This window comes from Hipposideros armiger, unplaced genomic scaffold (assembly GCF_001890085.2).
Source record: "Hipposideros armiger isolate ML-2016 unplaced genomic scaffold, ASM189008v1 scaffold_535, whole genome shotgun sequence".
In the NCBI taxonomy this organism is placed as follows: Eukaryota; Metazoa; Chordata; class Mammalia; order Chiroptera; family Hipposideridae; genus Hipposideros; species Hipposideros armiger.
Genome location: NW_017731885.1, coordinates 184,306 through 299,134, shown reverse-complemented (window position 1 = coordinate 299,134; position 114,829 = coordinate 184,306). Strand labels below are relative to the sequence as shown.

The 114,829-nt window shown below is 40.0% G+C and overlaps 2 protein-coding genes across 2 annotated transcripts in view; both read right to left on the bottom strand.

Annotated features, from left to right (window-relative positions):
• Positions 1–18,894: 18,894 nt before the first annotated feature.
• On the bottom strand, positions 18,895–81,241 carry SLC9A4 (solute carrier family 9 member A4). Its single transcript, XM_019668731.1, has 12 exons — positions 80,717–81,241; positions 75,034–75,497; positions 49,882–50,141; positions 48,448–48,665; positions 45,780–45,982; positions 45,107–45,193; positions 41,945–42,015; positions 40,095–40,256; positions 33,517–33,613; positions 28,285–28,416; positions 27,448–27,532; positions 18,895–21,397 (listed from the first exon to the last, which is right to left on the bottom strand). Exons 1-12 carry the CDS (start codon positions 80,970–80,972, stop codon positions 21,042–21,044), a joined length of 2,391 nt encoding a protein of 796 aa, XP_019524276.1. The 5' UTR covers positions 80,973–81,241; the 3' UTR covers positions 18,895–21,041.
• Positions 81,242–105,595: 24,354 nt separating this feature from the next.
• The window catches only part of IL18RAP (interleukin 18 receptor accessory protein), a 19,337-nt gene continuing 10,103 nt past the window's right edge, over positions 105,596–114,829 (bottom strand). The window contains exons 5-10 of the mRNA XM_019668725.1: positions 113,674–113,739; positions 111,905–112,028; positions 109,873–110,024; positions 108,664–108,801; positions 107,071–107,244; positions 105,596–106,320 (exon numbers count right to left, since the gene is read on the bottom strand). Of these exons, the coding sequence (XP_019524270.1) occupies positions 105,998–106,320; positions 107,071–107,244; positions 108,664–108,801; positions 109,873–110,024; positions 111,905–112,028; positions 113,674–113,739 (977 nt within the window). The 3' untranslated portion in view covers positions 105,596–105,997. The remainder of the gene's footprint in view (positions 106,321–107,070; positions 107,245–108,663; positions 108,802–109,872; positions 110,025–111,904; positions 112,029–113,673; positions 113,740–114,829) is intronic.

Sequence of the window (114,829 nt, the reverse complement as noted above, 5' to 3'; positions counted from 1 at the left end):
ATTTTGAATAGAAATTACAACCTTATCCTAAAAGTTATATGGAAATGCCAAAAGCCAAGTATAGCCATAACTGTCTTGAAAAAACTTTTTGAGGGATTACATTTTCAGATTTCAAGATTTACTATAATTAAAATTTACCATACAGAAATCAAGACAGTGATGTTGGCAATAGAGATGGACAATAAGAATAGAGGGTCCGGATATAGTAGACCCACACATGTATTGTTAGTGACTTTTGATTTGCCTATTCAGGATCAAGTAGTTCAATGTGAAATCTGTAAGGCTGTACTTACAAATTCAAAGCTGTAGAGTCATGGAAGCCCCAACCAAACTGCGGGTACTGGACACTTGAAGGTGTGAAAATATGTTTTACTGACAAGCAACAATGTCTTTACATGGGATGGGTGGAACATAAGGAGCTAAGAAAAAACTGGGTTTTCAGAGTTTGCTCAACAGAAGCCGCCTTTCCTACCTCAGCATACCACATCTTTTAGTGAAAATGGCTGCATAATTCTCCTGGACAAAGGAGCCAATTGCATTCCAGTTTAGATTGAAGAATACTTTTACAAATGACAATGTACTAGTTATTAGTATTATTCAAAGTCCAAAGAAAGTTTAAAAGGGGTTCATATTTTGTTTGAAAAAAATCATAGTATTTACCATGTGTTGAGCAGTTACTATCACCAAGCAATATCTTAAATGCTTTCCAAGAATTGTATCTTTTATTTTCCCAACAACTCACAGACCCATTATCGTCATCTTTGAGATGAAAAATGAAGATCACTTGCCCAATATCATAAATGTAAAAGCTGATGTAAAAACCCAGGTAGTCGGGCTCCAGAGCCTATATTCTTAGCCACTGGTCTATATCTGCCTCCCCCAAAACAAACACTTTGACACCTCCTTTCTTAGCATTTTCCCCCCACGTTTGCTCTTAGCAATTCTTGTTACATTTCCTACTTGGCATGCCATTTTAAAATAAGCCCCAACAGCCAGAAGGTACATGTATCTGAGGAATTTTCATAACATTCTGTCCAAATCCACAGTTCATATCCTCCACAAAGGGTGCATGTAATCCTATTATTCGCAAAACACTGAGGCACATGTTCTGTAAACATCTCATTAACAGCAAAAATATCTCTTTTGTTTTTCTTTTTTTCCCCAGCCTCCTTTAACAAACACTTCCCCACCCTGTACTCAACCTATATGCTTTCTTTGTTACCAGTCTGTGCAGGGACGGGCGGCTACATTTTCTGAGTATGTTTCTTTACCACTCTTTCTGAGTCATATTTATCATTGTTGTTTCTTGCTTTCTTTATTCTCCTTTGTATGAGATATCTAAGTTTCAGAGAAACTCATGCTCGTTTCCTTATCTTATACCGAACCAAACACTCAGAAAACTCGCAAAGTTCTTATATTTAACCAACACTGATGGGGGAAGAATGATATGTGTGACTCCTTTATCTGAGCATGGCTAAGGTAAAGCTGAAAATCATTTTGCTAAATGTGTTAGGCACTTGGTGTTAGGTACTGGACCTAACACAGGCTTTAGAGGAACAAAGATGTATGAGACTTAGTAATTACCCTCCAGCAGCTAATGATTCAGGGGAAGACTTATTAATGGACCTTTGTGTGGTCCGTGTGTTTAGAGAAATTCCAGAGAAGAAAACCCAGCTGGAGAAAGAAGGACCCTACAACTTCAGGAACCACATCGCCATATACGATGATTGGATGAATTGGCCATTTGTGAAAATAATAAATAGCAGCTTAATGCCTACCATATGACAGACATGGTTTGAGGGTCTTTAAGTTTAATTTTTAAAAATCACCACCATCTTATGAAATAGATGTTATTATTATTACTGTTATTACCCCCTATTTCATAGATAAGGAAACTGAGGCACTGAGAAGTGGAGTAACTTGTTCAACACCACCCAGCTTATAGGAAATAAAACCATACTGGCCATACAAAAACCCTGACTGCAGAATTTGCATTTTTAACACCAAAATCATGTGTCTCCATTAACTGGGTAGTCTCAGGCAAATTATTTTCTTAAACGTAAAACAATGGTATTTGTTCTACTTCAGAGTAATAATTACAATTAATTGAGTAGCTACTATATTTCAGGAACTCCCTATATTAAAATCTAAAAAAAAAGAAAAATAGTAAACCTTGCAGTCATTAGTGTGTAACATGGCAGGTCATATATCAAGATGCCTACCTAGATGGTATTTATTTATTATTTTTTAATCCATTCAAGGACTATTTTCTGAATATTTATTATGCTTTAGACTGTCCTAGCTGGACCAGGCAGATATATCCATGAACATGGTATTCCTAGGCTTCATGAAGCTTACAGGATAGAGAGAAGAAACAAACAATAAGCACACAAATAAGCAAATAAATTAAGCCTATTTATTGTGGTATACTCTGATTTTTTAGAACTATCCTCATATCATAAATGTTTTTCATGTTGTAAGATGCAGTGGATTTTTTATTTTATGTTTTAATATTTGAGGATATGTGTCATCCTTTGGAAAGCCTTTCTATGTAGGAGTACATTCCCATGTTATGATGTCTACATTTCATGCCATAAACATAATTCAACCTGTACCCCTTGTAGCTATAACACAGGTGGACTTGGGTTTCTATGGTCAGGGGCACTGGTGTGGGGTTTGAGTTGGAAGGCAGCAAAGGGAGGAAGTTGGTTCTGCAGACATGCCTATTTACTGATAAGAATGGTGGTAAGGCTTCTGTGTTTTAGGGATTGTGAAGTCCAGTCCATGATACAAAAACACCATCTCTGTAGTTGAGCTCCTGGTATCCAGGGCCTGTTCTCTGTGATGGCGGCACCAGCAGCAGGAGAGGGAAAAGCAGCAGTTTTTCAACAGGCCCGCTCTGTGGGGACTTTATGCATTCTATGTGGACACTTAGCCCCGAGCCCATTTCTCCTTCTCTCCCAAATGAGCTATTGGACATCAATTAATATATTCCCTATAAACTAGATAGTGAATTGTGTTGCTTGCAACTGAGATCCTTAGCCTATAATTCCCAGGAGTGGGTGCAGAGAACAGACCTTTACTGACAGGAGAAGCTGACATTACTTCTTTGGCCTGGTTGAAGCAGAAAAAACTGCTTTAGAAACAGAATTAGCAGATGGGACTCTGGTGGTCTACTTCATGCAAAGATGAAAGAATGTGTTTGCCATTAGTGCTCACCTTGACTAACAAGCGTGTTGCAGACAAGAGGACAGAGTGATGCTGACTTAGGGCCATGCGGAAGGCATAGGGGCACAGGGCTGCTGCTTCTGACTGTGCTGGGGAGTGTAAAAAAGAAAGACAAGGTTAGGTTCAACATATTAAATTCTCTTAATACAGCATCATCAGAGGACCAGAGAAGTTTCTGTAATTGTTCTTAGAGAATGCTTTGGACCTACACACCTACAGAAATAACATACGTGAAAATCATATGAATTTCTTGGTTGTATAGCAAACAAAATTCAACTCAGTAATTTTAAAGGTCTTACTGGCCTTCAGCGATTCACGAATCAAGCAGCATCCAATCTGACAGATAGAAAGGAGCTCCAAGGAACTGTACAAAATGATGTTTATAGGAAGAAGGGAGAAGGAGCAAGGAAGTTATACTAGGCAAAAAAGAGGATGGGTTATTGCAAGTTCTCTTTCCTTTAGAAGATGGCAGAGGTCTAGCAGACAGATTACCTCACTAGTGCTCATCAGGTGATTCCTAATTGACTGGCTTAAAATTCCATTTCTGGGAGAGGTGAAACTAAGGTATAATTAAGCTAAGTCTCAGTTTGGTGACATGGGGCTTAGCATAAGTGACTTCATTTGTGGCTTGTTGTCTTATTTTAAACAACCATATGCATTGCCTTTTAAAAACACCAGTTGAATTTAAACTCACAATTTCTCTTGTGTGAAAGAATAGGCACTGCTCGAAAAAGAGTGAGAGGCAGAAAACTTGAGTGGGTACATTAAGGAATATTTGAATCATTCAAAATGGCCAAAGCTAAAAGTCCCCATTGAATATCTAGACAGAAGAAGCAATTCCTTGGATTCTCCATGATGAAAGCTTACCTTGTTTGAAGACTATAAAGTGACCTCACTGGGGCAGCTACTTTATAAGGTAAAACCATCTCTGTCACCACAAGTCTTTATCATGTCCCAACATGGCGCAGGGGGCCAATCTTAGGAAGTTTTACTCTCCAAAACAATTGCAAGGTATTTTCTAGCTTATATTAATTAAACATAGAAAATATTTATGGCAATGAATTCACAGGGTCCCAAACCAGGGAGTGAGAAACACAATTTTAGATCAAAATGACTTTAATATGGATATTGGAGATTCTAGATTCCATGCACTTGCCTGAGTAACTAGAAACACTATTTGCTCATTCTGTTGACTGACATCTGAATTCAATGGTAGTCTATACTGAACGAAGTTCAAGGGCCAGGAATACATTGGTAAAGTACAGGAAGAATTCCAAAGACATAAAGAATGTAGTGGATGTGTCTGTGTTATTTTTTTCCCCAATCCATAGCTCTGTTCCTGAAAGAAAACTCTGAAGTTCTTCTCTTCACTATGATGAGGGTAACACCAGCATCTCTGAAAAGCACTGTAAAGATAGGAGTGGCGAGCTGTGGGTCTGACCCTACAGAGAGCTACAGAAAAGGTCTTTAGAAGGGATCGATCTTGCTTTGGGCATGATAGGTTGGCAGTTAACAAAGGTACTATTCAATATTTACAATTAAATATCAAGGATGAATGATTCAGGTGTCTGATGGAACCTGCCTGTATTTGTTTCCTATTGCTGCTGTAACAAATTGCCATAAATCTAGTAGATTCAACGAACAGAAATTTATTCTCCTGTAATTCTAGAAGTCTGACACAGGTTTCACTGAGTCAAAATCAAGGTGTCAGCAGTGCTACTTGTGGCATGCTACTGAGATCTCACTGCATCTGACAAAGGGACATCAAATGACTATGCTGTCAACATGTGTATCGTGAAGCTGAGTTCTCTTAGACCCCCACTGAACCACAAGTGTAGGTGGGTCAAGCAACAATCAAAATTACCAAATTGGTATATCTGAGGTCAGGCATGACGGGGCCAAAGGGACAAGTAAACTACACAAGGAGGTGGCATGGACCTCTAGGTACCTCTAGGTTTCTTCAGCCTAGTGATGAAAAAGACTTCCCATCTTTTCTAGCCCAAGGGTATTTCACCATCCCTCGTTGATATTCCTAACTTTGTCCTCACCTTTCTAAATAAATCCCTCATTAGACAATCTTTGACTACCAATATTTGAGGGTTTCATGGTTTCTTGACAAAACCCTGATAAATATGAGAAAGAATAACCTGTCTCGGATTACTGACCTCCAGAAACCTCACTGACTTGGGCATTCTCTTACACATGTGCATCTTAACAAGACATCAATACTCCTTGCTATTTCTGGGTCATCTAGCCTTATCAGCATGTCATCAGTGTAATGGACCAACATATCCTGTGGGATGATAAAATAACCAAAGTCTTTGTAGTCTAATTTATGGAATAAAACTGAAGTTGTTATAATTTAAAACAAAATGGTGCAAGTATAGTACTATCCCTTCCAACTAGAAGAAAACTGCTGTTGGTGTTCCCTTCTTATTGGAATAGAGGAGAAAAGTGTTTTCTAATTAAATAACTGCATATGAAATACACAGGATTATGTCAGTTTGTTTCAGTAAATTTACCAAATCTAGAACAGCAGCTGTAATTTAATACACAATATGATATGGCCTCTGATAATCTACTGTTACTTTCCCAAATCCATTTTTTTTTAAAGGTTAGGTTCCCTAGAAAACAATCTCTAAGAAAGAGACTTATGTGCAGAAAATTTATTGGAGAGTGCTGTCAGGGGCAACACTTGTGAAGCAATTTGGAACAGAGAGAGAAGTTGAATTGCAATGTAGTTGCAACAAAGCCTCAGCCAATTTCACCAGGTGTTCAGAAGCAGAATAATTCAGAAATACTCTGAGTTAAACAGGAGGGATGGGCCTTTTTGTCTCCATATGGATGAGTCACTGTACCCAGTCAGCCTCCATGAAGGGGTGAAGTTTGGCAAGGCAGATCTCTTCACCTGAGGGCAATTTCTGGGGAAGAACTCAACCTTCAACAGGCAACACTCTTGAAAGCTGGGAAAATGAGTACGGAAATGCTGAAGGGGAATGTGGAGGTTTTACTACAGGATCTGATGTACTTCACACTTTGCACCACTTGAACCACTTGTCTTGTATAATAACGTGACTCTATCTGGGAACAGCTACTCTAGGATTCTGGGGAAATCTTAATAAAGGAAGATTAGTGGGATAAGCTGTGGCCACCAATCCTGTATCAGGTCTAGGGGTTGTAACTAATACTCCTCATCTCCCTCCTGTATTATTAAATCTAGATTCCCTTCATTGTCGTCTACCACTTCTGCTCATCTAGGTGGCTTTTTTCGGGGTGGGGATAACTCAGACACGCAACCCTGATGGCTTTGAGCCATTGCTCATTGTGCTCTTCTAAGGCTGTGGCTGCTGCATTTGTCCTTTTACCACAAACATTAGTAAGATAAGTACCAAGAGGAGCCCCAGTGGATCATTTGGGGACTAACATATTCTTCTCTGTCCCCATTTTGTTAGAACAGCCCTACAGGATCTTGATAATCAGTCAGTTACCCCTACCAGAATGGTGACTCTTTCCTTTCCTGCTGCTTTTCAACTTCTAAATATACTGTCTCCCCTTCTCTACCTTTCTCATTGCTTTGAATAGATGATGGTTATGAATTGCATCAAAGGAATCCCTTGCCTTCTGGCTTCTGACTGTGTTCAGCTAGTCAGAGGCACTAATACTAGACAGGAGGTATAGGAGGGTGAGATTAGGGTATTTATTCCCAGCTACCTGGTTGCTGGGCTGGGCTTGGCAGTATAGAAGAATGCACATGCGGAAGGCCACATCCTCTTTTGAACACACTCCCCTATAGCACCGACAGTCCTAGCTGAATATGTTCTTAGCAATAATTTGTCCTGATCTAGCTGCATTCTGTCCTTCTTGATAAAATACCCTTAGAACTCACTCCTAACCATTGTCTCCAGGTTGCTAGACAAACAAATCAGCAAAGCCCTGGCACTCTTTCAGTGTCAATTATTTTCTCTTGAACCAGGGCTAGTGCTTTTCTCCCTGCGCTGTACTGGTACCTATCTCTGATTATGATACTAGAGGTACTGAGGGGAGAAGGAGTAGGTCTAGCTGAAAATTATTGTCCCCTTGAGAAGCAGCTCTCACAGGTAAAGTTATTAAGTATTTTTATACAGAGGAAAGCTGGTTTCTTCTAACAAGAAGTCAGGGTGGGTCTGCTTCTGCTGCTAAGGATGCAGAGGATGCTTTGCAGCTCAAATTTATCAGATTCATATTTTTTTCCCTATCCAGATATTGCTGTCTCAGGTCTCAGTTTTCTACACTTGTTCTGTTCTTAGCATAAGTGACCTGATAGGGTTAAGCATTTAATCAGAGATACAACTCTGCAACCATTACAATCAGGGCTTGATCACAACAATTTTCCTGGATGTGGGGGGCCATATATTCTACATTTGTAAGTGCTTCTCTGATATATTTATCTGATGATTCACAAAACTGCCAATGTTGAGTGAGGTACAGAGAAACAGAAGACTCTCCAGATAATTAAGCCTGTAAAACAAGCATCTCTTCTTCTTGACCATTATACTATCAGAGGTTCAATGATTCTTAAAATAATAGAAGTGGTTCGTATAGTGCACTGGTTTCATTTGCTGAGTGACAAGTTACCACAAATGTAGTGGCTTAAAACAACACACATTTATTATCTCACAGTTTCTGAGGTCAGAAGTAATGATGATTAATTTTATGTGTCATCTTGACTGGACCACAGGAAGCTCCAATATCTAGTCATTTCTGGGTGTATCTGTGACAGTGTTTCTTGAAGACATTAGCACTTAAATTAGTGGACTGAGTAAAGCAGATTGCCCTCTCCAGTGTGGGTGGGCATCATCCAATCCATTGATGGCTTGATTAGAACTAAAAGGTTTAATTTTTCTCTCTCTCTCTCTGTCTGACAGCTTGAGCTCAGTAATCAGATCTTCTCTGCCTTGTACCAGGACTTACACCATCAGCGCCCCTGGTTCTCAGGCTTTTGGAATCAGACTGAAACTACCACTGGCTTTCCTGGGTCTCCAGTTTGCAGACAGCAAATTGTGGGACTTTTCAGCCTCCATAATCTTGACCCAATACTTATTATATATATATATATATATATATATATATATATATATATATATATATGAGAGAGATACCATAGAACTTTTCCTATGGCCAGTAATTCAGCTTTATGAGTACAAGTAGCTCTACCCCATATGCTTCCATGAGTAGGGAGTAGACTACTTTAGCATTACAACTGCAAGTGGAGATGGCCCTGTTTTTACAGTAGAGGTCGGAAATTGTCCCAGTGGCCAGAACTTTGACCTATATATCTTGTACCTTTATCTGCATACACAGACAATGTCCCATATGCTGCTCACATGACAAGTGGGCTCTGGTTCTTGTTTAGACTGCCCTTTGGATTTGCCGCTTGTGGGGCTAACTGGGCGATGCTCTGCTATGGTCTGAAGCCAACTTCCAACTGTGTTGGTTCTGGGCCTCTTGGGAGAGACTCCGGTGAAAGACCAGGTTACCCACTGCCTGTGACTGGCTGGGGACTATCTGATAGGAGCTGTAACGTGATCCACAGTTGTACACTTCCTGCGCTAACCTTGGAGGTGTGTGGGAGAGGCTGTGCTGCAAACTGAGGACATCTGCTACCAGTACCAGGCCTGGGGTAGCTTCGCAAAAAAACAGGATACCCTGAGGCCTTCTGCCAGCTGCTGGCAACCTTAAGGTTTAACCACTGATAAAGCCTTGAGTGGTACACAAGTGGGTGAGGCAGGGTCTCAGGGAGTCATTAGAATGGGAAGTGCTGTAGTCACTAGGTTTATATAGATTCTGGTTTGGTGTCAGTGTTGAGCCTGGAGCTACTCAGCAAAAATCTCAGAGCAGGGGCTGGCAGAGTGGCTCAGTTGGTTAAGAGCTCGCTCAAAAGTTTGAGCTTTGAGCAACAGCGGTTCGAGTCCGGCCCGAGCTGAGCTGCCAATAGGTGGCAGGATGGCTCAGCTTAAAAAAAAAAAAATCTCAGAGCACATCCATGGCCAGTCAATGCTCACCTGGAGACCGTGTTCTCAGATAGTTTTCCAAGAGAGTGCAATGCAGGCAGGGCTGGCTGTTTGCAGAGAAGGTGCCTCCAGCATTGGGGAGTCAGCAGTGTGGAGCAGCGGAGCTCACCAGACCAATCACATTCATATTTGGCCTGTGGGGGTAGGCTCAACACAAGAAAGATGGCTCCTGTCTCCCAGCTGCATGGAAGGAGGACCTCTCACAGGGAAAATGCTGACTCTTCTCCAGCCCTCACCTGGAAGCCACACACCTCAGTCTGAGCCCCACATCCCTCTGACACACCCTGAGTCACCATCCCTTCACTGGAGCCCAGGGTGAGTGCCTGCCAGCGAGTGAATCTCTGCACTGGGCCTTTAAGAGGATGTCTTTGTTTCCTGCCACCTTCCATCCCACCAGGTCGGTCAGAATCCCCACTGTTTTTCACAGCCAGATGTTGTGGGGACTCCTCTTCCCAGCACCAGTACTCCAGGCTGGAGAGTTTGGTGTGGTGCTGGAGTCCCTCACTCCTCCATGGGGAAAACTCCGCAGCAGAGATATCCCTCCTGATTCTCAACCACAACATGGAGGTTTGGGGCTAGCCTGTTTCACACCTCTGCAGCTCCTACCAGCCTCGATGTGGCTTCTTCTTTATATCCTTAGTTATAACATTTCTGTTCAGCTAGACTTCAGATGGTTTCCAGGTTGATTGTTCCATAATTCAGTTGTAATTTTAATGTGTTCATGGAAGGAATCAGGCACAGTGTTTCTCTACTCCACCATCTTGGATCTCCCAGGAATTCTTCTGTGTCACAGCTTTTTAAAGACCTTATGGATATCTCATTTTCAAGATCTTTCTTTTAAATTTTTGGCTAGTTCTTATTTGCCGAAGCTGGTATCACATAGCCTTAGGCAGGTATGATATTAAATAATTGCTGCTGATGGTTTTAGACAAATAAGCTGAGGATAGAGCTTTCCTCACTAAGCAAGTTCCCTCTCCTTCTCCTACCCCTTCTCTTTCTTGAGCCTTTACACTTTTACAAATTTTAAACTAGTCTTTATTTATTTTTTTTTTAAGATTTTTATTGGGAAATTGGAGGGATGGGAATAGTGCTGGGGAATTGGGGGAAGGGGAACAGACAAGTTGCTGTTGTTTTGTTCTTCAGTCTAGTTGTGGAGGTCGTTGCTTCACTGGCCCAAGTTGGCACCATCATTGCACTCTTTCCAGGTGAGGCAGATCAGTCGCTGGCTTCTGGATGGCCGCTCACTGCGGCTGCTGGCCACTCATGCTGGCTGCTGGCTACACACGGTAGCCCATGACAACCCACTGCCACAGGGGCTGCAGCCTACGCCGTCGCCGGCGACTCAAGGCAGCCCAGCTCCAGGTTGAGCTGTTGTTCAGCATCTTAGCTGTGGAGGGCAGTGTCACTGGCTCTCATATGTGGGATCTGAACCGGGGTCCTCTGGCGTCCCAAGCCAGTTCTTAACCATCATGCCACTCGGCCGGCCCTTAAACTAGTCTTTAAATTTAAGAGTTTTAAATTTTGACAAATTCCATATTAACCATGTTCAGATTTCTATTTAAATTTTATTAAATGTATAGACACCTTCAGAGACAATTACATATTTATTATGTTGAATCTTCTTATCTGTCTACTCGGTTTGAGTCCTCATTAACATCATCACAAACAATTGTATAATTTTCTCCAAAATGGTCTGGTACACTACTTTTTAGAGGGGGAAAAAGTCCAATAACACCAAGTAATGGTATAAATATGACATAACAAGAACACTAACACACCTCTAGTGGTGATATAAATTGGTACCATATTTGGCAATATATTTAAATTTTTACTGTTCACATACTCCATGATTTAACAATCATATTTTTAGCAACTTTCCCTAGAGAATATTAGGTAGTTTTTATACGTAGTAAACAAACTCTAGTCTATTTTCACAATGGAACATTATGCAGAAGTAAAAATGAATGAACTATATAGCTAAATGCAGTAGTATAAAGGAATCTTAGAAACATAATATATACTGAAAGAATATCAGCTTCAAAAGACTGTATATAGCATAACATCTTTTTTTATAAAGTTTGAAAATTAACAAAAATGGAACAATATATCATATAGGAATGCACACATTTGGGATAAAACCATAAACATAGGAAAATAAATGTAAAATCCAGAACATTGGTCACCACAGGGCAGAGTGGAGAAGCAGGAATTGGGATAAATGAAGAGTACATGCAATGATGTCAAAATTGTTCTAGTTCTTCAAGTGGGTTGTAAGTTCATCTACGTTTATTTTACTGTCTTGCTTAATAATTTGCATTTGGTTACACATATTATTTTTATGTCTAAATATAATATAGCAAAAATATTATGTAGAAAAAATAAGAATTATTTATTATTTTAATCTTTAAAATTTTCTTAACTCTGATCAAATACTACTCAACTTTTATGTGAAGGGCTTATAGATTTTTGTTTTAACTTGGCTTTCAAAGTATCACTGTTACTATGTATTGGTGATGAATATTGAAATATTTACAGATAAATCAATGTGATCTCTGAAAATTTTCATAAAATAACCTGGTGGATGTCATGCCAAGGTGTGGGTGCAGCTGAAATAAAGTTGGCCATGAATTAATATATATTGAAGCTGGTGTTGAGTACATGAGGGTTCATTATACTCTTCTTATTACTTTTGTATACATTACCATTTCTGATATTAGAATTTTTTTCTCTTAATCCCAGCACCCACAAAAGAAATTTTAACCAACCATAGAAAAATTATAGGTCAACTGAAGCAAATGATTCAGAGCTCAGAGCTTGTGTGACCCTGAGAGAAAAAGTATACACAGACAGACAGCTCACCAGGCCAGTGGCAATGGTTCCAGTTAAGTGTCATCAAGTGTTGCCTTACGAGCTTATTTTTATTATTTTATTTTATTTTATCTTGAAAGTTATCAAAACAAACTGAAAATTACTAATTTAGTTTTATCAGTGCTGTAAAAAATTAAATAGCTTTCTATCTTTAGGAAATATAAGAAAATTTGTCCATATGTGTTACCTCTCTTAGCCCACGCCCAGTCCTTCCTTACAAGGCCAAAGGGCAGGCACAGAAAATTCATTCAAGGAAGAGCTCAGAATTCTCTGAACCAGTCACACAAAGAAAATATTGTTAGCACCTTAGTTTCTCTGCTTCTTTCTCTTTCTCTTTGTCTCTCAAGCACACACAGACACATAGACACACATACACACACAGACACACACTTACACACTTCCTAGATAAATAAAGGATAAAGGTAGCTACTTTTTTCCATTTGGGCCTGATAGATGTTTTGCCTGGAGTCTTACGTGCATTATTTTATTTATTTCTCACATCAGTGGTAATACCGGCGGTCCCCAAAAAATGTATACACATGACTTGTATTCATCTTTTGTTATCAGTATATACTGAGTATTACAATTTTAATACAGTTTTTTCCTTTCTTAAAATGTGTATAATTCTTTTAGCACCTTCTGTATTATTGTTCCCATTTTATATATCAATTAACAAAGTGCAAAGAATTATGGTAATTTGTCTAAATTCCCATAGTTTGAATGTTATGCAGCTGTAATTTGATACCACGTGAATCACACCTCTAAACCAGCCTAAACCAATACTATATCCAATACATCAAATGAAATGAACAGTCTGAATAATGGAATTAGAAGAAAACTTTGTAATTTTAGAACAGTTTTACAAAAGTTGGGAGCAGCTGGAAGGCAAACATAAAGACACGTCAGGGGGTAAGAAAGGGTTTTAAGTAGATGGCTAAAATGAGCTGTCTCCTAAGACATTTGCTGACAAAGTCAGTGATCATCAAATGAAGACCACTGCTGATCTCAGACTCCTGAGAATCAGCTGGATCAGTAATCTAAACTGAATCAGAAGCATGGATTCTTTAAGTGTCAAGTCTATTGAAAACAGGTAAAGGAGTCAGATCTGAACAAGATGCAAATTTGAACTGTGGCAATAATCTAGATGAGGCTAATCAATCCTGTTTGCCAGAGAGACAGGAACTTTCTGGGTTGTATTTCGCATCCGATTTTAGCAAATGAAAATTTAAATTCATAACATTAGGGTGCAAAACAATGTCACTTTCTCTCATTTCTAGATTTCTTTCAATCTGCTCCAAGCACTTTGTTTTAGGCTTTCATTGTCTTTGAATTATTGTGTTGTCTTTCAGCTAATTACACCTCTGTGAATTGCAAAAAACTGATGGAATTGCAAATAATTCTTGTCCACAGACGTACAAGTGGATTCTGACAGATGAAGAGACCACTGATTTCTCTTCCCAGTGTTTTGCATCTATCGGTAATTTCATGTTAACATTCCTGGATGCCTATCAATGTGCGGTATTTTGAATTCTCCTTTGAAACATTGTATTAATTAATGAGTTAACAATATAATCTTTAACGAGAGCTCATTCTATTTTTGAGTCATGATTTTACCTTTTTCTTAAAAAAAAAATCTATCCTTCAGGGTCTAGGCAGGCTGACTCCAGAGCCCACATCCTTAACCACAAAACTATACTCTTTTACAGTGGTAGTAAGTAAAGTTTATTTTGCACTAATTATATCACAAACACTCTGCTAACAGCTTGTAGAGGTTAAACAAGTTGCCTAAGTAAAGTTTTAGAAAGCCCCAGAAAAAAAGATTCAAATTCAGATCAGCTTTCCTCCTGTCCTCTGGCTCTTAACCCTTGTGTTTCATTTCCACCTTACATTCTTTGATAGCCACACAATGTTTTATTTGCTCAAGGCTGATGCAGGGCTCTCTAATTCAGAGTTTGCTCAGCTCTTGACCCCATGCCAGAATCACAACCACTTCCTGAGGTAGGTAGAGTAGATGTCATTATCCTCAATTGTGTGATATGGAACTCACTTGGGAGGTCAAAGGGCTTGGTCCACATCACACAAGCACTAAGTGATGGAGCTAGTACTCCAACCCAAGCCTTCTGATTCTGAATTCTTCTCTGTTGCTGTGTTGGAGGAGGAGACTGTTGGGTCATCCCCAGACAGGTGGTGATGCCCAGTGAAGGATCCTACTGCCCGGTGACATTTACTGTATCCTAGAGAGAGTTCACAATCCCTGGAAGGGCTGACCCTGGTGTGCTAGACAAAGATTTGACCACTGCTCTAAGATATTTAGATCTTAGGACTTATTAGGACATGTAAATGCAGTAACATTTCCCCAGGGGTTTCTTTGTGTCTGGCATTCAAAGAGTTTATGGTCTAGCAGAGAATACTGTGTGGTACCCCAAGCCTTGCAAATGATTTATCAAATATAAGATTATCTTTCTGTGTATGGAGTTTTCCTGAGTCTAACCAAATGCCAGGAAAGGTCTAACATTGTGACGTAATCACAGTCATACCATTTCTTCTCCAACAGATTGATCCTACCTCCTCAAGTCATTAGAAAATCACTAACCTGCTTGTGAGGTACTCTCCAAACAGATGATTTTTCTCTTACTCGGCCTGGAAGAATTCACCATAGATGCATTTTGCTTTTCAAATATTCTTTTTCGTTCTTGCAATATTTGCCCAGATATTTTTAGCAGAGAACTGCCTGGGGCTCCATGTGTTGTGGAGTAAAATTGCAGAAATTTCAGCTCTATTGTCTGAATTCAGAACTTGAAATTCAGCTCCTGGGGTGTGGGTGGAGTGCAGCGACCATTGTTTGCTGAACCCCACGCTCTTAAGATGCTGGTTTGTCCTGCCCTGCTCTGTGTGACTTTCCCGTGGGCGTTTCCCTGGGTGAGGACCTGTCCTTTCGTCCTCTTGTTTTAAGAATATCCCCTTTTAGGAGAATAGAACATTTGTCTTCTTTTTCTCTTTCTGATTGGTGGTGGTTTTCTGTTTTTTTAACTTCTGTATTTATAACTTTGGGGACATCCCCTTCTCCATACACACAACCCCTTTTAAAAATGGCATAGTTAGATAATAGGGCTGCCTCCTGAACCAGGTCCAGGACAAGCACAAACTCAAAACAAGGCCAGCCTTCACGGGTGAAACAGTACACCAGCGAAACCAAGAGTCTGAGTTTCACTCGCTCTCAGTTACCCAGAAAAATTCCTGTAAGAAAACAAAATAAATGAAACACTGTGGGGCCTTCCTTCCTTTTAAACTGCTCCAGGACCATGGTGCTAGGTGATCCCTTATTTTTAAAGTTTCTAACTGGCTCTATTTATAGCATTTCCATTAGTTCAAAGGTAAAATTCAATAGCAATAAAACACTGAAATTTAAAAAATCAGTTATAGTGAATGTTCTCACCCAAGACGCAGACTACAGAATCAATGATTTGGACACAGTCACTGTTAACTTCTGTGAGCACTTCAACATCAAGTAAAACAGAAAGGAAATGTGTACAGTGACAACAGTGCATAAACAAGACCAAAACTAGTACTTGATTTAGTGAAGTGATCTTAAGAATTCACATGACGGTGGCATAAAGCATATTCATTTTGTTAGGTTACTCAGTGTATTCTTTACAGCAGCTTTGGGGGTGTTACACTTGCTTAGTGGATAGAGTAAGTGGCTTAGGAGTCAGAAAGCTCTAAATGTAAATATACACCATTTGTGTGCCCTTATAACTACTCCATAAGATTTTTATGAGAATTATATTTTTTAATATATGTATATAAAGTTCTTAGTAACAAGCTGGGCACATAGTGTTTTCAAAAAGAGTGGCAGAGTGCTTACCAAAAATTTAGGTTTCTCTTTAAATATCATACAAATGCTTCAATAGTCACAGTCATTCTCCCTACCCCATTCCACCCTTCAGTGGGTTGTTGGTTGATATTTCTGTTGTAAGCAAATTGCATAGTGCAGTATTTCAGAGCTGTCTGGGGCTGTGGAGATTGTCTGCTTGGGGCCTTCATTTGAGAACTAAGAACAGAGGTTTTTTGGAAACCTCATGTAATTGATATTCAAAAGAAACTCAGTTTAAAATAAGACACAAAGCGTTTTCTTTGTCTTCAAAAAATAATGACACAAATGATTCATTCTGCTCATCATCTAATTTTTAGACCATCCATTAAGGTTGTAAAAACAGATCTTCAAAATCATATCATCTTGCACTGTATTTATTTGTCCATTCTAACATTCTTTTTTTGGTAGGATGGAGCTTCTCAGTCTCTCTCCATTGGCTCTTTCCCAAGTGAGAAAGATAACTGTGTGTGGTTTGAGTCACTTACTAAATTTCCAGTTCTTCTCAGGGAGGAAGTGTAGGTCAGTGGCTATGAACCAGACAGACCCAGTTTCCAAGGTCTTCTGTAGAAGCAGGGAGACCCTGGACCTACTACTTAATCTCTCTAAACTTGTCTCTTTTTGTTTAGGAGGGGGTGATACTGCATTAGGAATGTAAAGCATTTTGAACAGTGCTTGGCATACAGTAAGCACTCTATAAATGTTGGTTATTATTACTGTTTTAATCAAGATTGATTTCCTGGAATACAGAGTATATACCTTGATTTGAGAACCAGCCATTTTGATTTAACATCTGTATTACTGTGCCTGGAAACAGGGTAATGATCATCTTGGTTCCGTTTACAACATGGTTCCAGCTACTTTGTTGAGCAAACCCTAATTTGAAGAAGTCTGGGCAATGGAAATTTTTATTTCTAACCTGTCATACTTATCTGAGCACCCCTGGCTTGGAAGCTCATTACAGTCTCAGAAAGAAAAACAGTTTATTAATCAAATATTGTGCACAGATGAAACAACATATCACTTGTTAATTACAGGAGTGAGTAGCACTGAGGCAGGCATCTCTTTTATTCCCCTTGGCTTATGGTTCAATTAACAATTAACAGTGACTGATGTCCTACAAGGAAGCTTTCTGTCTGCACTTCTGGGTTTTCTCAGGAAGAGTTAGAAATAAGATACTTGACAGAGTTTAGTCAGGAAAAAAATTTAAAAACTACAGTAAACCAGCTGTGTTATTTGTGGATAAAATATACTTGCAAAAACCATAGACAACACCAACACACATGCATTGACTTTGTTTATAAAAAATTACTCTTCTTAATTTTAGAAAGTTATGAAACATACAAGAAACTATTTTTTTCCATGCTGGAAATTCTGAATCACTTATCCCTTTAGTCAATTTTCATAAGAGAAGCACTTTTTTTGAGGGAAGGTCTCTTATAATAAAGATTCCAAGATGAGAAATTCAACCCCACTGAATGTTTCTTCAACAAAGAGAAGTGTTCTCTTCCTTCATTGGGTACCTATCATGATATGTAGAGGTGGGGCTTCTAAATCCACTGTTTCTTTGAGAATAAACTGTGATTAGAATTGGGCATCAGGGTAACTGCCCCCAAAGTAGGACAATGCAATAATTTTGAGGTAATGACACAAACATAAACATGCTATGATTGAAAAGCATGGATCCATATCCAGATCTTGTCTTTGGCTTTGCCATTGATTGATGGATGGTGGTCAGAGACATGGGCAGGTAGAGTGGTGATCACATTTTTCAATGCTCTCTGTTTCTGCCACACCCTCTCCCCAGTGTCCCCAAGTATCCTCTATTGTGTTAATCAAATGGCCTCCTAGAAAAGTCTCAGATTTCTGTTGTTTGTATAATATCTCTTCATGTTATCCAATCAATGTGTATCTTCTCTCAGGGGTACACATTTTTTAGCCTAAATAATTATAGCTGTTGGTGATCAAGCTCTTACTATCAAACAAGCACTAAGCTAAAAATTCTACATATATGATCTCATTTAACCTTCATGATCATTTTATGAGGTAGATACAATTATTACCTTATAATATCCATCAGTAAATTTCAGTTGAGGGGAGATAAGTAAGTCACCTAAGGTCCCACAGCTACAAGTGGTCTGACTACAGAGCCTGAGCTCTGAACTAATTATATTGATTTTAAAATCTAAATGACTAGGGTGGCAGGCATCCGCACAGGTGAGAAAGAGGGCTTCTGTGCAGGCTGAAAGCAACACCCTAAGCTAAAGACTTGAGTTCTGCTGCATGCCTGCCATGTATTCACCTTTTATATAGCAACGTGAATTCTACCACTGAATTCAGGTGATAATTCCAGCCCCACTTTCCATGACCCTATAACTTGTCCCAAGTAGAGAAACACAGAAGTGTATGGCCTTCATGAGCAAGAGAAAAGTATGAAGAAAGCAAAATAAAGTGTCCAGAATCTCATCTTCTCTTTGTCATAGCAGATCACTTTCTGCAGCTAAAGGCCAAGGTTTCTCTTAGCAGGCTGACTAAAGACAGGAGACATGCCCATTGCATCATATCAAGGTTTGGGAAGTGGAATAAGAACATTTATAACATCCCAAACACCAGTAAACATGTGGAAAACCTTAAGGTGGATAGGTGCTGTATGGAATAAATACAAGGAAATGCTGCTTTACCCAATTTCAGAACTCGCTGAAATCCCAAAACATCCAGCCTAACAATATAAATTGGTTTTGAAAAGAAAAAGAAACAAAAACTTAACAAAGAAAAATTAGGATTTTTGTGATTGTTCGACTTTTTGAGGTTGAAGATAAAAGGGCAAATTGAGCCACTGGCAGAGAAGGTGGACTGATCAGTGGACCAGAAGTCAGTCTCAAGAGAACCCCTTATGGGATTCCATCCCCTCCCTGAGCTGAGGAGAGAAGAAGAACCAGATCTTCCTCAAGACCCAAGAGGAAACTTTCTCTGCTGATCTGCGTGGTGCCTGTTGGAAAAAAATCATGCAAAACCGATACCCAACAGCATTTCTGGGGCACCTATTACACCCTCAACCCATCCTCTGTGGGGCTGTCACTAATGGAATAAAGATCAGATCACACTGATCTGATCATTTTGAAACAATCCTGGATGATAAACAAACAGGCCATTTCCATATGAGCTCTCCAAGTCTACCGGAGCTACCAGGACCACTTGTGCCCTCAACCTGCCTCACCTTTCAGGCAGGAGCTCCAGGGCCACTTCCCAGACTCAGGCAGTCCTGTTGAGACAACGTCTAAATGAACAAAGTCTTTAGGGTAAATAATTCCATTAGTGCTTCTACCAGTTAAAGGGGCGAGTTCCAATCTACTCATTAAATCCTACCACTCCTCTCCCGAATGGCACCAGCATCTCAGAGAAAAGAAATAAGACAAGTGGGCTCCTTTGATTGCCATTGCTACCACTGCATCAGGAAACTGGGTGAATGCCATTCACAAATTATAAATCTGTGAAAAGTCATTTATCCTTTGTCAGTCACTGGCACCCATGGATCATACTAGAGGATAAGCTCACATCCTTCAAGGGAAGGCAGACCCTGAACTGGTACCAGGTAGCTTCTCAAGACCTCATTTTTGTCACCTGGAAAATAAGAAATGTCTGATAACACCTTCTCTAATGTATTTTCCAGCTCTAAGATATCATCATCAGTTCAACATTTATAGATCGCCTACCACATACAAAGCACTGTAATAACCTTGAAAAAAGCTAAAATAAATAGAAAAAAAGATAAAGGCAAGAGACAAATTATCCTCCCCTTCCATTAGGCCATGGACCACCGGAGTGAACATATGTACACATGTATAAGTGTGACTTCCAGATCCGTACTGCGGCCTGTCCAAAGTGGTGTGGTAGCACCAAGGAGGAAGGGGATCACTTGAGCACTTCTGATTAAGGGGATCAAGGCAGATCTAGGGAGCCAGGTGCTTTGGATTGTGACCTTTACAGACACACCAGGTTAAATCAATTGGGGATAGTTAGAGATTTCAAGAACTGCAATGATAAAGGACATTGTGGTTAATTGATTACTATATATTAGCCATTTAGCAAAATAAATAGCAATTAATAATTATTTGTTAATCTATAGATGGCTAAAAGAGAGAGAAGAGGAAGGGGGGAGGAAAGATAAAGTCATTTACCGAAGTTGGGGAGCTGCAGTGTAAGGGTCAAGTTCAAGTTTGGGGACAAAATTGATGGCAAATTAAGATGGAAAATAGTTTCAATCCCTAGGGCAAAACATCACACCATGCAGATGCACATCTAATAAATACTTGTTGTTTGTGTCATTGCTATTAAAGCCTATGTATGCCTATTTTATTTCTAATATTTGTTTTTAAAATAAATATTCCAATTATAAAATAGACAAGCCCATTGTTCTTTCATAGATTAATTCTTTAGTCTGTATCACGTCTGTCTATTATTGCTACTTATTAAATACAGCAATGTTATGACAAATTTTACCTCTCTCTCTAAGTGTAATTATTGTATAGTGCATATCAAAGTCAAAAATTAAATGCATTCTCTTGGGAGGGAGGTCAATCAGCTTGTAAAGCCAGCGACTCACCATGTGGCCATGGGCAAGGTATCCTCATTTAGTCCAAGATATTGCTAAGGCTCCTCCCAGTTCTACCTTGATTATAAGTTGCACATGCATATTATCAAGATGAATTACTGAGCAATCACAATGTATCTCAATAAATCCCATGGGCCGCATACTCTTAGAAATTCTTAGTGAATAATTTCTGAGGCGATGAATATTGGTCACTCACAGAGAATTATCTACAAAGTACATCAGCTAAGAATGTGACAAAGCCTGCAAGTTTGTTCCCAGTCCTCCAAAAACTTTTCTTGCCTCTTACAGATGCATGTCTAATAACTTCAAAAAAAGGAAACAATAGCTTTCTTCAGAATTCTGAAAATCCTTCTTTCACAAAATAGGAAGATGGACTCTTGTGAAGCACAGAAAAACCTTGTGCACAATGACACTATTTTCTTTGGAGCAAAGGACTGTGGGACCTGTGGTGTTCCCTTCTGCGTCTGTGCTCAGCTGACTGTCTGGACCCAATTGCTGAGGCCTCATCCTCGCTCTCCGCTCCAGATTCATACTCCTCATCTACTGCATGAAATAGCGGTTTGGGCCTTAGAGCCGACCATCTGCCTCTGCCAACACGCTCTTCTTGGCTTGTACTTCTCGTATAACCAAAGTTGGATGGCTTCCCTCCTCTGTTGAAACTCTTCATTGGGATTATCTCTTGTGTCAGTTGTCTTTCTTGAAGCGACCTTTTTTGAGAGTGTGCATTGAACATGATGAATGTGAGTTCTGAATCACTGCTGTTGTTATCTAGGAAAACATGACAAGAAGAGGGAAGAACAAGACCTAAGATCAGAGAGAAGACTTCATATCCAAATATCAAGAGCTCAGAATAAAACAGAGTCCCTCTTGAGGCTCCAGCGCTAACACTCAGCTCCCCTATCAGCATGATGTTCTCTTTTCAAGTCTGCTGCCCCACTGGGAACGTGGACTACGGTTGACCTTTGAACAACACAGGGCTTAGGGATGCTGACTCCCTGCTCCTTTGAAAATCCATGTATAACTCATGACTCCCCCTAAACTTCACTACTCATAGCCTTCTGTTGACCAGAAACGTTACAGATAACATAAACAGTTGATTAACACGTATTTTGTATGTTAGATGTATTACATAGTACTGTAGTCTTATAATATAGTCAGCTAGAAAAAATAAAATGTCATTAAGAAAATCTTAAGGCAGAAAAATTTTACAGCACTGTACGTATTTATTGAAAAAAAATCCACGTATAAGTGGATCTGTGCAGTTCAAACCTGAGTTGTCCAGGGACAGCCACAGAAGCTATATGGGCACTGTTAAACATAAATAGAAATGCACAGAAACCTGTGTATCCAGCTCATCTTCTCTAGGTAAGGAGGGAAGTGTGTTTTCCAGCATCACAACAGTTGGCCATAAGGCACACAGATGTTTTGTGTTGTTGTCAAAGACCGACGCTAAACTGAACGTTACGTAGTCCTGTGATATGAAAATGGTCGGTTTATCTCGGTTGTTTTTTAATCAGTGGTTACCAGAATGCACTACATCTGAGTTCCATCCTTTTAACCTTGAACTAGCCAGTCTTGGAGAAACAGGGATGGGGGTGGGCACAGCAGAGAGCCATGTGTGGCCAAACAATGGTGACTAGATGCTCTCATTTCAAAAGAAATGAGATGAATAGATTGCAGCTGGCAAACAATGGCAATGATAAGATTGCAGTGTCTATTTATTGGGAATTTACTATTGGGTTGTCAGAAAAGTCATGACGCATTTTTGCAATGAAAAACTGAAAAAATACATCATGACTTTTCCGACAACCCAATATATGCCTGTCACTGTGCTAATCATTTTACATTTATTATGCCATTGAATCCTCATAATAACTCTTTGGGATGAGTGAAATTATGACGCTTATTTCATAGGGAAAGAGGCTGAGGTTTCAAGAGGTTAAGTGACTTTCAGTATCACACAGTAAGGATGGAAGTGGAGTTTGAGCAGAGCTTGTCCAGCTATGCATCCACTCCTCGTCAGCCTGCCATGGTCCCTTTTACATAAGTCATGTGCGGGGCTGGAGGGCTGCATCATGACAGGAGGAAAGCCACTGGGTATCTGTGCAATGTCTCCTCTTGAGTGACCTTCCTAACACCTAAGCTATGCCCAGAACATTGCATTGCCTTACTTCATTGTGCACACATCCTCGAAGGAATATTTTTTCACAAATCTCTTTAATTCTCATTTCCTCAAATTTTTAACCTTATATTTTTATTTTCCCTGTAAATATTCTCCTGAAAATTTAGGTATTTTAAGACCTTTAAATCTGAAAGCAGGGCTCTTTCTCCTATTCTTTTCTCCCTTCTAAAAAACAAAACAAAACAAAACAAAAACCCAAAACAAAATAAAATTTCCAAGCTAGAACTAATAAGCACACAGGTTTATACTTGACAAAATGTGTTTAGGATGTGGGACATCAGAAAATCTTAAAATACCCTATTCAATAATGTTTTTCCAAAATGGGACTACATTATCCTGAGAAGGTAGCCTGGAAGTTGAGGGGAGCAGGATGCTGGAATCAATGCTCTGAATAAAGAAAACAGTATATTTGTCCATTTTTTCATGACTTCCCTTTCATTGGCGCTCCACAATCTGGTCTGGAACCAGAGTTCCTCTTGATCTTTTGGTGCTTATAGCACTAAGAAAACAACGGCTTGGGTTTGTCTGCCCCCAAAGCAAATCCTTCCTCTCACTCCCCTCTTCCCCCTGTTGGTTTCCAACCACTCCTTCTCAACATGTGTTCCCATCATCACACAGATTCTAGTCGCCATTTCCTGACCACCTTCTGATTATTGAAAAATGGGTTCCAAGCCTAGAAAGAGGTTAGGCAGGTGTCTTACAAGGTACCACTCAACTTAAATCATTTAATCTGTCCAAAATGGGAGGAAGCAGTGGGCTGGAAAGTGGAAAGACGAAGGAAAAAGGAGGAAGGGTGGGAACTGCTTTGTCCCATTTGCACAGTCCTCTCCAGATCAGTACCCAGGCATCACAGATCTGGGGAGACATGAGTGGAGACCTCTGCAACAAAATCTGAATATCTGTTCTTCTATCTGACACCTGACTGAGAGTCTTAACTTCTGGACATGGGCACCTGGGGGGCAAAATGAAGGAGAAATGGAAAGTGCTTCTGCTCAGGGCAGAGCAGACCCTGACACTCAGGGATGACAGTGGGCTGCCTGATACAGACTTAGACCTCCAGTGCAAGTCTCCCCCTCCCCCCTCCTCATGGTTTTGTTTTGTTTTAGTTGTGGTAAAATACACATAACATAAAATTTAGCATTTTAATCATTTTTTTCCATTTTAACCATTTTTAAGCATACAGCTCTATGGCACTAAGTACATTCACATTGTTGTGCAACCATCACCACCCTCCATCTATAGATCTTTTTCATCTCCCCAATCCACGTGGGTTTTAAGCAGTCTCAGGGTAGAGGAGGGGTGACCAGGAAGGACCTCTCTACTTATAACACCGAGTGAATCTGAAGGGCAAAGGAGTCTTGGAAGAGTGTGTAGAACCTCCCAAACAAGCAGAGAGCTCTCAGACATCTAGAGTAAGAGATGGCCTAACACTGGGGGTCAAGGGGAAAGTGAGGAGAGAAAGTGCTCTCCAAGTCATAGCCTGGTTAGCCAGGGACTACCTGTTGCATGGACATCTCCCTCTGTGTTCGGTTCTAGACCCCCTCTGGCCATTCCTTGACCTTGTTCTTACGCAAAACAACACCAAGTTTGCAGGGAAGGTGGACACAAATTATTGTGTCTAGATACACATTGAGGACTATCTCAGTCTCACCTTATTATTAATATTTTAATTCTTTAAAATTTATTAAGGATAAGTCCTGCTTCATTATGTTTTCTTCTCAGGTTTCTAGTTTTACCACTCTATTTGCTCACCTAGCTGAGCACATTTGAGAGGAAAAAAATTCATTGGGATGAAGATTTCACTTCATGGCTAGATGAATTCATGTAGAACTGACCTTTCTGATGTGTTGTCTTCCTTTCCAAGAACATCTCTAGCTACCCATGTCAGGTCTTCTTCAATACTCCTCAATAGTAATAATAATAATCAGCGTATACTTATGGCACATTTACTTGGTCCCAAGTACTGTTCTAAGAGCTTTCTGTTCACTGATTGATTTCACGTCAGGGCAACACTTTTGCATATGGGAGGTACCAATATTCTCTCCTTTACAGAGAAGAAATGACAGGATAGAGAAGTAGAGTTTTGTGTTTTCCTCGTGTAAGTCTGATATGTATTTTCCTAGGATTTTATGATTTTTACTGGAAGTATGAGTGAGATGCCTTCTAGGGCATCTAATGAAAGGATAGGATCCCTTGACCTGTTAATCTGGTAAAAAATTTAAACACATTTCCAAATGTTAGACAACCCCACCTCTGGAATAAACCCTACTTTGTAAAGTGTAGTATTGCTTTATTGTTCTGCTGTATGTTGGTTATAATGCTTTATTTAAGATGTGTGCATTAGTGCTGAGATGAGGCTGCTCGGTGGCTATCTCCCGGCACCACAGCATGTGCTATTGATGTTCGTCTCAGGAGAGTGACCAAGAGAGTTTCATGTTCTCTATTTATTCCAGCAACATAAATAGCACCAGGTTATTTGTATCAGGAAGATTTAAAAGAATTAATCCATTATACATCCTATAATTGGTGCTTTTTGGTTTTGTTTGCCTTTGTTTGTGGAATAGCTCTTTTATAACATAATACTAGTTACAAGACTATGACTTGGGAATAGATGAATAGATCAATGAAGACAGAATTGAGAGTCCAAAACTCTCTCAGGATAAATGACTTTAGTACAACAAAGGTGGCATTTCATCTTAAAGGAGAAAAAATGGTGTTGGGACAGGAGCGTAACCACCAGAAAAACAATCTCTCACTTAATTTACACAAAGATAAATCTCAGATGGTTTGCAATTTACATGACAAAATTAAAATATTAAAATTCTAAGTGAAAAATATTGGGTAAATCATTTTCTAGTGTTTCTGTGGAAGATCAAGCAGATTTGATTAATCAGAATCTGAGTGGCAAGTAAGTCTAAAAACTAAAAGATAAACGTGATGCTTGAGGAGAAATTATTGGCAGCAAAAATGGATGATATCCTTGTTATATAGTGTTCCTCAAATTCATTTTAAAAAAGACAAACAACGAAGTAGAAAAAATGGGCAAAGCAAAAGGAGAAACTTCTCCAAAAGAAATAAGTTGCCTCTAAAACTATTTTAAAAAGTTCAGTGGCACTAAAAATAAAAAAAAGACTTGTATAAAAATTAAATATGGTATACAAACTTTATCCTATCATATCATAGATAACTCAAAAGTTTGACAATAATGGTAAAAGTGTTCAGAAATGTCCTTTTTCATACACTGTTGCTGTGAGGGTAAATTTAAATATATGTAATTTTTTACCTAAAAATTTCACTTCCAAGAAAATATATACTAAGGAAATAATTGGCTATTTGTGCAAAAATAAATTCAAGTGATCCAAGGCACTATATATATATATATATATATATATATATATATATATATATATATATATATATATATATATATAGTTGCTTATATTCATTAAAAATTAAATATTTCTTAAGGACTTAGCTAAATAAGCTATGGTGCTTTTATATAATTGATTATTACTAAGTCATTAAAAATGATCACTAGGTTCATATCTGTTGACATGAAAATATGTCCACAACACACTGTTGAGTGAACTAAACAATTTATAAGTTACAAAACAATGACTATACTATGATTTTTTTTAAATTTTTAGTTTTTGTATAATATGATGCTGGTGTGCTTTGTTTTTTGTCTGTTTGTTTTTTGTATCAATATAGGTAGGGTAGAGATCAGGATGGTTTAGAGAGAATTATAGAGAATTACAGAAGGAAGAATTATAGAAGAATTATAGATAGTGATTATATCTGGGTGTTGGGTTTCAAGTGTTTTTAACTTTTTTTATGCTTTTCTATACTAATTGATTTTCATTTTATATCAAGCATATTTTAAAATAAAAAAATAATAAAATTTCACTTTAAAGTATAATTATGTTCATTGTTCAAAGATTTAATTCTAAACTCCAATGCATTTAATTTATTTGTGTTCCCAATATGATTTTAAGTCTTAAAAGTCTAAAAAACTTAAAATAGAAAACATGGGCTATTACATATATTATGTTACCTTTTGATAATAGAAATCATTCTGTATACATGTTTTAAGAATAACATCTTGGCTTTTATTAGAAAAATAGGCAGTTTTATAATTCTAAGAATTCTACATAAAAATTAGTTATTAAATGGGAAATATTTCATCAGTAAATTTGATGAAATTATTTTAGCAAAATTTAACCAACTTTGGAGACTTCTGCTAATACTAAACTGTGGGTGAATCACACAACTTCATAAAAGAAAAAAAAAAGGTGCCCATTTTCTGTTTCTCTAAGACAAGGCTCAGCAAATTATGATTATATCCAGCCCACTGCCTGCTTTTGTATGGCCCACAAGCTAAGAAAGGTTGTTACATTTTTAAATGGCTTACAAAGGAAAAAAAGAATATTTCCTGATGGGCAAAAATAATATGAAATTCAAATTTCAGTGTCCATCAATACATTTCTGAATTAGATTCATAGAAGTGTTTTTTCTTTTTCTTGCCATATAAGTACCTACATAATATTCTTGATTTTGCATTTTGGTCCACAAGCCCCCAAAATATTTACCATTCAACCTTTTACAGAAAAGAAAAACAGCCAGGCCCACGGGTTACCTGTGCGTTCAGCAGCCCTCTGGTGTCTCACTGACTGAGGATTGCTATAGGGAAAGGAGAGGTAGCGGATGTTTTTGGTACCAGCCTGTGGAAAACAAGCAGAAATAAAAGCAGAGTTAGTTACTGCAATTTGGAGTTTCATGCGGCAAACAAAGTGCAGGGCATAGACAAACATATGCTGCGCCTCTTGTTTGGATGAATGACTTCCGGTTACTTTTGTGTAAAGAAAACAGAGTGCTTCAGCCTTCAATATTATTTCCTTTCCCTCTCATGATAAAATAGACCATTCTAAACCTCTCAAAGTTCTCCCACAGCCCCACTGAGACGAAGGCAGGGAGGAGGGTCCAGATCTAGCCTCCATCCAGAGGACCCAGGAAGAGCGGTTTGATATGGCCTCAAATAGAATAGTTCAGATGCACAGTGGGTGATATGAACATAAAGCCCAGGTATCTTAGCACAAACAAACTCCTCCCTATATCTTCGTGGGAGAGAAGGAAGCTTCCTAGAACCAGGTGTCCCTGTGCACAGAGGTCCTCTTAAAAGTTCAGTGTTGGGCCATCATGGCATCTGATCTAGACTCACAGCTCAGTGGCTGTGTTCCAGTCACTGACCCATCCTGGAGGGAAGTTTGCTGCCACCCACCCCATAGACAGACCCCCTCAGGTACCTAAGGCCAGGGGCTCAGAGCGAGACACCCACGTATGGTGTCCTGGCCCTCTTACTTTTGTATTTCTCTGACAACAAGGCAGTGGCTGTGTTTGCTTGTTTAAATACTGATGGTATCACCTGAGAAGGCCCTGGCCCAGCTCCCAGGTGAGTCCACCATCCCCACCTTACCGGCTTTCCCCACGGTAGGCTGTGGCCCTTCCTCACGCTGTCCCTTAAGGTGTTATAGCGGCGGGTCAGGATCTCCTTAGCCTGCTTCTCGCTTGTTTGGGGTTGGAGGTTGTATTTGTTGTAGGACAGCGTCTACAGAAAGACAGAATGTCAAATACATAAGAACATCTCCAGTATAACTCAGCCTTAGGAAGTCATGGAAATATCACAAATTAAGACTACTAGAGCAAAATCACACAGTGAAGGTCATCTGAGCATTTGCTTTAATTACAGAGGAGCAAGCTGTGCCCAGCCCCTCAACTGCCAAGAAGAAAGGTCTGTGAGTGAGGTAACCCCTGTAAGGACAGATTTGTGGTTGCAGCCTGCACCTGCTGGCTCACAGAGCAGTACTCTCCATCTGTACTATCCCTCTATTATTTTTGCAGTGGTCCCCCTCCCTGAAATACACACCGACTTTGGCTGCCCCCTACACACATTTTCTTTCCCAGGTTTTTTGTGCTAGGCCAGTAGTTACTGAGCATTGGAATTGAATAGATCAGGAAAATGTCAAAATGACTTTGGGAGTTTCTAGGAGGTTGCTATTTTTTTTAATTTTGCCAATTAAAGATACATTTTAAAAAATTAACGAATCACTATCACCAGCATCAGTTAAAAAAGGAAGAGGTCTCTCAACCAAAATAAGAGGAAGGACATCATCTTTGGTAAAGAACAGTCCTTCACATTGAATCAGTTTAGCTTTATGAAAAACCGTCCTCACTCAGGCCAGTGGAAACCTGTCTTAAACCACAGACAAACGTCAGTCCTTAAATGTTTGCAAAGTGCTTAGCTGAACTTCTCTCTCTTCTTCTCACCCAAGGTTCACCAGTGAATATCCTGTTTCCCCTTGATCAGTAGATCCCTTTGGATAATCGAGCAGGACTGCAGGTGCTATCGCTCTTGGTTGATGGAGCTTTAATAAGGATATTCAACAGCAAAAGAGCGAATGCTTTAGGTGCCAGGTGCCATGATAAATAAGGGACTTGAAAAAAAACGAATAAGTTAGCATTATGGTCTTCAAAAGGCTTGTAGTCTACTAAGGGAGTTAAACAGATAAGCATGTTATGAGCTCAGGTAAGTGATAAGATGCTGGGGTCTGCAGGGAGTTATGGAGGACAGGCAAAGGACACTTCACCCAGATGTGGGCGTTGCACTGAGCTGAGTCTTAGAAGCTAAGGGGAAGTGGGAACACAAGAGACAAGACATAGCTGTGAAACAACTTGGGAGGAGAGAGGATGGGACGCTGGAGCAGAGCTGGGAATTTGTTTGCCATCACAGAATGAAGTACTTTATTCAAAGTGTGGTAAGAAATGAGACTAGAGGTACAGGAAGGGGCTCGGGATAACCTGCCAAGATAGGAGACTACATCCTCCAGGCCAAGGGTCTCTTAGGTGGGGTTCACACAGATCATCCCCAGTCTGAGAAAATAAAATACTAATACAGTAAAACCTTGGATTGTGAGTGACGTGGTTTGCGAGTGTTCCACAAGACGAGCAAACATTTCTCATACGTTTTAACATGGTAAACGAGCAATGTCTTGCAATATGAATAGTTTGTTTCTGGAATGAATTATGATCACAAACCAAGGTATTACTGTACTTATATTTCCATTAAAAGTACAAAAGAGATTAAGCTTTATTAGTACTTAATATATGGATTTATAACAGAGTCTCACTTGATCTGTATACGAGATGGTCACGTTTCCTGTCAGAACAGAAGAGGGTGTTTGTAACAAGGAGGGTTTGATAACAGTGTCCTCATTGGTGTTTAGTTTATTGTTTGGGTTTTAGTGTATATGCATCCAGTTAAGTCGATCTGTGGCCTTTATTATCTATTAACTGAGTAATAGTTAACTAATCCTCACAAAATAGACAATTGTCTAAAAGTAGTTTCATAAAGGAGGCAAAGGTTGGGAGTCAAGGGAACACAAGGAATTAGCCAAGCCAACTTTCTCCTTCTGCTGATAGAGCTTTACCAGCCACTCTTGAAAAATTACTCAGTCTGACAAGAACTTGACCCAAAAAATTGAATTGTGAAACTAGGTTGAAATATGGATTTTTATCCAGCATTGCCAATGATAGACCTCAACCTAGATGCATTTATACATTGAGATATTAAAGAGTGACATGTGACAGTCATGAAAAATATTTTAAAATTGAGCATCTAGAATATGGAGACAAACTTTTAAAATTTTTCATCAACATGAAATTCATGCAAAATAAACTCAGTGTGCGTGTGTTTACACACATACATATATGTGTGTGTGTGTGTATACATATATATGTGTGTATATACATATATTGCTAATAGGAATTTTCTACACCTTGACTTGAACAAAGGCTGTACTTTAAGGAACATTTGGACACTTTTTCTTCTCTTTCACCTCATATCACATCACCCATGTCCTTGTCTAGTTTGCCTGTCTGTAAGAAGCATACTAGGTCCTGTGCATATAATATATATTCAAATTTCTTCCCTCTCCTTCCTCCCTTTCTGCCTTTAATATTTTTTCAGTTACAGTATACATACAATGTTATATTAGTTTCAGGTGTGCATCCCTTTCTGCCTTTTGATGGAGGAGTTGCTAACTGTTTAAAAGCCTGTATTTCCCACTAAAACTTGAGCTCTATGGGAGACATTCTAGGTGTGCATTCAGTCTTCGCTGAAGGGAACTTGAGTTGAATAAATTGTTTTCCTCCTTTGAAAATACATAGAAATTCTGAGTATGACCTGATCACGCCATCCCAGGGACTGCCCTATCAGTCTCTGACTTAGCCTTAGGGTCTGGGCTGGGGCCATTTTTTTTTTCCCTTGTAAGTTTAGAAAGAATGTTTCCCAATCTCCATCCCCACTGAGTTCCAGAGAGCTTCTGCTGAGGTTGTCCCACTGAGAATTTCTAGAGGTTAGTTTCTTCAACTTCCTTGCCAGTGAAGATCTTATACTGGATTTTGCTGAGGGTTGTGTCTTCAAACAGGAGTGTCTGGAGGACCCCCACCCTCCCCCATATTCCCACAGTAAAATAGACTCAGCAAGATCAGTTCAGTTTCAGATCAACTATGTATTAGGATCTCCCAGAGTTAAACCCAGAACTCATTCCAGCCTTGCCCTAAAATAACTCCAGACTCTCAAGATGGCCTCTTCCAAGCTGCAGACTGTGAGGAATGACCCAACTACCATGTGAGGCCTAGCAACCTATAATCCAAGCTACAGGACTACAGATGTCTCCTTTTGTGACAATCCTCAAAATGGTAGATTGCCCACTAGAAACAAAGCAGACAGACTGCTGTCCTGGGTTGTGTGTTTAGAATAGTTTTTCTTCAAGAAGGCAAAAGAACCATGGCGGATGAGAGGAGTCACATGACCCATGTAAAAGATAAGGTGAGAAAGGGAAGACAGGAGGGGGAAGGACAGGTAAGTTTCACTCTAAGTAACAAAAGTGGAAACAAAACCATCTCAGAGGCTTGGAAACCCCTCTGACCATTATTTATGTTCTCATTTGACTTACATGACCCATCTGCTTATTTGAGGGGAACAAGGCAGGGGGCTACTGCATAGCTTAGAAGGGAAAAACCTAGAGGACAGACTGACTAGGCATACTGATCAATGAAGAGGAGGGTGGTTACCTGAGAATCTGCATAAAAGGAAAGGACAAGACATATCATTTGACTAAATCAAAGTTTCAGAAGGACTCATCCACTGCCCCCAGAAATGTTCCTGCCATGCACTTTGGAACTGCTATGCAAGTGCTAGTATAGACTTCATACCTTTTTCCAGAATTGAGAAATACTATGCCTAATACATCTCCTTCTATTTAGGCTGTCAGCATTTTAGTTTCAGTGTTCTAATCTAAACCATTTCAATTTTCTGAGCACTGTTACAGTCAATCAGGTTAAAACAAGTATCATTGGCATCCAAGTGTCATCTTTTTTTCTGGGCAGTTAACCTCATTTTAGACTAGGTTGGAGTTCCCTATCTCCATTTCTGGACCTTTCCCTAAATTCAATCTTTATCAACCTGGGGAGATGCTGTGGCCCACACCAAGCTAATCCACATTCTTCAAACCAGGAAGTTCTCAGCTATTTATCTAAGGCCCAATGTGATAGTCTCACTGAAACAGTTTCACTTGGAATTGTTTGGAAGCTGTTGAATTCACTCTCGTCATGCTATGATTGATGCCGACCTATATTCTTTCAGCAAGTACAGAGCCTTTCGATGACACAGGCCCCTTAATCACTGACCTTTCCAAAGCAGGAAGCCAGAAAACATTCACTTTCATTGGATCATGTAAGTCCGGAGTCATGGAAAGAGCCCTGGGCAGGCACTTGGAAGACCTAGTTTCTTAGATTTGTTTTGTGACCTTAAACAAGTCAGATAAACAATGTCCCTAACCTCAGCATCTTCTACTTGAAAACAAGGAGCTTCAACTAGATGGTTATTTTCTGGTCCCCTCAAGACTGTGATCTATGACATAGTCACAAAACCCAAAGCTCTCAAATAAATTCACTTATAATCATACCTAAGAATTGAGATGTTCAATTGAATCCTCAAACTTAAAACAAACAAACAATTTTTCTAATTAGAGGACACAAGTTTACGTATCATTTAATTAGATCAAAGTTTAGGAATGACTCACCCACCCGCCGCCCCCAGAAGTGTTCTTATGATGCACTTTGGACCTGTTCCCAGATGCTAGAATAAACTCAATATCTTTTACCAAAATCAAGAAATAGTATGCCTATATGTCTCCTTTTATTTAGGCTTTCAGCATTGTAGTTTCAATATTCTAATCTAAAACATCTCAACTTTCTGAGCTCTGTTACAGTCAATCAGGTTGAGAAAGTGACTATCACCAGAGTCCGGGTGCCATCTTTTTTCTGTGATACAGTGGATGAGCTCCACCACTTGTCCATCTCTGGAAAGAGAGGGAGACCTGCTGGTTCTAGAAAACCTCAGGTTGCAGGGCTAGGGGCAGCCTGACCCCTAGGGCCAGGAACTGGATTTGCATTCCTTTTTATACCACAGGTATCAATTTTGCAGCAGAAACATAACAATTAACTTTCTGTTCTGCAAACTAAGCAGGGAGAAATTGTTTAGTAAGGAGGCTTCTTTAGAGAGGATAATGTGACCAAGAACTGATTCCTGAAGGACTGGTTTCAAGCACAGGCAACAGGGACAGGTCAGATGGTTTATACGCACCCTTTGTCGAACTTGGTACATGTTGAGTGTCAGAATGTCCCTCATGGACTCCACATCTTCAGGGGAAAGCCTTTTGATTCCTTGTATCCTCTGGGCCCTGGAAACATCATTGAAGGGAGGTAAGCATTATTCTTCCATCCTGGCAAGAGTGCCACGAAAGTATCATGTACTTGTGGGAGTTCTAAGTTTCAGAACCCCTGTTTTTACACAATCTTTCCTACTGTTTTAGTAAGTTCATGTGAAATGTCAGTATGTTGCGTCTTGACTTGCATTTTGAAAATACAATTTCTTTGCCTTTAGCTTTTATGTGAGAAACATTATAACTCATTTTTTAAAAGGGGTTTAAGGAGGTCACAAACCACTTATTTTTTCCTCTGTATCTGTTACAAATGGACATGTTTGCAAAATACAATAAACACCAAATTAGAAAATAATTTATTTAAATACCATAAAATGCAAACCACATGTTTTACTGTTAGATTCAACAGAAATAGAATTAGTCAAGGTTGACTCCTGGTTATATCTGTACTTATCTTATCGAGAACAGGTGACAAACAACTCATGGACAATACCATCCACACACCACATTTTGAGTAGCATTGAGCTATGAGAGCATTAAATTTTATGAGTACAGTTATGAGTAGATTTATCTTGAAATTGTCCTTTAGGGATTCTATCTTAGTTTAAAGAATAATTGTAAGAAAACCTAGTATCGTATTTTACAAGGAGGATTAGACTATTTTCATCACTGAAAAGTCAGCCCAGTTCTGAGACACTGGGAACTCTGTGCGATTCCAGAAACAGTTGACTGCTCACTGCCTCCACACTGACTTCCTTGACCTTGAGCCCCACCCCCACCCAACCCAAAAAAGGGTTCAAAAACCAAGTCATGCCCAGGTTAGCAGTCAATGCACAATTGTCCTCTGAGGATTTCAAAGTCATAACATTGCTATGTGCACAATTCACATGTGACAAATATATTTGATTTCAATCATTTCAATTTACTAGAGGTAATTTCTAAAAACTTTTATTGCGTGAGTAGTATATGTTCACTGTAGAACATAAGAACTAAAGAGAGAACTAAAGAAAATTAAACTTATCTTTTACTACTTCACCTCCCTTAACATCTTGGTATAAACCCTTACAGAGTTTTGCTTTTTTTCTTCCCTAGCTGCAGCTCTTCTGAGTGAATAATGGCACTGCTGTGAAAAGTCTTCGGGTACCGTATTTCCCCATGTATAAGAAGCACCTTAAGGGCCGGCCGAGTGGCGCGATGGTTAAGAACTCGCTTGGGATGCCAGAGGGCCCCGGTTCGGATCCCACATATGAGGGCCAGTGACACTGCCCTCCACAGCTAAGATGCTGAACAACAGCTCGACCTGGAGCTGGGCTGCCCTGAGTCGCCGGCGACGGCGTGGGCTGCAGTCCCTGCGGCAGTGGATTGCCATGGGCTACCATGTGTGGCCAGCAGCCAGCGTGAGCGGCCAGCAGCCAGCGTGAGCGGCCAGCAGCCGCAGTGAGCGGCCGTCCAGAAGCCGGCGACTGATCTGCCTCGCCAGAGAAGAGCGCAATGATGGTGCCAACTTGGGCCAGTGAAGCAACATCCTCCACAACTAGATTGAAGAACAAAAAAAACGACAGCAACTTGTCTGTTCCCCTTCCCCCAATTCCCCAGCACTGTTCCCATCCCCCCAATTCCCCAATAAAAATCTAAAAAAAAAAAAAAGAAGCACCTTAATATTGGGGCCCAAAATTTGAAAAAAAAAGTATTACATAAAGATATTAAACTCAAGTTTTATTCATCATAAAATTCATACAACTCCTCATCACTGTCAAAACTCCCAACCATTAGCTTGTCCTCATCGGTGTCTAATGATGAATCACTGTCTTCATATATTGCCTCTCATGGCCTTCTTCTGCTGTGGCGTTTTCAGTAGGGTTTCTTCTTCCCATAGCCAGTCTCGGATTGTTTTCTCAGTTGGAGGAGGGCCAAACTTATGTTCAGCAGCACGATTTCCATTCACTTTTGCACACTGGATCACTTTTAACTTGAATTCAGCATTGTACAAAAATGTTTTCTGAGCCATTTCTGGGCAGAATGTGGCAAAACGTAACCTACTGTAATATACCAGTAACAAGTGCGAAACAATGAGCGCAAAGACAACAAGCGCAAAAAAGCGGGAAATGCAAGTAAAAAAACCTACAACCACTGTATAAGACGCACCCAGTTTTTAGACCCCAAATTTTTCAAAAAAGGGTGCGTCTTATACATGGGGAAATACGGTAATTGATCACAGAGATGAGTAGGTATTAGTTTCGATACAAGACACTTTTAAAGTATTTTTTTCCCAAACATTAGTAGCAATATAGCTATAAGGAACAAAGATGTTTTGTAAGTAGTGTACAATTGGTAAAAAATTTTTAAAGACTTGGATACTAGAGATCGCAGTATGCCAAGATTTATTTAGCAATGCTATCTGTAAACTGACTAACGCCCTTTTTACACTTTTGTTGAAACCAGAGTTTCCATATCTCAGATCCGCAAATGCCAACACTATTGATATTCAGCCACCACCCTTGCTGATTTAAACATTATTAGAAGGGCATGTCAACCTGTTTAAATGTCCTTCAAATAAAAATAAAGTCCTTCAAATAAAATTTATTCTTATTCAGATACACCCACACATTCCCACAATCTGAACACATTCCTTTACTATGGTGAAAGTAATCTATTGCTAAGCAAAAACAACAACCAATCAAACAGTTCCATTTCCTGGGTGCAAAATAAACCAACCAAATATGAAAAAACACTGGTAGAGGAGATGGTAAAGTTAAACTTGAGACAGCAGTAGATCTAACTTGGCGGTCTCCCTGGTTTATAATTGACCATGATGGGAAGGACCAGCCTTAATTAAGATTCCTTCAGGCTGCTGGCTAGATATGTAACACAGGTATCATCTCTGATCCACACTGAGAAGCTGCAGTTATAAACTTACACAGACGAATTATTAACTTGGGCCAGGTATACCTGGAGCTTTCCACATGTCACTTCATTAGCAAAACCATCCCTCAAATAATCATATCATGAGTACAGGAAAGATACAATCCTTAGAAGAACTGACTGTTCATAATCTCTAGGTCAAAAGAGTAAAATTAGAAACTGAAAGACTCTCGCCATTGGAACAGTCATTCATGACCCATAAAAGAGATCTCTGTCACCTTACATAAAAGTCCTGTGGTCATTTCATGGCTATTAAAATCCAACTGGGAAAATCTGAATCTAAATGTATTTGAATCAAAGGTTCACATTACTCATAACTTTTTTAAAAATCAGATGTTACAACAATGTAAAAAGAGGCTTCAATTCTAAACAAATAGCAATGTAGACAGGAACTTTTGTAGATGTTATGTTCATACCATAATATGAATTCCCCCAAACTCAAATACTATACCCTGATTCATTTAGAAGAATCCATCCTCTTTTAATAGTTTTATACATGAAATCCATGGGAAATGTATGCTAAGATGACTGAGACATGCCCACTGAGTAAACACTGGTGCCCAGCAGCTCTTCTGTGAGTGTGGATGCCTTGTGTCTTTTTAGAAAGGTCCCCAAGATGACCAACATTTAGAATGAGTGAGGGGGCAGATGAGAAGGCCTGGTTCTCCACAACACAATGTCCCATTATGGAGTGAAAATGGCACCCGAATCTTCGTTCCAGGGTCTTTGCCATAAGAATGCGCTAATGTAAACTTATATCTGGCAATACATGATCAACTTAAAAATCCTTAAACTATAATAAATTACATTATGCTTTTTTATAAGTGGCATGTAAAATTATTTGGAAGTTCTTAAATGTGATATTTTGAAGTTGTAGAGTTAAAGTTTGCTACACCTATGAATTTATAAACATTTCCATATCTCTTTAATATGATCAAAATATTTTTAAAGCTTCCACACTTTTAATAAGTTTGAGCCTCTATCTTCTGTTGTTCCTAAGAACTTACTTCTAACTGGTGAAATGAGGTATCTCTTACTTAGAGGAATAATTCAAGTACGTAGCCTACCTATTCTGTAGGGTTGTTTTAAGAATCAACTACGATAATGTACGCCAAAGTAATGAGGTTCCATAGAGCCAACACCATCTGCTCTATACTATAGGCGACTTTTGGTAGGCATGTTCTCTTGAAGGTCACAGAATTTGGAAATCTAAACTTCTGTAGAACAATTGCTTAAACTTCTGAAGAAAAAAAAATGTATGCGCATTTTGCTGTTATCATTTCATACAGAATAATAAAAAGCGAGCTGAGTACACACCTCTTTTTCCTATTATTGTATGAAGGTTTATTTACTAAGAAATTAATGGCTTTGATCTTAGGAGAGGAATTCCGTTTTGCTTGATGTCCTACAGATTTCTGATGAGGTCAAATAAATGCAATTTAAATATGAAACCTGTGTTAAATATTAGTTTAAAAATGCTCCTCTCCCACACAAGTTAACTGGGTTAGGCTATAGATAGGGGGAAAAAATGTCTCTAACCTATAAAGTTCTCTTACTAATCTTGAATCTGTGTCTGAAAAACTGTCTGAAAAAATAATTGACTCAACAGATGGACCCCCTCCAACTGAAGCTGGCTTACAAATTGCCTTGAGGTCAGAAACTGGGGCAACTGTTTATGACCCAGGCCACATAATACAGAGATTCAAATTATGTTTTAACACAGAATAACTGATTCTCATTTGAGATAACACCCCTACATTCCTAGACCAAGTGCTCACATAACTAGAAAGCAAACCAATTGAGGAAGTTCCTAATGGTCTAAGCTGCCTGAACCTGTCTGGCCCTTCTGCAGTTAACTCCATTCATCCTTCAGTGAGCAGGTCAGACGCCTGGGAACAAGACGAGTTTCACCTCCTGTACTCTCATAGCTTAGGAGTATATGTTTGTGACCTTTTTTATTAATATGGCCGTTTGTATTAATGTCATGACCTTGCTAGGGTATGAGCCCCATGAGAGCATGGACTGTGTCTGCTTTCACACAATAAGTGTCCCAGGAACATAGTTGGGCCTAAGGTGAGGTGAGTGAGGCACTCATGTCTGGTGAGAGGATGCCAAAAAAGTCCAGTAATCAAGTTACATAGGACTTGAATGCAGTATTTTAGACAACAAAGGTCAATGCAAAAAAATCCACGATGAATAAAATATCAAGAATATTTTAAATAAAGACAGGATCAATATTACTGATTTTTCCTTTTACATAAGGCCCTAATATGGTGTGGCATGGAGCTGCCAACAAATATTTGTTAGTATATTCTCAATTTAGTGTCAGAAGTTTCTTAAAGCCATGTAATGGGCAGCACCAAAACCAACCAACCAATCAACCAACCAACCAAACAGCCAACCAAGCAGCCACAGAAACAGCCTCACTGAAACATAAGGCAGAAAGTTTTCTGTTTATACTGAGAGAGCCTCAGCGACATGCTACTTTACATTGTTTCCAGGCTATGTAAGAAAGGCTATGGTGTTTCTGATTAATTAGCAAGTAAGGGATGAGAAATAACACTCAGGCACCAGTGACAATTTTATTGCTATCTATTCTTAGCTCTTTTCCCAACTTGCTTTTCAAACATGAGGATATAATTGAAGCTCATGATCAAGTGTCTTTACTGGCTAAAGATGACAGGATGAAGGGGCTTGTGTTGCTCGTCCTAAATATAGGTGCTCATTAATTTTTCCAGTGGCGGGGAGGTAACTAATTCTTGTGATAGTGAAGGGGCTCTTGCTAAATGTCAGAGAGTTAAAGCAGCTTTAAAAATGTCTAGACAGCTCTAGGGACAATTGGTTTCCAGATGCTCCAATAGAAATATTGTTTCAAAACAAACCGTCTTGTAATGATGGACATATATATGGGTCTTACCCCTCCCTATACCGTTTCTACACCAACTCCCTAGGGCCCCTGTTCTGCAGGAAGCCAGTTCCCTCCCTGCTCCTATTCCATGATGCTCTTACACAGACTCAAGGCAAATTTCACAATCTCACACAGATTTTTGCTTTAGACACAATTACAAACACAGCTTTCTCTTTACATAGCTCACCGACCACCACACATCTTGCTACCACCACTCACCCCCAAATCTAAGTTAGCATCCCAGAATGCTGACCGGGTCTCTGCTCATGCAAAACAGAAAGAGAAATGACTCATGGGAGGAATACAACAGTAAGATAAGCAGAATCAAACAAACAGGGGTAAAAGCATAGAGATTTCTAATCAGGGAGAGGAAGAGAAAGCCTTGCTGTAATTCTATAAATTCAGATTCCCCTCCTCCCCAAAGAAAGATGTCATGCAACTACAGTAGGCAACTCTTGCTCAAAAATAATTTTCAGAAGTTAGGTGACACAGATTGAGCATGGCCAAGCTATAAAATGCCAAGACTAGCTCATCTTTTTTTTTTCCCATTATTTCTTCCTCATATTTGTGCCTCTTCACTCTCAGTATTATGTTTAAGTAGAACAATGAGTTCTTGTCCCTTGGAGCTCTGACATTGAAAGTCTTGCTCAAAGAGCAGATGTGACTTACTGATGGGGTATGGAAAAGGCTGTAGAACTTAGGATCCCAGTCTCTACCATCTCGATGGCTTGTTTCATTTCCAGCTTCTTGTACAAAGAAACAATGCTTGACTTTGGCAGGTTCCTTCGGATTAGGATTTTCCGTAAATATCTGTGATCAAACTTCTTAAACCTAAAAATGAAAACCAACATTGTGAAAATGTTAAATGTTGTATGTGTTATGTATATATTTTTCTTAAAACAAATGACTACTTAACTCTAGCCTGAAAAGCACCAGAACAGTGCCTGGAATGTAGAGCTTTTGAACACATTTATTTATTTATTTTTAAATCACAGAATTTATACTTTTTTTTTAATAAAGAAAGAATGGCTTACTGGCCTGAATATATTGAAAATCAACTAAACAAAAGGAAGGGACAAGCTGCAATCAGGGCAAAAAGTGTGCATAAGTAGGGAGAGGGGGAGGCCCAGCTCAGCTCAGCTCCAATTGTTAAGAGAGGAAATGAGGGGGTTGAAGCTTTTGAACAAGTGTTCCATTCTAAATAGCTCCAAACAGTGGCAGCTGCACTTACAGTAACACTGGCCTATCCAGCCAGAACCCAGTAAGTGTAAATGGCCCCATGGTTACAGTAGTTTTGTTCATTATGCCGCAGATCATTTTAAATCCTGCCAATTAGGAGGAGGGGATAAGAACCCACATATATGTTGACAGTATGAATGACGCAGAAGCTGAATAGGCTAGACGCTGATGGCGGCTGATTATTGTCATGAACCTCTCGCCAACCATTAGTCTGAGTGAGCTGCACGTCTGTATTGGTGCCTTCCCAGTTGGCCATTTGTTTGGAGTAGGAATTTTCAATACTCCCAATCATTTTACATTCAGAGAGTAATTTGTCTACCTGCTCTACTTTCTGGAGGGAACGTAACTGCCTAGGTTGCTGGCTTATTATCTGGTGATTGGTTTCCTGGTCTGTGAGGCGAATGGATTCTATGAGTCAGGTCTCCTCCAGGTTTAGCAGGCTGTGAATCCTTGAGTTTTGTGACCTATGTGTGGCACCTACCAAGGCCACTCTTGCTCCAACTAAGTCACCCCCTCAGACTTCTAATTTCCTGATTTTCTTCATGAGAGTTTATTGTTCCTATTTATTCCTCTACCCAGTGTCATTGGCTCTCCAACCATTAGGACTTCTCTGACACTTCACACTGAGCTCACCTTGACCTTGTGCTATTCAAGGCCGGTGCTTGCCCTTGCCCTAGCCCTACTTGTCACATGACCTCTCTTGAGGTGCTACTGGGGCATTGTCTGTGCCCTCCACATCCTGATTGACACCTGTTTCCCTTCCAGCCTCCCTGTAGACTTCCGGGTCTCCTCACCCTTCCTCTTCTTTACATAGGAATGGAGGCTTCTCAGAGTCCTGTCCTCAGCCAGCTTCCTTCTTCACACTCTTGTAGTGACTGCACCCATGCCCATGGCTTTGGTTACCAAACACTCACTGACAACTCACAACCATTATCTCCAGCCATGGTCTTCCTCTTAAACTTGAGACTAAATACCAAAACGGGGCTGAATACATATCTGAGACATCTTAAACAGAATCTGTTATTTAACTCTGAATGGTCTTCTATAGTGTATAAATTTAGCCATGGCCTTGTTACCCCCTTAGACTCCCTACCTGGAAATCCCAGAGTCATTCTATTTTCCACCTGCTTCTTGTATGGCATGGCTCCCAGGCCCTTTATCTTCCTGGCCCCCTTCCTCTATATTTTTTCTAGCTTTATGCTCAGCTTCCAATGTAGCCTTTTGTGGTTCCCCATGCCACAAAGATCCTTCCTAGATAGTGAAACCCTCAGTCTCCTTACTTGTCTCTCACTTGGTAGTGGCTCCATTGCCCACACACATCTTCAATTCCAGCCTTCAAGTGATCCATCAACTGCCAAACCAAACACAAGAAAATGATTTCTGGTGAAGCGTTAACTCTAAAATACACACAAGGAAAACTGATACACTTTGGAAAACAAAGGAGGCTTTAATATCCTGAAGCATATCCTCTTTTCTATCACTCTGTTCATGTAACTGAAGCTTATAATGCCTTGCATAGTAATTCAAATTAGACTCATGATTCAAAGACTGTAGATAAGTTCCTTAGTATCGCATGTAACTTGCAGTGAAAACAGGGTACCTGCCATTTCCTTTAAGTAATATGTTTCTAGAATGATCTAGGGAATTTCTCATTATGAAATCATATGGATATAAAGCCTAATAATTAACTTTTACTTTGCATCTCATTGCAAAAGAAAAAGAAAAAAGAAAGAAAGAAAATGCCAGTATCCAATTTATACAGTTTCTAGAAATGTAATTCTATTATAATAATAACACATAACAACAAAATTTATCTATATGCCTCATTTTCTTTCTGTTGATTTTGTCTCAGTATTTACATTCCACCATCCAAGCCAATTACATAGTATTTGCTTTATTCAAATTGTTTATAAGAATTTAGGGAAAAAGCACAGTGTTTTTAAAATTTATGAATTGGACTTTAAATAATTTAAATTTGTAGTCATTAAAGTTCATTCTGGCTTCTATTTTTTTCTTCTGATAAATAAGTTAAAATACTAAATTAATTCTGAACACTTAATTGATGCACTTTCTACCAATAAGTAAAACATTTTTGAGAAAAATAAGTAGGAAGTGAAATACACAAGTTCTGTTGTCTTAAGAATAATATCTAATTTCTCTCTCTGATGATCAGAGGGCATAAAGGTAGAGAGAAAAATCTTCAATCAGGTTAAAGCATTATTTATGTTAAAACACTCCCTCCCTCTCTCCATCTGTTGAATATTTTCAAATGGCCTTGAAACATTTTAATTCCAGTTTCCTGGAATTTAATTACTTTATTTCCTTAAGTGGCTTTGGCCATGAAATTCAGGGCTGATTTTGAAAGATTTCAGCAGTTTCTCCAGCATTAGAGTCATGAACTCTCAGGGATGAAAGAAACCTAAAATTATCTGGGCTGATCATCCCCTCAAGGCTTCAACTGCCGCACAACTCTGCTAAATATTCCCAATCACTGTTTGTACACATCTGTTTCACCTACGGGTGTGCCATGCAATAAACAACTGTCAAATTTTTTTCATCAACTGAGTCTCTCTCCCTACATCTTCCATACCTGAAGTCTCATTTCTATTCCCTGGAGCCATACAGAATGACATCCCTTCACTATTGTGTTGAACTTAAAACAAACAGGTCAAAACCATGCTCAATTTCACCCTCATCTTTGTCAGAGTTGGATATTTTCACTGAAAACTCCCAAGAGGCTTTGTCTGCAGAAGTAGTTGAAGTCTTACTCCTTCCTAATTAAAAGTTTACAAAGAGCAGAGGAGCCCATGTTCCATTAGAACAATGATTCTAGAACCAAACAGGATAACCCTAAACACTAGTCACTGTCATAGTTTTCTGAGGTGTCAACTTGGCCAGGCTCATCCCTAGTTATCATTAACACCAGTCTAGAAGTTGCTGAAAAGGCATTTTGTAGATATGATTGAAGTCCATAATCAGTTACTTTAAGTAAGGGAGACTATTCGGAATAATTTAGGTGGGCCTGATTCAATCAGTTGAAAGGCCTGAAGGGTAGAGCTGAGGCTTCCACTTGCACACAGCATCAGCAGCTCATGCCTGAGAGCCGGGCTACCCTTCTCAATGGCCCATCCTACAGATTTTGGACTTTCCTAGACAGCCCCCCACAGTAGGTAAGCTAATTCCTTGCAACAAAGCTCTTAATATAAATCCCTTACTGGTTCTGTTGCCCTTCCCAGAAATACTGCCAGCTTGGACTAAAAGGGAGAGAGAGAAGACCAAATGAAAGGAGGCTATTGGACCCCCAAAATTCTACAGGTAAGAAACAGGCTGATCAAAATAATGAGCTACAAACATGCTGCCTTTCATGAAAAAAGAAGTATGACTCAGATGGTACAGTTGAGAGAAGAAGATGGTGGAGCTAAGAATCACAGAAGGTAGTTCCCAGGCCTTGAAACTAAATAGTTCTCCCAGGTGGACTGGGAAATTTGTTTGGGGCAGATGACTCTTTCCCTTCCACCACCCCCTCCTTTGGAAAGTGAATATCTACAGCTACTATCTTCTGACGGTCCTACCAGTGTATTTTGGGCACAAGTAACTTGTTTCTTGAGTTTCAGAACTGGAGAGGAGCTGTGCCTCAGGATGCATTGATCCCAGGGCCTCATCCATTCCTGATTTAGATGACTGAAATGACAAGATTTGGGACTTTTGAACTGATAAGATTTAGATGAGATTTTGGGTCTTTGAACTGATACTATAATGAATTGAAACTTTTGGGGATATTGATGTATTTCGCACGTGGAACACACATGAATCTGTGAGGGGCACAAAGCAGATAGTGGTAGGAAGAATAATGGTCCCCAAAGATGCCCAAGTCCTAATCCTAACAACCTGTGAACATGTTAGTTTAAATGCAAAGAAGAATTAAGATAGCAGAAGGACTTTGCTCAAGATAGAGAGAATATCCTGAATTATCCACATGGGCCCAATATTATCATAAAGGTCTTTAATATGGGAGAGGAAGGCAGAAAAGCCAGTATTAGAGTGATGCAGCATGAGAAAGACCTGACTGGCCACTGCTAGCTATGAAGGTGGAAGGGAAGGCCAGCAGCCTCTAGAAGATGGAAGAGGTAAGAAAACAAACCGCCCTCCCAGAACCTCCAGAAAGAAACACAGCCCTACAACATCTTGATTTTAGCCCAGTGAGACCCATTTTGAATTTGTGACTTCCAGAACTATAAGATAATACCTTTGTGCTTTTCTTTTTAAAGCCGCTAAGTTTGTAATCATTTCCTACAGCAACAATAGGGAACAAGTATAGTCACTTTTAGTGGAGCTAGAAAAGAAAAAGGCTATGTCTAGTGATGTGTACATGATGACTCCCATAGGTGGCAAGCTGGGGTACATCTTATTAGCTCATTAATTATGATAAAGAGATAACTTACACGGATATGAAGCTCTTCGTTGATGGATTCTTTTTTGTTGGTCTTTTTAACACCCAGGTACCTGACCAGAGGGCCAATTGTGATTCCCTGGATCATAAAGAATAAAATAGAAGGTTTTGTTGTAGTGAAGACTGTCATTACAGAAAGCAAACCTATTAGCAAAACTATTAGAGCTTTCAATTTTTATGTCTTCGTTTTATACTAGCTTCTACTGGATACATGTTCCAGTGTTTACTTTAGCTCTTATTTAATTCTTTTAAATTCTACAATAAAAAAGTAGGCATTATGTCTGTATTTTAAAGCAGGAATTTAGTTTCATCTTTTAAAATAACCATTCATTAGTTTGCTGAGAGATAACACCAGCTAAAAGAAAGCCTTGTGCTATCTAGTACCAATTGCAATCTTATTTTCCACAATACACAGTAGAGTAGCTATCATTCACCTGTTACCCAGGAATATTTTAATTAACATGTTTTATTGATTAATTAAAAGGCAATATATTTTAGAGGTTAAAGGATGACCACAAACATGATCTAGAAATAGTTGGGGATTTAATTTGGGTATAGAGCACATGTCTAAAGATGAAATAGTGTCCCTTTTTTGGTATTATACTAATTTAATACATAATCCTAAAATGATCTACTTATTTCAAGTATGAAAGAAATCTACCAACCTGAATAAATACAGTAAAATATATAACTACTAGAGTAGCAGTGACAAACATTTTCTTCCTAGGAAAAAGAGACAGAGGGAGCAAAAATGCAAGTGAAAAACTTCCAGCTCCTCGAAGACCACTGTAGAAAATTATGCACTGGTCCTTGATGGAGAAGGGGAAAGTCCGAAACTGGTTACTGACATAGAAGAGAGCAAATACGCCTAGAAAGGGGGAAATACATATTAGAGCAGAGAGTCATGAACCAGTAGATATACAATGCTAGTGCACCCAAGGCATGTGCATGTGCCCTCAAAATGAGGCACCCAAATTCCATCGCACCCATCATTGCCCATCCCAAACAGAATACCTCACAAAACTTTTCACTTTTTGACTAATTGTGAAACAGTGATGCTTCAGATCGATAGTTTCCTAGCGTGTGTGTGTGTGTTTAAAGTAACAAAATCTTAATACATTTCGATATAAGAAATGGCATATATTTTCTAATCCATTCTCATAATTTTTGCTCTGCCTCTCAAAACTAGGGTACTGCCTGGGTGATAAAAACATTTTTATCATTTCATCTTCTCACCAAGTAACCAAAGGAGGTGTGTAATTTTCAACATGAGAAGAGCCCTCTCGGGGACTGTGGTCTCTGCACGGTGAGCAAATCTTTTGCGGTTGGTTTGGTTCTTCTTGAGGTTCAGTGCAGACAAGAAAGGATGTTGGCAAGAATTCAATGGGAGGGATTCCTGTTGTCAGTAAGTGGAGGGTGGAGGGCGGGAGAGCTTCTTTCAACACAGAGGTGTTTTTTACCACATTGGTTTTCCATTCCCAAGTGGCCCACATGGCCTAGCTACCCGCAGTGCAGTGGTTCATGGTGGGAAAGGTTCCTTCACTTAAGCCCTGACTAATTAAAGAAGTTTCACTGCAGAGTAATACAACTTTCAGCATCCTCCTATGACTTCCATTCACATAGACTCCACAGCAAGCAGCCCTGATTACAGGCACACCGGCAGCGCAAGAGACAGTTACATCTAAAATTTTTCACTTTGTGTTGTTTGTCCTGGCCCCTCTCTGCACTAGTCATGTGACCTCGGTCAAGGTTCTTAATTCTGTCATGTGCTCAGTCTCCTCACCTGCTTAACGGAGGTGATGAGCAGTGTTTACCTCAGAAGGTGGATGTAAAGTTTAAATAAATTTAACATCTGTAAACAACATAAAGCAGGGTCTCATATGTTATAAGCCTTCATGAGTGTGAACTATTATTAGCTACGATGAGTCAGGCTGAAAAGAGGGCAGGCTACGAGTGGGAGAACTGGATTCTGACACCTGGCACTGTCCCTCACTGTGACGTGGCCAAGTCAGCCATTCTCTCAGTGACTGTTCAATCAGTTCCCTCAGTGAGAAGATGAAGGAGTTGGGCTGGATGGGCGCCAAAGGTCAATCATGTTGAGAGAGACACAATATTACTCCTTTCCTAAATGGTTTCTATTCTTGCTGACTGGGCAGAAGCTCTGTAGTGTTACTTCTCTTCACATTAGCTTTAGTCCCCTGTGGATCGCTACAATATTACAACTGAAAGAGATCTTAGAAATTTGTCTACACCCACCATTTTGTGGTTGAGGAAGACGATTTGGGTACTGAAATGTCTATCTAAGGTCAAATCAAGTAGCTAGTTGGTAATAGTGTCAGGATTGGAAGTGAGATTATAAATTTCTAAATTTCCTCAATTCTTTTTTTGTCCTGGGGACTCAATAGGAACATATATTCAGAGTTAGCTTTATGAATATTTTAATATTTCTGCATTCTTCTTATCCTTTCCCAGATCCTAAAATGCATCCTAAATTCACTTAGAATTGATATGCTCATGGTAAGTTCTCAGCCATTTCTCCAAATTCCTCTTTGAGTACTTGGCTTGACGATATTGACCAGAGTCACTTAAAAAAATGCTTCAAATATTAGTCCAAATCATTTAAGCCTATAATTGCTTCTAGTCAAAAGGCAATTTCTATATTGTAGTTTAGTACTTAATGTTTTTTTCTAGCTCCAGAAATATAAATATACAAGATAAATCACCAGCCATTAGTCAAGACATCTCATTTTTTTTAATTAGGCATATTTTATAGGGGTGATGCCAGTTACATTGTACAGTTGCCTTTACTAATTAATACTAAGCACTTCTTAAAAATAAAGATTCACTTCCTAGTCTTTGGTTTTCTATATATCACACTGAACCCTCAACTGAAACCACCTCTTTATTTAGGGAAATGTTTTTTAACAGTACTTGCCTTACATAGAATACAATCTGTGACTTCTCACTTTTCCTGTAATAAAAGTGTAAACGCCTGCAGTTTATAATCTATATCTGATTTAAGGTACAGGAGGGGACAAACTGGCAACAAAGTGAAGAGCAAAAGATAAATTTACTGTTATACTTGTATGTGTAGATTGATTAAAAAAAATACTCCTTGCTTCAGAGCAGAACCTTATCAGCCACTAATGACTTTGAACTGATTGAAAGAGTAAACAGAACTTTCTTGGTCACCACAAAGTACCTATTACTCCCCTAACCAGTAAAACAAGTTAGCGTCATCTCACTACTTATGCTTTTACACTGCAGAAAGGAATAAGAACAATTTTAAAAAGCAGCCGGCAGGAGACCCTTGGGGGCCCTGCTCTCTCTTACTGATGGCTCTCCAGATCTGGCAGAAGGCCAGGGTGAAGCAGACAAAGGCCCAGTTCCACTCGTGGTTCTTCCCAACAGTGGACACACCCATGAAGATGAAGATCAGGGTCTCGCTGACACTGCTCAGCATTTTCATGAAGTACTTGATGGTCGTGTAGGATGTCTGGGACACGTTTTCTTCCACATATTTTTTCATTGTCACTGCGCAGGCCGTGATTCTGCAAAAGGAACAGTCTCAGAGAGAAGCACAAGATTTGGCCCCTTCCAGAAAAACCTTCCCTATTGGTGATGCCACAGATACACAAATCCTGTTTTTATACACAAAGAACAGCTTCTCTGTCCTCCCTTTGCAGATTTTTCTTCTTCTCCCTCCCCAAGGGGTTTGCACAAGTTGAGTACGGTGGGGAAGGAGGGTAGCATGGCTTTCCCACAACAAAATGGCAGGCAATTCATGCAGAAGCCAGAAGCTGAACCGATTCTATCTTGCCCTCCCTGACCAAGAGCTTTGTCAACACCCCTTCTACTCTCTACTCCACTCTGCATTAAACCCCAATAAATTCACTGTAATTACCTGGAAAGAATAATTCAGCAAGACCCCTCATTTCCTCCAGCTGAGTAATATTTCTGACAACAATTTAATGAGAATTTTTTTATTTAAAATACGTCTCTTCTAGATCCTTAGCAAGTCTTGGGTGGGAGGTGGGAAGACCTTTGCTTCATCTCAGTAGTCTTGATCACTTTTAAGGTGGTAAAATAACGAGTGTCTAGATTTTACACTACTGTATTTAATAAAAATAGGTATCTTTATACAATAAAATTAACTATTCCTGCCTGAGTAGCTGGGTATGAGGATAATGTCATAGAGAAAACATGACCAGATACAATAAGCCAAGTTGAGAAGCCTCATTTCAAGATCTACATGAGGTAAATATTTTAAAAAATATTTTCATTAAGAAAAAGAAACCTGAACTTCTAGCCTTATCCCACCTACCTAGTTTCATTCTACACTGACGAGTCGTGCAGCTCTGATGGCATTTAAAGGAAATAACAGAAAGCAATGATAATTTCTCATGGCATGCTTCCCTTTAAGATAATGAATTTGTCAAAGAAAAAAATTACTGAGATGAGAATTTAACCTTGAACTTCTCCCTGCTTTTCTTTGCAGCAGCTTTTCTGAGCATTCTAACATGACCTTATAATTGCTATGCTAATCCTAAGGCAAATCACGAGAAGAGAGCAAATGCAAATGCTGGAGAAAACATTTGTTTGGCAAAGGACCCAAATCAGATTTTATAAACGTTTAAAAAATCTGAATCCTGCAACACCTTTGAGAATTAGAGCCAGCAGTCAAGCCTTTTCCAGATGCTGATCCACAAAATGTGGTCCTAAATTCTCTCTTATTGCTACCAGAGTTGGTCCTTGGTTTGTACTCACGCCAGGATGCCAGAGAGATAGAGGGTCTCAGCAGCTAAGTAAGACAAATAGCTGAACATGAAGACGATCAGTGGTTCAATTGCAGAGATATTCTGAGTGAAACGTGTGATAAACGCAGAAATGAATCCAAAAACAATGCCAAAAAATGTTCCTCCAAGCCCCACAATTACGAATCGGGCACATCCAGCCAAAATGTCAACAGGTTCTATGGCTTCAAATTTATGCATCTTTGTGAAGGCAATTAATATATTGTATAAGACCTGGACAAAAAAGGGAAAAATAAAAAGAAACATGAATTAGAAATGAAAGATTTTACATACAGATTCTTAACTTTATGTCTGGCTAAATAATACACAATGATAAATGAAATGACAGTAAATGTTAACACGGCTGTCTGATTTTTAAATTTAAATATATTCCAACTAATTTAAACTTATTCAGTTTTGCTGAATAAGTGTCATACTCACAGCTTTTAATCACTGAGTACCTACTGTGTGCCAGTCTCTTTGCTAAGTTCTCTGTGTCATTACCAATTTCTTTTCTCTCAACTCCCAATGTACCCTTCAGCATGGGCTCTATAATAAACAATGGAATTCCTGTAAGTATTTCTCCTTTAACATGAGCACCATGTTAAGCTCTCTCAGTAGAGGCAGCTGACGGGACATTGTAGGAGGGAGGGACTTCCTGCAGCTTCCTGAGCTGCCTAGGAGAAGTCAGCCATGCGCATGTGAGGGCTTCCCATGGATCCCGTCAGGGCTACAGTCCCTGAAAATGGTCCCTCTGCAACTTTATGTCATTGGCCTGGTGAGAAACTGTCCACAGATCTCTAGACATAAAACAACAAAACATGGCCCATGTGCAGCGTGCCTGTGGCGGGGGCATCCACCTGAGTAGTCCGCCCTCTGTAAGCCCATGCAGCCTGTTCCTCTGAAGGCCCTCTGCCCTCTCCTGAGCCCAGGCTCTCACTGCATGTCCCACGACACTGATACTGTTTCCTGCTCCATTTCTGCCCTCCAGAAAGCAGTCTATGGTTTGTCCAGCAACTCGAGACCAACTCCAGTCTAGCGCTTCTCTGCTGTCCAGTGGCCCATCTATACCTTCTCTAGTGAGATCTGAACCCTTCCAAGTTTGTCCTTCTTTGTGGGGCTGTCCCTGAACCCTCTGTTACCATAGAGAGTCCTCTCATATCATGTAGCTATTCCTTTATTATAATTCATAATTTTGATATTAGGATTTCTGTTTAACCTACTGTGTGGTTTTTCTTTCCTCCCTGGACCCTGCCAGCCACATTTTCCATATACATCATCTCACTGGCTCCTCCAAACAACTGTAGCCCATGTGATACACTCCCAATGTTCCTACTACTTCTCTAATTATTTCAACATGTCTATGAAGTTGCAACAATCTTATATCACTATTTCGTGTCACTTGGCAAGTCCAGAACTTAGACCAAACTGCAAAATGACAGCTGCCACACAGTTAATGAGACACATAAAACAGGTAAAGTAAGATTTCAGTAGACAATGAAGACCTTTGAGAATATCAAGCCCTGAAAGGTCCTGCAAAACCACAGCACACACCTGTTAGCCTGTGTTTCCTATTCCAAGACAAATTAAAAAATAAAAAAAGGGGCAGAAACTAACACTCAAGGAAACAGAGTCAATGATCTGTGTGCGTATGAACCATATTTTACAAAACTGGTATAATATTGGTCTATTTTATTTAAGCAAAATCAAGCCATGTTTCAAGAAAAATCTTGGCTGTGTGAAAGAAAATTGTAACTTATGGCTTCAAAATGAATCCAAAAGAAACTTAGTGGTCATATCCCAATTCAGTGAGTTTGTTTAGTCCAACTTCACCCTTTGCCTGACCTCGGAGCAAGCCACATATGGGTCTCAGAAGTCCTTGGTGTCGCACCTTTGGAGTTGCGCTCACATTGCAGGGAGTTAAGCCAAGATAAGGAGGCAGGTGTTTCCACAAGACTCCAAAAGAACAGGTCTGAGTGCATTCAGGTGGGACCTGGGAGTTTATTTGACTCTCAAAACCAAAGAAAACTTAGGGAATATGATTGAGACTCAAAGATTTGCATGTTGTTGCCACAAACAAAAACACTTTTGCATAGCTCTCTAGATTATAAGTAGCTACGCCTTCTGTTCCAAAGGCCTGGGAAAGCCAATTGGGCCAGCCCTGTCCCTAGATGCCAGTGTGCCCTGCCCGGAAGATGCCATGGCAGAAGCTAAAGTAGTACATATAATTAAGAAGACTACACTTACAGACACAATTACTACATGAAAAACAATTCTTATCTTTCAAATTACCAGGCTCTGGATGTCATTATAGTTGTAAAAGATTTTCTTTAGACTCATTTTAAATCACAGTAATGAGTGTGTATTTTTTATGATTTTTATTAAAAATATAGCTAGCATATAACTTTATATCAGTTTCAGGTGTACGGCATAGTTGTTCAACATTTATATAACTTACCATAGTTTAGTAACCATCTGACACCATGTTATATTATTACAATATCATTGACTGTATTTCCAACGTTGTACATTACATCCCCATGGTTTATTTGTTTTATACCTGGAAATCTGAACCTCTTATTCCCCTTCAACCTTTTCCCCACTTTTTGAATTTTTCAATTGCAGTTAGCATTCAATATTATTTTGTGTTAATTTCAGGTATACAGCATAGTGCTTAGACATTTGTGTAATTTAAGAAGTGCTCTCCCTGACTACTCACCTATACATAACTATTATCACATTATTGACTATATTCTCTATGCTTTACTTTACATCCCCATGACTGATTTGTAACTACCAATTTGTACTTCTTAACCCCTTTCCCTTTTTCACCCACCCCCAAACCCCCTCCCATCTAGCACTCTGAACAATCTAGTACCCATCTGACACCATACATAGTTATTACAATATTATTGACTATATTCCTTATGCTATACCCTACAGTCCATGATTGCTGTGCAACAACCATTTCTACTTAATCCTTTCCCATTTTTTACCCACTCTCCTCAACCCCCCTTCAATCTGTCAACCATCAAAGTGTTCTTTGTACCTATGAGTGTGTATCTGAGTTTGTTTGTTTATTTTGTTCTTTAGATTCCACGTATAAGTGAAATCACATAGCACCTGTCTTTTTCCTTCTGGCATATTCCACTCAGCACAATACCCTCCAGGTCCATCCATGCTGCCACAGATGGCAAGAACCCATTCCCTTCCCTGACAGAGCAATATTCCACTGTATACATGTACCACTTCCTCTTTATCCATTCATCTATTGATAGACAGGCTGCCTCCTCATCTCAGCCATTGTAAACAGTGCTGCAATAAACGTATGGATGCACACGTCCCCCTGAAGTAGCTAGTGTTTTGGGTTTCTTCAGACAAATACCTAGAAGCGGGATTACAGGGTCCTTCTTTGTCTCTTGTTATAGCCTTTGTTTTAAAGTCTATTTTGTCTGGTATAAGTATTGTTACACCAGTTGTTGTTGTTTTTTCCATTTTAATGAAATAACATTTTTCATCCCTTCACTTTCAGTTTGTGTGTATCTTTCAATCTGAGGTGTGTCTCTTGTAGGCGCCTATGTAAAGGTTTTGTTTTCTTATCCATACAGCCACTCTGTGTTTTTTATCAGAGCATTTAATCCATTTACATTGAAAATAATTGTTGATAGGTGTGTAGTTATTACCATTTTATTATTCATACTTTTTATTTATTTTTTATTTTTTTGTCTGAAGAAGTACCTCTAAAATTCTTTGTAATGTAATAGTGGTTTGGTGGTGATGAATTCCTTTAGCTTTTTCTTGCCTAGGAAGCTCTTTAACTGTCCTTTCATTTTAAGTGCTGGGTAGAGTAATCTTGGGTGTAAGTCCTTACTTTTTGTCACTTTGAATATTTCCTCCCAATCCCTCTGGCCTGCAAAGTTTCCACTAAGAAATCAGCTGACAATCTTGTGGGAGCTCCCTTATAAATTACTAGTTGCCTTTGTCTTGCTGCTTTTTAGAATTCTCTCTTTGTCTTTAACCTTTGCCATTTTAATGATAAAGTATCCTGGTGAGGACCTGTTTGGGTTCATCTTGTTTGGGACTCTCTGCACTTCCTTGTCTTGTATGTCTACTTCCTTCACCAGATTAGAAAAGTTCTCAGTCATTATTTCTTCAAATAGGTTCTCAATTCCTTGCTCTCTCTCTTCTCCTTCAGGTACCCCTATGATGTGAATGTTGTTATACTTGATGTTGTCCCAGGTCACTTAAACTATCCTCATTTTCTGAATTCTTTTTCTTTTTGCTGTTCCAATTTTGTTTCCTGCTACCTTGTCTTCCAAATCATTGATTCACTTCTCTGCTTCATCTAGTCTGCTGCTGACTTCTAGTACATTCTCCATTTCAGTTATTGCATTTTTTACTTCTGTTTGTTTGTTTATTTATTTATTTAGTTTCTATGTCTTTTTTTATGTTTGCTATTTCTCTGTTGAAATTTTGACTAGGTTCCTTGACCATCCTTATAATCAGTGTTTTGAACTCTATATCTGGTAGGTTACTTACTTCCATTTCCTTTAGTTCTTTTTCTGGAGTTTTCTCTTTTTCTTTCATTTGGGATGTATTTCTTTCTTTCTCTTCTTTTCTTTTTTTTTTTCGTTTTAGCTGCCTCTTTGTGTTTGTTTCTATGTATTAGGTAGATCTGCTATATCTCCAAGTCTTGGCCAGGTGCCCTTATGTAGTAGGTGTCCTATGGGGCCCACTCACACAGTCTTTCTTGTCACCTGTGCTGAGTATTCCAGGAGTGTTCCTTGTGGGAGTTGTGTGTGCCCTCCTGTTATATTTGAGTCTTGATTGCTATTGACATGACAGTGGGTGGGATTGACCCTCAGGCTAACTGGCTGTGGGGTTCGGCCACATCCACAACTTATGGGCTGTTGTAGAGGGGGTTTACCACATGGAGCAGGATTCCCCCAGTAGGGTCTGGTGCCTGTTGAGACAGCCCTTTGGGTGTGCTACTTGTGAGGCTAATTGGGTAGTGCTCTGCAGTGGTGTGAAGCCATCCTCCAAGTATGTTGGTTCTGGGCCCTTTTGGGAGGGGCTCTGGTGCAGGCCCAGGTAAACCATTGCCTGTGATCAGCCTGGGACTACCTGGTTAGAGCTACAAAGTGTTCCACAGTTGGTCGCTACCTGTGCTGGACATGGAGGTGTGGGGGAGAGGCCTTACAGAACTGAGGATGGCTGTTACTAGTACTGGGTCTGGGGTAGCTCTGCAGAAAGCCAGGACACACCAAGGCCTGCTGCTTGTTGCTGGCTCCTGTAAGGTTCAGCCACCAAAAAAGCGGTACTGAGTTGGGTGTGTCAGGGTCTCAGTAAGTCACCAGGGTGGAGCAAACAGAGCTCACCAGATCAATCAGATCCAGATTTGGACATGGGCATAGAGGAGGGCTCAACACAGAAAAGATGGTACCCAACTGCAGGCCACATGAGAGGAGGGCCCAGCAAAGGGAAAACAGTGATTGTCTTTGAGCCCTAGTCTGAGTCTGCCCCCATATGTCTCCAATGCCCCCTGAGTCACTGTCTCTCCACTGAAGGCAAGGTGAATGCCAGCGAATGAGTCTGTGTGTGGGCCCTTTAAAAGGATGGCTGCATTTCCCGCAACCTTCTGAGCCACCCAGGCAGTCAGAATCCCCACTGTTTTTCACAACTAGATGTTGTGGGGGCTCCGCTTTCTGACACCATTACTCCGGCTGGGAAGCCTCATGTGGGGATGAGGTCTCTCACTCCTCCAGGGGTACCTCTGTGGCCAAGATATCCCTCCCAATCTTCATCCCCCACACAGAGGTTTGGGGCCAGCCCGTTTCACACCACCCCTCCTACCAGTCTCACTTCTTCTTTATATCCTTAGTTATAAAACTTCTGTTCATCTAGACTTCAGATGGTTCTCCAGGTTGATTGTTCTATAATGTAGTTGTAATTTTGATGTGTTCACTGGAGAAGGCAAGCACAGTATTTATCTGCTCCACCATCTTGGATTGTTCTCTCCGTGTGTGTATTTTTCACATATTGGGGAGAAAATAGCCAAAACTAAATCTCAAACAGGAAACAGGTCTATATCACTAATGGAAAACCAGGTTAGATTTACCCTCTTCACTCAGTGCAGAGGTGTAATATTATGATGTAAAAAATATATATATATATATATTTAAATATATAAAAATATATATATATATATATATTTATATAAATATATAATATAAATATAATATATATATATATATATATTTATATGTTGTCTTTGTCTCCTGACACAGAGTTCCTTAAAAAACTTATCATTTCCTGAGTGATAGGGTGAGAAAAGCATCTTTTGTTATTTATAATGAGCCCTTTTCAACCATGCCTGAGTTTATGCTAATGAGATGACTGGCTAGGCTCCAGATAGTGTAAGGGTCAGGGCTGGTTACCAGAAGAACAAATTATGTGACTAGAGAGTTGTAACTTTCAATCCCACAGCCCTCACCCCTGCCCCTGGCCCTGACCTCAGGGAGAGGAGATGAGCTGGAAACTGAGTTCAATAGCCAAGAGCCAGTGATTTAATCAGTCACACCTATGTAATGGAACTTCTGTAAAAATCCTAAAAGAGGAGTTTCAGAAAGCTTCCAGGTTGGTCTGAGAGGGTTGTATAACTGGAGAAGGCATGGAAGTTGTGTGCCCCTTCCCCTATACCTTGCCCTATGCACCTCAGACTGTTCATGAGTTGCATCCTTTATTTAAAAAACAAAACAAACAAACAAACAAAAAAACAGTAACAGAAAACAAACTATTTTCCTGAGTACTGTTAGCTGTTCTAGCAAATTATTGAACTTGAGGAAGGGGTTGTGGAAACCCCCAATTTCACAGGCAGTCAGTCAGAAGTATGGGTGGCTGAGACATGCAATTGGTGTCTGAAGTGAAGGCAGTCTTGTGGGACTGAGTCCTTAAACCATGGGGTTGGTGCTAATTACTGTTACAATTGAATCAAATTGGAGGACACCAAGTCGGTGTCTGGAGAGTTGGAGAATTGGTTGATATGAGGAGAAACACTTACACTTTGGTGTCAGAAGTGGTGTTGTGAAAAAACAGTTTAGAGGAGGTGTCTCAGGAAATGGTCCTTTAGTGTTACCTTTAACAAGCTCACCAAGTCTCGCAAGGTCATAATAATGGCAACCCTGTAACAGATACCACTGTAGAAGCTTGCAAAGCCTTTTCAACATGAAGAGTAGTGACTACAGACACCAGCCCACCAATCAAGGCTTAGCAGAGGTGAAGAGTTGAATCAAATGTGATATTTTTTTCTTTATCAATTTTATTGAGGAATAATTTACATATGATAAGCTGCATCTAAAATGAATGAATTCTGGCCATTGTATACAGCTATAAAACCACCACCACAGTCAAGATCTAGAACAAGTCCACAAACCCAGAAAGGGTCTTCATTTCTCTTTTAAAGTCCATCCCTTTCTCTAACCCTGACCCCAGGAAACCACTGATTTATTATTGTCACTCTAGATTAATTTGTATTTTATAGAATAGGATAATGAAGTACTCACTCTTTCCTATTTGGCTTCTTTAACTGAGCATGTTTTGGGAACTTACCCACTTTATTACAGGTATCAGTGTCCCTTCCTTTTTATTACTGAGCAGCATCTGGCTATAGTATGTTTTGTTCATCCGTTCACCTGTTGAAGGACATTTGGTCCCTGCTTCCCCCCACTACCCAATTTTCCTGTTGGAGTATTACTGCTATGAGATTCATAAACCTTTTGTCTAGACTTAGGTTTTCATTTCTCTTGGATATATACCCAGGAGTGAATGGCTAGGTAATATATAGATACAAGTTAAATTTTAAGAAATAGCTTTCTTAGTCCATTCAGGCTTGTTTAACAGGATGTCGTAAGCTAGGTGACTTATAAACAACAGAAATTTATTATTCACAGCTCTGGAAGCTGGTGAGTCTAAGATGAAGGCACCAGCAGATTCAGCGTCTGGTAAAAGCCTATTTCCTGGTTCTAAGACAGCTGTCTTCTCACTGAGTCCTCACATGGCAGAAGGGGTAAAGGAGCTTTCTGGGATCTCTTCTATAAGAGCACTAATTGAATTAATGAGGGCTCCACTTTTATGACCTACTCACCTCCAAAGGCCCCACCTCCAAATACTGTCATACTGAGGATTAGGTTTCAACATATGAATTTGGGGGGACAAAAACATTCAGTCTGTAGCAATGCCAAATTGTGTTCCAAAGTCACTGAGTCATTTTCTGTTCCCACCAGGAATACAAGAGACGTTCAGTGTTCCATATCCTTGTAAAAAATTGATATTGTCAGTCTTTTCAATTCTAACCATTCTAATGGGTGTATAGTGGCACTTTGTTGGAATTTTATTTTGCATTTCCCTGATTACTAAAGACATTGAGCATAATTTTATGTGCTTATTGACCACTTGTGTATATCATCTTTAACGATGTATCTAATGAAATCTTTTACCCATTTTTTTGAGTTGTTTGCATTCTTATTATTGGGTTATAAAATTTTTTATATATCCTGGATGTAAGTCTTTTGTAAGATACATGCATAGTGAATACTTTCTCTCACTCTGTGGCTTGCTTTTTTATTTACTTAATAGTTTATTTTGAAGAGCAAGTTTTTTCTTTTGATAAAACCCAGTGTTTTACCTTTTTCTTTTTGTTGTTTGTGCTTTTTTCCCCCCATTCTTTGTCTACGACAAAGTCATAAATGTTTATTTCTGTTTTCTTCCAGGAGAGTTATAATTTTAGCTTTTACACATAGTCTATGATACAGTTTGTGGTAATTTTAAAATTTGGTTTGTGGTAATTTTCATCTTTTTCTACATGGATATCCACTTACTTCAGCACCATTGAATTCCTTGGTTTCTTTGCAAAATCAACTGTGTAAGTCTATTTCTGGAATATCTATTCTCCTCCTTGATGTCATATATATTGTATAACCAATATTATGATGGTATTGCTTTATTATAATTATTGTGGTATTATGGCAAGTCTTCAAATAAGTTTTTCTTGTTCTTCTTTTTAAAAATTGCTTTGTCTCTTCTTAGCCATTTGTACTTCCAAATACATTTTAGTATCAGCTTGTCAATTTCTACAAAAAAAATTCTCCTGTAATTTTTACTGTAATTTTATTGAATCTGTAGATAAATCAGGAGACAGCTGGCCTATTAATAATACTGCATCTTCCATTAAAAAACATAGTATTACTTAGATCTTCTAATTCCTGTCAGCAATATTCTATAATATTCAGTAAAAAGGTCTTGCACATCTTTGTTGAACTTACTTCTAAGTGTTTTGTGTTTACTGTACTTATAAACAGAATTTTAAAATTTCCTCTTGCCTCTAGTATTTAAAGTTGTTTGTCACTAGTATTTTAAAGTGCTATTAATTATTGTATACTAATTTTATGTTCTGTGACCTTGTTAAATTTACTTATTACTTCTATTAGTTGTTTTATTTATGAAGATTTTTTACATAAACCATCATGTCATCCACAAATAGACATGTACACTATTTCTTTAGTCATCTAGTTTTTATGCTTTTTTTCCTTGCCTAACAAATAGAAGTGTTGAGAGTGGGTACCCTTATGTAATATGTTAGGATTTTTATAAATATCCTTTATCAGGCTGAAGAACTTACTTACTCTTCCTACCTTATCAGGAGGTTTCATCATAAATGGGTATTAGATTTTGTCAACTGGTTTTCTGCATCTATGGATACAATCATTTATTCTATTTTATTGTAATTTTTCATATTGTGAATTACACTGATATATTTTTTCCCAATGTTAAAGAATCAAATTTCTCTGATGTACCTTATGAAGTCATTATTTATTATCATTGTTATATATTGCTGAATTTGATTTGTTAATATTTATTGCAGTATTTTTGGTCTTGAGTCATGATGAATATTGGCCCATAGTTTTCGTTCTTTGAATTATTTTTGCCTGGTTTTGATATACCTGGCCTCATAATGTGAGTTGGAAAGTGATCATTCCTTGTGATATTGTGATTCACAAGAAATATATATTAGGTCATTCAGATGATCAAAATATATTTCTCATATAAATTTGGTTTTTGTCCAGGGTTCCTGGTTCACAGCTTCCAAGACTCCTAGAATTTCCTGAGAGATCAGAGCAATGGGTGCATCTCTTGTTATAACAATTGGTCTCTTATTCTCAGTTACTGAAATCATTTCAAAGCCCTAAAGGTGAAATGTTATTCATAACAAGCCCCTTTCCACCACAACTGGGCTTATGTTAATCATGTAACTTTTGGAATGTTCCTAAGAATGGGAACTGGTTTTCAGTGGGACCAACTGGGATAGAGGATTGAAACTTTCAGTTCCATCCCCTAAGTTACCATGAGGGGAGAAGGCCTAGAGATTGAATCAATCACAAATGGCCATGGTTTGATCAATCAAGCCTATGTAATGAAGTTTCCATAAACTCCCAAAAGACTGGGATCAAAGAGCTTTTAGGTTGGTGAACACGTGAAGAGGGCATGGACACTCAGCACCCTTTCCCTACTCTTTGCCCTATGCATCTCTTCCATCTGGCTCTCCCTGATTTATATCCTTTTATAATAAACTAGTAATCTGAGCTATGTGAGCCACTTTAGCAAATCAATCATACCCAAGGAAGAAGCTATTGGATCTATAGCTGGTGGATCAAAAGCACAAGTGACAACTTGAACTTGCAACTGGTGTCTAAAGTGGGTGAGTAAGGGGCAGTCTTGTGGGACTGTGCCCTTAACCTGTGGCATCTGATGCTATTTCCTGGTAGATAGTATCAGAATTGAGTTGAATTGTAGGACACCCAGCTGGTTTCTGAGCATTGCATCTCCCACCACCTTCGACTGAATTTCTGCCCAGAGCCCTTACTCCAAGTTTTGAAAGGTCTTATGGAGAATAACTATTTCTTCCTTAAGATATAGATATTGTATCTTATCTTTTATAATTTATCATTTATTGTAATGTTATCATTTATTAATATGTTTACAATTGTCTTCCTATTAATTAGGAATTACTTTGCTGTATTTTTTTCTAGTTTCTTCAGGTAGGACCTTATGGTCATTGATTTTAAATCTTTCAACTCTTTAATATAAACATTTAAAGCTATAAATTTTCCTTTAATTATATCTTTAACTGCATCCCACTAATTTTGATATGTTGTATTTTCATTACCATTTGTTCAAAATATTTTCTAACTTTCTTTGTAATTTCTTGTTTGGATCATGGATTATTTAGCAGTGTGTTGTTTAGTTTCCAAATATTGAGATTTTCCTAGATGTCTTAATGTAATTTATTTTAATTTGATTTTGGTGTGAACAAAGAACATACTCTGGCCACTAGCCTTTTAAATTTTTTGAAGTTTCTTTTATAGTCAAATACATGGTCATTTTTGATAAACATACCATATGCACTTGAAAGGAATGTATGACTTGCATTTGTTGGGCACAGCTTTCTATAAATATCAATTAGAATAGAGTGATATTTGATATTGTTCAGATCCTCAATGTCTTCCTGTTATTTTACCTAGTTGCTCTATCATCCTCTAAGGCGATATTAAAACTCCTGCTAGGATTGTGGAATTGTCATTTCTTTCCTTTACATTTGTCAGTTTTTCCTTCTTGTATTTAGTGGCTCTGTCATCATGTGCATACATATGCATAATTGTAAGGTATTTTTGATTAATTTACTTTTTTGTCATTATGACACATACCTTTTTATTTCTGTGAAACTCCTCTCTTTATATCTGTTTTAACTGATATTAATATACCCACACAAGCATTGTTATGCTTACTGCTTGCCTAGAGAATCTTTTAGTATTTATTTACTTTCAACTTTTCTGTTTCTTTATAATTGTGTTTCTCGTAAATAGAATATATTTGGGTCTTGTTTTATAATTAGTGCTGGGAATCTCTGGCTTTTAATTGGAACATCGAGTCTATTAACATGTAATGTAATTCTTGTTATGGTTGGATTTAGATCTACCATTTTACTACTCATTTTCTTTTTTTCCTTTTTTTTCTTTTCCTGATTTCATTTTAATTATTTAAATACTTTTTAGAATTTTTGTTTTTAATTTTATTGGAAAACAGCCATGGTCATTGGTTACACATTGCTTCATGCTACAATGGCATAGTTGACTCTTTTAAGGAGGGCGCAGCTCGCAGTGGCCCATGTGGGGATCGAAACTGGCAACCTTGGTGTTAGCAGCACCATGCTCTAACTAACTGTGCTAACCAGTCACCCCGTGAATACTTTTTAGAATTTGATTTTAATTTTATTGTTTGCCCTCCCTCTTTTTGTTATGTTCACTAGTAGTCTACAATATAACATTCTTAACTTTTTACAGGATACTTTGGATTAAAATTATACCATTTCACATAAAATAAGAAACCTTATAATGGAGGGGAAGTAAGGATTTTCTTTTACCCTCAAGGGTCTTTCAGCTGATCTAATAATCAGACCTGAGACAGAGTAACAAGAGGAAATGACAAATTTAATTACATACATATCTATGGAAGTCCCACATGCAGGGGAGAGCCTGAGATCCCCACATATATGAGAGGTTCAAAGACAGAAATGGAAAATGAGGTATATGTGACATTCTGGGCTAAGGATCATTTTGGGGCTTCAGAGGGGAGGAAGGTCATTGCAGGAAGATAAGAAGAACAGATAGATATTCAGTAACTAGAAGTTTGCCTTGCCCGATAGATAAGTTGTAAGTTGTTTCCGGTGATAACACTTATTATGGGCAAAGCCCCTAATTTAAATTCTTTAAAGGAAAGGGAAAAATTTATCATGAGCCTACAAGATCTGGGTTGCCTTCAGCTCAAAGTAATTTAAATGCCAAAGTGGTACATTTTGGGAAGGCCTTTTCTGAACACCCTACATAACAATGTAGGTCCATTAAATGTATTGGCTTTTAACCATCCTTAAGAAAAAAGTGAGAAAGCTATCAGTCTGCACAGTATTAAGTCTCCTGGATTCTTTTGACACTGACAGCTGAGCCCTTAATGATAATGTATGGCATACTTTGTGACGACCAACCTTCCTGGACACAAGCACCCTGCTCCCCACCATGCTTATGGCTCCTTGTAAGGTAAGGTAACTTCTACAACATTGCATCTGAAGAAGGTGCAGCCTTGTGTGGCTACATTACTTTCAATATGAGACCTCTCATTCAAGACCAAGAGTAGACAGACCCTCGAGAAACCTGTCTACAGACTGGGGACTGTGAAGTAAGCTGAGGTGAAACCCTCTGCTAAGATATGACTATAGCAATTGCATTTTCTGAGAACCACAGAGAGAACTGACTAGGTGTGGATGAATAGAGAAATACTATGAGATAGATGAAGAAATGATGAGGGGCCACAAAGAAGTATGAGTTATGAAGACATAAAAATTGTGAACAACAAAAACTAGGGAGTAGAGGAAAGAAAATTGCATAGATTATGGAGACACCAATTAGAGTGGGAGGAGAAATAAAAGGATCTGTAAAAATACAGCACAGCCTGAGCAACTGGCCAAGCTACCTCCATGATGGATTCTGCAGTGATGATGTGACAGCTATTAGCACTGTTTACCCAAAACTTCTTTCCCTCCTAGGTGCCTGGTAGGACTGAACTTCCAGCGTCTACCATGCAATTATTCCTGGCCAAGTTTTGAGTTTGAATGTGTTTTTAGCAGAAGTGATATATGTCATTTATGGGATGAGGCATTTGCTTTCTGAGGTAAGATTCCATAAATCTCTTTCCCTCCAGCGCAGTGACCAACAGTGCTCAGTACAATGGCTGCTCTACAAGCCCAAGATCCTGAGTATCCATGGTGAATAGAGGGCTCTGCTGGCCAGCAACAGACAAACAGTATAAACAAGAAATACTCCTTTGTTGCCTTAGGCCACTGAGGTTTGGAGGGATGTTTATTACCACATCATAACCTGGCACATCCTGACTGTCAGTAAAGATCCATAAACTCTTGCTTCTGAAAGCCTTAAAACTAGCTTGGTTCTAGTTACAGCTATGGGGAGAGCACCTTGTAAAGCACTTCCTATTCCTGGGCTCCTGAAGGGTCGTCTATAGGTGGAATTGTGTCCCCCCAACATTCATATGTTGAAGTCTTAACCTCCAGTACTGCATAATGTGACTGGATTTGAAGATAGAGTCTGTAAAGAGGTAATTCAGTTAAAATGAGATCCTAATGGTGGGGCGTCCAATAAGACTGGTGTCCTTATAAGAAAAGAAAGAGATACCAGGAGTGCACACAGCCAGAAGGCAGCCAGCTGAAAGCCAGGAAGAGAGGTCTCACCAGAAACCAACCCTGGTGGGTGGCACTGTGATCTTGGACTGCCAGCTTCCAGAACTATGAGAGATACATTTCTGTTGTTTAAGCCACCCAGTCTGTGGTATTTTGTATGGCAGCCCTATTGAACTAACATGGGATTCATGCCTTCCCAACTGCCTTGTGTATCTTTTAAATTAATCTTCATTACTTGAGCTTGCCATAAAAACTCAGTTCTTTGAAAACAAAAAGCCTAATTACTGATTCTACAGACATGTGTAAAAAGTATTGGAAGTTCAGAGTCATAGCACAGTACAGTAAAAGTGATCTTTAGTGTATATTAGATACTGGAAAGATATAGGGAATACCACAAAGAACTGTATTCATCAACCTTACACAGAAAATTAAACGATGAACCCAGTTATTTTTCTACTTTATATAAAGGGACACTGGCATATTAAATTCAGTTGTAGAGTATTTCCGTGAAAACCACTTGCTCTGACTGTTCAAGGAAGTTAACCAAGAAACCAGCAATTACTTAGCAGTCACTGCATAACAATACAAAAGACAGAAGGGAGAAAAAAGAGCATCTGCAACCCAGGACAGGAGATTAAACATGGGAATAACCAACTCTCCTAGGGTTCAAATTCCTGAACATGTGTTGCTTATAACCTCAGAGAACAGAAGCCAGGAAGATAAACTGAACCGACATCAGAAAATGTCATAAAGAGAAATGGCACTGGCAGGATTTTATTGATTTAGGGCAAAGCAAAGACATTCCTTTAAGGAACTCATTTTCAGTTGAACAAGTTGGAAAATTCTTCTCAGCTTGAAGAATAGCAGGGTGGGGAATTGCCCTGTTTCATAGTTATAATTACCACTTACTTGTCAATGACTGACAAATATGCATCTCCATTCTCTCTTTCCCCCAGACTCTAGACAGTCTATTTTTAAAACCACTGAAGAAAATGTTTAATGGCCTGTATGTCTCTCAAACTCAGCTGTTCAAAACTAACCTAAGGGTAAGGTAATCGCCCACCTCCCACCAGGTAATCGCCCACCTCCCACCAACAACAGCTCCTCATTCCTGATACCCTCCAAGGAACTGCCCTAGCCAAGCACTCCAGAGTCTATCAGTTTTGGCCTTCCCTCACCCTCACATCACCTGGAGCAAATGCCCATAGGACTATTTTTCGCTATCGGGGTCCGTACCTCAACATGACAGGAAAAGGAATTTAAGGGCGATGTAACCTCAAAGCTTCTTAAACTATCAAAGCAAACATCAGTTGTGACTGCTAGACTTCAGTTCACTGAAGATTAGCTTGGCAGTTTGCTTCTTCTGAGAAGGTCACTCTGGCATAGTAGACAAAGCAAGTTCAGACAGAAAGAAGTTGTTCTGTAATAAATTTTATAAATGAATGAATGAAGACTGAATCAACGAATGACTGAGACTCAGAGGGACTCAGGATCAATCAAACAGGACGGAACTTGATCTTTAAAATAAAGGAGTTTGATTTCATGATCTCTCGGTTCCGTCCCGTGCTGGTAGTTTAATACTCAGGACCTAAGCTGATCCTGGGTGGTGAGAAGTGACATACAGATAACCACAGCCAGGAGCCTGAATAAATGGCTTGGCCTCTGATCTGTGGCCTGGATGTAATGTTACAGAGCAGGCCTGCACAACAGGTTCTGCTAGATACCGTTCATTTTGCATCATTGTTGAGGAAGCTATGGGGGAACTGTTTGTCAACGGGCTCTTCTCAAACAGCCAGCTTATGGGCCTTTTCACATAATATTGAGCATATTTGTTTCCATAGTGCAGCCTGACACACCCACCACACCCTTGAGAACGCATGCATGCATGTTGTTGGCAGTGGGGGGGTCTGTTGGAAACCGCTGAAGTATGCAATGCTTGGCTGTATTTGCAGTTCTGGTCTTTTCTCCCAAGTCAGTGATTTCTATTACTGTATTATGTAATCTCCTAGGAAGTCTCTAGGGCTTGAAAGGGCTCTAAGAAAATACAGAAGAATGGGCAGGTCCATGGTTGGAAGGTAAGAAGAAGAATATCCAAATGAAAAGAAGTAAGCCAAATGTCCCCAGGTGTGGTCCCTCAAAGGCAAGGACAATGCTTGTTTGCTTCTGTGCGCCTGGCACTTAGCACAGTTGGTGTGCAATGTGTGGTGCTTAGGGTTTTGAAAGAAAGCCTTTCACGTGCTTCTCTGCGTTTATTCTGATTATTTCCTAAAGATTGAAAAAGAGGACTTGCTTTTCTCTCCAAATGTTTCTTTTCTGTTTCCATGGCTGCCCACCCCTGCCTCCTGAAAAAGGGACAACTCGATAACCAGCAAGGCTCTGTCCTTTTTTTCTCCCGCCTGTGAACCAGAGTTAGTTCTCACCACCCACAAGTGGCTCACAGCGTAGGCTGGTTGAAAACTGAATTGTCCGATTCAAACTTCAATCATACTGTTTCTTCAACAGAAAAAAAATAAACCAAACAAGTACTTATGCATCAAATTTGAGGAATTCCAATGAAATAATGGCTGAAGTGTCTCTCTCCAAATCCTGCATTACTTCAGCATGCCTCAGAGTTACTAACACGCACCTAAGGAGCAGACCTGTCGGGCTGCTGGTTAAAGGGACTCTGCGGGGGGCAAAAGTGTCATCCAGCTGGGGGAGATTGGGAGTCAGACTTGCCTTCTCCAGGTAAGTGAGCCTCCGCCCCCTCCAACATCTTCGTTTGTGGGGACCGACCACCACTGCATTGCCTTCTGGCCCTACCTTCTCCCAGTTCCTCCCACCTCCCCAACATGGTCCAAGCAGCATCCCAAGCTGTTTGTGTTGTGTCATGTCTGATGCACACACATAGAGGCATTCACACACTCACACTCATATACACACTCATACCCGTAAACTCATAACACTCACACACACCACCCCCACAGACCCCCACAGCCAATGCCATATTGCTCTACCAATGGCAGCTGTGCCGAGGAGAAGCTCGTCAGGCAAACCTGCAAAGGTTTTAGCTGAGAGGACACATCTGAAGGAAAATGTCTGGGCCCTGGGCTGGGTGGGTACCAGACACCTGTCCTCCCCCCCAGGCTGGGTCAGAAGCAGCTGGGCTGGGAGGTGGAGATGCCTCACAGCTCAGGCACTCACAGAGTCCCTGCTGGGGGTGAAGTTCACTCCCAGGCATCTGAGGCCAACCAAGCAAGGCTGCATGGTCTGTTTCTCAGGGGTGTAGGCCTTATCCCCACTTCTTTGCCGACAGACACCAATCAGATTGCCTTCTCGTATGGAGCCGCCTCTCTCATACCTACTATGGGCCAGGTGTCTGTGGGTTTCATTTCACAGCCTCCTCAAAACCACCCTTAGAGGTCAGATTAACCCTTCCCATTGCACACACAAGAAACTGAAGCACAAAAACGTCGAGTCCCTTGCTCGAGATCACACAGCTTGGAGGGCCAAATCCCCCTTATACCTCAGCTCCCTCCATTCGTGGCCAGAAGAAACTGTCTACTTACACAGGTTTTGGAGCCTCTGATTTCCTATCCTGGGAACCTGAGTAAAATCATAGGAAATAAATAGATGAAAGAGGACAGGAGAAAGCTGCCTACCACCCCCGCCCCCAAGAGCCTGTTCATGTTTGCACACAGCGCTTCTCTAGGAAAAGCTGAGACTGCAAAGTCCAGACAGTTGGAGAAGAGGATATGGTGTCGCTTAGCATGTAAGGGGAGCTCTGTGGCTCAGAAGCACTTGTGTAGGTGAACTTCAATTAAGGTAGACTTTGATTAATAACACGAAACATTATATTGTGATAAGTTTGCATGGTGACAGATGGTTACTGGAACTAGTGTGGTGATCACACTGTGAGGTATAAAAAGGTATACCTGTAACTATTATAACCAATATAATATGTATATCAACTCTGCTTAAATAAAAACATAATTAAAAAAAATAACACCAAAGACTCTGTGCTCAGTCTGTGCTGAGTGCTATTTCAAATGCTTTATATGTTAAAACCCACTTGAACCCTCACACAACCAAATCTCCATTTTATGGAAAGCAAACTGAGGCTGTGGGGGGGGGGCGGGCAGGGGAGGAAGTACCTCTCTTAAAGTCACAGAGCATGCAAGTAGTGGAGCCAAGACTTGAACTGAGGCATATAGCCCCTCTGACCATGCCTGTGGTCATGCCTTACTGCCTCTTGAATGGGAGTATACTGGAGCTAGGACCCCTTTGAGGCAGGAAAATACAAGCTAGAGAGAATGCTAAAGAAAAATTCACCCCCAAACGAAGTTATTTTATCTCCCCGATCAAAAGCAGCTTCCTCTGGCAAGCTGTGCCCTATCTTCCTAGCTTAGTGTCAACTCGCCATCTTGTCCTCACAACCAGCAGGGTCCACAACCAGTCTCTCCACCATCGAGTGATCACCTATGTGCCAGACACACACGGTTCACCTTCATGCCCCAGAGCAGGACGGCGCCAGTGTGAACAGGTACTCCATGAGGCGAGGGAAGTAAGGACACTGCCCCATCTGTCCCCCCATGCCTGCACCTGCTTTCACCCCAGCTCTAGCGTTTAGGCTCAGGGAGCAATTCTGAAGTTCAGTGGTGGCAGTTTCTCAGAGGAAGAACATCCCAGTTTGCTCACAGCTTCACGTATGAATCCAAATTCAAACTGAGTGTCACTCTTGAGGGCAGTGGAAGGAGGACTGTGGTCACCGGAGACAGCCAGAGCCACAGGCCAGCTCCCGGACATGCATGGCCTCTGTGCAGCCTCTTCTAGTCCCCATTACTTCGTCTCTCATTCATTTGTTCACTCCTCATGCAGCACTCATTCTTACATTACAGTCACTACTCAGCACCTTTTGCAATGCTCAGTGCTACATGCTGGGTCCTGGAAAGCCAGCGGAAACTGCTAGGAGAGAAATCATGAGGCTCCACAGGCAGCTAGGTAGCCAAGTTAGGCTGATAATGGGAATGGAAAGATGAGAAGAGAGAAGGGCAAAGGAATTCTAGCATAAAGGACTAAGAAATTTAGGATCGGATGCCAGCAACAAGAATGCACCATCGAGGGGCAGACTGAATGGAAGTTGAAGGATCTCTGCTAAGAAGCTGCTGCTATCGATTGCTGGCAGGGAAAAACAGGGGGAGGACAAGTTTTCAGTATAACTTTTGGATATTGGGCCATGTAGAATAAATTATATTCAATAAATAAATTACTTCTCTGACAGTCTGTGTCTATAATTAAAACAACAGCAAGGCAAGTTAAGCATGTGGAGATCTTGTAACTCACCTGAGAGGCCCAAAAAACCAAGAAGGGTCAGTATACAGATGTGAGCCCTGATATCTGGGTCTAGATGGTTCCTAGGTTTGCACCTCTCTATGACTCTTTCATTCACTCCATTCTTAGAGGATGGACTACAGCCCCTGCAAGATGCCAAGTGATATCACTAGAGGAAGGAGAGCAAACCAGAAGACAAGAGGTTTGAGGTAGAGAGGGACTAGTGAAGAGAGAGCATGGAGGGGCCAGCCGAGTGGCTCAGTTGGTTAAGAGCTAACTCAAGAGTTTGAGCTCTGAGCAACAGCGGTTTGATTCCCGGCCCAAGCTGAGCAGCTGCTGAGCTGCCAACAGGTGGCAGGATGACTCAGCTTAAAAAAAAAAAAGAGAGGGAGCATGGAGTAGCATTCAGGAGCAGAGATGCTCTGGAGCCTGACTGCCTGGGTCCAGATCAGCCCTGGCCCATCCTGGCACCTTTGGACCGCTCAGATAAGTTGGAAGAGGGGGGAGGGGGGAGAGATGGGGGAGGTTATAGAAACCTTACTGGCATTGCCTTGTTGCTTATTCAACAAACTGATCCAGGAAAACCAAGGACGGATATAATATAAGAACAACCTGCCCACAATAAATGAAGTAGTTCCATATTTAAAAGCAACCACCTATTAAGAGCAAGCCAACCACCATATCATGTCCATGAGCTGATGTGATATAAAAACAATAGCTAGCAAGCACTGAATACGCACTGCGTGCTGGGCACTCACTGGACAAAGAGCTTAATATGAATCTCCCAGCAACCTTCTGAGCTAAGTAATATCATCATCCCCAATCTTACAGAAATGAGGCACAGAGACAATCAGAATCTTTCCTTGAGCCACACATTGGACTTGGCCAACTCAGCCAATTCTGATTTGGAGAAAGAATACTGGCTTTACTACTAACTGGACATGAGCTCAGTCTCCCCATTGGTAACATGTGGGTTCCCTACAAGCTTTCCCAGCTCCCTGGGCTGAAAATTCAAAGGTAGGAATGAAAGGAAAGAGATTGGACCAGGACAGACCTGAGTACCCTGCTCAGCCTGCCACTGGCCAGGCAGCATGTCCTCATTCAGTTCATTTTAACTTCTTCTGCTTTATTTTCTTCACCTGTGAAACATGGGTATAAATTCATTCTTCATAGCACAATGTAAGGATTTAATAAAATAATAAATGTAAAGGCGATCATATATAGGGCTGGGATATAATGGTGGCACCTCTGTTTCTGCTGTGATTTTGGCCATGAGATTCAACTGGGGATACTAGTTATGATTTTAAACCTACTTGGCTTTTGTTGCTGCTTTTTTAGCCCACCGTTAGGAATATGTCCTGGTGATAAGAGTCATAACTTAAAACATTCAGCAAGAGAGAGAAATAAGTGGGACAAGAGACCTGGAGAATCAGCTCTGGAGCAGCTCTTTCTCTTTAGAGAGAAGGCAACTCTTCAGTGGATAAAGATCTGTAGAGTTGTCACATGCAACCCACAAATCACAGGTCACTTCCTAGGTGACTCAGACTTTCTGTTGAAAGAGCATGCCTGTGACTGTTGCCTTTGAGAAGACTCCCTCCTCAATGAAAGGGTGGCTCAAAATACAACTGGACTGCATTAAATACCAGTTGCTGGCAAACTGCTTTCTAAATCTGGCCCTGGGGCTTCTCTGGTTTCACGTAGGGACACAGAAATACCCCAACACACACTTAATACTCACTGTGCTGTGGGTGACCACAGAGAGACCCAGGAGTGACGTGTGGGCAACCCCTCTGGAGCCAACACAACAGCAGCTCTGCCCACTAGAGGTCAGGGCAGTGCCCTCAGAGGATACTCTGGTCACTTGAAAATTATAATTTTATTTTGAAATTATCATTTTAAAAAAATGTCCAAGTGGAAGTAATTAAACTTTGGGAAAGTCAAACAAATGTTGCTAGCAAAGAAACCCCAACCAGAAGCCAAACTGTGATTGGCTCTAGATGTAAAATCTAGACAAAATCCAGGGTGAGGTCAGAGTCTCAAGATCAGGAGCAGCACCAAAGAGGGAGCAGAGTCAAATGCTTTCATTGGTAATAAATAAAGACGATTTCTCAGCAAAAATGTTTGTAGATTGTATCATGAATTCCCCAATGAGGAAATAGCGTGTTCTGTGAAAACTGAAGAGTTGATATTTAGAGAGTTATTTCTAGGCTTCTCTAATAATTTATGGAGTAAAGGATGAATAATTACCTTAGAATAGGCTGCCAAGAGGTGGCCTGATGTTACCACAGATAAGTATTTTCAGTGGCATTGACAGTAGTAGGGGTCACAGTAAACAAGTACCCCAAAAGAATTTGAATATAAGTGAGATGAGATTATATCTGGGAAATGAACTATGAAATGAATGCATCATGGCCACCTTAGGAGATGCAACAGGTTCTCAGACATGGGCACTTACTCCATTGTAACATATGAAAATACCAAAAGAAAGAATTGGTGGGGAAAGAGGACCTTGGAGACTAACCTAGCCCAGTCTGAGGACAGGTGTGCAGTCTTTGCTCTAGATCCATCATCATTTTAGATCAAGAAACATTGGCTTCTCTCAATCTAAAGACAATAAACCAGTAGTTCTCAAACATCAGCGGTCGTCTGAGGTGCCTGTTAGAAATGGATTCCCAAACTCCCCTCCCAGAGGGTCTAAGTCAGCAGGTCTGGTACACCTGAGCACTCATCAGGCCCACGAGGGCGCTTCTGAGGGATGGGCTTGAGGATCATACTCTCAGAAACCAAATACCTGAATCTATAGCGGTCTGGAGTCCAGGCTCCCCTGGCAACTTTCTGACAACTTGGTTTTTTGTGACACTTGCCCAGGTGGAATGTTCAAGCCCGATGACTCTAATATCTTGTCCCACAGCTAGAGATTCTCATTAGGAATAAATAAATTGACTTCTGACTTCAGGTATGGGCCTCCTTCATTTGGTGAATCTACCCTGATATCGTGCATTACTTTTCAAGAGCCTTTTTCCCCCTGTACTAACTATTTTTGCACAAAGTCATCATGACAAAATATGGTATACCAGATCAATTAAATAGTTGAATACAAAAGGGGAAAAAATAAAAACCATAATGTTTGCGTGTCTTTGGCTAGGCACAATCTCCGGAAGCAAAACATGAAACCCAGAGGCAATAAAAGGGTGCTTTGGTTTGGTTTAACCGTATAAAAATTTGAATCTTGTAGAGGATAATAGATAACATAATCTAAAAAATGTAAGTGACAAAATGGGAGAAAGTGTTTGATTTTTATGCCTTATTCAGAAGTTTAAAGTTTGGATAATTTAATGAGTTCCTACAAATCAATTAAAAATAAAAACAAAGGATCCCTAAGAAAAATGGACAAGATGCAATATTTGCCTACAATAATGGGGACATACTTATAAAAAATGTTTGTAGTTTATATGAAATTCAAATTTCACTCAGTGCTCTGCATTGTTTTAAAGTCTGGCGACCCTAAAAGGATATGAATTTTCAGTTCACAGCATGAGAAACACTAATGACCCATAATCATTGAGAAGATGCTTAAGATCATCATGCAAATTAAAACAAACATGAGTAATCATTTTTTGCTCATTAGATTGGAAAACATTAAGAAAACAATTTCCCTTGTTGTCATGATACAAGGAAATATGCACTCAATACATTGTGGAAGAGTAAGCCCATAGAGATGTTCTGAAAAAAATCTATGCAGCTGTGGTGTAAGGACTAAAACTAAGGTCCAATATTATGTGCTAGCTTGACATTTGGTGAAATGGGGGAGGCTGTTGAATGTGGTAACTGCCAAGTCTCCTTCCCAATCTGACCCCATGGATAAGGTCCCCTAGCCAATGACCCTCCTTATCAAGGGGACCACGGGTGGTTCCTGCTTATCCCTGAGTAGTGGATGTCAGTCCCCTGCCAGCCTGTGGGCTTATTCAAACAAGCCAATTGCATCATCCCAGGGGAAGCAGGAGGCACCCCATCCTCTTAATGCTATACAGCATGCCTCCCACATCCCCGATTGTTCACTCTGCTCCTGAGGTTGCCCCTATGTGGCCCTGAATGGCGTGCGGTGTTTCCCCTCCCCCACCCCACTGTGACTAATAAACTGTTATTGATCTCATCTGTCTATTTTCATGGGTCACTCCCAAAACCTAGAGTGGGAATCCCTCTCTCATCAATTGATGAGGAGGAGGTGATTAAAACAGTGTCTTCCAAAATTGTTAATAGACATACTTTTTAACCCAGAAATTTTATCCTAGAATATACCCTATAAAAATACAAATGCAAAAAAAAAAAGATGCCTGCAGAAACATGAATATTCACTGTGACACTGTTTTTAAGTGAAAAGTTGGCAACGATTTGAATATGCTGCCATCAGGAAATGATTAAATAAATTATAGTCAATTTAACCAGTGAAGTACTGTGCAGTTGAAAAGACCGAGAAAGAATTCCAAGACTTGTTACATCTAGGCAACATATATAATATAATCCTACCCAATTTACATAAGATAATATACATCTACATTGACATCTGTATGTGTGTGTACATAATAAAGACCAGGAGGGAGAATGCCAGATTCATCACAGGGGTTGCCTCTCGCATCGAGGGTGAAGAGAGGGGCGAGTGGACTGTTTGTGTTATTATGCCATATAATTTTGCACTGTTTGAGTCTTTTGTACTAAAAATTAATTCTAGTATTATGTGATGTCATATAAATTTAAAAGTAAGAAAAGTATATCAAAGTATTATAAAAATCTCCTACACTAACAACTGGTGAATGTTTACAGTAATGCAATGAAGCTGAACAATGGAACGGCTAGTCCAGAATATTCCAGCACCGCCAGCCAAGGATATCTTCTGGGCCTTAATGCTTGATTTAGCCTGTAAGTCCTTCTCGGCTTTCCTCCAGAAGGACTGACTCCTAAGCAAAAATCCCTGTTTCACATTTTCCAAATGAGTCATACAATCGAGACTGATATATAAGCTAACACGTTTTTGCAAATCCTCTGTCATCTCTCTCCCTCCCCTATCTTTTATTTAACTTCATCATCTAATGCATCATGTTAAAAATAATTAAAAAGCATACAAAGGGAATGAGGGTGAGGTCCCGTGAATGAGAGAAAATAAACACATAAGCCAGTGTTCAAACCCAGAAGAGACTTTAGCAACAGTTTCTGCTTGCAGAGTGAAAAACTGAATTAAACTACACAATGATTTGTTCTCTCTCTCTCTCTCTTTTTCACTCTTTAAAGAGGTTAGTTGGCTATTGAGTGACAAGCAGTGTAGGTGAGCAATTATGTACACAATGCAGATTCTAAGGGAAGTCACCAAAATTTGGGCCACACTGCATTGACTGAAACCAATCTCTGTTCTGCTGTGGCCCAGTCCTGCTCAGCCTTCTCCATTAGCCCTGAAGACAGACTCTTGTCCGCAGCCCCACCCGGACCCCTCAGTTCCCTGGGGACCTGTCATTGACATCTCACCACACTAATGCCATCATTGAGAAGGGCCTCTCCGAAGATCATCATATATAGTGGCTCGTTCACGCGCGCCTCCTCAAACACAGCTAGCACGGCCACCGGGTCCACGGCGGAGATCAGGCTGCCAAACAGCAGGTTCTGCAGCAAGTTGACATCGCTGAGGCCAAAGGCCTTGATCTGACAGATGAGGTAGAGGGAGAGGCCAATGCCGAAGGCATTGATCAGGGCCCCCAGGCCTGCCCACCACAGGATGGAGCCAATGTTTTCAAAGAATGGCCGGGTGGGCATGAAGTAACCGCCCTCCAGGACGATGGGTGGAAGGAGATACAGGAAGTAGATGTTTGAATCCATGACTGGAGGCGATTTGTGGTCCGTGCCAAAAATGATGGCGCCCACCAGAACCCCAACAATGATGAGGAGGCAGCTTTCTGGCATGAGGCCTGGTAGTCGGTGGTAAAGGTGGAAGCCTGGAGAAGAGCAGAGAACTACAATAAACGATTGCTGGTAGCTTGGCTCTGGTCACTAAGACATCAGGAGACAGTGCACAAGAGGTCTTTGAAAGCAGATGGAACCTCGGGCAAGCTGACCGGCCTCTCTGAGCCCCAGCACCCCATCTGTAGCAGGAATCGGAAGTGTTGCAGGGGCTTTACACAAGTCCAAGTACTTAAACATGCCAGGCCCAGTGCAAGTGACAGAATCAATGGTTCTCAGCCAGCCACCCCCTCCCCGTTCCTTTTTCCTGCTTTCTCCACCTTACAGGAATCTGAGAGGGCATGTGAGGGAAGAGGGGAGAAGAGGGTGGACCTCCTCTGCACTCATACAAAACTCACCTTTAAAGCACATGCAGGGTCTATCACTGTTGCCTGAACCTCGGCTTGTTCTAACCCTCACTTCCTTCTCCAGCAAACAAAGAAACAATTAAAAGTCCTTTATTTTGTTTCCCTTACTTAGTGACATTGCCATCCAGTCAGCCATTTAAGAGGTAAATCAAGTCGCATTCTTGTGAACCCCCTCCATCACCTTTGCCCCTTCATGCAATCAGCTCCCCGTTTCATCAGTTATGTGTCGCATTAGCTGCCCCTGACATCCACCCATCCTCTCCATTCCCGCAGCCGCTGCCTTCACTTCACTTAAGAACCTCCACATTTCTCATCCTGATTACTGCACTGTCCTCCTGATGTTCTCTCTCATCCTCACCCCCAGTCCCTTCCACATCCTGCTGCCAGATGACTTGTCTACACTATGTGTACCTGATCATCTCCTTCCCCACCTGACTCTGAAGGTACACAAAGCATCTCATGGATTTTTTTTTTAAGATTTTATTGGGGAATTAGGGGAGGGGAACAGCGCTGGGGAATCAGGGAAGGGGACAGACAAGCTACTGTCCTTTTGTTCTTCAGTCTAGTTGTGGAGGATGTTGCTTCACTGACCCATGTTGGTATTATCATTGCACTCTTTCCGGGTGAGGCAGATCGGTTGCAGGCCTCTGGACCGCCGCTCACAGCGGCTCTTGGCAGCTCACACCAGCTGCCGGCCACTCACGCTAGCTGCCTGACACTCACGGTAGCTTATGGCAGCCCACTGCCCCAGGGGCTGCAGCCTACACCTGTCGCTGGCGACTCATTGCAGCCCAGCTCCAGGTTGAGCTGTTGTTCACCATCTTAGCTGTGGAGGGCAGTGTCACTGGCCCTTATGTGTGATCCGAACCAGAGCCTGGTGCTCAGAGCTGGTGTCCCAAGTCAGCTCTTAACCAATGTGCCACTCGGCCGGCCCACAGATTTTAAACTGAGGATATTTGTGAAGCATCCCTGGGCCAAGACCAACCCTCTGGGAAGTACTGTGAGGTGGTGGACCAAACATGTTTTCTACAGTTTCCAAGTGTTGATGAAATTTTAGAAACATGACACTAATAAATAAGAAAACAAAAACAATGTAATGTGTAAGGATACAATGAAGGGCATATTGACTATACCAGCAAATAAGAGATCAGGGCCCAGCAGGTCATCCAGGAGCTCTCTCCACATCAGAATTCCTCACACCTGCTCTATATTTATACCTCCTACATGCACACAACCACATGCCTTTTCACCCTGCAGGCCACCTTTCTTGTCTTCATATACTATTGCTGCATCTGGATTGTCTTTTTCTTCAACCTATTTTGGTCTTGCTCAGCCTTTGAGAGGTTAAGCTATTCTTGATCTCTTCCTAAAGAAATAATATATCTTCCTGTGAATTATTATAACATTATATCTGTACATGTCTAACAACAATGATCCCTTTCTACCATTTTTTTTGTGCATGACTTATCTCCCCTACTAAACTCTAAACTCCTCAGACTCAGGCAGGATGATAGACATCTTTGTGTCTCCCCAAAATGCTTAGCAATCTGTCTACTACATAATAGCTGGTCAATTTCCTGAAAGAATCCGTAAGTGTATACTCGTACATGAATGAATGAACAGGTTAAATGGTCATCAGAGAAGATTTTACATGGAAACTAGAAGTTAAACGGGTTGTTGGGTTGTTGGAGGTTGACTAGGGCTTACATAGTTGGACAAGAGAATGGGAGACATTTTGGGTGGGGAGCACTCCAAGAGAAAAAGAAGAGAGACAGGAATGGCCCAAATTCCTGTCTGGAGCAAATTTTTAATTGGCAAGAGTACTGGGAGAAGGGTTTGAAGATGATTTTGACCCAAGTAATTGAGTGTAGGTTTTTCGCTCATAGGCCATGGAGAGCCATTGAATGTTTTTAAAGGAAATTTTAGGTTCAGCCATCCAAAGAGCATGTGGGATTCCTTGGACACAGCTTTTCACTTCTCCATTCACTGTAGCAGGCAGGTTAATACAGTGGAGTATTATTAGTATTATTAGTATCAAGAGACAGTATCCCAAACAACAGGCCTAGCCAACTGGCTTCAAGACCAGTTCAAGGCCTCCTTCTAGAGTCCTGCTCTCACCATTTCCTAATGACAACTTCCTCCTCATCTTCCTCCTTCATCTTTTAGTGCTTATTTTAACCACATTGAGCTTTTTAATATGTAAAAGTTGTGGAAGAGCCCATAGTGCATTTTTTCTCAGGCCCTGTGTCTCCCCAGTTTGGCCCTGCTTCCAGGAATTGAGTTTCCGGAAATGGAACCAACGTGCACCCACCTTAAGCCAAGTTGCACCTACTCAGCGGTAGCAGGAAGGGGCTTCATGCCTGTAAGTAGGGCACTGTAAAGGAAAATGCTACATACATTTCATATTTCACAACTCTTCTCCCCTTTCATGATGGACAATAGAGTCAGTCACTTTGAGACTTTATAGTTCCAGTGCCTGAAACTTAAATGGCCACAAATAACAAAGCTCTACCTAAAAAGCAAAGATGGCCTTTCCATTCCATTTTGTCCATTGATTCAAGGAACGTCCTTCTAGAATATTCCAAGAAGTGGAATTGAAGTTAAAGTTAAACAACAAAGTCTGGTGTGACTTTGTGTTACCTTTGTTCTATTATATCAGTGTATTAGAACATGCATAGTTGGATGTTTTTAAAAGGACTGGGAAGAGTTGTGATGTTTTTCTGTCAGAGTGTCTACTAGGCAGTGCCAGATTCATCTGCCTTCCCCATCAGACTAAATCTCTTGAGGCCAGGAACCACGGTCATTTCCACATATTGCGTGGATGATCAATAAATGTGGCCTGATAGAATGACTGAGTAAAGAATGAATAATAACAATGATTATTAATTATATTTTAATTCAAGTTTTATAATGTAGAATCTAAAAAAAAATCTATGTATACTCCTTGTTAAAGTTTTATGTCTTTTTTTTTTTGCCCCAGGTGAATGAGCCACCATATATAAAACTATAAGCCCATAGTATATAGTCAATAAAAATGACCTTTTCATGTACAATATAAAAATAATATGAATTCTTAAAGACTGGAAAGTATAAAATTATATTTGAATAAGTGTCACCCAACTGATAACCTACTTAAGTTATTTTCTTTTTCTGTAGTATGTTGAATTACATCAACGTGAAAATCGAAAACATTTAAACCAGCAGCTCTGTGAAGAATAACGTCCTTACAAAACTCTAAAATAGACACACTGAGTCTGGCCACATACAGTACTTCTAAAGAACAAGTTATGTTTTATGCTAATATAAAACCAAGATAAAATATATGCTTTTGGCATTGAGATGTTTACTGATAATAGAATGCAAGACTCTTTTTCATTAGAAAATCCTTATTTGCACTGAAAAGTGGTCTTAGAAATAATTTCACAGATGAACAAACTGAGACATAGAAAGGCAAAGTGACTAGCTAAGTGGCAGATTTAGTTCCTGGTTCTCAGACCAACTTAACCCCTTACTGTGAAGAGCAAAGGCCGGTTTTGGGGGGTAGGGATCTCTCACATTATTTACAAAGGTAAACATGAGATCCACATAAGATCACCACAAATGTTTTCAGTGTTCATGTGGTCAGACCCTTAGCTTTGAGCTGATACTATTATCCCTTTTCTAAAAAAGCCATTTTTTAACTTGAGCACTTCTTAGAAATAATGCAAGATCCTTTGTGTAATTTAATCATTTGACAAGTCACACACGAGTTCTTTAAACTAACAATTTCCATTTTAGCTTCAGACTTTCCTAGTTCAATGAGTAGCAGTTATGAAGGAGCACCTGATTAATACACCAGTAGCCTCCCAAACCCATGGGGAGTTAGATGACAGACTAAGCCCACCGTCTTGATACCAAGGAGTTAACTGCCAGATCTCATGGCTCAACCCATATTTCATACCCATCCTAGAGGGAAAATATAAATGAGCATCAAAATGTTTCATAGATTCTAATAAAGCAATTTATCTACTCAAACAACAAATTTTGTGGCAGAGGCAAAGGAGATGTTATACTTAATAACTGGGATAATTGTATCAATTTTCCCACTTTGGAATAAGCTGGTTTCAAGGAGACGAACGGGTAGAGTTAGGGATCAAATGGTCACAAAGCATCAACTATCACATTGGCTTTTGGCACAAAAAAACCTTGATTAGAATTTAATCCATTAACTGGAATTCACTTTATTTCATGAAGGAAACCAGAGGTGCCCCACTGTCTTCATTTGGCTGAGGTGTAAATCAATATTTTACTGACAGATACTATCCCATATGCCCCTGTAGCCCATCACTGAGTGATATAAGAGTCACCTGTAATTGTTGTCCTTGCTTTCTGTCAATTTGCAGGGAGCACACACCACTTTTAAAGAATCAACAATGGGAGCCATTGATGAAGCCCCTGGTAGAATAGCCAAGAATGAAGGAAAAGTATTTTACAGAAGAATCATTATGTGGTTCCTGAAATTTCCATCATTCTGAGGTCTACATGCTTTACTCTATAGTATTTTTTAAAGCATAGAACTTGAGATTTTTGCATGCCAAATAATGTCACATGGTTGTCACCCTGAAATGAAAAGAAATCAAAACAACCTAGGACTCAAAGTTATGCTCTTAAATTTCACAGCACAATTCTGAAGCATTAAATGGCTTTATAAAAAGCAGTTATGACTTCCCCTTGATTCAAGGGATCAGAATTTTTGACGCAATAGCAGTAACAGTTACAATCCACTTAGCTCTCCATCCACAAGGCATTTTCACATACAGTATCTCATGTGGACAACAACTTGCACAATCAGGTGTTTGGGGACTTACCTATTTTTGCAAGGGATGCTAGGAGTATCCAGAGGGTGACTTCATAAGGAATTTGCACATAGTCATAATCCAGTACAAAAACAGATATCTTCTCATCTGGCTCTGAGCTGGCAGCAGCAAATCGAACATTTGGTTCATGCTGGGTAGTGGCGTTTGTGGATTCATTCAAATCAGAAGTTGCTTCAGAGCCGTTGAGGGCTACTAGCAAGAGCAACACCTTCCAAGGACAAAAAAGCACAAACATCTGAAAACCCATGCTGTGGGCTTCTCCTACCCTGCGTGCCCCTGTGAGCCACACCTCTGAAGGGAGGAGGGTTTCTAGGGAGCTGCAGCATCCACCTGGTCACAGGTAACACATGTACCGTCCGTTCATTCCAAGAAGAGCCCGAGTAGGTCACCGAGTTCTGAGTGCAGAGGTTTTCAAATCACCTTTCAAATATTTGTGCTCAGGCAACTCAGCTTCTGGCTCAAATGCAGCCATTCAGTAGACTTGTGAAAGCCCAGGGAGCTAGCTACCTGGGTGACCTTTATCTGATCGTGATTTGAAGAGCAATTTATGAAGGGGGAAAATATCGCTCCATTCAAAGCTGTTTCCTCACTTCACTGAACACTGGTTTCATCTTGTGAGTGAAATTTTCAAAGGACGCCAAGGCGCTCATTCCAGGTATCACTGGAGTCCTTCTAACCAGGAAGGGAGTCCTTCCCTCTCTACCAGAGCCCAGTGAGGAGCTACCTGCCCTGCACCTGCTCCTTCTCCCCTCCCCCGCTCTCTCACTTGTTTTCAATGGCCAAGGCTGCAGGTAGCTCTTGAAGTACACTTAATTATTTGCTCTGATTTGACTTTTGTAATGAAATGCTTTTTCCCTGAACGTTCTCCGGAGGTTACACTGCTGACACCTAGTGGGCAGCCAAAATAGGACACCTTGGCATGTTTAATGATAAACCACTAAGGTGACCATGTCGTTGTCATCTAAACCAGGGCACTTTTGAGAATAAAGAAAAGCTACCGATATATGCCAGACCACAACCAGGAATGTTCTAGTACACTGTGTCATATAGTCTTTATAAATAAGGAAGGAGGGGGAGGAGGGGGAGGAGGAGGAGGGGGAGGAGGAGGCATAGCACATGACTGGGCTCCATGAGCAGTGATTCAAAGAAAGAATGAAGTTCCACTTTTCCATAAACTTTACACAGTGTTAAAAAATAAAATAAAATAAAATAAAAACAATAAGCAGAAGATAAAGCTCCATGCAATACATCTCTAATTTCAGTTTTGAAAAACTTCATGATGCATACAAATTTTTCATCTTAAAGAACTTTGTTATTTAGGTCTATTTGTTCAAAAGAAGCAGTACAACAGAGTGTTCCTGGAAGAATTTTGAAGTGGATTCTATGGATCTATTCCTAGTTCTACATCTGGTCAGGTGACCTTGGCCAGTTTCTTACTGTTCGAAGTGTCATCTGAAAAGTTGGAGGATGATAATAACTACTTCATGGAGTGACTAGGAATATAAATGACACAAAGCAGGTATACTATCTGACTCTTCCTAAATGTTAATCTTTATTATTTTTAATCAAATTTAGTATTCTACATGAGAAATAAGAACTATTGCAATGACAAATAGTGCTCAATAGAAAAATGAGAATTATTACTCATATTCACTATCGCAATATCTCTTCCATATCAAACTGCAGGATGATTTGTATTTTTTTTCTTGGTTGATATTAGTGAGCGCAGATGATTCCTCCTCAACAAACTCAACAAAGATCATTGGAAAATTGAGGTAAGAAGGGTTACAGAGGGACAGCATCTAGATGAAACTTCTTATTAAGACAATAGAATTAAGAGCTCACCCATGGATTAGGCAAAGCCTTCTTTTATACATACAACACCCCAATCAATAAAATAAAAATAGATAAATTGAACTTCATCAAAATAAAAAAAACACACCTTTTTGCTCCAAACTATATTGATAAGGAAGTGAAAAAAAAAAAGAAAACAACCCACAGAATGGAAAAAAAATTGTAAATCAAGTTTTTTGATCTGCTAAGGGACTTATATCCTGAATATATAAAGAACTCTTACAAACTCAATAATTAAAGGATAACCCAATTAAAAAGTGGTCAAAGAATCTGAAAAGACATGTCTCAAAAAATATGCAAATGGTCAGTAAGCACATGAAAAGAAGGCTCAACATCATTAGTCATTAGGGAGAGGCAAACAAAAACCACTATGAGATATCACTTCACACTCACTACAGTGATACAATGGCAAGCAAAACAAACAAAAAGACAGGTAATAATCAATCCTGCCAATGATGGCAAGAATGTAGTGGGGCTCTAAAATGTTAGTGGGAATTTAAAATAGTACAGTTTGGCTTTTTGTCAAAATTATTATATTAAACACAAAATTACCACATAGGTATATATATATATATATATATATATATATATATATATATATGAGAAATGAAAACATATATTCACTCGAAAACTTGTACATGAATATTTTTAGCAGTGTCATTCATAACAGCCCAAAGTGGTAATAACCCAAGTACCATAGCTTGTTAAATGGATAAATAAAATGTGGAATATCCATGCAATGAAATGAAGTGCTAATATGTGCTACAACATGGATGAACTTGAAAATTTTGCTAAATTATGTTAAGTGAAACAAACCACTCACCAAAGACCACCTATCGTAAGACTATTTATATGAATAAATATAGAATAGTGAATCTGTAGAAGCAGAAGCAGATTAGTTGTCTTCTAGGCCTGGAGTGAGAGGGGAAATGGGGCGAAGGGGTTAGAGTGACGACTCATGGTTATGAGGTTTTCTCTGGGTTGATAAAATATTCTAAATTCAAGATTATGGTTGCATGACTCTGAGTATATTAAAAACCATTGAATTGTACACTTTAAATGGGTGAATCATATAGTATCAAATGGGTGAATCATATAGTATTACATCTCAATAAAGCTGTTTGAAAACTAGAAGTAAGGCAGGACAGGGGGCTAATTTGTTCTGACTCAGCCATAGTGTCACAAGAAAATACAATTGGTTGCTTGGTCCCATGGGATATCTTCCAGAAAGCCACATGAAATCACCATGCTCTTTCTCCCCATGAGAAATGGGGAGAAAGAGAAATGACTTACCTGGAGAGTCCTCCTCCTCTCTCTCCTATGTGTTACTGGTCCACCTTTGTCCCTTAGGGCACTAACTCCCTTATACATCCAGGTGCGTTAACAGGGTGTCTGCTGGGCAGCTGGATCTTACGCTTTGCACCTCAGGGCTTCTTACTGGCCTGGAAGTAGGAGAAGCCACAGCCCGTCGGGTCCAGCCAAACTGAGCAAAGTAAGGAGCTTGAGCTTGCAGGAGCCATTGGTACTGCTGGAGAAGAATTCAGGAGAGAAGCTGCAATTTGTCAGAGAATAATAATAAAAAGAAAAAGAAAAAAGAAAAGGAGGAGGGAAAGCTGGGAGCTGGGGAAACCGATGGCTTCAATTTGGAAGCCCCCTTTCATGCTGCAGCCCACGGGACCAGAAGTAGGGGGTGAGCTGCATGCATGTCTTACCTTCTCTCCTCAAACCTGCATGATTGTAGATGTAGCTCCTTTTGACCAGAATAGCCCAGCTCTATCTCCCTTCACTGTCCTTCATCTGAACAATACACTCTGGTTCTTTCGGACTCAAGGAGGAAGCATCTCACTTCCTTCCGTTCTGGAAGCAGGTTTCTCTTGGGGCTTATGTTAACCGATCTCCTCCCACCAGATGGTGAGTTCATCAAAGCTGGGGCTGCCATGCTTACCGTATTTGCCGGCGTATAAGACGATTTTTTGGCCCTGAAAAATATGCCTCCAAGTGGGGGGTCGTCTTATACGCCAGGTACACTTCAGATAGACTGCCCATAGTGCTTGCCCCGTGCCATAGTGGCCTCCCGATGCCCGCCCACTTCATTCCACATACCGTTCAGGCATCAGCAGCGCTGCTGGGTGTATGCTCGGCTGTGTGCGATTTTGCGAGTGTGGTAAATTCGGGTTACCGTATATTTCTTTACATATGCATTGAAGATTCGCGATTTTGCGCTATCATGGTGCCTGTTAGAATGTTGAAGAGCTCGCACTTGCGCACTAGTGAGGTCCCAGGGAGATGCTGATGCAAGGGTGGACCAGACTGCTATAGTGACAGGGCGGGCAAACAGGGAGCAGGGACCAATTAAATCAGGCTTTGTATACAGCCAACAGCCAACCACAATACTGCACCATTGTACAGTACAGCATAGAAAATGTCGACCAGTCAAACCCCTATCATCCCTATCATGGCACCAGCCAAAAGAAAGAAGTATGATGCAAATTTTAAACTGAAAGTTATAAACTTTGCTAAGGAAAATAATAATGGTGCTGCTGCAAGACAATATGGAGTAACAGAAAAGATGGTTCGGGACTGGAAATCAAATGAGAAAGCATTCAAGAGTATGCCAAGGGGTAAGTGTGCATTAAGAAGAGGCACCCCACACTGGCCAGAACTCAAAAAACATGTAGCAGACATGGTGGCTCAACATCGCCAAAACGGTTATGTGGTGACACGAAATACAATACGCTTGTTTGCACTTCAGTGGGCCAAATCAAATCTGATATTGTTTTACCTTTTATTTGGTGTGTGGAAGGTGTGCGGAAGAGGGGGTAGTCTTATACGGCGAGTATATAACAAACTCTGTATTTTGAGTGGAAATGTTAGGGGGTCGTCTTATACGCCAGGTACATTTCAGATAGACTGAGTATATAACAAACTCTGTATTTTGAGTGGAAATGTTAGGGGGTCGTCTTATACGCCCAGTCGTCTTATACGCCGGCAAATACGGTACCTTTGAGTTTGCAGTGCCTAGCACAGTGTCTGGCACAAAAGAGCTGCACTTGATTGATGAATGTTGATAGGTAAGTTTTTCCCACCAGCCTCAGTTGTTCCACAATCTGACTTTCTCACTAAGGAAGCATTAAACTCCCCCTTCAAAGTTTCACAGCAAACCCATTTCCTTCCAAGGGTCAGGATTAAGGAAGACAAGGCTAAGAAGTCTTGCTGTATCTTGAGAAAGCTTCTTAGTGAAGCAATACCAGGAAGTGGTTCAGAATACAGGTTCTAGAGCCAGATGACCTGGGGTCAAACCCAGCTTTACTATTTACTGGCTTTGTGACCTTGGGAAAGTTGCATAACCTTTCTGTGCCTTAGTTTCCTTACCTGTAATGTAAGGACAATAATACACATAAGTGTTCTGAGTATTAAATGAGTTAATAATTATGAAGTGCCTAGAACGGTTTCTGGCACATAAGAAGCTCTAAGTAAGAATTTGTTTTTTAAAAAAGGGGAGAAGATGGAATGATAATGAGAATGGCCTTTCTTCATTCATTCAAAAAACACGAAGAATTTGCTGTCATATGTCCTGAAGATAACAGGAAGGAAAAGATGTGGTCACAGGAAGAGAATATGATGCTTCAGGAACATGTTTTGGTTTGTACTGTTTTCCTGACTAGAACCAAGAGGATGCAGACATTTAGGGAGTGTCAGGCCAATTGATAAGAAGAAGCCTTTAGTCAGATCCTCATAGTTTAATGAAAACAGATTCTTCCTGAGATGCCTATATTGTAATAAGAGACAAATGTCAGTTATTGATTAACTGAATTTCTGGGGAAAAATTGATTGACAAGGCATCAGGGCACCGTATGTGCTGGACACTTACCTGCCTATACTTGTACATAGAAAAAGAGATTTGCAATATGAAAGGAAAAGAAAAAAAAATAGCTTTCACTTGCAAAGCAGGAACTTAAAGGAATTATTCTGGAATTTTAGGTCAGCAGCAAGCTACTGAATTATCTGAAGCTTTTGGTCTAATTATCCAGATAACTGTACGGGCAGTAGAAGCCTGGCCTGCTCTGACCCTTTTTGATGCTAGGTCCCAAGAACCCTTGTGATCCTTGTCATCTGCTCTTGGAAACTCATCTACTCATAGAGTCCAGTGGTAGGAAGGAAAGACCGATGTCCTGTCTCCAGTGGGTCCCTTATAATTTCAGTGACCATACCCAGTCCGCCCTCATGAGACTAATTGAGGGTGGTGCACCCAGCAGGGGAATCTATCACCCAGGGCTTCAGCTGTGCACAGCTGGAAGCAGAGTTTTGAGGGTTTGGTTTTCTGCCCTTTTTACCTTCAGTTTCCCAAAGTCAACTTTTGTCTTAGAAAAGCTCCAAAAAGAAACAAGATCAAAACTGACTCTTCTGTGGCTGCACATGATGGAGAGCCATCTTGTCTCCTGGAACAGTTTTCAACCAAATGATCAGTACATCTTTCCTTCCTTCCCACAGCATGTGGGGGTGGTTGACTTTATCAGAAAGTATTTGCGCAGCATTTTGGGGACTCAAGTGTCTGTTGCTTGCCCCCCGAGCTCTTGTTACTTTGTTGGGGCTCAAATTTCTATTCCTTTTTTAGGAAGAAAGAAGAAAGCAGTGATAAAGAATTGGTCAGTGCTGTCCAGAAACATGATTTGCTTTCCAAGCCCATAGCTAGCAATTAAGCTGGATGGCCTTGGATTGAGTTCTGGCACATCATACCCCTAAATTGAAAGCCTGAGTCCTGAGCTGGAGGGAAGTCAAGAGCTTTGACCCTGCTTTCAGGACAAAAGAGCTGAATTTTGTTCCTGCTCCCCAAAGTCTTCTGCTGTTCATAGAGAAACAGGGGGCTGTTAAAGGCTGTAATCGACTCTGGGAAATTTCCTAATACAGGGAGGAGAGGTTAGGTACCATGGTGGTGCCGGTGGGTAGGGTGGGCATGAATGTGAGCTTTGGAATGGGACAAATCAACACACCAGAGTATGGTTAATATCATGATCTTACAAGCTTAATGTGATAGCTTCCATAAGGAAATAGGGATTTCGTAGCGGGGATAAACTTGAAGGTGTGTGATCCTGAGTGTGTGCTAAACATCTCCAAGCCTCTGTTGCTTTACCTGTCAAGGTGATAATTATGACAACGAGGACAGCGATGACAATGATGATAATATGGTGCCTATCTAAAGTTTGAAGATTAAGTGGCATAACATAACAGAAAGGAAAATGCTTAGTGCATAGTAGATACTGGAGGAGTGTTAGATTCATTTTATTTCAAAGAGATTATAAACCCCATATTGGTAGAATCCCTTTGTGTTTGTCATAATGCCCAAGCAATTTCTTGTCCACAACACCCCCTAAATCAACGAATTGGGTGGCTGAAGTAAGACAGCCTGGTGGTTAAAATGAAATATATAATCTTACTCTAACTACCCACATTATCATCAGTCACCGTGCTTCAGAAAATGAGTCACAAGGCTAGTTGAGCCCAGACTAATGTGGCTGACCTAGCAACTGTAACTTCCATATTCTTTCCTGTCTCTTCCAGGGACGGACAACCCCGCCCTCTTCCTCTGCTATCACTTGTTCTAGGAATGCCTAGTAGGACTCTTGTCCCTCTCCTCTTTCTAAAATTACTCCTCCTTTTCTTTCTTTCCTCAACAAAATTCCTATTCCCTTAGGGCGACTTTGACATTGGATTTCGTGGAACATTGATTCTCACTATAGTGGGTGGATAACATGTGCTGCTTTTGGGAAAAGGTTGTTTTATTAGCCCAGAAGACTCGCTGGCAGATATTCAGGCAGTTTGGTTAAATGGAAGTGACAGATATGAGCTGGTGAGATGTGGAGAATATCATGGGCCAGAGATTTCCAACCTTCCCCTTTCATTTGGGCTTCAAGAATATGGATGGATGTGGAGAAAGCATGAATGTGACCTTTTTCCATAACTCATTCTCAGGGAACCCACTTGCAAGCCAGTGAATGAACTCCCATTTTCTGTGACTCAATCCAGGTAAATCTGTTCCCTTTCAAGGCTTCTGCCTGCTTTGTATTGTCTCCAACACCAAATGCCTAGTTGAGTTTGAAAACTGTATTGATCAGCTTGGGCTGACAGAACTAGATACTATAGACCAGGTCACTTAAACAAGAGAAATTTATATTTCCGTGGTTCTGGAGGCTGGGTAGTCCAAGATCAAGGGTCTAGCTAATTAAGTTTATGGTAAGAGCACTTTCTGGCTTGTAGATGGCTGCCTCTTGCTGTGTCCTCATATGGCCTTTCTCCTGTGTACATGCACATGAAAGAGAATGACATCTTTAGTGTCTCTTCTAAGGATATTAATCCTATTAGACCAGGGCCCCACCCTTATGACTCCACTTACCCTTAATTGCTTCCTAAAAACCAATCTCCAAAGACGGTTACATTGGAGGTTCGAGCGCCAACATATGAATTTTGAGGGGATACAATTCAGTCTATAGGAATTAGGAAGTGTTTTGCCTCTTCCTGCCTAGCTCCTGACTTCCTGTGATGTAGCTAGTTGCTACCTATAGAAGAACTTGTTCTTTTAGTTATCTCAACTGGCAGAGCCTGAGTTTTCTTAGGTACTCTACTAACACAGAAGGGTTTATTTGTCAATATCCCTCATCTAGAAGGCTTTTTTTCAAGTAGCTCTTGATTTATGAGGTCTGTTGCTTTGTTACAAGACCAAGTTCTGTACCCCATAATGATATAACCGTCAAGATTCTCAGCCTTCAGCACAAGGAGGATTTTTGATGAAATGCTGGACAGATTCTCCAACAGATCTTCTACATTAAATCACTGAAACTGACCATTCATTCCAGAATTCTTTACCACAGAGCTGAAGAAACCGCCCAGTAGCTCACCAGCCTAGTGGCAGTTGAAGCAGAAGCCAGGAAGCATTCCTGTTGCTAACCAATCTGCCAGGGTGCCTCAGAAAGAGAGAGTTAGCTTCCAAACCTCCACATCTAGTCTTCCCCCAGTCCTTTAGGGAAGTCAGGGCCCAGATAAAATTTCTACCTCTTCAGCATGGACCAGATGCCATGTTAACTACCAGCTACCTGACAATTTACTGTCCTGAAATCCCACAACCCAGGAGGCAATGCTTTCTTTTGCTTCAAAAGTTGACTTATTCTTCTCCTCCATAACAAAGAGAGGAGAGCAGATTTATGAAGGGAAAAACAATGTAGATAAGAGACAATTGATGAACAATGGACATGGAAGTCCAGGGTAGCACAATATGTGTAGATCCAGAAATTAGTGAGACTGGAAGTGGGAGGATAATGGGCTAAAAGACAGGACCTGTTTCTGGTATTTACCAAATACTCATCTCAAGTATAAGGGCAAGTCCCTTACAGTGAGATAGCTTTGTGATAATTGAAAATAGTTGGATGGGGTTATATATTTTTTGTCTTTTTTAAAATTTATTTTGGTTTTCTTGATATATAATTGATGAATTACATTACATTAGTTTCAGGTGTACAACATAATGATTGAATATCTTTATATTTTGTGAAAAGGTCACCACAACAAATCTAGTTAGTGTCTATCACTACACGTAACTACATTTTTTTTCTTGTGATGAGAATTTTCAAGAATCACTCTTATTAGTAATTGTAATATGGCCTCAGGAATAGAAAAAGACAGTCCGAGGAATATAATCTATAATGTTGTAAGTATTTATTAGGGGGCCAGATGGACCCATGTCCTTTTGGGGAGTCTACTTCATAGTCAATGTAGAGGCCTGACCACCGCATTGTATTTCTGAAACTGATGTTGAATAATACTGTATGTCAACTATAATTTTATATATATACATATAGTCTCGGGACATGGAGTAGAGAGCGGGAACGGATTCAATGGAATTGTAATAGATAAGCATGATATCGGGGGTGGGAGGGTAATAGATGGGGGGAGGGGGGTTGTTACCTGGTGAGGGTGAAAAAGGGTAACTATTGTATTGTTCTGTACACCTGAAACTAACAATAAAAAAAAAAGAATCACTCTTAGCAACTTTCAAATATACAATACTGTATTATCAACTATAGTCACTATGCTATATACATCCCTAGGACTTATTTATTTTACAAGAAGTTTGTAACTTTTGACCACCTTCACCCATTTCACCCAGCTCCTACCCCTCACCTCTGGCAACCATCGATCTGTACTCTGTATCTATGAGTCTGTGTTTTTGTTCATTTTAGATTCCACATATAAGTGAGATTATACAGTGTTTATCTTTTCTGATTTATTTCACTTGGCATAATTCCCTCAAGGACCATCCATGTTGTTGCAAATGGCAACATTTCCTTCATTCTTTTAAAAAAAGATTTTTATTGCAAATATAGCTAACATACAATATTATATCAGTTGCAAGTATACACCATAGTTATTCAACATTTACCTACCAAAAGAAGTGATCACCATGATAAGTCCAGCAACCATCTGACACTGTACCACGCTATCACAATATTATTGACTGTAAGTCCCCATGCTGTACATTACATCCCCATGACTTACTTGTTTTGTATCTGGAAATTTGAACCTCTTATTCCCCTTTACCTTTTCCCCCTTTTTTAAATTTTTCAATAACAGTTCACATTAAGTATTCTTTTATATTAATTTCAGGTGTATAGAATAGTGGTTAGACATTTATATAATTTGAGAAGTGATCCCCCTGACTAGTCTAGTACTCACCTGGCACTATGCATAGTTATCATCATATTATTAACTATATTCCTTATGCTGTACTTTACATTCCTATGACTATTTTGTAACTACCAATTTGTACTTCTCATCCCTTCACTCTTTCACCCACCCCCAACCCCCTCCCATCTATCACCCTGATAAATCTAGTACACATCTGACATATAGTGACTAAAATATTATTGACTATACTCCTTATGCTATACCTTACATCTCTATAACTACTTTATAACAACAAATTTGTACTTCCTAATCCCTTCTCTATTTTTAATCCACACCCTAACCCCCCACCCATCTGACAAGCATCAAAATGTTTTCTGTATCCATGAGTTTGTTTCTGTTTTTTTTGTTTATTTTGTTCTTTAGGTTCCACATATAAGTAAAATCACATTGCATCTGCCTTTCTCCGTCTGACACTTCACTCATTACAATACCCTCAGGTCCATCCATAACTCTGCAGATGGCAAAAATCCATTCCCTTCCATGGCCAAGCAATAGTCCATTGTATATATGTACTGCCTTCTCTTTATCCATTCATCTATCAATGAACACCCAGGCTGCCTCCACATCTTGGCCATTGTAAACAAAGCTGCAATGAACATATGGATGCACAGGTCCCTCGAAGTAGCATTTTGAGTTTCTTTGGATAAATACCCAGAAGTATGATTACTGGGTCCTTCTTTGTCTCTTGTTATAGCTTTTGTTCTAAAATCTATTTTGTCTGTTATACGTATTGCTATCCCAGCTTTTTTTTTTTTTTTAGGAAATAACTTTTTCCATCCCTTTACTTTCCATCTCTGTGTGTCCTTTCAATCTGAATTGAGCCTCTTGAAGGGTTTTGTTTTCTTATCCATTTAGCCCTCCTATGTCTTTTGATTGGAGCACTTAATTCATTTACACTGAAAGTAATTGTTGAAAGATATGTAGTTATTTTCATTTTATTATCTTTGATCTTTTCTTTTCTTTCTTTTTTTTTTTCTTCCTGTTGTAAAGAAGTCCCTCTAACATTTTAATACTGATTTGGTGGTGATGAAATCCTTTAGTGTTTTCTTATTTGGGAAGCTCTTTATCTGTCATTCAATTTTAAATGATAGCTTTGCTCAGTAGAGCACCCTTGGTTGTAGGTCCTCGCTTTTCATCAAGTTGAATATTTTGTGCCAATCTCATCTGGTATGCAAATTTCCTGTTCAGAAATCAGCTGACAATCTTATGGGAGCTCCCTTAATAAGTTACTAGTTGCCTTTCTCTTGCTGCTTTTAGGATTCTCTCTTTGTCTTTAACCTTTGCCATTCTAATTATAATGTGTCTTGGTGTGGGCCTGTTTGAGTTCATATTGTTTGGGACTCTTTGCTCTTCCTGGACTTATATGTCTATTTCTTTTGCCAGGTTAGCAAAGTTTTCAGTCATTATTTCTTCAAATACGTTCTCAATCCCTTGTTTTTTTCCTTCTCCTTTTAATACCCCTATGATGTGAATGTTGTTAGGCTTGATGTTGTCCTAGAGGTCTCTTAAACTATCCTCATTTGGGAGGTGTGGGAGGGTTCTTTTTTCTTTTTGCTGTTCCAATTGGGTGTTTTTGCTACATTGTCTTCCAAATCACTGAGTCAATCTCCTGCTTTATCTTGTCTGCTGGTAATTTCTTCTAGTGCATTCTTCATTTTGGTTATTGTATTCTTCACTTTTGACTCGTTCTTTTTTACGGTTTTATGTCCTTTTTAATGCTTGCTATCTCTCTGTTGAAGTTCTCACTGTTTTTCTTGAGCATCCTTATAAATATTGTTTTTAACTCTGTCTCTGGTAGGTTGTTTGGCTCCATTTCATTTAGTTCTTTCTCTGGAGTTTTCTCATGTTCTTTCATTTGGTATATATTTCTTTGTTTCCTCACTTTGGCTGACTCTCTGTGTTTATGTAAATCTGCTATGTCTCCCAGTCTTGGCCAGGTGGCCTATGCAGCAGGTGCCCTATGGGGCCCTGGCACAGTCTCCCTGGTCACCTGCACTGGGTGCTCCTGGAGTGTTCCTTGTGTGAGTTGTGTGTGCCTTTTGTTATATTTGAGTCTTGATTGCTATTGTTTTGTCAGTGTGTAGTATTGGCCCTCAGGCTAATTGGCTGTGGGATTTGGCCACCTGCAGAGCTTACAGGCTGCTGTGTAAAGGTTTATTCCACTGAGTGGGATTCACCCCAGCAGTCCCTGGTGCCTGTTGAGACCACCCTTTGTGTGTGCTACTTGTGGGGATAATTGGGTGGTGCTGTGCTGTGGTCTGAAGCTAATATCCAAGTATGTTGGTCCTGGGGCCTCTTGGGAGAGGCTCCAGTGCAGACCCAGTTCACCCACTGCCTGTGACCAGCTGGGGACTACCTGGAAGGAGCTACAAAGTGATATGTGGTTGTTTGCTGCCTATGCTAAAGTTGGAGGCATGTGGGAGAGGATGGCTGCCACCAGTTCCAGGCATGAGGTAGCTTCACAAAAAGCCAGGACACCCTGAGTCCTGCTGCCACCTGCCAGCTCCCTTAAGGTTCAGCCACTGATAAAGCCTGGTACAGTATGTGAGTTGGATGAGTCTCAGGGAGTCACTACAGTGGTAAGAGTTGTGGTGGTCACTATGTTATGCAGACTGTATTGGTGCCAGTGCTGAGCCTGGAGCTACTCAGAACAGTCTCAGAGGACACTGAGGCCAGTGGCCACATGCGTTGGGCCCGAGGACTTAGATGGCTTTCCAAGAAAGAGTGCAATATGGGTGGGGCTGGCTGCTCATGGACAAAGTGCCTCTGGTGTTGGGGTACTTGGGTAGGACAGGTTCACAGTGACTCAGCAGGGTGGAGCAATGGAGCTCACCAGACCAATCAGATTCAGATTTGGCCTGTGGGGGCGGACTCAACATAGGAAAGATGGTGCCTACCTGCCTGTCAGCTGCACAGGAGGAGATTGCCACACAGGAAAAATGGTGACTGTCTGGCAGCCCTTGCTCTGCAGACATACACCTCAGTCAGCTCCCTGTATGCCTCCAATGCCTCTCACATCACCAGTCTTCTGCCAGAACCCAGGGTGAGTACCTGTGAGTGAGTTGTTTATGCACAGTCCCTTTAAGAGAACATCTGTCTGGGTTTCTCAAAGCCTTCTGTCCCACCCAGATGGGCGGAATCCCCACTGTTTTCACAGCCAGATGTTGTGGGGACTCCTCTTGCCGGCACCAGTACTCTGGGCTCGTGAGCCTGGTGTGGGACTGGGGACACTTGCTCCTCTGGTGGGGAACCTCCATGGCTGAGATATCCCTCCTGATTCTCAACCACCACACGGAGGTTTGGGGCTGACCTGTTTTGTGTCTCTGCCTCTTCTATCAGGCTCAACGTGGCTTCTTTTTTATACCCTAAGTTATAAAACTTCTGTTCAGTTAGACTTCAGCTGGCTCTCCAGGTTGATTGTTCTGTAACTTGGTTGTAATTTTAATGTGTTCATGGAAAGAAGCAGGCACAGTGTTTATGTACTCCACCATCTTGGATCTCTTTTCTTCTTTTCAAATGGCTGAATAATATTCCAGTGTGTGTGTGTGTGTGTGTGTGTGTGTGTGTGTGTGTGTGTCCATGTCCATTCATCTATTGATGATGAACACTGAGGTTGCTTCCATATCTTGGCTATTGTAAATAATGTTGCAATGTACATTGGAATGCATGTATCTTTCGAATTAGTGTTTTCCTTTCTTTTTAGACAAAATACCTAGAAGTGGAATTGCTGGATCAATTTTGTTTTTAATTTTTTGAGGAAACTTTGCACTATTTTTCATAGTGGCTAAACCAATTTAAACTCCTACCAACAATGCACAAGTGTTCCCTTTTCTTCACATCACCACCAACACTTGTTATTTCTTCTCTACTCACTCTTTCTTTCTCTTCCTTCCTTCCTTCCTTCCTTCCTTCCTTCCTTCCTTCCTTCCTTTCTTTCTTCTTTCTTTCTTTCTTTCTTTCTTTCTTTCTTTCTTTCTTTCTTTCTTTCTTCCCTTTTCTTTTTTTTTTATAATATCCACATTCTAACAGATATGAGGCAATATCTCATTGTGGTTTTGATTTGCATTTCCCTAATGCTTAGTGACATAGATCACCTTTTCATGTACCTGATGGCCATTTGTATATCTTCTTTAGAAAAATGTCTATTCAAATTCTCTGCCCATATTTTTATCAAATTGTTGTTTTTGCTATTGACTTGTATGAGTTCTTTATATATTTCTTACATTAACTCCTTTTCAGGTATATGATTTGCAAACATTTTCTCTCATTCATTAGAGTCTTTTTATTTTGTTGATGGTTTCCTTTGCTGTGCAGAAACTTTCTAGTTTGATGTAGCCTCACTTGTTTATTTTTGCTTTTGTTGCCTTTTCTTTTGGCATAAAATCCAAAAAATTATCATCAAGACTGATGTCAAGAAGCTTACTGCCTATGTTTTTGTCTAGGAGTTTTATGGTTTCAGGTCTCAAGTTTAAGTCTTTAATCCATTTGGGATTATGTCTTATTGTAGGCAAATAAATATGTGGACATGATTCTTAGCCCAAAGTTATTACTACCAATCAGGTAAGACAGATTTTAGTCAAAATCAGAATGTTCTCTGTGAGGAAAAGAGAGAGAGAGAGAGAGAGAGAGAGAGAGAGAGAGAGAGAGAGAGAGAGAGAGAGAGAGAGAGAAATTCTGGGACACAAGAAAGCAGGGGCAAAGGTGAAATTGAGAGCCCAGACATTGTCTCTACCTTCTTCCCAATCAGGGGTATGGCCAAACCAATGTTGAACTTGACCCAAGAACTAAGAACACCCTAGGTTTTTAAATCCCTTAAGCAGAAGTCATTGTTAGTACAATTTTATGTGGAATAGTAGTATAAGCTCTGAGGTCCAAGACTAGTGGGGAACCAAAAATGGGGCTAGTTTGTCAACTCTGACAGGAACCTCACTGCGTGGAGAAAATGACTGGCTCTGGGATCAATAGGAAACTAAAAAACCAGGGAAATCAGTCACAAGATGTGTTACATGTGCTCCTTCTAGGTTAGCCAGCTGTATTCCATTGCATTTAGTGTCCGTGTGTGTGCACGCACTGTGTGTGGAGGGGTAAGGGGATGGGGAAGTAGTCTGAGAATGAAGGATGGATGGATGTGATCTTTTCAAACCAATTAATCCCACTTGCAATGAATTGGGTACCCATATCCATGTACTCACACTGGATCCCATTTTACTTAGAAATATGCAAAATTATGTGATCCTAGTGTCTTACATTCCTTTTGAGAAATGTCTGTATTCTACTTACCCAACAAAAGACAAGAGGAATTTAGTTTTAAGAGAAGGAAGAAATAAAGGCTTGGGGAAAAGTTGGGAAGAGCTCCTGCTGGAATAAGTTGTAAATTGCCTCTTGTGTAAGTCTGGGGGTAGATGGGATGGATTTCTTCATCAGGATCCTCACTTATGTGGCCATCCATAATGTAGAGCCCCTGAACTCAAATCAATTTAATAATTATTGACTGAACTACTCTGCCACAGGCACAAACTCTAGAATAAGAAGGCAAAAGGGAGAAAGCATTGGGGGGAAATGAGACAGAAGAACATGGAGGCAAATCAGGCCCCCCCCACACAGACACCAAAAGAAAACTGTTTCAGTATAATTTTCTTTAACTCTGGAAAACAATTTCAGATGTCAAAACCCTCAGTGTACTCTGAGCTATCAAGAAGAACAGAGAAGGCTTCTGTCTTATATTAGTCAAGAAACCCTTCTTTATCACATGGCAATGCCATCTCAACAATGTGGCCTCCAAGGTCACAGTGGCAGGGGGAGAGAATATGGAAATGTCATACCTGCACTTAATTGCCTCAGTCTAGAAATTATATATATATATATATATATATNTATATATATATATATATATATATATATATATATATATATATATATATATATATATCACTTCCATTCACCTTCTGGAAAAAAACCGTCACATGTCCCCAACTGACTACAAAAGAGGCTGGGAAAAGTGGCCATCCTGTGTGTGCAGATAGATGAAATGATTTTGATGAACACATAACATTGTCTGTACCCCTCTGATACAGTGAGCTCTAATTAGACTGAAGGTATAGTTACATGAGTGCTCATCCAACCATAGTTGAATGGTTGATTTGTAAATATCTTTCTATGGGAGCCAATCAGGAGAAGTGAAGGGCACCCTAGAGAATGTGGTGAGGCAATGCTGGGGAAAGAATGAAGCCATTTCCTGCAGATATCTTAGTAAGTTCAACCTATTCAATAATCCAGTTCCACTGTAGAAGCTTGTGAAAAAACTCCTAGACATGAAATGAGCCAGGTTAAAAAGGTAAGAATAGCCAGTATGTGAGTTTTAAATGTGCAAAATTCTGGTCAGAAACTTGCCTTTACGTAGTTGGTTTTTAAGAGAGCACAGAAATTTAACTAAGAGTAGGTCTAACAAGATGTTAAATGGGGTTTTTCTAGTTGACTCAATTTTGGCAGAGGTCACCAATTTAAGGACTGTGAGAGACAAGTGCCCTCTTGGTCCAAGCAGAGGGGTTTGACAAAACCTCTGCAGATCTTGCTAAGGGTAACCAAACTGTCAAATCACATCCCTTAGCAACCTATATAAGAGGCACCCCAGCCCATCACCAGTGAGAACAACTTGGAGGTGGAACCTGTCTGTCAGCTGGAAGACAGATGTTTTACCCCCTGACTGAAGGTTTACAGAGCTGAAGATTTATAATTTCCATGGGATTGGGAATTGCAAAAAGTAAAATCTTGAGAGAGCCTGAACTTCAGTAGGATATCACTGACGGTGGAGATCAGCTAGCACCATGGCAATGGGAAAGCAGGGAGACAGAGGAGAAACAACGGGCACAGTGGTGGGGAAACTGGCCACCTGATTCCCCATGATCGGATGAATCACATTGAAAGAATTGACCATCAGGGGCTTCACTGCAGAGAGCAGATGAGAGGCATCCAGAGAAGGCATTACCTACATGAGGTACACCAGGAGCAGGGGTTGGGTGGGAGGTTGCCCAAACAACCCACCAGAATGCCTCAAACAGAAGGAGCGTTGACATCAGGTAGAAGAAAAGGCATTCTACTATTCAGAGATAATTTCATAGAATTCCATCTGAGTTAAAAAAATCTCTCTTCCTTTGCCACTAGTCCCTCCTCCCTCTAAACCCAATAAAGAAAATGGAAGAAACAGGAAGAATCAGTACAGGAAAGAAAAGTAAGCCAGACTCCCCTATTGCATTGCTCGTGTGCAGAATCGCAGGTTGGGCTTCCACTAGGGTAAGGGGAGAAGTTCCAACTGCACTAGAGGAAGCAGTTTCTCAGCAACTTCACAGTCCTGTTCTGAGCCAGGTCCTCGCTACATGGACACTATGCACTCCAAGCCTCCTGCCCATGGTGGCACTCCACACGCCCTCCCTCCCCCATATCAGCAGAGGCACACCTGCACACTAAAGCTTTGTTCCCCAAAGCTCTCATAATATGGATGCCATGTGCTCCAGACGCATACCCACAGCCATGCCCTAATTCATGCTGCAAGTCTTTCCACCAGTCACGATTTGTCATGTTCTGGAGGTTTGCTTCCTACTTTTCAGCAACTGTGGACTAGCTCTGGCCCAGGCAACCAGGAGAACTGTCAGTGGGCAGCACCACACCTTCTCCAGCCACATCTGAAGCCCAGACTGGGGAGAGGACCCTTCCCAGTTTCTCTTCCCAATCTCCTTCAGTCCTCAGATGCTCTTTGAAGTTATATTTACATATTTATATTCAGTCTCTTATAGCCAAATAATTATTTACATTAAAATTTCCCTTTTAAAATGACTGTGTGGTTTCTGTCTCTCGATTGGACCTAAACTGATACACACTAGTTGAAAGTCATTGAGTTGTTTCTGGGTATTGATGATTATGAACAGAACTGAAATAAACATTCAGGTTCAGGTTTTATGTGTGTGTGAACATAAATTTTCATTTTTCTGAGGTAGGTATCTAGGAATGGGAATTCTAGGATACACAGTGAGTGGATATTTCACTTTATAAGGAATTGCTAAGCTGTTTTGCAGATGGCTGGACCATTTTGCACGCCCATCAGGAGTCTGTGAGAATTCCAGTCGCTCCGCATTATCATCTGCATTTAATATTGTCAGATTTCTCTTTTTTGTTTGTTTGTTTTTTGGCCACTTTAGTTTATAGTTTTAATTTGCATTTTCCTAATAGATAATAATATTGCACTTTTTTTTCATGTGTTTATTTGCCATCTGTATATCCTATTCAGTGAATTGTGTTTTCAAGTTTTTCACTCCTTTTAAAATTGGGTAGCTTTTTATTATTAAATTTAGAGAACATTATATTTGCTGGATATGTGATTTTCAAATATTTTCTACAGTTTAAAGCTTGTTTTTTCATTCTTTTAATAGTATTTCTCAGAACAAAAGATTTTAATTTTGTCAAAATCCAAATTATCAACCTTTTTCCTTATAGATCATGCTTTTGGTATCATATCTAAGAACTCTTTGCCTAATCTCAGGTCATGTTTTTTCTAAAAGTTTTATAGGTTTAAGTTTTCATTTAGATCTATGGTCATCTATTTTGAGTTAGTGTTTGCATAAGGCACAAAGTTCATTTTATTGCCTAGGTATGTCAGGTTGTTCCAACACCATTTGTTTAAAACTCTATCCTTTCTTCATTGAATTATCTTTGAAACTTTACCAAGAATCAACAGGTTATATTTGTGGTGTGTTTTTGCACTCTTGATTCTGTTTCATTGATCTATCACTTTGTCATTATCACACAGTCTTACTTTTTGTAACTTTTTATTAATTTATAGAATTAAGTAGTGTAACTCCTCCAACTTTATTTTCTCTTTCAAGTTGATTTGGTCTTTCTGTCATTCATTTTTCCATATAAATTTTAGAATCATTTTGCCTGCCTCTACAAAATCCCTGCTTGAATGTTGATCAGAACTGTATTAAACTTCTAAATCAATTCGTGAAGAATTGTTGATATGAGACTATGTTGCATCTTTATTTCAATAAATGTTATGCATCTCCTTTTATTTAATTATTTTATTTTTTATAAGTATTTTGTAATTTTTAGCATACAGGACAACTGTATCTTCTGTTGATTTATACCTAAGTAATTCTTTTTTGTTGTTTGTTTAGAATTATTGGAAATGGAAATGCTTTTCAATATTTGGTTTTGAACTATTTACTGCTAGAGATAGAGATATATTTGTTGTTTGTGTGTTAATCACATATCCTTAAATATTGCTAGTTATTTATTAGTCCTAGAAAAAAAAATTTTTTAACTTTTGTTGGATTTTCTACATAGAAAATCATGTGTCAGGAATAAGGACCGTTTTATTTCTTCATTTTCAAACTGCAGGCATTTTATTTATTTTTCTTGCTTTATTGCATTGGTGAAGACCATTAGTACAAGCTTGAATAGGTTTGTGAGAACAAACATGTTTGCTTTGTTCCCAATCTTATGGGGAAACCATACAATCTCTCACCATCAATATGATTTTAGCTATAGTTTTGTTGTAGAGCCCTTTAACATGGTGAATAAGTTTCTTTCTATTCTTAGTTTGTTGAGAGTTTTTATGATGAATGGATGACAAATCTTTTCAAATGTTTTTTTAGAATCAGTTGATATGATCGTGTGGTTTTTCTTCTTTAGACTCATAATATGAAGTATCACATTGGAAAAAAAAATTGAATATTAAACCAACCTTGCATACCTAGGATAAACTCCACTTGGTTATGGGGTATTATATTTATATATTGCTGGATTCTATTTGCTAATATTTTCTTGAATACTTTTGTGTCAATGTTTATGAAGAATGTTGGTCTGCAGTTTTTCATTTCTCATACTTTGGTTTTGGTATTAGAAAAATTCTGGTCACATAAAGTAACTTTGGAAATGTTCCCTCATCTTCTATTTTTGGAAGGCAATTTTGTAAAATTGGTGTTATTTTTTTCCTTGAAAGGTTTGGTAGAATTAGGCAATGAAAATATTTGGGTCTGGAGACTTTTGGAAATTTTAAACTAAGAATTTGATTTCATTATTGGTTATACACAGTTCAGACTATATGTTTTATCTGGGGTATGTTTTGATATCTTGTGGGCTTTTGAGAATTTGTGTGTTTTATTTAGGTTATCAAATATGTGTTCATATAGTCATCCTTATTCCCTTATTATCCTTTTAAGATGTGCAGGATCTGTAGTGTTATCATTTTTTTCCATTCCTGATACTGGTAATTTGTGTCTTTCCTCTTTTGTTTCTTGGCCATTCTTGGTAGGGATTTATCAATTTTATTGATCTTTTAAAAGAAAAAAGCTTTTGTTGTTAATTTCTTCTATTGCTTTCCTGTGTTCAGTATAATCAATTTATGCCCTTATGTTTATTTCCTTCCTTCTACTTGCTAAAGTGGGAGTTTGATTATTAATTTATTTTCCTTTTCTAACATAAGCACTTAATGCTATAAATTTCCTCCTAAGTATGGCTTTGGCCTCATCCTGCAAATTTTGATACGTTGCATTTTCATTTTCATTCAGTTCCAAATAGCACGTAATTTCCCTTGAGACTTCCTCTTTTACCAGGGATTATTTAGAAATGCGCTGCTTAATTTCCCAAGTGTTTTGAGATTTTTCTGCCATCTTTCTGTTATTATATTCTAGTCTAAATCCATTATAAATAGAGAATATATTTTGTATAATTCTCTTATTTTCTTAATGTTTGTTTTAAGACTCAGGATATGGTTTATCTTAGAAAATGTTCTATATGCACATCAAAAGCATGTATATTCTGCTGTTGTTGGGTAGAGTGTTCTATAATTGTCAAGTAAATCTAGAAATTACCAATTAAGTGGTATTGTTCAGTTCTTCTGTATCCAGGTTCATTTTCTGTTTACTAATTTTATCAATATCTGAAGGAAAAACACTAAAGTTTCTAACTAAAAGTGTGCATTTGTCTATTTCTTCTTTTAGTTCTGACAGTTTTTACTTCATGTATTTTTCAGCTCTGTTGTTTGGTACATACATGTTTAAGATTGTTATGCCTTCTTGGCAAATATATCCTTTTGTCACAGTGTGATATTATCTTTAATCCCTGGTAATTTTCTGTGCTCTGAAGTCTTCTTAAACTGATGTTAACATAGGCACTCTAACTTTCCTTTAATTAATGTTCACATAATACATTTTCATCTAAACCTTCACTTTTAACTTACCCATATCATTATATGTGAAATGTGTTTATTGCAGTTGTAGTATAGTTGGATTATTTTTTTAATTCATTCTAATAATCTTGGTATTTTAATTACTAATGGTTATACATTTTACACGTAATATGATTATTGATATGTTGGGATTTATGTCTACCATTTTATTGTTTTATTTCTGTTTATTTCCTCAGTTTTTTTGTTCATCTATTTTCCTTTTTCTTCCTTCTTTTGGTTTATTTGAATATTGTTGTTATTCCATTTTAATCTATTTATCATATTTTAATGATATTTTTATTTATTTGTTTTAGCAGTTGCTCAAGGGATTAAAATATAATGTAGTTATGGTTTATCTTTCTATTGAGAATCAATATTTTACCACTTCAAGTGGTATGTAGATACCTTACCCCTATATAGGTTTCCTTACCATCCCTCCTTTATGTTATAGTTGACTCATATTATTACATCTACCTGCATTGAAAATCCTATCAGAAAATGTTATATATTTTTTTGCCTTCAGTGGATAGTATTCAAAGAGTCTGAGAGTTTGTATGCAACATTATTGGTTTGTTTTCCTGTGCTCCCCTCTCTCTGCTATCTCCTTTGTACTTTCTGGTTCCATAGGCTTTCTATCCTCCTTTTTGTAGTTCTTTGGCCAAAGTGTTGGTGCTTTATACACCCTACTCTGAAGCGCACTTCCTGCAACTGCTTCCATCTCTACAGGCAACTGGTAATAGCAAAGAAAAAATATGAGTAAAGATTTGTCATGCCTTTTGGGGACCATAGTTCCTGTATTAAAGTGGGCAATCCCCCTTCCTTAGAGATGTAGGCACTTCAGGGTCCCTTTTACTGCTGCTTTTGTTAGTGCCACTGCCACCATCATAGAATTACATAGAAGCTGGGATGTGAAAGAACATAGAAAGGAAAAAGTATGGGAGTGTTAGAAAATATTTTCCCCATTCTTCAAGGAAGAATTAGAGGGCTTCTTCTGGAACTCTTTCTGTTATCATTAATGTCCACTTCTGGGTTTCTGACTGCAGTGGGACTAAGCCAGGGGATAATGGAGGAAAATAAAACCATGGAACTTTTAATCTAGTCTTGTCTAATCTTCTTGCTTCTATTTACTTTTAAGAACCCTCAAAGTAATTTCCTATGCGTTTTGTCCAGGTTTTATAGCTATACTGACTGGGAGAGACAGGATGGTGTATGTTTATTCGACCTTACCTATAAATGTGATCTGGAAATAACATAGATAGTAAATATAGGTATTAAAACCCAGAAGAGACCAGGAAAGCTGTGATATCTGCCTGAGATATCATCCAGGCTCAGTAAGAAGTGCTCCATCTACAGTATGTGTTAGAGGTAGGGTGACCATTATCCAAGCTAGAACACATTATCAGAGTGAGAAATTCATTTGGACTATAAAAATTATAGCTGGACAATGGGCGTAAACTAAGAGCCAGAACATATTGTCACCTTATTTAGAAGGTGTGGTGGAAAAATAATACTCTTTTCTCACTGTATTCCACTGAGTTCAGTTGTTTAATTACCATTAGCCTCTTATATACAGAAATTTTGTTTTAGTTGTCCTCTTTGTTTTGGTTGATTTACATGTAAGAAATGTAAATAAACCTTTGTCCTGAATGCTAATTTGTTATCTTCTAATAACAAATTAGTTAGTACCTACTAACCTGGAAAGGGTGTATTCCATAAATGTTAGACCTAGATGGCTCCTCTTTTGTGTACATATAAACCCGAGACTCAGTTCGAGTTTCTGTTAAGCTCAGAACAGAACTCTGGACAACCGGATGGATCAGTTATAGCAATATTTATGTTAGAATAAAATAAACCTGGATAAACTGGCCAAAAGGGGTTTCTGAGTCTTAGATCTCAGAGAGTAGCTGGCAGGGAAACCAGGGATTCTGGCCATCACCATAGCATAATGGCACAATGACAGTGCGGGTTCTTCCCCTACTGAGACCCTACAATGAGCCTTCCCACAAGAAACTTCCTCCAGGAATAATTTATACCCTTTAACTCATCTTTAACTTTATCACTGGAATTCCCAACAAGGATGTTGCTTAGTGCCAAAGCCACAGTGGTTTGTATGATGTGGGCACCTCTGTGAAAAAAGAGCTTCAGGGCATTTCATACCGACGCCAATCAGTGACCAGATGACAATGACTTTTAGCCACTCTAACCTTGGATCACATTCATACAGTGGATGTGATACATTACATGTGAGCGAGTCCAGAAGTTTCTTTGCTTTATTACTCACATAAATCGTCCCATTCCGTCAGAGCGTGAAGCTTTTGCATTCATATATAACTAGAACACTATCTGAACTATAGATTGAACTCTCATAAGGTAAACAAACATATGAGAATGAAATTAGCCTACCAGAAACAACTACTCGGTCTTCCAGCAAATCATCCCATTTTAGGAGGTCTTCAACTGAGATCAGTAGGTCATGATGGACATATAAGAAGTGTCAGTTTAATGGGCAAAGGGCTCAGATGGAAGCTCTGTTGCAGCTCCATTCCTACCCCCTTGTAACCAGTGGATAAACTTATTTCTCAGACTCATACCTCGGCTACTGACTCTTGCCCCTGCCTTTCCACTTTGCATATAACTTCCGGTCTGTTCCTCGTCTCCTCATTGGCCTACTTGCAGTGGCCCAGAATAAGGCTGTGTACTCCATGCCCTCCCAAAGGCCAAGGGCATAAGGAGAAGCTGAAATTAGCCTAACCTGCCTGCTCCCCAGGCCTTATGTACCAACACAGGGCTGCATCAGCCCCATGGAAGGGACTCTGTTCATCTGCCCACAGGGGTACTTCCCACAAGGACACAGTAAAGGGTAATTGTGGCCTTATCTCCTGACCTCTGCCTTTCCTACTTGCTTTCTGTGTTCCAGAGTTAATGGGTGAACATGAAGTAAGAATTGTCTTCTTTACAGAGAAGTTTTTCGCCAAGTTTAAATCAGTTGTTTCTAATAAAATAATATTTATTTCATTGCAAATATTATATATATTTATATTTATACATTCAGTACCTATTAGACATGACAGTCCATAGCCACAAAACAAAAGTGGCCAGACCTACTGATTCTGCTCATACTGCTAGGAAAATCTTCGGGGTGCTGTGTGCTGAATGTGAGCTGGTATCTGGAGAATTTACTCTCCCTCTGTCCAGTCCAAGAAATCAGAGGCTCTGACCACAGCTTCGGTCATACCGGTGCCTGTCAAGCTTGCTCAGAGCTGGCAGGCCACCCTCCATTTTATATCAGCCCGGTCCATGCTGTGTGTTCAGTCCATCACCATCCCCACTCGCCAAGGGCTGGAGGGGAGGTGGTTCAGGGCCCATTTCACCATTCCCTGAGCTGGGAGCTCCTCCCAGTGGTTTCTGTTTTATGGAGTCCTTTCCAGTGAAAAACTTCTTGGGATAATTCTGAGATGGCTTCACGTGGATCCTTTAGAGTTTTTCACAGGCATGTGGTAGCGCATTTGAGTCCAGAACCTGGAATTGGAAGGCACTGATTTTAAACCTCTCCAAGTCACTGTGGGCAAAACCCGGAGAGCCTTTTTCACAAGATGAGGTAGAGACTCTGGCTCTTGGAAGGGACAGAACTTAATTAAAATGAGTTTCAGTGTTTGATCATCCAAGGCAAGATTCACTGCTGCTTGTAGTTCAAAGACACTGGGTCCATTGACATAGTTGGGGCTCAAGATAAATATTCCTCTTCTGCTTTTCTTAATAATGCTTACAATGTCTTCTGCATACACTGGAAATAAAGAATATTATTAATTACAAGTGGTATTGTTAAACCTTGAGTCCCAATAACCCTGAATCTCCCAGATCTACCCAGAAGGTTCCTTGTGATGGACACTCTTACATAAGGAGGAAAGGGAACATGGCTGATTATATCACATTTGCTATATCAATTCTATTGACAGTTGAAGATAGACTACAATGTCTAGTGACTCAATTTTACATTCTTCCCCTTGTGTTCTATCTCCTCAAATTGTCAGTTCCTCTATAAGCAAAACTTGTTGAACAAAGTAGGCTGGGTTAACAAAGGGCCATGGAGTGTTCCAGGCTCTTTGGTGGGGAACCTGAGGCAGAGGAGGTCAGTGGGAAAGGATGAGGTCTGCACATCTGATGGGAGGTCAGGGCTGGGCTCAGGCCTGAGAAGCCTGTTTGACCCAGTGCTGAGATCTGTGCCCCCTAAAACAGGGGAAGTACCCATTAGGAATCACTGACAACTTCCTGCTGAGAAGCCAAGAAAGACATCTTTTTTCTGGAAGGCCTCCATGGGGCCCGATATTATCTTTTCTTCTGAAGATGAATTTTTTTTTCGGATGATGGAGCATGTCTGTGCAACACACATTTTTCTTGTTGCCAAGATGTTCTAAGCTCAGGAGACCTTCCAGGAGATGTATATCCCAACAGAAAGAGTGACAGGGAAACGTAAGAGCACTTGTATTTAACTGTCCCTCTTGTTCGATCTTTTCTTTTGGCATGCAGGGCCTACCTCCTCCTGGGGCCACATCTCTTTCAAACAAACACAAGGTATATCCATATTTGTTTTCCAAAACTTCAGGGAATAGATTCAGGGCAAAGGTTGCCTCACTCAGAGATGAACTGGCCTCACTGTCAAAAGAGCTCCATTTCGCATAGGAGATGAAGGCATCGAATTCCTTTTTGTCTGAAGAAGAGGAGCAATAATAAGTGTAAGCCATTTCCATAATTTTCCTATTACGGTATACTTACATATGCTCGAACCATATGGTAAATGGCTAAGAATTAACATTTGGGGTCCTTACTGAATTGGTTAAACAATGAAAGCAAAGCAGCAGCTTAGACCATGTCAAAATCTCACTGATAAGTGGTAGTGACTGTCTGCCCAGAATCAAACTCTAATTTCCGAAGCACTCCTGCAGTTTCACTGAGGTCACATCAAACAGCTGGGGCCTTCTGTGACTAAATCACAGGTACTTGGTGGTTCCTCTGAGCTTTCTTTGCATCTGTAGTATTGCTGTCTCATTAGTTACACATCGAAGAAGAGTGTATACTCCATCAAAGCATGACCACACCCAGTGAGCAAGGCCCTGGTAAGACCCTGTACCTTGCACATTACAGAGCTGGTGGCACACATTACCTCTACTTGAATCCCCACATGTGAAGTAAATCAATGAAAACTTCCCAGGCAGGCTGCTTTCAGGGCTGCATGAGTTAATGTATGTAAAGAGCTTGGTATCTGACTCACAGTGATCCCAAGATAAATAGCCATTCCCCTCCCCTCTAAAATTGCAAACATTCTAACTTAGGGGTGTCCAGGACGAGTGAAACACAAAAGCAGCTCTTCTAAAGAAGCAAACATTAGTAAATGGTATAATCCTGTCTCATGGGAAAATGGACGGACACTTCATTAATCATATAGTACTTGAATCTTACAGAACTTCATGCTTTTGGGGACATTTCCACCATCTTCAAGCTCCTCATTTACAGGTGAGGCTGACCGAGGTAACAGCTAATGGGGACTCTGAGCCAAACTGCCTAGATCAAAGTCCCAAGCTCTAACAATGCCCAGCAGTTTAATTTGGGGCACGTGACTTTACACCTCTGTCTGGCTTGTAGGATTGCTGTGACAATGCAAGTAGCTAATACACATGATTATCATGCACTTGGTACTCATGAAAAAATAATTGCTGGCATATACTGAGTGTTCACTATGTGTTAGATGATGTTCTAAAAGCTTAACCTGTCTTATCCTGGGCCCTCACAGCCTTCATTGTGATTACAATCTTGTTTTGCAGAAGGGGAAACCAAGACACAAAGGTGCTAAGTCATTTGCCAGATTGCTTTAGTTTGGTTAGCAGCAAGATTATTTTCAAGTCCAACATGTCCAACAATAGCATCATTGGCAAGAGTCCTGGTAACTGGAATGAAAAGAAATTGTTTCTTCACTTGCTCCCAGCCCTCCAGGTGTGAACCACCAGACCCAGAGGAAGTCCCAAAGCCTGAGGGGCATGACTTTGTCCATCAAGGAACATCTGTTCTTGGAGCTTCTCCCTCTAAGTCGGTTCTGGGAGGAGAAGCCAGAGGCAAGTTGGGGTCACCTTACCCCCGAGCGTCTCATCCTTCCTCTTGTAGGTTCGGTACAGCAGCACTATCTCAATCCAGTTCATGTAGACGAGAGCACTTGTGGTCAGTGCTCCTGCCAGTGCCATGACGGTGCCAAGCAGGATGTACAGGAACACCACTGGGAAAAGCATGGCAGCCGTGAGCAAATGCAGAGACAGCACGCCTGGGGCAAGGCCACGCGCAGGCCAATGCTCTGAGCCCAACCAGTGCCTTTTCCACTCCTATTTATCAATATCACTGCTCCTGGAAGCATTTCTCTTGAATCTAGAAATGTCTTAAATCACATCTTGAGGGAACCACCTTACAATGAACTCAAGAAAACCCGGGGGAATAGGCAGATCCTGATCGGGGTGGCCTGGGAAACTGATGATCGCCATTTTTATTTATTTTCCCCATAAACGTCCACACAACACATTTGCATCCCTCTCATTGTATATGGTAAATTATTATCATATATTATCATCCTTACTGAAGTCTATGTCTGGCTCACTTTCGTACCCTCCGTGGACCCTAATATGTGGGACACACCTTTATGGAGTATTTACTAAGGGCCAGGCACAAATTTTGTCTTTTTAAAACCTCATTGGCATTCAAAACCTCCTGTTCTAGGATCATCTATTAATTGAGTGAATAAATGAAATCAACTTCATCTCTGAGCATCTTCTTAAAAAAACTTAAAAGCTATTCCTTATCAGGAATAGCTACTGCAGCTTTACAAAGCTATGATCTGTGATATACACATATCACTCTGAACACTGAGCAAAATTACTTTTTCTTGCCTCTGCTCTCCAATACCTAACAATTATGTCCTCTGGATTCGGAAACCAGGAAAGGAAAACAGGAAAGGGAGCTAGGACCTAGCATGATACTTGCCACATAGAGCATGCCCTGTAGGTATTGATGAATGAATGAATGAATGACTAATTGAATGAATGATAGGCTTTCTCAACACAGCCCCCATGCACAGAGTATTAGTTAAAAGGACCAGCTCTGGATCACCAATTCGAAACTTACTGGTTGTGTGGTCTTGGCTAAGGTATTCAATGAATTAACACAGCAAAGTGCTTGGAACATTGTCTCACATAATAAATACTAGCTGCTATCATCATCATCACTAACATTTAGAAAAATTCCTCTCCCCTCAGATAAACGCAGTTGTATGCCTCCTGCAGCAACCTTCCAGGCTCACCTCCTTTCTTTTCCTTCAGTTGGATGGACTGGGTAGTGTTCCCGATGGAGTTCTGGGCAAAGCAAATGAATGTCTTGAGGAGATCACTCTGAGTGACTTTTTCGAAGCGGAGGACACAATCAATGACTTCATCCTGAGGGGTGGATTTAACACTAGGAAAGGAGGATAAACATCTCACTCATTCAGCAGATAAATTGACACCCATTTGCAGTGTTTGGAGCTCATATAAGCAGCCAACAGTTTGGCTTTTAAAAGAGTCGTGGGATCAAACAGCATATGGAAATGTCCGAAGGATAGAAGATGGTCAGGGAGGGCTCGTTTGTTAAAAAAAATTATTGAATCTGCTAAGCATCATTCTAAGAACTGACACTGATATTTAATTTACTTGTGGGCCTCAACTGACCTTACTTCCTATAAGAATTCCCCCTGAGAACAGATGATAACATTAATTTAAGGATAGTCTTAAAAATGACTAACTTCTACTGAGGGCTTACAATGCATCAGGCAGTCTTCTGAGCACTAAATGGGGAGTATCAAATATCCTCCTCACCTCACAGGAGCCCCACCTAGAAACAGTATGCTTATCCTAACTTGGCCAGCAATGCAGACCAGGCACAGAAGGTGGGTGACAGTCCAAGGTTACACTGCCTAGGAGGGGTAGCCTAGTTCCTGGGCTGCGCCACTCTGTCCCATCCAGGAAGCATGCGTCTTAGCATTTATTCACAATTTGGATTTCCTAAAGTTGCCAATCTCCAGTCTGTCTTCATATTAAGGAATACTGTTTAGGTAAATGATGTTTTAGTCTGTGTTGCTTAGAGCCTATAGTACCAACCGTTCATCATAGAATGCTTCTTACCTGCCAGAGACTATGATAGGCATATCACCTCTACTCTATCCGCTCCTTACAGGAACCTTGCAAGGTGGATTATAGATGGTGTGATGAAGGTTTGCAGGGGTTAAGGGTCACACAAGGGCATGTGAAGTCAGAGCATATCCTCTTTGTGAGCTATTTTGAACTTGATGCAGCATCAGCTTAATAGGGAACCCCATGACTACCCTTGCCATGACATTCTTGCTAAATTTTATTACTGTTCCCCCAAATCTGTCCTTTATTATTTGTAGTGTATATTTTTAAAATATTATATTTGTTTATTGAAATGCTTTACAAATCAGAAGGAAGTGCTTAATCCATAGACTACTACTTTAGAACAGATCTTGGAAAAATGAGGGACTGTATCCTTTAGTGACATGGCTGGCAGATTGGATCCAAGCCCTTAACCCTCCAGGAACTGGAGGCCAGCTTTATGAGGGGTTGGATAGCTCCAAATGGCTAGAGTTTTCCTCTTTATTGAGCCAAATTGTCTTCCCAGTAAATTCTAGCCACTAATCTGGGTTCTGTGCTCTGGAGAGCAACAACCTGAGTGTAGTTTCTCATAAAACATAAGAGCTGCCAAGTCCTTCAAGACAGATATCCCGCCTGAGTCCCATTTCTCAGGTGGTATTGCTTCAGCTATTCCTTACTTCGTGTACCTTTATATTTTTGGTCAGACTCCTTATTCTTGTGCCATTTCCTCATTTCACACATTCTGGACCGTTAATGACTCCAAAGATTTGGATACACTGAATAGTTGGCACTGGGGGAAATGGAGAGATAGGGAGGGGTTGGAGGGTAACCTTCCTCTCCATTTGATGGACATGCTTCTTCTGTTTAAGCAGCCAGGGTCGGTGTGCCTGTCTGCTTGTCAGCTCAATGTTTAAAGCAGCTGCAACAAACTGCTGCTACAAATTAAGCTTTAAAACAACTTAAATATTTCATTCTATGTCCCTGTTAGAAACTGCATTTAGCTCCCATGTTTAAAATGAACATGAACTGTGCATTCCTGTATTTCTATTTTCACCACTAGTCGGTGCTCATGGCTACTCCATTAGCTCTGTGTGCTGGTTCAGCTCTGTGTGTATATTTTGAAGTTTTCAAAGGTAAAAGCATTCACTGTGGGTTGCAAAGAATATTGTCTGCTAGTTTCCTTCTTACCATTCCTTCTGCGTGTTTGGGATTTCCAACTGCTGGTTAGAATCTTTGCTGTACCATTTTATCACAGGTCTAAAGTTCTTTTCAAACCCAAATCGTGCTTTGCAATGAAGAGTCAAAGGCTTTCCTGAAAATGAAGGGGCCGCAGAAAACAGGAAGGAAGACCGTGAGGACCCTTTGTGCTGTGCAGAAGAAATGCACCACCTGAAGACTGGTCCCTGGCGTAGCCAGGTTTGCAGGTAGAACAGGTGTGGCAGAAATAACCCAACATCCACCTGTCTCTCATTGAGAAACAGATGAAACCAGGTATGTTTGTCTCTAACGGGCAACACCTAGATCTCAAACCTGTGACTATGTGGTCTTAAAATATGACATAGGGAATATAGTCAATAACGTTGTAATAACTGTGTGGGATGTCAGATGGGTATTTGACTTATCTGGGTGTTCGCTTCTGGCATATAAATGTCTAATCAGTATGTTGTACACCTGAAACTAATATGATATTGCATGTCAACTGTAGTTAACAAATGAAACTGTAATTAAAAATAAAAAGTTAAAAATTAAAAATATTTGCGTGGTCATAGGACTAAGGCAGTTTGAGGATCGATACCAGGAAAATTAGAAGTTTCAGTGACCAGCCTGGTCTTCCAACGCTGCTGTTGAAGTACAAGATGTGTCAATAAAGGACATTTTTTAAATCAAGACTTGCATAGTAAATAAAAATCATGAGGCTACTGTAGCGTGTAGTTTAAAGAAGAAATCATTTAGCTATTCAGCTGCATTTTGAACAATACGCTATAGATGTGCGTGCGTGTTATCACACGACCACCCTCTTTCTCCCCATTTGCTCTGTAATAGGTATCCAGATACACTCTGCCTCAAATTTCATATTTTAACATGAAATGGTTAGGGACTACATTTGAAAACTCATCTTTGCACCTGAATAATGTCCCCTCTACCAGTCATACTTTAAATTCACTGATACTGTTTGTAAGTTGGTTATTTTCTAATTAATTCTCATTTTTTCCTTCTTTCCTCCTTTCTTCCATTCTTATGCTGCTGCCCGTCTTTTCATTTTTATAATGAGGATATGCTGATACTGCCACCCAGCGGCCTTTTACTATAATATCTATTTTTACATTTCTACAGGTTTTTGGGGTTTTTTTTTCACATTTAAAAGAACACTTATTTTATTGAAACAACCAGTACTTGATCTTAAGTAGATCAGGTCTTATTTGGCTGTTTGAGAATATGTGTATGTTATTGAAGTTGGCAAAATGAAAGGGGATCATAGGAAAGTCACATTGCCCCACTACCCAAAAGAAGACACTTCTTTGGAAAACAAATTATTTGCCTGTAAGTATCTTGAAGACCAGACCCCACATCACATTTTTAAAGGTCAATGCTACTCAATTTGGTAAATTGGTTAAATGTATAGATTTAACCAATGGAGCCAACATATGTAACCACCTGTTCCTGGGGTGAGTAAGGGAGAATCTAAAATCTATTGATCAAGCACCAGCCACCTAACACACATCATTCTACAGTGTCACCTCGTGAGGTCAGTTTTATTTTGTCTATTTACAGATTTAAAAACTGAGGCTTAGGAAGATTAAGTGGCCGTGTAAAATCACGATACTAGTCGGTGGCTGAGTCAAGATTCACACCTAATTCTACCGACTTGAAATCTGGTACTCTTTTTCCTTATATCACACTTAGATCTGCTCCCAGAAGCGCAGTGTCAATCAAGGGTGATAATCCAGCCACCTTACCAAGTTGTACTTCCAATGTGTCCTTGATGGGATCCAGAATGTCTGGTTTCAGAGTAGTGTCTTTCACTAAAAGATGAAGATGAACATCGTTATTTGCATTGGGAACTCTGACAGCCTGCCTGCTGAAGATGTGTGTGCATGGTCACACTTTGGTCTGAACGTTCTGAAGCTCCCTCTGCAAATTTTATTCACACTCCTCAGGGTTAGAAATACAGGTTTCCATGTGAAAAGTGTGCCTTCAGAAATGGCTGTGACATTAGGTTGCGGGTGCCAGCAAAACATTAGTCCTTAATGAATCTATATCTGCCCTGCTCACCCGTGGCCGACTTGAGCCCTCACCCCCATCTTCTCCTACACGATTGCTTGTGGGTGCCGTCTGGCTGAGTAATCCATCAGCAAGGAGAAGACACCTGAGAAAGTCAGCCAGATCGGAGCCCACCTCCTCCATTCTTAAATTCCTGGTTTGTTTCAAAATAAAGGTGAGTCCCACCCTCCATTAATCACCTATCTCTCAGCTTCCTGCCACAAACTTTCAAATGTGCCTCCATTGTCACACTTCCTCTGGAAGATGTTCCACCTCCTTTTGAAGGAAAATTCATCACCTTTGCTCGGGCATCCTCTCTTAACTTCTCAGGGACCTCCTGCCCTCAATTATACCATCTCTCTCCTGTATCTTAATCTCTCTCTCTCTCTCTCCATCTCTCTCTCTCTCCATCTCTCTCTCTCTCTCCATCTCTCTCTCTATCCATCTCTCTCTCTCTCTCTCTCTCTCTCTTTCTCCTTCTTCCCATTAGCATTTATCCCAGCTGTGGGTTTGGTGGGCCCTCTGCTTCTCTTTCTCTCCACTCATCACACTGGATTGTGATAATCTGTTCCCTCTCTGTCTGTCCCACAAAGCAGTAAGTTCTGAGACAAGAGGCAGTGTCCCGGTCCTCATTCTTACATCCTTAACACTAAGCCCAGTGCCTGACACGGATTAGATGTTCCAGAAAGATTTGAGTGAGAATGAACAAACGAAAGAATGGAAGAGTACATGAAGAAGACAGAAATGATGACAGAGAAGGCTTGAGTGATTGAATGAGGTGCAACACATGTGGCAAGGAGTCCTCTGCGAGAGAGAAAAGCAGATCCTGCCACTGAAAATTTGATGGGCCGG

Bases quoted from the DNA above. Each gene is read 5' to 3' on its own strand.
- SLC9A4 (XM_019668731.1), bottom strand. From the start codon at position 80,972: ATGGGTTTTCAGATGTTTGTGCTTTTTTGTCCTTGGAAGGTGTTGCTC. The intron at 50,142-75,033 runs GTGAGATGTCAA...TTTTTTGTCCAG, and splicing joins TCAATGATGGCATTAGTGTG to GTCTTATACAATATATTAAT. The intron at 33,614-40,094 runs GTAAGTCACATC...TGATGTTTCCAG, and splicing joins GCCTTTTCCATACCCCATCA to GGCCCAGAGGATACAAGGAA.